Source organism: Patagioenas fasciata, chromosome Z (genome assembly GCF_037038585.1).
Source record: "Patagioenas fasciata isolate bPatFas1 chromosome Z, bPatFas1.hap1, whole genome shotgun sequence".
Lineage (NCBI taxonomy): Eukaryota > Metazoa > Chordata > Aves > Columbiformes > Columbidae > Patagioenas > Patagioenas fasciata.
Genome location: NC_092560.1, coordinates 39,098,069 through 39,242,247, shown reverse-complemented (window position 1 = coordinate 39,242,247; position 144,179 = coordinate 39,098,069). Strand labels below are relative to the sequence as shown.

General features: G+C 40.6%; 1 long non-coding RNA gene across 1 annotated transcript; it reads left to right on the top strand.

The window, feature by feature from the left end:
* The first annotated feature begins 37,086 nt into the window (after positions 1-37,086).
* On the top strand, positions 37,087-114,814 carry LOC139826466 (uncharacterized). The gene is made up of 3 exons (XR_011736545.1): positions 37,087-37,160; positions 108,536-108,619; positions 114,732-114,814. It is a non-coding gene; the product is annotated as an uncharacterized lncRNA (long non-coding RNA).
* The last annotated feature ends 29,365 nt before the right edge of the window (positions 114,815-144,179 follow it).

Here is a 144,179-nt window from a genome sequence, read left to right as displayed (position 1 = left end):
GAGACACTGCTGTCGCATCAGTCCTTTCCCAGTAGACACTGTGGTGCTGTCAGGTGTTCCAAAGCTGCCTCTGCTTCACGCTGAACCAGCCTTGTCCTTGTCCACAGCCTATCCTTGCAGGGCAGTTCTCCAGCCCCACTATCTTAGTGGCATCCCTTGGAGCTCATCAGTTTGTTGATGTCTTTACCACCTGGCTCTGAAACAGGACTCAGTGCCAGAGGAGGCCAGTTGAGTCTTCCCCAGTTTGCTGCTGGCATCGCTTCTGGGGCAGGGCTGCCTGTGGCCCTGCTCCAACTGCATGGGGTCCCTGTTGGCCCCTTTCTCCAGGATGTTTTATATTTATGTGCAAATGTTTGCTGAAACCATGTTTCTAAAAATGTGCTTGTGCTGGTATTTAAACCAGCATGTTTAAGACATAGGTTCAGCTGAATGTATGTAGAAAGATTCAAGAAGATGTGCATTGAAACACAAAACACTTCTGTGTGCATGAGTGCCATTTTACAGGTTTTTTTTTGTTTTTTTTTTTTTTTCGAAAAACATGAGGAGCTGGTTTCTGCAAAGCTCTTACATTCACATGACAAAAAAAAACCAAACCTCTTTGGCTTTGTTCATTCATCACTGTCCACTGCACGCGTACCCATTCCACAGTATTGCTGTGTATTGTCGGGTAAGGTGTGCAGGTACTGGGATAGCTCTGTCTTGGAGTAGTGTGTGCCCAGTTCTGTGTCTTGTCAGATGTCATGGGTAGTGGCTGACCGGGGGTGCTAGGTCTGTCAGCTGAAATAGCAATATGCTTAAGAATTCTACCTAATTTCAAAGACTGGCTAGCATGAGGGTCTGAGATGAAGCTGCATGTGCATTTCTTGCTGTATTTTACATTCGACTCTTAGTTGCTATTCTGCTACAGCCCTGTCTTGACACCTCAGCATGATAGCTGTACTTATTTTACACAACAACCGAATCCGCAATTAGTGCAATTGATGTTATTTTGCCATTTACACCTGTTTTCTGGCTAGGAATTTGCAGGCATCCACTTCCCCCCAGTATGTGCCTGGTGACTTTTGGCCAGAGTACTCTGCGGTGCCTGGAGAGCCCCAGCCCCCAGTATTTGTTTTCTGCCAGTGTCCCACTCTTAACTGCAGGTGAGCAAACACCTGTTTTGTGGCACATGAGGGGACAGTAGGTCCCAGGCTGAGAAGGACTTGCTTCAGACTTAACTGGTGTGATGGGGAGTGGTGTGTTGGCTAGATAATTTTATGTGGCATTGGGTATGACAACCTCAACTTAGTGTTTCTTTGCTTTCTGGATTTTATGTCCAGTCTACATGTTATTTTAACTTGGGTTTTGTGTTTAATTAACCTATGTGGTGGGACTGAGAAATAACTGCTGCCTTTGTATTGACAGAAGATGCGGTATTTGTAAAGCTACTACTGTGAAGATAAAGCTTTATAACAGTGCAGGAAATAAAACCCACAAAATTATTTGAGAAGCCACGCTATCCAGGATAAATGTTACAGGAAGCATTAACCTTCCATAAAAATTCCTTTGCCAGTGAGAAGTTTAACACACAGCCTTTGTGAGAGAAGATATTATACCTCAATCATGTTCTGAAATGCTTTATTTAAGAATTAGACATGAGGAAAACCTTGGATTTCTGCAGTTTAAGCTATTTACATTTAGATTTTTTAAACATTTTTTAAACATCGAAGTTTAGTAGCTCATAGATGTGTAAATACTATTTATATATAAATTATGTGTCCTGTATTTTATACATAGACATTATTTTTTTAGTTTCTTGCTGTCTTTCTGTGTGTATGGCAGTCTCCTGTGTATTTTTATCCCTCTAATAGGTACCTGGAAGAGGATATGTTCACAGCTGAATTGTACAAGCCTGCTTCTAACTACATTAAAAGACACTGAGGTTTTTATCATGGCAATTTGGAACCATAATTCTTTCTACACTGAAGAAACAAAATAAAAGTCCTCCTTTTTTTTTTCTCCTGATGAGAGGTGTTAGCTGGGCGGTGCTAGAGACCTAAACTGTTTGCTGGTTTGTTGAAGGCCATGGTTCAGGCAGGGATGCTGCCATTGCCTCCCCCTCACCTTCCTACGGCTCTTTCTGGCAGTTTGTTCAGCAGGGTTCTGGCCCTGATACCACCAAGACTTAAGCCTCCTCTCCAGGCTGGGAGCTCCTGATAGAGTGAAACAACAGGAATGAGGCAGAGACCTCCAACGTGGTTCACCAAACTGTCAATAAATGGTACAGTTATTTCACCAGCTGTGATTTGGTCTGGGCTGGAACCAATATTAGAGGTGTAAGGCTTTCCTGTCTCATGTGTAACTGCCAGAGTGGGACAGATTTAGACTCCAATTACTTCGGTCTGGTCAAAGCAAACTCGGCATGTTTTTTTTATTTCATTTTGGAGGAGTAGAACTTGATATCCAACTCAGTGGCTTCTCTTGCTACATTTGGCTTGAGTTGTATCTATGTTAGTGTCTTGTGGAGCCTTCCCAGAGCACAAATGTGTTTTGGATTAAAACAGTTCAAAGAAGGAATTTTGTTGCATTTTTTTCCCGTAGTCCTCATATTTCTGAATTCTAGAAGAACTTGTTCTGTTAAGTGTCACTCTTACAGTCTCTTGAATGGTAGAGAGTTATTTAATTTGCATTCCTTCATAGGACTGGTCAGGCAGTGTTGTCCCATGGCTGCAGACTCAGATTTGATTCAGAAATGTCTGAGAGGGTATAGCTCTTGGAAAACCTTCATTTAATGACTCCAAGTTGCGAAGTCGCACTTGTGGAAGATTCTGGTCTGCTTCCATAAACTATTCCTATGGTGCAGCAATTCTACCCTCCTACTTTTGCCCAGAAGATAAAATGCACCTCTCCATGGTTTCCAAGCCATATTTCAGCATAGGCTGTGTCCTCATCTACATCTTCTAAAGGTTTCTGCAGCTTTGTTGGCAAGAAAATTATTTGGTAAATATTAAGAGCTGCCTGTCTTTGGTGTATACTTAGAACAAACTGCAGATAAATGCTTACAAATAATGATCTATCCTGACTATTGCATGAAGCTTTCCAAAAATAGTGTTCTATAAGCAAAAATAATTCTGAGGTTGTGTATTAATAGAATGATGCTTCAGGACTTTACTGCTGGTGCACTAGAAGAATCACAGAATCACAGAATGTTAGGGATTGGAAGGTACCTCAGAAGACCATCTAGTCTAATCCCCCTGCCGGAGCAGGAACACCTGGATGAGGCTACACAGGAATGTGTCCAGGCGGGTTTTGAATGTCTCCAGAGAAGGAGACTCCACAACATCCCTGGGCAGCCTGTTCCAGTGTGTTGTTACCCTAACTGATAAGAAGTTTCTTCTCAAATTTACGTGGAACCTCTTGTGTTCCAGTTTGAACCCATTACCCTTTGTCCTACTGTCGGTTGTCACTGAAAAGAGCCTGGCTCCATCCTCGTGACACTCACCCTTTACATATTTGTAAACATTAATGAGGTCACCTCTCAGTCCCCTCTTCTCCGAGCTAAAGAGACCCAGCTCCCTCAGCCTTTCCTCATAAGGGAGATGCTCCACTCCCTTAATCATCTTTGTTGCCCTGCGCTGGACCCTCTCCAGCAGTTCCCTGTCCTTCTTGAGCTGAGAGGCCCAGAACTGGACACAATATTCCAGATGTGGTCTCACCAGGGCAGAGTATTCTAGAGAAATCTAAGATACTTTCAGAAGTGACTACTGATGTGTGAGGATCTTGGTTTAAAAATACATCAAGTCTTTTGAAGGGACCTACTTTTTGAAAGAATTTTGAGTACCCATCTTCTGAAGATTGAGTGATTCTGTGATGGTTTGTTGATGTAGTCTTTTTCAAAGTCTTGGCCAGTTTCTGTATTAGTGTGTTATCTCATGAGCTGTTCACCATAACATGACCCATCTAGCTGTTTTTTTCAATTAAGTTTGATGTTCTTAAAATAGATAAAGTTTGCAGTAGGTGAGTTATTAACACCAAGGACTGAATGTATATGGTCCTTTCAAAGTATCCCCCCCTCCCTCCATATTTTTATGGAAATAATAACAACAACTTTTATTTCATGTATTTCTCACTTGGTATGAACTACTTGAATGCCTAGAGGCTCTGATTGAACTTTTCTTCTGTTGTTCAGGGTGCTGTACAGATGGAGACTGTTAAATATCCTCAGTACCTAGGAGCTTGCATGCAACAGAGACAAGAGAGATGAAGGACAGGATGAAGAAGAACCAGAGAGGTTTGTCTTACTCTGTGGTTTTGTTTGTTTGTTTGTTTGTTTTTAGTTTTGTTTTTTGGTTTGGTTTTTGGGTTTTGGGTTTTGTTTTGTGCTGCCTTTTATCACTCTGCTATCTTCGAGGGGTACATTAAGTGATGTGACCAGAACTCATTGTGTTCAGTTATCTATCTTTCCTTGCAAAGAGAAAAATTCATAAAGTTCTTGGTCTAGGTTTTAAACACACTTCCCTATGAATCTCTGCACTGTTTGTGTGTGCCAGCGGTGGCAAGGTCAGGGAAGATTTCTTATCACAGGGAGGCTGAGGCAGGGCTTTTGCCCAGCTACACCTTTGATGTGCAGGTGGTTCTGCCTTACAGGTGAGGAATGTCCCTGGGAGTGTGGATGACTCACCCAAGACATGATGTTTTGGAGTATGAGGCTAGGTACCTGGGGCTCTGAAGACCAAGGATGCAGTCTCTGGACTATGCTCGTAATCTTGACTCTGCTCTATTAGAAGTCATGCTGGTGAGAAGAGAGGAGAGGAGGGGAAGATAGGCATTGTGTGGCTGTAGGAGACTACATAGCAGAGGACCATGGCTGCCTATCTCCTCCTGGAGAGATTTTGTGCTGTGTGTGTGCAGGGTTGCTGGGATCCGGAGTTGCTGGGGGTAGTGTGTCCCACTCATGCCAGGCTGCCTCAGCCTGGTGCCCCTCCTGGGACCCTCCTACAACTGCTAGTCACAAAATGACTGTGCTGTCTTTTAATGTAACCAGCTTGGGACACTGTTTTGTGACGTTTTCCTCACTTTCACTAAATTGTAGATACCATCTTTTTATTTCTACTTTCTTCATACAGGCAATCAATCACTTCCGTGCTCAAATATAGGGCCAGGACTTCCAGCTGCCTTTGGAGCAGGACTGACAACTGGAGGCACCTGCACCACTTGAGCATGTTCTCTGCCTTTTCATGTGGTTTTGATGTACTGTTTACCTTTTCAGGCTTGTAAAAGTAGGCATCCCAAAACCTCTTAGACACTCTCTCTGTATCACATATTCTAAGAGGTCATGTACGGATTGAGACTGAACAGTGAAGCATCTGCATCTGCTTAACCTTGCTTCACTTTTGGCATTGCTCTTGAGTGTTCTTTAGGCTTTGATCAGACCTTTTAATCAGTCCGGGATCTTTCCTGTTCCTCAATACCTTTACACATGCCTGCTTCTCCAGAATCTGGAGTCTCCTCATGTCCCTGAAGTCAGATTTTGCTTCTGCCTTTTCACTCTTGATCTAAAATAGCCAGTGAGAATGGACATGTTTTTATAGCTGTAGGTCCTCTTTGTCAAGGGGACTCTTGGTTAGTTAACAAGACAATCCATATAACCCTGAAGAGCTCATCTGTTTGTTAGACTTGAAAAACTGGTTTATCTCAACAATAGCCATTTCTTTGTGCAAAGGACTCTCTGAATGGCATGGGTAATTATCTACGTAAGGGGAGGGCAAATAACCCTGCTTTTTTAATGGACTTTGCAGTATGCAAAAGCAATCCATGGTACATAGATGCCCAGATCATGGCACTAGGTTTTTGCGTTTCCAATGATTGCCCTATTAACTGTTTCTGAGCATCTTTATCTCATGAGGTATGGACTTTTCTGTCCTCTGTGTACTGAAAAAAGCACAAGCTTCAGGCTCTTGAGAAGCTTCTAAATTGAGCATTAGATATTTTTATCAAAGACTGGAGTCAAATCTTTCACTAGTAGACTGAAGCCTCTTAGGAATGAAACTTACAATACCAAGATTTCTCTATATGCATATATCCCTTACTATAGTGTCCTGACTAGAAGCTGCTATAGTTCATTTTATTTGGTAGAGCTTTCTGGTGAACTATTTTCTTTCTCAGTAATTTCTCCATTTAGGAACCCTCCTGAGAAATTTTTACTGTATTAGCTTCAGCTTTGCTGCATCTTTATCTTTAAATAGTTATCTTAAATTTGCTTAGGCACATCTGGGGTTTCGTCTGTCTTCAAAGGTATTAAAATAGTGTCTGAAGGGAGTGTCACCTGGGTAAGGAGACATACCACTAGACGATACTATAAATGAGAGACAGATGGATTGCTGCTCAGAGAGAATGAGATTATGGGTAGAGACCTGTTTACCTGTTGCAATACAGCTGCTGAGTTAAACAAGTCATCAGAACAGAACAGAGCTGAATAATGCATATATCTTCCAGTCTCTAATTCTCTTAGCTGGAGAAGAGCTTCTTACACCAAAACTCTTCTTCAGCATATTTGCAGAATTATCTACCCAGTACTGAATGCTGGAAAGTACAGTCAGTTTGAGTTTTGTGTTGACATTTTTCCAAGTGCAGGTGCGTTGTTGGCTAGTTAACAGAAGGACTGCCCTTTTCTTAAAGCAGCAGGACAAACCTAATTATTTGCTTGCAGTGTTCAGTTTGTCCCTGGGCTGTCAGGATGATTCCACTTTGCAGTCTTTGGTGTGCCATAGGTAGAAGCCAGAAGGACTTGCAGACCACAAAGAGGAAGTTAACTTGCATGAAATTTGATATCAAGACCTGACACAGCTACTAGTTGTACTGGGCCACCACAGGACAAAAAAGAGCAAAAGCAACACCCGTTAGGACTGCAGTAGTGAAAGCTGCACACCTGATATTTCCTTTTCTTTTTTTCTGAGATGACTTTTGAGCTCTAGGGCAGTCTGGAATGAATGTTCATGCACAGTGTTTTCTTTATAGAAGTGAAGAAAATGGAAGATCACAGTCATATAGGCTTTTTTGAGGATTAGATTTTGCCAGTTGTGTACTGAGGAGTAGTCCGTGTGGCTGAGGCCTGTGTTTCTGTCAACTGAACAGAAGAGGGAGAGGGAACAAGTTGTATGTTAACTGGAGCATTTTTTGTATGTTTTGCTTTGAAAGCAGCACTGAGATCAGAGCTTCAAATCTTGGCATAGATAATACTCAGCTTGTGGTAAGGTGGTGAAGAAAAGTCTTCCAATAGCTTGGCAGACTTGCAGATGCCTTTGTGACTACTAAGTGAAGGATCAGGATAGTTTACACCCTCCTTGTGTATACCTGTCTTTCGTGGCAGATTCTGCCACGGTAGTGTTCCCCAGCGGATGTGTCCCCCTGTCCTCATGTGAAGAAGGAGCACTGTGGGATACAAACGACTCCCAAATTTCAATCTGCTCTTATACTAACTGAGGGAGAGACAAGTGGGAAGAGAAGTCTGTGACTTAATGATGAAACAGAATACAAACACCTCTTTAAATATAGGAGATCAGTGCTGGACCTCAGTTACAGGTAGCTGAATTATGTGGATCCTGGACCACAAGAGTGAGAAAATGCACCAGGCTTGGCCTCTCTGCATTGTGTAACCCATTTCAACATAATCGGTGTTAATCAGAGAAAGATCATTAATTGCATAGAATTTTAAAGCCATCTTCCCTCTGTTCTGCCCATGTATGACTCCTCGCACAACAAGTGGCATCTTAAGAGCTTCTTAGCTGTGCACAAACTGAGCCACAACTCAAAAGGAATGTACTAGGGGACACTGAGCAAGTGCTGTTAGTGCTCTTTGAGTGGAGCAAGAGCTCAGAAGCTGGTGATGGTGATTTACATTTTCCCTTCTTGTTCATTGGGCCAAAGAATTCAAACAAGACATTTCCCTTGTTGTAGAAGAGCAAGTTCTTCTTAGTGTTGCAATACATCATCTTGGAACTGAACTCCCCTGCAGAATAAATCCCCAAATGTTGTGATGTATTAAGATGAAATGCCTACATCCTACTAGGGTCTTAGAAGAGCTATAAAGCCAAAGCCTATGTGTCCTTTGTCATATGTACAGGCCCTGACCTCGACATTTGGTATCTGGGAGAATTTTTAGAGAATGGTGGGATCTAAAAACATATGTAAGACATTGTCCTTGTGATGTAATGAGGAAATAAACCAATTCTTCCAGGTAAGGAAGAAAGCAGAAACTTGGAGTAATGGGATGGAGTGATGAAATAATTCTCCCTCTAATGAGGTATTTTCCAAAGTATTAGTCAAAGAACCCAGCTTTCTCCTGGTACAACAAAGTACTTAGGCAGTTTCACAAGCAGACACTTGGCTGGGTCTGATGTGTACTTTTGTCTTGTCAGAGGGCAGTGTGGTGCTGCTAGAGAACATTCTGGGGTTTCTCCCTGCCCTTGCAGTTGGTGATGACTAACTGGGCTAATTCCCTCCAGAAACAGCAATACCACACTGGGCAGCAGTGTACCATCTCAGGGGTGCCTCCAGCATGCCACACTGCTAGGACCACATTATGTCTCTTCCCGGATGCACTGATCTCTCCCCTCACAAGAGAGGATATTGCCATCCCAACTGATTCTGCAATTGAGGAAGATATTCTGCCCTACAGAAATGTATTTGCTCCACACTGTAGTCACAGGAGCTACACAAGGCTGGTGACACAACCTCTCTCAGCCTGGGGAGAAAGGCTGCGTGCATTTCCTGTGGGGCAGTGTGGATCTGAGGTCCCAACCAGGACTGTGATTCCACCATAAGGGCCAGGCTGCATCTGTGCACCCACTGCCAGCTGCAGGATTGTCCAGGGACAGGTTATGTTGGACAGTATAACTTCAACTGACATCAGTGGGGTCTTTCTCTCAAAGTGAACATTAGGCAGCTATCAAAGCCCCGTTTATGAGCAAGATTCATGAACTAATTAGTCACTAGGCACATTAATCGGAAAGACTAGAAATAATTCCACAGAATTCATGCTGTCAGCAAGGATAGGAAAAGCCCTCTCTATGACAGCTTACCTTGCATTTTGATCATTCGGCGATTCGGAGTTTAGCCCATCCGTCTTATTTATCTGCCCTCAGGGGAAAATAATCCCTGCATCCTAGCCATCTCGAGAAGTTTGAAACTCAAACATATTTTCAGTTCTGTCAGTAAAATATCAAATGGGCACATTCAGATGAGTATTGACACACAACAGTACTGGTGCTTTTTTTTTTTTTTTTTGAATATATTGTCAAGAAATCCCTCCTTTCACTGCTGCTGCTCTGTGTGTAGTAGCTCATCTTAGGGATCTTCCACATCTTAGGGAAAGTGAAGGGTGGGGTGCATGCACTGGTCATTAAAAAACAGTTAAATTAAAACATTCTAATTATTCTTAGTAGCCTTCCCAAGGCAAGACAAAGGCATTCCCCAGTGTAGCTCCACCTTCTCGTGCCTTGGGTGAGATTTATTTACATGTGCTTGAGCAAGAGATAAATCTTTAAATAATCAAGCCAGTGTTTAGTTTTGCTTTCTTTGCATCCTTTTCCCTACCTCAGAAATCCATCCAGATCAAGTGCAGTAAAATATTTCATTAACAGATACGTACCACACTGTTGATATGAAGTAGATTGGTCACTCTAGATAGTGTATGCTAACAAGGCAGCAACAGATGGTCTCAAATCTTGGTATTGAGTTGTTGTGGGTACTGTTTCTTCATTAAGCATTAATTGCTGGAGGTGGAAAGTGTGCTTCTTAGTGTGGGTCTCACTGTGTAACTTTGATGCAGAGAGTGGAGCAAATATAGGAGAAGTCTGGTTGGAAACCTTGGATGCCATGAATTTCTGCCCTTGGCTGGAAGGATTGACTGTCATCTCCACTTTAGGGCTCACTGTCTGGTATGCAAAGGAATATTGACATGGATGAGGGAAGGTTCACCAGGAATGAAAACAATTTGGGAGGTAAGATGAGTTGTGTCTCAAAAGAAAGTTGGTCTGAAAGGAACTGTTGACCTGCTTGAGGTGAAACAAACATGAAGCTGAAACTGAAGAGAGTTGATGTAATGAGAATGTGGACGAGGACAAGAGCATTTAGTTATCCTGTATATATTATGTGTTTTGTATTTTGATGTTAGCATGTGAAGCACTAGATCCTAAAGATGTGGGTACCAAGTTCCTATTGTCCTGTGGAATGCTTATGTGCAAATATTCTTTTTAATACCATTTTTTTTCCCCATAGAATGTGTTCTCTTTTCCATATTATTAAAAAAAAAAAAAGTATTTACTCCTCTGGATGTATCATAGAAAGCTACTGTACCAAAATCTTAAAAGAACAGCTGTTGCTTGTGAAAGAAGGAAAGGAAACCATTAACCCTGTACCCCAACTACCATTTATTTGTGTGACTATAGTTTTTCTCCATGTAATTTCTGTTTCTGCTCTTCTTTTTTTTTTTTTTTTTTTTAATGATATTCTTAACACTTGGTATACTTTTTTCATCCATTCTCTTATTCAATCTTTGCTGTATTAGATGTTACTCCTTAGGTTAAGCCTACCTCTGTAATTTAACCTGGTGCTTCATTATGTGAGATGTGGTTTAGAGGTGGGATCTGTGTGCTGCATATACATGTCAAGTGTGGAGTTCCATTACTGTGGTGCTGCTTTAGTTTTATTATTGCCCTGGGTAGTGCTTTGGGGCTCTTCTGCCCTAAAAAGACTTCAAGGTTTAGCTGGGGCACAATCTTCTTTACCCGTAACATTGTTTGATTTTTTGTATAAAAAAGTCTGATTTCATGCAGTACATATAAACATAGTCAGTGTGATATATCTAGTAAAGTCCAGATCACCTGTTAAAGTGATCCACAGCAGAGCTTAGAAAGCCAGGCTTGGTATCCTGGCCATGCTCCTGTTTCTGCTGTTACATTCTGCCTTCATCAGCTGCCTGTGTAGTATCACTTTTGGAAAACATCTTGGAATCACTTGGAAAACATCATTACATTTTTCATCTGTCTTGAAGTCTTGATAGGTTCATCCAGTTTTATTTTGAGATGGTAGAAGAAGAACAAATCAAAAACTTCTGACAAATATCAAAATGTCCTCATGTTGTCAGAATGAAATGTATTGGTGCTTCAAAAGGCAGGATAAAAATGTTATGTTTTGACTTTTTAATTTAATATTATATATTATAATATAAAATAAAAAACTAGGTCAAAATTAATTTAATACTAGCACAATCTAGTGGAGTTTTACCTGCAGGCTGTAATTTTTTGAAAAGTGAAAAGTTTCATATAAGGTTTCATGTAAGAATATACTGTTCTCTTTTTTCGTGATTCCTCTTATCAGTCTCATTATACCAGTGTGTGATCCTTCTTTGTGCTATATCTTGTGTTTTGTTAGCATTTGTTCCTTGTAATGCACAGATTCTGATAATTAGAAGTTTACAAAGCATTTTTCATTTTTAGGATTATTTCTTCCCCCTGTTTTAAAAACCTCCCCAGAAATTACAGATTAGGTAAAACTTAAAATATTTTCATGTTTTGAAGCTTTAAGCAGTGCTGTTCGATTAGTTTTGGGCTGTCAGAGTGCAAACTGTCCAAGCCAACATGGTGACTGAGCTTTCCTGATGATATTGTAAATATGCATCAGTTCCCAGAGGTGCATAGCTCAGACCTCTTCACTGATGAATACGAAAAGCCTGCTGCTGCTTCTGTTACAGTAAATTAGCAGGAGAAGGAAATGTGGTGAGGTAAAAGTAAAAAGACAGAATGACCTGTGAGACTGATGATGGTGGAGAAGAAGGAAGTGTAGAAGAAGAAAACAGGCACAATTGGTTTTAATAAAAAAACCCTTTTTAATGCCACTTAGAGCTGTCTTTTACAGTGGAAGGATGTTTAGCATCAATTAAAACACAGGTGCTTTTTTTTTTTTATTTCACTATTTGTTTAAGGTAACTTATAGTATTGCTTTTGTTCCATTAGCAGCCATTCCTTCCAGCTAGGTGCGATAGTCAGTTGTTAGTGCACATTTCTACCATCCATCTTCAATTATCCATTAGTGCTTTCTCACACAGTGTGCAGAAGACACACACTGTTGGCTAATGCGTGTTCTGTTGTTGGCACTTCTGTGAGCTTTCATCTTGGCCTGTTAAAGCAGTAGTCATCAACCCACCTGAAATGTAAATTTGTACTGAAGTCAGCAGAAGGTGACTGATACATGCAGTGGGTTCCAGCTCTGCCACTGGTGTTCTGGATGCCCTTGAGTGTCTGTGTGTTCCTATCTGTTCAAAAAGGAATTATAGTATTTCCTTTGTCTCCTTACCCTGCAAACTATACTCTTGCAAGGACTGTCTTTAAGAATTGTGACCTTCATGAAGCCTTAAAATATTACAGCATAGTAAGATTAGAAGAAAAGTTTTGGTGGAGTAACACAAGTTCCTGCTTGGAATAGTGGCTATACACTTCCCAAATAAAAGAAAAACATTCATTTATTTGATCATTAACTGAAGACTTTTTTTGTTCAGTTTGAAATGTGAAGATTTTTGCCATGTTATGCAAGTATATTAAGGTGACCAAATGACCAGCATATTCAGGTGGTGCGTATTAGGTGGTCCCAAATCTATTCTGATTTTTCCAGGCTGGAAATTTTTAGAGCAATATCCATACTTCTCTTACTGCAAAATGTACCAAACATTATTTAAAGCTGTTAAGGAGATTATCAGTGTATTGGGACCATATTGCTCTCCCATCATCTGGCATAATGGTTTTCTTTTTGCCATTTAAGATTAAAACACATATGGAACTTGCTTTAGTTTGTCACTTTTATTTTCTGAGTTGCTGAGTTCTAGCTTCAGCTTGGATGTCACATTAATTCTGTTTAAATCTTGGGGAGCAAGCAGGTTGATTGGAGTTAACTGTGTACGGTATAATGATTCTGAGCTTAAGCAGTGTTATCTCCAGCAAATGTCTTTGCTACCATAGTCATCTGTGTGAAGCCCTGAAGCAATTCTTGGCTTTTTTACTCGTATCACTTCACTATCAAAGCTGAAATGATTAATATTCACAGAAAAAAATAGATTTTCGCACAGCAAATCTTCATTTCTATTTCTATTTGGTGAGAACCAAGCCTTCTGCATACATTATATGGATCAGCTAAAACCAGTCTAAGGAGCGAGGAGGTAGATCTGTGAAAGCGCTACAAATGCATCACTCTGGTTATCAGAAAGGAATTGAAAACATGCCCATATTCCTAGCACACTCACCTTTTATTTGCTGAGGCCAAAATCCTGCCTGGCTTTTTGTCCCAATTCTCCTATTAGCTGTGGTAGTATAAAATCAAGAATGGTACACTTGAACAGACTCTTGGTCTTTTGTGTGGAAGTGGGGAAAGTGAATATCAAATTGATTACCTTTGTCCCTGTGAGACCAATGCTGCTCTACATGGGGCTTTCTGACAGACAACAGATACTACGCTGCAGCTCCACCGAGCAGCATCGTGGGGGTTGGCCATGTGTGTGGGGTGACCTTGGCCCAGGCACGTACAAAACCAGTCTAGTCTTGGACCACTTACAAGGACTGTGGTTCTCAAGAGCAGATGTTGACTGAATTGCTCCAAACTGCTCCCTAGCCCTGAAAGTGCTCAGCATTCTTAAAAGAAGACCAATCTAAAACAAGTTCCCAGATAGCCATATCAGAATCTAACATGCTTAGAAACAGAGAAACAAAGCAGCTGAATCTTGGCTCTGGTGCATATAAGCTGGTTTTCTAAAGCTAGTTTTAAAAGAGAGACTTCAGCTGGCTTCAGACCCGGCTGAAGTTGGTAGTAATTTTGAATTGGTGAGGTGGATGTTAGATGACATCCCAGAAGTCAGCGCTTCACAGGAGGAGAACATTAATTTTAATCTTCTGTTGTGAAAATTGTGAATGGTCATACATTTAAGCAGAGCACACTTCACCCTGCCAAAGCAAATAGCCTCTTTGCTTTTGAGAGCCCTTTGTTGTCCAGCCGTGTCAGCCTAATGTCTATATATACATACAAAGTATCATATGTATGGATATATACGTATCAATTTATAGATCTCTATGATATATAGATCTATGTATGTTTCAACTGGATTTTATCTTATTCCAGTTAATTATTAATTCTGTCGGATGGGCGAGCTTGGTTCTAATGCTTCTTTGAAGTATTTTGTAAGGTCTTGGCAGGATCGAGAGTAGAAGTTTCAAATGCTGCAATCCTTCTAAATGTGAGAAGTCTGCCATGAGGGGTGTCCAAAACATAGTGTGTAATGTGAATGGTAGTGCCAGCCTGCAAAAATGCTGCAAAAGAGGGGGGTTGCTCTATGGAAGGAAGACACTTGTAGGATTTAACTCTAAATCTGACCTGGCATTAAAGCAGAAGTGAGACCTGCTTGTTGATGAACCAAATACAGCCTGTATCTGAAGAGAAGGACAGGGTAGGTCAGACTCAGTCACCTACATGAGGCAGGTGACACAAAGATGAAGCTAAGGTACTGCTGCTCGTGCAAGGCTGCTGGAGGAACTGAGGGCACTGTTCATCATACAGAGTGTTCCAAGCCTTTGTGCTGTAGGATCCTTCTGATCTGGTGCCTAGCGTGGTGAATTTGTGAATGCTGTGTTTCTCCTACCTGGAGTAGCCCTTTGTTGAAACTTCTGCACACCCTGCAAGAGTCTGTGCAGGAAGGAGGTACCTACAGAGGGACCAGAGCATCCAGGTTTCTAAGGGTACATGGTCTGTCTGTGTTGAGGAGCTGGGACTATCAGTCCTCATCCCAAATAAATAAAAATCCTCAGCTTTTGCAGGTATGACTGTACAATGGTAACTGAGAAGGTATTGGTTACAATTGCAAACAGGAGGCAAAACCACTTTGTCTCCATGGGGGAACATCAGAGGACGCCTCTTGCTATGACTTCTCATCAAACAAGGGTTTGGTTTTGGGTGAAGACAACCTCCAAGGCCAAAGCATTTGGGATTCAAACACTGCTGTACGGTGTGTCTTTCCACCCACACCTTCAACCTGGTATGTGACCCTAACCTGTTTAATTGAGACCAATAAAAAGAAAGAACTTCTTACACTGATGCTAACAATTTTTTGTAGCAGCAATGTAAGGAGAGCTGAGCATGGTTTTGATCCTGTCGGTGAACCATCAAATAACCTGTGCAGATAATGCAGGCAAATATAAATCAGTAAAGGCTGTGATCAATAAAAAGAGCATTATGTGTGGGGTGGAACACAGTTTGCCAGAGATCTAGAAAGTCAAAGGCCAAGGATGCCATCTGAGTTATCACCATATCTGGTGGAAAAGACAGGCTGAGTGTCAGGATGTATCACTTCAAGGTGAGAAGCACTGCTTGGTACCTCATCAAGAATTTTATGTTGTGTTCAGATCCCTCTCTTTGGGGCTGTGCAGAAGCAATGGGAGTGCCTTTGGAGGAGGCATGGTGTGTGAGAATCGAATTAAGGAGCATTTCTTTCAAGAACAGCCTAACATGGTTGCACAGAAAGCAGTATAAGGCAACCTGGCTTATGTCCCACTGAACCCAGTAAGTCTGTATGTGGAACAAGGAGGCTGCAGTTTGGCCCTTTATTCTGCAAAACATGAAAACACTCTCTGCTGATAGTGATGGGGCTGTAAACGTGAGCCCAAAGGTAGCTGACAGTTTGTAAAGGTCACTAGATCACCCATCATTATGCAGAAAGAGCATTTCCAGGATGTTTGGAGAGGTGAGGATGGGACCTGGAGTTGTGCTGAAATTACTACAAGTGGATGTGTGGCCTTTTCCTGTGTTGTGTGCCTCTGGCATGCCTGTGGAACAGTGAGGAGGTGAGAATGCTAAGGAACTGATTCCCATCTTCACTGAGGAGCTCTCCTTTGGCTTTGGCACCACAAATGCTATTTATTTGCTCCCTGAGGACACTTTTTACTTTTAAGAGGTGAAGAAAACTGAGCTTTTACATCAGAAGTTGTTTGGATCTATAACCTTTTTTTTGGTTGTTGCTCTGTGGAATAAAATCTTAGGAAGTCTAATTGACTTTCCAAGGAAGTAATTACATGGTGTACATCCTTAAAGCTTTTATTGATATTTAAATGTGTAGCTAAAGAAAATACAGTGACTAAGTATTTATCTATTATATTTCTTGCATCAAAACAAAATGGCAGTTAAGGCAACTCTTAGACAAGTTTCATTACTACTATTTCTTAAACACACAATAGTGAAGGGGGAGAAAAGTTGGAGGGGGAAGTTGTCCCGATGTAGCTAGTGCTGTTGTTAAACAATTCGTCTCTCTTGATAATGATGCTTGATCACGAACATTTAATTAGCATTCATTACAATGATATTTTACTCCCCCTCATTTTAACTTAACAATTCAATTTTTTAAGTCCAGGAAGCAGCAGCTGTGCTCCCAGCATAATTCCTGCACAAAAATGAAATCTTATCAGGCTGGTAAGATTACAAACAGTGTGACCTGTAGCAGTGCTTCCCCATTTTGTCATTAGGGCTGGCTGCTGTTCTTTCTTCCTTCTCATATTCCTTTCCTCCTAATTGAGGCCTCCCTTCTTTTCCACCTCTTTGTGGTTGCCTCTTCCCGTAATACAACTCATCCCCCCTTAATGCATTTGCTCTTGTTGAAGTACATCCAGGAATAGCTTCCAGATGCTGTCGTAGATGTCTGTTTCATTGTTTCTGGTGAAGACATTTCACTTAAACATAGGTCCACCAAGAACAGCAGGAATTTATGCCTCGTATACATTTGCTCATCTAGATCCTCCCTACAATCTTCTTGGCCAGCAGCATAGGTAAAAAAATCTGGTTTTTTTTCCCTATATGTGACAAATTTTTGGAAGTGAGTGGATATGTTCCCAGACACCCAAACCTCATGGTTCTTAGCAAGGTTAGTTTCTAAAAGTGGTACAACCATTCCAATAATATATCTCAAAAGAGTTATTAAACCTGTTCTTCATATCTGAGCTCTTTATGTTCCCAAGAGGTAGATGTTTACTCATCCAGGAGGCCTTGATGGGGGTGTGAATGGGGTAGGAGGGAGTCTTCAGGTCATAAAGAGCAAGGATTAGTAGATGTCTAATCCAAGAAGGTACTTAGGCATATGACTTTATTTCTCTGTGCACCTTACCCTTAATGCATTAGCTGTGTCAAATTCTTTCATTCCCTGTTATCGTTGTAGTCTAAAGATCAGGGCACTAGAGGGACTGAGGCCCAAGGGAGGGAGAATGGAGAAATATGTCATCTTGGGCTTGTAGATCAAGAACCAGAGAAAATGGAAGAAGGTCTGTCAGGTGAATGAAAGACAGACAGCTTGAGTCATAGGGAGCTGAAGAAAAAGGGTTGTGTGCTGAGGGTGGAGAGCTGTGTCACTTGTGATGACATGAGCGGGAGATCTTCTTTGTATTGAAATATGGATCTGGTCACAAAACACAAAGAGGAAAATACCCAACTGCAATGAAAGCTGGGACTGGACAAGATATTGCTCTAAGAGCAGACGCAGGGGCAGCCCAGCGTGTGAGGAGAAAGGGCTGGGGAAGAGGTGTGGTGTAAAGGGGCCCTTTGCCATTGGGGTAGAGGGTGGTGGAAAAGGAAGTAACTGGTGAATGGTCCCACCCAAAGAGCTGGTGGAAATGGATTAGTGCCACAGGGCCAAAGAGCTTGAATGTAGTTTGAGCACAGGCTAGGGTTGTCAACCCAGAAAGGACACAGTTTCTGTGTATGGATTATGCTGCCCACAAGAAAGGGTCATCTGTCACAAATAGAGCACGACTTTTGGGCTTGACTTTAATGAGTGGGAGGGAAACATTTCAGCAATGGCTTCTGTAGGTAAAAAGAAGTCCTTCTACCTGGCTTATGCAGTTTGGCTCAGCTCAGAGAAGAGACAATCCCTGACTGCTCTATGTGCACTTGCACATTGGTACTCAGGGCAATCCTTTTAGAGCATGGGGGACCTGACTGCCTCACTGTAAGAGTGCCATCATCCTGTAGCACAGCAGTTATGCTACTCATCCTGAGTGAGTACTTGGCTGTCTCTTTGTCATTGCTCTCTTCCCTGTGCACCTTCAGGGGTGATGGGGAGTTTCTGAGGGAGTTGACTCACCAGCCTCCTGCAGACCTGGCTACACTGCTCCTCTGTGCAGCAGTGTTTATGGTTTTACTCACTAGTGAATAATCACTGGAGAGTCTATCAAGTGTAGGGGAGTGTCCTAAACTGCAGCAATAGACAGAATATCACCCATTTCCTTTTTTTTCTTATCTCTTTGCTGTTCCATGCTATCTTGGTTTGGCATATCTGTCTCCAAAGGCCAATACAGGCTCAATCCCAGAATGATCTGGTCTTTCTTATGGTAAATGCACGTCAGCACCTCTTGGTGTAGATGCCCCAGCATTTACTTGAAGGTTTCTCATTTTACAGATGATTTGTCATTCTCTCTGATGAATGGATGTTTTCCTATCCTCCTGTGCCCTAAGGGTTTTTGCACCTCCCTGGGCCTTGTTTACTTTCAAGAGATAATTGTACCTCTAGAAACTCAAGGATCTCTGATTCTAGTTTTGAAAATGGCAGTACATGTAGTCTCAGGGGGATTGTGTGGTCTGGAGTGCCTTATGGCTGTGTTGTGTTGTAGAGCTTTGTAGTGGTTTTGAATTGCTCTGTTTTAGTTTACACTCATTCTCTTCTTATACTGTAAGAAAAGGTGACTGGAAGTTTCTATTTTATTTCTTCTGCACCATTAATTATTGTATGCACACAGGTACATATGCATATAAATAAACAAAGCTTTATTGTGCCTGCCCTTTGTTGAGCCATTTCTGTGGCTCTCTCATATTCTTTCCAGTGTCCTCTCATAATCAAATTGTTTACTGTGGTTATTGCCAGTCCTTTTTTGGTTCGTGTGTGACTTGAGAAGGGTGTCTGGGATGGGACACAGGTTTGGCATTGGATACATAATTTCCCTCCAGTACTGGCTAGAGCCCCTGTTTGGATCTCGAGGATTTACAGTTTCTGGCAGGGAATGAATGTATCTGTTACATCTTCCCTGCAGTAACATTTACAGATTGGCTGCTGTTTTTGGCAAGTAGGGAAGGACCCAGAGGACACACCAGATCAGTGGTGCCTGCTCCAGAGGAGGGTTTGGCCACGGGGCAAACGGTGTCCTGTGAATAGTCAGGGACTCTGCTCTCCCGTTATTGGGAAGCTGTGCCTGCCCGTGGAAAGCAAAACATGGAAAGATATCAGTGATGTCTTTTGGTGTCACATGTTCCTCACAGGCTGGGGACTGCTGGAGGCAGTTCAGTGTAGCTGGGGTTGAACTCTCCGTTTAAAATCAGCCTTCAGTGTGCCTCGCTCTCCTCGTAGGCTGTGGCATCCTCTGCTGAAAGCCCCTGAGGATCTGCTGAGCTTGATGGACAATTCCTTTTCTTTCTTCCCCTTTGTGCTCTTTCACAAAGAGAAACTGCTTCTCTTCTAGGGAGAGATAGGGAGGTACAAGGGAGGAAAGAAGGGAGGGAGTGACAGAGAGGAGGATTTTTTTTTTTGCTTGGCCTGGGATGTCCACACCTCCACAATTCCAGCTCTGTCCTACCGCCAGGCTGGATTGCTGTTGGTATGGCAACGCATCCCTGCACCAACCAAACCGTGACAGGTGAGGGAAAATAATTATTCATCTCCATTTAACTAATGGAAAACAGAGTCCCAGAGGTTGAGATTTCTTAAAGGAATTTAGATACGGATGTGTCCTGATAGTGTTTTTTAAGGTATCCACAATAACTGGATACCCCAGAATCCAAGGTACAGCCGTCACTGAACTGAATCTTTAGCTGGCTTTGATGAACGTGTCTTGCAAAAAATTAAACCTGGGGCTTTAAGAACCATTGACATTGTTCTTGCTCTGCACTCATTAAAGGGACTGTCCCAGCTGAGCTGATCAAGGTCACAGAGGTTACCAAAGCAGAGGTGGGACTGAGCCACATCTCTGAAATCTGAGTTGAGTATCTTTTGGTGATTTCCTCTCTGATACTTGTTTTACAAATAAAATTAAATAAAATCTGGTTTCTCAGCCTGACCTTCTCTTTGTGCTTGAGTGAACAGTTTGGGTGCTTTGATAGATCAGCAGCAATTGTAAAAAACCTGCAAGTGAATTAAAATTCCCTAAATTTGCAATACCATCTATGGAAATGTAGAAGCCAATGGAGGACACCATGCCTGTCCTGACTGTTGTCAGTCTCCATACCCAATGATTTCACGATGTTTGTGTGCTTTGAAAAAGAATTTCATATGCAGGAGCCTGTTGCCTTGACCTGAACTTAGCAGAGGGGCATCTTGAGGCATTGTCACATCTTGGGAATGTGGCCTAGCTTTGCATCATTTATAGAGTATGCATTATTCTGGGCTAATGTGAAAGTAAGCCTTTGATCTCATTCCGTTGCACCAAGTGAAATAGATGTAACCGTTGAATTCCTTCCTCTTTTATCATTCCTCAGTCAATAATACTACAGCTTAGCATTCCTCCATCCCCCGCCTCCTTTGTGCAGCTTCTGGGGCAGTGTTGGTTTCCTTCTGTTTTTCAATCCTGCTTCATTCCCCATGCTTTCAAGACAGGTTTTGTACAGGAAAAAGAAAAATATGTTTCGTAATGCAAACATGCCCTGCTCAGCACTTTCAGTTATCTTATTTATATGCTGCAGTACAATTTTCTATGACCCAGTGATTATCATCTCCCAGAGCTATCATAATTTTAAAGCTACCTCTGAATTGTGCTCCAGCAGATGGTACAACCCTATGAATACTGTGTGAGAACCTGAAAGGGAGGGGATGGGGCAAAGCTGCATGTACATGCAAACCAGGCTGTTGCCCCAACACCCAAGAAGCCTCTAACTGGCATTGTTTCTGACAGTGTTTAATTTCAGAATGTGTTGGTGAGTATGGTCAGGCTGTTAACCACCAGGGAAATCAAGGTGGTTGTTTTTCTTGGTTTTGGGCCTATCTACCCAACTGTGGTATTTTTTTATTATTATTATTATTTTTTTTTATTCTTTTTTTAAACTGCATAACAACTGAGCTGATTAATTCCAAGATAGAATACCAAATAAGTAAGAGTCATTCATTATATGCAGTATTCTAACAGATTTCAGTGTGATCTAAACTTGGATTGAATACTAACCCATTGATTGCTATTCAGTTGTTTAAGCAGCTGTGCTACTAAGCTGAGCAATTGCACTGTATCATCCTTCCCTTCCTTCCTTCGATTTCTACCTCCTTTTCTCTACACTTGAAATGGCTAACCCCTTTCCTATACATTTTCCTTCAGTGGACTGTGTGCTTTGTGACTGACTACCAAGTATATAATGGAAATGGTAGACAGCCAGCTAAAGTCATGAAAGATACGTTATCCTCATGTAATTGGCTGAAATTCCCATGTGTATTTCACCAAGCAGAGGATGTTGTTATCATTTTTGTTTTGATGATAATAAAAAGGTGTGATTTACTGCTTCAGTTGTTTCAAAGGTGTCATTTGAACCTAGGGGAGTGTGGTGCTGTTAAGCAGATCTGGACAAAGACTAACAAAATAATCAGAGCACATCTGTATCCGTAATCAGGAGCATTAAAAAATGTCTTGATTATTTTCAAAGTCTTACACTTTTCTTTGACTCAAAATGAAGATGTGGGTGCTTAACCACTGTGCAAATTAGGCTTTTTCGAGTCTTGATTCAGCAGTGTATGTAAGCATGTATACACCTATGTGTATGTATGTATACTTACTAATTGATTGTGTATGTGCATTTTTATACGTATTAATATACACATTTAAGCACTTCTACAGATTTTTAAGTGCTTTTTCTTCACTAGTGCATGAGATACATTTACTTTCAAAGTTAAATGTATATTCAAAGTATCTTCTGGAAAATGTGGTTGCTTTAGATATCTAAGCCTGAGTTAGATACCTATCTTTAGGCTACTAGCTTTACACCTTCTGGCTTTTGCCACTAGCGATAATCTATCCCAAACCTGATTTTGTGCAAAATGTTGGGTAAAACCCTGCGTCATTCCCTTGTTGCTGCTTATGCCTGTAACCATTTAATAATCCTGCAGATCCACCTCCTTCCATATATTGTGTATGGAAAGTTATTACAGGTGAAGTTGGGAAATAGATCTGAGGTAATAATATGAGATGAATCCTCATTAAAAAAAAAAAAAAAGGCTTAGTAGCAGGTCTTTTATTACACTTTGTGACTCAGATTGTATTGAGTTTGTTATGAATTCTGCTGACACTTCTGCAGAGTCAAATTGGAGTTGCATTGTGGTGGTGGAAAAAGTATTTCAGATCTCTTTCATATCCACTACTTGGATGCCAAAAATGGTTAGTGCCAATGGCCATTCTTGCTTTAACATGTTACAGAGAGGAAATAGCTACAGGGAGAATTAGAGGGGAGGGGAAAAATAGGCAGCTGGTTTATGGGTTATCTGTGAGATTCCTGCTAGCAGAGAATTTCTTTCTTCTTTCTGTATTGAAGCCCATGGATGATAAAGCTGAAGTTCTACATCATAAATTCCCATTTAGACATTCAGTTTTGAGAACCTACATCCAGCATCCTTATCATTTTGAAGTTAAAGTCACAATCAGTAATGAAATCTGCTTGCTTTTCACACACTGAAATTAGCTTTGATTCTTTGCTTGAAACATATGTTTAAAAGGCAACATGCACATACTGTGCACTGACCCTATCAAAGCAATAAATACCATTGAAGTCATTTTGCGAAGCTGCCTACAGCATTAGTTTATTTTTAATATGGTCCCTCTGAAGGAGTGGTGTAGGAAATACTTTTGCGAGCTATTTCAGATGTCTGTATGGGGCAAAGTCCCTACCTTGCCCTGCTGAAGAAGAAACTAAGAGGGGATACTAATTTCCTTTTGTTGTTGGGGAAGATAATGTATAATTCATTTGATTTAATTCCTTTCTAGGGAAAATGGTATTCTGTTTGGGTGAGAAAAATGCTTCTTTGATACTTAGCATGTTTCAAAGCAAGAGATGAGGGAGAGCGATCTTTCTGTAACTGAGGATGAGGTTTAGTTGATGACAGTTTTCCTGATTCTTTACGATAACTGTTTTCAACCTTTTATTTTGTGTTATTTGTCCTGCAGTGTTATCTGGAGAAACCTCCTGGCTCCAGAGGTTCCCTTCACAGAACAAGCAGGATACAGGCATGCATCAAATGACCATTTCCAAAGAGAACCCAGTTGCTCAGGTGAAGACTGTGCTCCCTAGTGCAGGCAAGGACCCACAGTATTTAGAGATCTGGGGATTATACGTCAGGGTCACAGAGGAATTTGGTGGCAGAGCCAGTGAGTTTGTAAGACCACGGGTTGGATTCACGCGTACCATCCTTCTTCTCATTTTAGTGCCTTAAAATTACTAGCCCTTCTCTGTGTTTTGCTGTGCCAGAGCCACAGCAGGCTCAAACAAAGCACACACCTAAGTGCATGAATTTTCTCTCCCTTGAATTTCAAATGACATGAGCACAGTTTAAATTTTGTAAATCTGAAAGATTGGTCTGCTGGCAAAGGAAATACATTTTTTGTCACACCTTGTCACAATTATAATGACAACAAGGCCGGACTCCTCCATCACTGCTCTTTAACACTGTCAGCACCAGCTTTACCAGAATTATCCTGTCTGAAGCATGAATGGACCTATTCATTTCTCACTTTGGTTGACCTAGGATGCTAGGAACTGTTTAATAGCATATAGGCTGCTTTCTCCTGTAAAGAAATGATTCAGTTAAAGACTAGGCTAAAAAAATGTGCTCTCTTAGCTGTGAAAGGTTAATTTTATGTTTGTTTGGACACATTTGTAGAGTAGCTGTGTCATGCACTGTGCTTCTAAACATCGTTTCATGCTATATAATGAGTTTGAAATCTGTCATCTTCCAGGGTTTGTATTTGTGTAGAAAAGAGAGAGAAGCATGCAGAAGAAGTATATACTTTCAGGAATACACTTTGATTCAATTTCTTTCATTTTATTATGGCCAAGACAGAAAATACTCAGATCTCATGCTGAAGACACTTTTTCAGAACACAGTGGTTTTATTTTAAATGGGTCCCCAGAGAAGATGATCTCAGGCAGGGAAATGCATGCCGTCTTTCCAAAGAGATAAGAATAATCATTGCACTTCTACTGTGCATTTCTGTGATGCTGTAAATATTATATAAATCGCAAGACAGAGATCATTTTCAGTTGCTGGCAGTGGAAGTCTGGCCACCAGTGTGGTGAAACAACAGTCTGACAAAGGAAATTGGTTGCAAGTTAACCAAAAGCCATCTCATTTTCTTACCTATAAATGAAGCAGATGCTCATGGATATCAGGAGTCTTGTAAGCTGAAGTGAATCTTACCTTGTAAGTGGTTTTCAGGAAACTGTAAAAGGCAGATAAAATCCATCTAACGTATAAATCTGGCACTAGGCTATGAACTCCCTGTTCACCTAGCAGAGCCTTCCCCAGCTGAAAATGATGTGACCATTGTGAGATCAGTGAAATTGTGGGGATTGCTGGTGAAGCCATTCAGATGCTTCACGGTAGCATGGACCAGCTAGTCAGTTTGATTCAGTACATAATTACAGTTAGATCTTGAGCCCCCTGCTTATAAGCAGCTTTCCCAGTAAAGCTGATGGCATCGCCCATGCAGAATGACTCTGATAGCCTGTGGAGGAAAGTCATCATTAGCTTGTCCTCAGTGTAAAAATGGCTACAACGACTCCTTTCTTTCATTAATTCCTCTGTAGAGCAGCTATGTTATTCCACTTCAAGGCAAGCATATCTAGCAAAGGTAGGTTTTGATCTCTTATTGTCTTCTTGCCTAAGCTGTCCTGGTCATGAGGTTCACATGAATATTTGTGGAAGTTTTAGAAATTGCCAGAAATACCTTGATCATTAATCATTCATGTACAGCTGGAAGAAGTTTTGGGCATCACTCAGTAACCATCAATCACAACATAACAGAGCTGAGCGTAGTTTCACATTTCTTTGAGAGTCTGTTGAGTCACCGTGAGGGAATTGCACAATGACAAACCAGATCCTCACACACAGCTGCTGGTCCTGTGGTGATGCAGTACTTGTGTTTGATACACCGACAAACTCAGAAACAACCTGAAAACAGACTGTCCAGCACTGAAAGTATTTCCTCTTACTGGCAACAGGAGGACTATTTGTGTGCAACCTTTAAAGAAAACAGATACTTGAAAATGGCTTATTTTGTGGAACTGCTGTATATTTCCTCTAAAAAGTAAATTTTTGTCAATAGATTACCATTTAAAAATGTGTTTTGAAAACTACTGATATTAGAAGTGTCCATTCTTCAGGCAATTATCTGTATTTTTTCAAGGAAAACTAATGGCAAACTAGGTTTATTTCCTGTCTTGAAAACCAAGCCTGTGATAAAGTAAGAGATTTTTAAAAATCAGATTAGAAAATTCAATGCTTACAATAAATTCAACATAAAATATATTAAAGAATAATTTTAATGGAAAATTTAGAAGAAAAGGTGGTTAGTTGCAAAGCTATCAAAATATAAATATATACTTTTTTGTTAAAGGCAAATGGCTTCTGCTAACTAATTCTCAAGTCCCACATAGATTGGGTAGACACTATGAGCCTTTGTTTTGTTTGTTTTGTTGTAGCTGGATTTATAGGCAGCTTTTTCAGAGGTAGACTTTTTTTTGATGGGGTAGAGGGCTTAATACTCTGTTGGAAATTATCTTGACTGTACAATTTGTGATGCTGTTTTATTTATTGTTAACTAGAGTAGTAGTTACCAGGTTAATGTTGGTGTTTTCTTTCTTCCTGCAGAGTTTACTCTTTGTAGCATCCTTAATCAGAAAGCTGCTGGTTACTCCAGGACAGGTCCCCTACTGAATGAGCATAGTGTATCAAAGCCAACTCCCACAGAAACTGCAAAATCCCAGGAAGTTGTCTGGTCATTTCCAAACTTGACCAATTGCTTATTCCCTTCCTGTTCCTCCTTCCACCATCTCACTGCAGTACACAAAATATTTTTGAGATCTCTGTGCTGTTGTTTAGATATATATGATGTGTAAAAATTCTGTAGGCAGCCACCATGTGGCTTCCTGCTGAAGCCCATGACAAAGACCAATGGGTTCTCTCCCGGCTTCTAAAAAAGAGCTACAGTTCTAAATCTTCCTTACCCGATTGCTTTTGGAGTCCAATCACTTGTTAGAGGGAAACGTATGCACTAAGCAGAAGAAGAGAGGAACCATATCCCAATTGAATGAAAAAAATTGAAATATATCACAGAAAAAGGAAAGGGAAAAATCCAAAGAAATTATGCCTAGACTGTCTGGTTTCTCCTTTGTCAGGATTAGAAGAATGCTATCTTTAGGAAGATACTTGTTGGGATAATGAAGATAGGGCATTTAGCAACCTAAATAAAATCAGGTTCCTGTTCGCTCAGATGCATTTTTGACTAGTGTATGAGGCTTAGAAAATGAGTGTTGCAGATTTTCTTCACCCATTCGTAGCAACCATCTCAATGCTGATCTTTTTGAGAAAAAATGAAAAGATGAAACAGAAAAATGAATCTCTTGTCAATTTGACCCACCATGTTTTTTTTTTTTTTCATTATTGATATGTCTGTAATTTTCTTCTGCCCTTACTTCAGCATGTATATTTATATATGTGTATTTTTTTTCCACAAACCTGCAGTGCAGTGCAAAGCTAGATTTAAATATTTTCAGACTGACTGTACCCATCATTTGCATTCCACTGACTCATTCAGAGCAAAGACATCTGAGCAGAAATACAGCAGATAAAAGAGAAACCATTAATCCAGGGAAGATTACTGGCACAGAATCTTTATCCTCTATCCTCCCTGAAATGAGACAAAGATCTTACTATGTACATCCCTCTGGCTTAGCTTCAGAAAGTAAGCAATACAGTAGTGTAGACATGATACTTTTTAAAGGCACATTACGTTGGACTGAAACTTCAGCCTTCTAACAGAGCTTATTTCTGCTGAGGTGTTTTTTGGTGGTTTCTTTCTCAGAAGACTCTTCAGCACCTCAAAACTGCTTTTTGGCTCACGTAATGGGTAAGACAACACAACCCTTATCTACTAAAAAGACAGTGTGTGTATCCTGGAGAATGGAGTCTGTTCTGAAGCATATTGGTTATACACATATTTTACAAGGTTCTTGCTCCTGCTGACACCTCATCTTGACATGAGCTGTAAATGCCAGTTAGCTTTTAATGGGTCTAATAAGGCTTAAGCTTTCCAGATACTGGTGTTTCAGTTCTGGGATGGGGGTGGGCTGAAGATGTTGATCGGGCTTGCCCTTTCCAGGAGAACTCATTCCAGGTGACTTGGCATATTACATTTCAGAGTGCAGCAGGCTTTTATCTCCTTTCACGGTGAATGTGGTAGGCTGTAGATGATTTTCTGTTTGCTGGTTGGTTGTCTCTCTCCCTCTACCTCTGTCTCTGTGATGCTGATCCTCAGTTAAAAGAGCTGAGATACACAGAGCTTGGGAAGCATCCCTTTCTTCTCTGGCAATAGGTGGAAAACCTAGAAAGTGTTCCACTTGAAGCAGCACAGAGGGTTAGATGGTTTTCTAGAGATAGTTCCTTGTGCTTATGACCTTATCTTGCTGTAGTTTGCATTCAGCTATGAAAATAAATTGCAGGAAATGATTCAGTTTCAAATCATTCTATTCAGACTGGCAGAAGCCAAAAATCCTCCTGTGAGCTACAACAATGTGAACAGTTATTCAGATGGGAAATGTAAATACTTCAGCATGCCTGATGCACTGGACCAGAAGTGCAAACTGTTCTGAAGCTTCGATTCTTAGCTTTTTCTCCAGACAGATTTGTTCCTCCAAAGCTTCTTGTTCAGATGAAAAATGTTTTGCTTTCATTATGTCCATGTAGGTTGAATGTGTATTAAGACCTCTGGAAAATGGCTAAGCACAACAGGAACCAAAACCTGAAGGAAGCTTGTTTCTAAACAATCCAACATCCTCTTCCAGTTAAGAGCAGAAGAACATTTAAAAGCACCTAAAAAAGCTTGCTGTTTTGGAAAGTTAAGCTTACCAGGGGTAAACCATGGTATCTTTGTCATTTTAAACTGACAAAAGGTGAGATCAGAAGCAAATCTCGTTGCTTCCATAATCCATAGCCCAAGATATACAGTGGCTTCCTGGCCCCTCCCTCCCCCTGCTAATACTGTCACATTATTCATTAAGGATGATTTAATTTCAGGTGTCAGCCTAGAGGTCTGGGTAATAATCTTTCTCAGTCTGAATCTCTTATCTGTGGAGTAGTCTTTAACTGTTTTTAACTGCATTTTCTTCTTCTGCACATATAAATTCTCTCTCCTGCTCCTTTTAAGCTCTGTCACCTTGACAAATATTGAAAGAGCAAGGTTTATTTATTGCAAATGATATGCAAAGAAAAAAAAATCTTTCAGTGTGCTCTCTTGCTATTAATTGTTCCTTAAATTTGAAAGGCAAAAGTGCAGTTCTTGCAATTGTGGAAGTTCTCCACAGTTCCTGCTAGAAGTGGCCCTTTTCTGCCTCTCCTCTGGGCATCAATGTGAAGGCCTGTGCCTGGCATGCTCCCTTTGAACCACAGATGGTTTTTTTTGTGTTGTGGCGTGTTTGTTTAGAATTTCACCAAATGACATTATAGATGAGCGATGGGAGGAACAGGTTGCAAGGGAACTTCAAGTAATCTTAGATCAGCTACTCGTCAGCTGCACTGTGTTACTATACAGCATGCTGGTGCATTTTTTTATGTCTTTGCAGATGTTTTAAGCTTCACATTAAAAAAGTATTTATACAGATACAGTATCTCACCTGAGATGGAGTCATTTGCCATACACTTTACATACAATAAAAAGTGCTTCTCTGTTTCTTCTATGAACTTAGCATCTAAATGATCAAGACAGATAAAGCTTTGGAAGTGAAAGAGAGGTCCAAGGTCACCTCTGTGGGAAAGCAACAGAACATATCTCCCATTCTGCAATCAGGTGACAGTTCTGTCTCTTTTATAACAGCTTTGATAAGATGACTTTTCACAAATCTGAGAAAAAGGCTCTGCCTATTTCCATATTTGCAGGAAGGGTGTCTTCAAATGAGGAAGCTTGATTACAAAGTCTGCTGAGTATGTGAGGACGAGAATGAAACACTGCACTTGCCACAGTCCTGATTTTTGTTCTTCTCTTCTGTTATCTAAAGGAAATAGGGTATGATCTTTGCTCCAGTTATTGCAAACGGTTTTCAGACTGGTGCAAGAGAAGATGTGTGGAATGGGATCAGGGATTTTTCTTTTGTGTGTGTGAGAGTGTGTGTGAGTGTGTGTGTATGTGCACCTGTGAAATGTCTGATTTCTAAAAATCTTCACATGCTTTAAGTGAAACCTATGAACAAGTCTTTGCACGTTGCAGGATTTGGGATGTTCGTCACTTACTACAGAAAAAAAAGTTTTCAAGGCCCTGCAGAAACCATCCTCTGGAGCTTCTACTATCTTATAAGGCATCCCAGAACAGTTTTTCAAAGGCATGTAACCCTCTCAGCCCCATTCAAGAGGACAGATAAGGCGGAGGAAAGAGCTGCAACTTGGCAGCTTGTGGAGAAAGAGGAGCAAAGATCCCTCCTGACTCATGGTATAGAGATCACATCAATGCCAGGAGCTGCACTTGAGAATAAATGGAAGAATAACAGATCCCTGCATGTTGCCATGGAGCTCTTCTATCTGGGCTTCAGGCATGTTGTAAAAAACAGTCCTTCTCTTTGTCCCTGTTTTAGGCAGTCCTAGTTAATCTTGACAGCATTACTGTGCTCAGCAATCACTATTATCCCTGTAAAACAACTAGGTTAGTGGAAGCAGAGCCATCTCTAGGGTTTGCATCCCCTGACTCCTTGCTTGCACACAGTTTTCCAGACCACCATGCCCTGCTGCTTTCTTTCTCTGATCCTCCCAAGCATTCCTCCACCACCACAAAGCTTAACACACAGAGGAAAGCTGTTCTTCAAAAAAAGAAAAAAAATTGTAGATTTTTGTCTTGGAGATAGCTGAGATTTTGTTGATTCATTTTTTTATTATATAAGTAAATAAATAAATATAATTTTTTTTAATTGTTGGTTTGCCGGTTATACTTTACCAGGCCTCCCTCTGATGGTGTCTATAACTTGACATTATGAATCTTCTTATTAAATCAAGTGCTTCCTGACCATTTGGTGATGGAGTAGAAGAAGAACCAAATGTTTTTTCAAGGAAAACTAATACCGATAAGATGTTGACCCCTGGCTGTCCTGTTATTGTTAGAATGCATATTCTTTCCCTTCTGATGGAGTGCTTCTTATATTGAAAAATGATAAACATTAAGAACCCCATTCCACTTCATTGGTAAAATATTTACTAGAGCATGCTTGCTTCTTCCTTCTGAAAGTGCAGTGTATTATAGGAGCATCTTGTAATGGAGCATCATGATCTGAGCAGTATTTTTGAAGAATATGGCAATACTATGTGTGAAGGGCTGTGGCAGTACTGTTGTCCCCTCCTGCTAGCAGGTGTTGGAAGCCTGCAGAGAGCTGCAGGAGTTGACTGACTGGAGCAGATTCACTGTGGTATGTGAAGTGTGTTAAGTCCCTGCAGGGGATGGAAAAGGCTCACAGGGCTGAGGAATGTGGGATCCGAGGTCTCTGCAGGAAATTGCCAGGGACGACCAACTTTGGGTGAAAGGTTAAAATGCCAGATCCTGGGAATCCATTGACATGTAAATGCTATAGGTCAGATTGTCAACTGATTGCGGTGGCACATTTGTAGTATGCTCTCTGTGGCACCTGGGATCCAAGGCTGTTGGCTATGGGAAGATTCCTTCCCTACTTTGTGGCTATGAATGTTAGAAATAAGGTCCCTTAGATCCTGTCCAGAAAGAAAGAGCAATGGAAGAGGTAGGCCACAGAAACGACAAGAGTAACTCTTGTAATCCAGTGTTATCAGCACAAATGCAACAATTGACTGAAAAGTGTCTGCTAACCAGGCAGCAAAGACCACAATTATAACTGGAATAGCAAGAGGGTCTATTTCAGAGTGTTATGATATCAGCTTGCACCATCTCACTAATTTTAAGTCCTGGTGATTTTTCTGTCTGTGCTGGAGTCAACTGGGAACCAAGAGCAGTCTTGGACTGAAAGGAGCTGTGTACCCAACACGGGACTTCTCAGATCTTCAACTGTTAAGAGGTGCTATCTAAAACACACCCTAAAATTGAAAGATAATCCTCTGATCCACTTTGAGGGTGAAGAAGGGCATCACTGAGTATACCTGAGGACTGTTTAAGCTTTATTTGAGACCATATGGTCTGTTGGAGTCATTACGTCTCCTGCATCAGAGACACCTGATGGAGTTGGCCGAACTGAAATGGTGTATCAGGGCTCAAGTTAGATAAAGTTTTAGGAAGACATGATTAAGACTGGATACAGTAGAACCTGTTAAGGCCTACCAGATGCATGAGAACTTTGGGACACCTTGCTAATGCTGAAGGTCAGGTGCTTGGGCTCTGACTGGGGAAATGAAAGTCTTTTAGACAGTTAAAGATGTTTTCTTGCTGTCTGGATCTCTGAGGAATGTCCAATGTGAGCAGCACAACAGAAAAGAGTAGTCTTGGTGGTCTGGTAGTGTAATAGCACCTAGGGACTTGGACTGCAAAACAGGGTTAGCAGGCACAGAGTGCCTGCTATGGGAGCAAAATAAATGCACCATCTGGGAAGAGCGGGCAGGAGATATTGGCAAACAGGTGCAAAAGTGACTTATCAACACACCGGTTCTGAATAGCAGATAATGGTGTCTAGAGAAGAGAACCCTTTGCAGAAACAATTGAGTTCTGTGTGTGTGCTCAGATGGAGCGGCTCACAGACCTCCATGGTTTGGCGCACCATTAATCACACTGCACAGCAGTTGTTTCATCTTTCATGTGGATCTAGTCTGAGCCAATATTTTCAACAAACTGTTCAGTAAGGGGCACCCTGATCTCATAATAAATATTAACAGTGCATTAAGAGCAATGCAATGCAATGTTGAACAGTCAGTTACCTGAAATGTTGCTTCATCAAATAAGAGTGTATAGAAGAGGTTCTTGATTTCTTGTATCATGGCTGAGGCTGGGATGATTGCTGCAGGAATCACAGTATTAAAATCCTGGATCTGTTCCAAGTTGAGTAAATGATAATTTTTGACCCGTCATGTTTGGGCTTGTATTTACAGAATGTTTGTCTACATAGTGCTGAGTACAACCTAAAAAAATGTTATGTGTGCCCATGGCATTGACAGTATCAGTTGATTTTATGGGGAAAAACAGACACATAGTGCCCCAGATAATGGGATGATGAACAGAACTACCTTTTCATGTTCTTCTGTTATCCCTCACTCCCACCCAGAACTGCTTTTTCTCTGTTCAAAGGTAAAACTATGCACCATTTTTCCTGTTGTGAATGGCTGCTGAATTTTATGAAAGGATCTGAAATCTTCTACTGATTCAGTTGAATGTGACATTTTCTTGAAAATCAGTCCAAGTTCAATCCAGAGGTGACTGCCTCTCATAGTCAGGTGAGGGAGTAAGTATGCTATTTAATTTGCACAAGGATGGCAGAAAGTAGGGATTGATTCGAGCACTGCTAACTCATGCTAAATAGCCCTGGACCTTGCAACATGAGAAGCCCTATTGAACTTCAAGGAACTGCTTGTAAATCAAGTCATTGCTTACTGCAAGCAGAGGTGACTGGCTGTATCCCTCATACTGTTGAGTATTTTGGTGCTGAAGGCTCAATATAAATGCAAACAACTATCACTATTATGCTGTTGTTATTGAAGATATCTTTGCTTGGCAACAGCAGTTATTTCCAACTAGTTAACAGCCCTGAATGTGTGATGCAGTACTATTGTAATTGAACTCTATATATCTGTTTGAAACTAACAAACCCAACTTAAGAACTAAATTTCTCATCCAGAAGTCATTACTAGAGTGGAACAGAGTTGTGGTAATGGCAGTTCAGGCTTCAAAAAGGTCACATAAAATGTTCTTCAATGCTGTATGATAGGTAGACAATACCATCTTACAATACCCAGTTCTTGAGTGAGTACTTTAGGAGTTTGCATTGCTTGGCTTATTCTACATAATGAAAAAAGGAGATCCAGTCATTTTATTCTGGAAAGCATTTTTCCAATCTGTTTGGCTGTCATATATATTTAACTGTAGTGCCCTCAAGGATAATGTGGTGGATCAGCATGCTAAGGACTACAGTCTACAGCCTGTGGTTTTTCATTTCACATTGCTTAGGAATGGTCCTCTTTGTTTCCATTTTGAGTCACGGCTGAATTCTAACATGTTGTCTGATCTTCAGCCTCAAATACCTAAGAGAATAGGCAGCTGGGAATCAACCTTCTGTGTGCTTTCTAGCAGGTAGTCTAGCAAATAAAACAATATGCTGCTTCTTATTTCTTTAAATTGATAGAGATTTGAAGCAAAAGACTTTAATAAAAGTCTCATGAATGATTATTTTCCTCCTGCTGATGATTCTGAATTGCGTGCATATAAGAACCTTTTAAGAGAGACCTATGGGTTTAAATTCAGTCCTTCAGATTCATAATTAAAGCTCATTGTCTTTATGCTATCCTACACCTTATGAGAAGGATCATCTTTCTAATGACACAATACCAGGAGGTCTGTCACATGCTTTCACTTAATATTAAAGTACACAGTTGCTCTATTTTTTCTTCTTCTTCCATAGATTCTTTATTATGTTTTAGAAATTTGACATCACGTTGTGTTTTTTTTTCAGGCCAGATGTTTCACCCTGCTATGTTAAGTCATCTTGACATGCTGCCATGAAATGGAAACAACTGCTAGTTTTAACATTGCTCCATATTTGTATTAGAAGGTATGTCTTATGCATCTTAATTCCCCATATACATGCTATCTTCCTCTCTCCTCCCTCTCTCCCATTACACTTCTTTCTTTTCCTGCCTGAAGAAGGAGGTATATTAAAATTTCCTTGCTGTTCTGCTTGAGTGGTTAATGAGGTTCTAGATAGTATAACAAATATGCAGTGCTATTGATTCCCTGTGTCTGTGTGTGTGCATGTCTGTGTGCGTTTGTGTGTGCATGTCTTTAATCACAGCTGGAATGCAAAATCAGGCTCCACCTTTCAACTCTATCTCCATCATGCTGTGAGAGTGAGAGAGAGCGAGACTGAGACTGCTAGACAGCTCGAAAGAGATTGCAGCTCAGATGTCCTGGAAAACAGCAAATCCCTCAGACCTGGCAGATTCCGTTACCATGAGAACTGCAGATATTTCCATTGTGATGGCTTGCTCTAGCAGCCATCTGTTACACCCATTTGATTAGGAAGTACAGTTCAGCTTCTATGGGATTTTTGCTGCACCTTATCCGATGGCAATGTACAGAAACGCTCTCTCTTTTTATATGCTAAAATCGATGTTTTTTAAGTGCTGTAATTTACTGAGGCTGAAGGCATTTAACAAAATGCTAGGAGGACATCACTGAGGGACAGTATCTCTGAGAAGAAAGAAGCACATGAGTTGTATGAAGGGGATTACTGTCTACTGTATAAATAAGATCAACCCAGAAATTAACTGTGTTTAGCAATTCCTCATGCTTGCCAGAGAGAGGAGCTTGATATACATACCTCGCCAGGAAGGGGAGCTTGACCTCATGAAGACATAATAAAATTAGTAATTGCCTCCCGTTAGTTAATCCCACTCCATATATATTTATTGTGTGTATGCAATAAATGCATGCAGCAAATGTGTTTCAGATCCCCTGGCAAAAGGGGGAAGGTGATGGCTCCTCCCAAATGCCTGAAGTGGTGCAGTGACTGCACCGTATAACGATAAGATTAGCTCCAAAAGTGTAACAGTGCTATTTGACTTTTCCTAGACACAGAACAACCTTAAACTTTTTTGAAGTTTTTCTGTAATTTACTGATTAAAACAATGGTTTGGGCTGGTTGAGTCCCTCAGTGCAAATTTGTGGTGAAGGAGATGATAATGGCACTCCAAATGGATATAAAAACAAAGGAGCCCCCTTCAATTAAAACTCTCCAGACATTCTTCCTAAGTGGCTGGCATTCCAGATTCAGGGTAATCTTATGCGTAGGGTAGTTGCCTGGAGTACCTTAAAATGACTGAAGGTCTTGTAAACTCAGTGAAGCTAATTAAATCCTTACACACTGAAATGAATTTCTGATTGCTGCTAAGGAGGCATTGAGGTCAGCTCCTCTTTTCATTGCCCACACTTTATGGCCAATGCCAGATACTAAATAAATCAGATCCTCAGAATCAAGGCTCTGTGGTTTTGTTCCTCTTATACATTCTCCCACCCGGCTGAACATAATTCCTTATCCGTCTACATCTCGGCATGAAAAGTTTTCTCTTCTATTGTTTTTCCTCACATAGCACCCGATTACCATGGAGAAGACTATGATATCATAAGAAATGAATGAGCATGTTTCTCACCATGGGTGAAATATACATTCCAGACCTAATAAAGTCAGAAATTGTGTAATGGGTCTGGTAAAATGAGCTGCTTAGTTAGTGTAAATATAAAGAGTTCTTCTTTAGGGCTTTACTTCAGCTGAGTTTGTTCTTAGGCATTTTGCTGAGTATGGAGAGGCATAAGAACACCTTTAAGATCTTTTCTGAACAGGAATAGTTCTTAAAGTGCATGGTTGAATCAGGACCCTCTACAGTAAAAAAGAAAGTGAAATTTCTCTTCCATCTTATAATAAAAGATTTTTGTCTTGATCATCATTACATCAAATTAGAACTTTCACTTCCCGCAGCTTCCCATCTCACATAACCCTGGAGGATGAGCCACAGAGAAGAGAGTAGTTTGTTTTTTTTTTTTTTTTCCAGACAGGGCACTTGTTTTATGAATGTGGTATCTGCCTTTGACAGGCAGCAGATGTATGGAAGCTCTGAAATCTGAAACAATAAATACCATTCAGAGTCTCACCACTGAACCTTCTTATAGTACTGCCTTTGTTAAATGAAACATTTACGGGAATACCATCCCCCCTCTTCCCACCCACTTTCAAGGCTAGGATCTGAACCATGTTTTTAAAGTAAAGGTTAAGTACCTGAGGCATGAACAGTTGACATACAAAAGAAACTAAAGTAAATTTATCATTCGTTTGCCAGCTATGAGGTGTGTCGAGGGCTTTTTCTTTCTCTTTGTAATGCATGAGAAAATGAACCTGGGAAGTGTATGCAAAGAATATTTCTTTTCTACACTGGAATGTTAACATTTGCACCTTCTGACTTAATACTGTATATTTCTTCAGAGTCATCAATCTCATGAGAGTCATCTTGCCATCTGTACCAGCATTGCTCCAGGCTTCCATATGAAAGTCCAATCTGGCGGTATAAATACTAGATAATGAAGAGTAGGTGTTAAAGTCTCTGACTGGTTGGAAGATGAGTCTGTGTCTATGTCATGTGTTAAACAAACAAGCAGAATCTATATTAACATGGACGTTCAAACAGAAAAAACATGCATCTTTGTCCTCATGCCCGCTCTCACTCCATGTTATTCCTCATTTTTTTTCCGTGCCTTTCTGTATTTAATAGGGTTTACCCAAAATCCTGGAGAAAAATGTTCTCTGACCATCATGTTACACTTTGGAGATTACAAATAGGGGCAAGATGTTGACTTGCTGTAATGTAGGGTTCTTTTTTCCGCCCTCTCCTTTTGCTCCAGGAAAGCTATAACTACATAGATTAGCAAAACTTCTGCAAGAATGGATGTAAAACAGATTTATCTCAGTGTCAGCTTTATCTGATCCATTTGGTCTTGCAGACTTTGGATGGTTTCCTTTGTTACAATAACCAGCTTTCGAACATCTATATCCTTAGGGTATTAAATGTCAGCCTCTAGTGTACCATTCAAGGATAAAAGATTGACAATACTGAAGTACTTTTTTTCTTTCTTTTTTTTTTTTTTCTTCTCTGGCACTGGCAGAGTCTTTACTCTGCACATCACTGCTGACCCCAGAAGTGACCCACAGGAACTACTGGCGAAAGGAGTGAAAAGGTATTTCAGCTTACAGGCATTAGAAACTCTCTTCATTAATAGCCTTTTCACAGACTTTTCAGATAGATTTCCTGTCATTGTGATGAGGATATATTTGTAATGAGGTCCCTTAAGTAAATGGCCAGTGGATAATTAATTGAGCTAACCAGGACTTCCCATACTGTATTTCCTTTTTATTTTTTTTTTTTTCCCCGTGACTGGAAGAAGTCTTCGTGATGGTCTTGTGTCTTTTGTGCTGGATGTATAGCCCTTTGCTACCTGTTGTCCAGGCCTTTCAGCCATCCTTCAAATTAAAGTCTTGGGTACTGTGTTGAGAGAGGTACAGTTTTTGCTTTGGTTGGCATCAGAACTGAAAAAAAATGCACCCACGAGATCACGGACCAGCTGACAGCCTCTTTAAATGCAGCCAGGAGAAGTGGTGTTCTCCAAATACAGCTAAAAATACAGGAGACTTGAAGTGTGCTGCTTGCTTTTCCTTCTTTGCTGGCTGAGCAGCTGGGATTGCATTGCTCTCCTTCTCTGTTCAAGTGTGTAGCTCAGAAGACAACATTTGGGCTACATCAGGGTTGCATGTTGGCAGGGAGTAAGGTAGTTAGAGAAAAATTTCTGTATTTACCTGTTGTGTATGGTACTGTGTCCAATACTGATATGCACGCTACTGATAATATGACCATAATTCTGGTTATAATACAGTTCAACTTTTGTGAAGCACCCGTTGAGCATACTTTAGTCTCCCAAATAAATCACACCAGTGGAAATCCACAGTGAGGCTGAATTAGGCTTATCATTATATTTCGCACTTAGATTACCGTCTTAGCACACTGGCCTCCAGCCCCTTTAATTAAAAGCTTGCAAACATGCATTCCATAAATAATTTCTGGCCTTCACATCTGGTTTTGAAGCAGCTATAGTTGATGTTTTGTAGCAAAGTCTTTCTCCCTCTCTCAGTGGTCTTCACTTTTTCACTTTTGGAAATACAATCATGGCTTACTAACGTCGCCGTCATTGGGACATTTCTCAAAAGATAAAGAATGTTTCTTGATGAACATGCACAAGTTTTCTTTGCACAGCAAAGCAGTCAATTTTTTACTCCAGTTGTAAAGAATATTGGTAACTTTTATTAATCAACTAATAAATAACAAAAGTATGTAGAAAAAAAGGTCCCCTTTGAACGTTATGAATTCATACATGAAAAGAAAAAGCTTTTTAGAGTAACTATAACTGTTGGGTAAGGAACCATGATTTTCTCTGCAAAGCAGCATCCAGTAAGGAGGTAAGGAAAAGTTATTGCGGTGCTGGCCGAATGCTTCTGCAGTTTTGTTCTGACAATTTTTCACATATATTTAAATTTACTTGTGTCTGTATGGAGTTGAGTGTGTCCACACATCAGCTGCTTTGAGGAATAAATGTGCTTTACTGCATCTTTAATTATTTTCTGACAGGAAGGGTATGCCAAAACAAAGGTCTCATTTCAGGCAGCTTGGTCAGATAAATGTTTGGTTTTGTCCTCACAGTGATGGACATAAATCACGATCAACATGATCCTTGCCTCGCTTATGCCGTTGTAAATCAGGATGGGCTTCACTGAAATTGGTGGAGTTGGCCCACCAACTTAGGAGGAACAGGTATTTGAGTACTGTGTCAGCATTTCCTTGTGTTTGGCACTCACAGTCTTCTCTGGACCAAGCCAATGAGAGAAAAAAATCCACACCAAAAAAAAAGAAGGAAAAAAAAGAAAAAGAAAAGAATTTAAAAAAAGAAATAATATAAGTGCTAAATAGTTGCCTCTGAGTTTCAGCTGTGGGAAGTTGTGATCCTCTGTGATTACTGCTCTACTCAAGATCAGTACACCAAGTGTACTGAATTGCACAGCAGTAGAACAACGTACGACACGTCTCCTCTCCTCCCATCCATCCCTGCTGGAGACGTGGTTGCCCTGGTATTCTGCACTGTTAGACCTGTAGGTGCAGCTGGTGCAGCCCAGGAGTCCTGAGCACTGTACCTATATGCAAATTCTCTATCTGCCAGTGACTTATTTTGAGCATTTCTTCCAAGGCAAATGCAAAAGGGACTTTAGTGTGTAATGTGTGTTTAAGCCTGTGTCTCCCTTTAAGCCTGGAGATCAGTTATTTATGGGAAGCAGACATCTGAGCAATCTTACCCTTTTCTTCTGTGCACTGAAGACAGTGAAGGTTGCAATATTAATTGCTGCATCAGCCACTTTAAGATTTAATGTTTTTCCCCATTCTATAGACAATGTATCTCTTGCATGATTTCCCACGTAGTCTTCACTTTCACAGTTGTCTGAATGATAAGCAACAATAATGTCTCTGGAAGTGATCCATAAATCATATTCAAATCCATGCATCCAAATGATCTTATTTTTAATCTCTAAACTACTGTAGTGTGTGCTTGCTAGTGTGGTTCAATTGGAAGCATTATGTTCTCCACCTACATATTTCCTTCTAATCTGTGCTAATGCACCCCAAAATAAAGAAATAAACTCAACCTGGAGCTTGAATAATAATACACACAAAAACTGTGGGCAATGAAGACGTCCACAAATAAAATAAAGTACTTATATGCACTAATGTAACACAATAAATAACACAATGTTTTATCAGGATCTGCAGAGGGAAGATGAATAGTCTTGAGTTTAGGTCACTCCATTGGAGTGGAGAGTACCTGAATTGTCTTTCTTGCTTCCCCACAGAATCTCTGAATGACCTCGAACATGTTGCCCACAGCTAAAATATCCCTATGATCATATGCTTGGGATATAAATATGTATTAATTATTGCTGTTAACAGGCCACCTCCACCTCTCCATTTAACTCTCTATTCAAAGGTGAAAAGGATAGACAAATCCAAAAATTCTAAACAAAGTTAGCTGTAGACAATGTTTAGCTGCAACCCGGCATTTAGCAGCATGTAGGAACAAATAAGGGCTAGGCTAGAGAGAGCCAGTCTATCTAGTCTGACATATTACCACAATTTCTTGTGCTGCAAGAAGTTCCAAGTTTTAGGAAGTTCTGAAATAGGGAGGTAAGGGATGACCTGTTTCTAAGGAAAGTTTTTTTTTTTCAGAAACCTCAGACTAGTTTTCAGGTGGGGAGCAAGCTGATTTTTTGTTGAATAATTTTTTCAGGCTACTGTGATCCTCCTCTTGCCATTGCAGTCAATGACAGCAGCCGGTGACTTCAGCAAAAGGAGTGGTGAGCTTTTCTCATCAAGGTATTGGAATCTCAGTGATGAAGAAATTTGCATTGTAATTTCACAGGAAAGCCTGATTGGACTGATGGTCAAGTAATATTGTTCCTCTGCAGGGTTACATTTGCAGGTCTCCTTCCTCAATACACAGATCTGCTTTGCTGCTTTTGTAAAAAGAAGCCCCCTTCAACAAAGACGGCAAGTTCAAGTGTGACGTCTGGTGTCTGACGGATGTCTGGAAATTCTTGCAGACAAGAAGTTGCAACTTTGGCTGTCATTCAGAGTCTGAAGTAGTTTCCATCTTACTACCTTGGAAAAGAGTTTGTGTGATCTGGGTTCATTCAGAGAATGATTGACTAATCAGTTTTTGGGGAAGTGAATAGACTCCAGCCCTTTTAAGCAGGAGGAAAGAATATGGTGCATTTGTGTAAACTGTACAAAATTACTCCCTTTCAGACTGTGGACATGAAAGAAGGGGGTGTTGAATGCATGTAGCCATAAAAAAAGGAAAGGCTTTTAACCGGGGATAGCTGGGAGATCTGCAAAAGCTGTGTCCTCTTTGGGCAGCCCTGCCAGTGCAGGGTTTCAAGGGGAAAGAGCAGTAGTGTTAGCATCATGCTTCCCCTGAGCGCAGCTCCTTCAGTAGCACAGCTAGTGATTCCTGCTGAGTCTCTGCTTTTTTCTATTTCACTGCATGAATTTCTGTCTCTTACCCATGGGTCCGGTGGTAAGGGAGAAAGGACCGTGTTCCTAATCCACATTCATTTGCTGGCTGCTCATACAGGATATGGTAGTAGATAGATATGACCTGATCTCGTTTTGTGTTAGAAGGCTGTATATAGTTCCAGGACACTATGTGCTTTTTTTTTCCTGGTACATCATTTGTTGTTGTGGTCTTTATGGAGGTATTCATGGGACAAAAGCTTTTGTTTCATTGTGGCTACAGCTGAAACTTTCTTTCCTTCCATAGCTCCCCTCAGCCGGTCCTTTGGGATCTTCTGAAGATGAAATCCAAACTGATGCCAGGTTTCACCTGGCTGATAGCTGGCATCCCTGTACAGGAATGTTTATGTCCCTTACGGAGGTTTATAGGGATCCCTTTCCCTCCTTGCCTGTTCCTCCTCCCATGCATCTCTAAATCCACAAGCTCAGACTTGCGATTGGCCGTTTCCTCACAGCTGGATACCAAAGGAGAAGGGAGAAAATGTCTTTCATCATGCTTGCTGATCTATGTGTTAAAGCAGACTGTCCATCCCTTGTCTACATTTTGGGTGTTGCCTGCATCTCCAGGGGAAAATGGGAAATAGGTAGCTCTGATTCTTCTGCTTCTACATATGCCCATCACGTGGCCTGAAGTAGCAGGTGCACGTCCCCTCCACTACCAGCGCACCTTATTATGCAGATATCCCTTGAGACACATAGCCTCCATAGTGCTACCCAGGCTGGAGAGCTGCCTAATAACCCTGATCCTGACCTGAATGCTAATGGGTCTCTGACTTCAAAATGTTCTGTGCCCACTGCATGTGCTTCTCTTGAGCTGATTACTGTGGTTACTGGAGAGAGGTTACTTTTTCCCAGTGGCTAGAAGGAGCCGTGAGAGTATTTTTAGGTATAAATGAGTTTCTCAGAACACCTGACATGAGGTCTTTTCAACTATGTCATAGCTCTGGATGACAAGGAAGTGTATAAAATCTGAAAGAATGTTTGTATTAGGCTATACATCAGACTTATGCACACGTTAGTGCTGGACTTCCAGGCAAGCCTGTGATGACAGTTCTGAGCCTTCATGTTTGAAATGTACCTGAACTAAATATGCAAACCAATCTGAGAAATTTAGTAAAATTTCAGTGTTTAGGAGTCAGGAATTTAAACTTTGTTTCCACAATAGTGAGGGAATTGGAGCTATTGTCTTCAAAAAAGTTCTGACTTCTGCAATGTCAGACTCAGTGTTGACAGTATTGCAGAGTTTAATTGTTTAATTGTTTGTTTTGTTGAAAGCAAATCAATATGAATGTTTTTTAAGGTGAGAAGCTCTTTTAGTAATATAAATAGTTGATTACCATTAGAGGTCAAAAAGGGGAAATGCTCCTTGATCAGGTAGTGCATACGGTGCTTAACAATATCTAAGTTATTTATTGTAAATTTGATATGGGTTTCATACACCATCAGCTGAGGTGGAGATTCTCAATTGAATTCCCATCATCCTTGCACCCTTCTCTATAATTTTTAACCCAATTCAACTTTGATGAATTACAGTGGATGAGTGATCAAATTTTAATGCAAATAAGGCTTCATTTAGCAGCAAGTGTAAACACATGTGGACCCAAACCACATGTAATTTGGTGAGTGTCTATATGTCAGAACAGGTGTCTGAGTGAGAATAAAAAGCCTTGGTTGAGCATACTGTAGAAGAAATGACAATTTGGTTCAAAGTCCAGATGGAGACTCAGATCTCTTTAGGATACAGCTTTTTACAGGCCAAAAACATCTCAGTATTGGTAAGAGCACTGATATGAATTTTCTGTGCGTGTTCAAAGAGAAATGTTTCAGTGTTTCTTATCCAGTGTGGATGCATACAAAATCTCTCTTTTGGCTGTTTGCTTTTGACTCAGCATTGGCAGCTCCCTTTTTCGTCAGACGACACTGTAAAGACATGTGAGAATTCTCATGGAACAGAGTTTCTGTCCTGAAACTGAATCTGCCGTAGTTCTCTTCCACAATGCTTATGGATAGCAACATTTTCTTTCATTCTCACTCCTTTAGGGTAAGTAAAAACAACACTAACTATAGCAGAAAAACACAATCACTTCTAAATTACATATTTTTTAAGGATAAAAGTATGTAATTTCACAAGGAACACTCTGGGACTCATCCTGCTGTGAAGCCATTGCTCAATTTCTATCAGCAGTGGTAAGGTGCCTACAATTCTTAAACTACCAAATAGCCCCTGTGAGAGTCAGGGCGCTGGCATTGCAGATGACAGATGCTACAATATTGGCACATGGCTCAGAATGCTATAACAACATGATATTTTGCTCCAGGGTTCCCAGTGCTTGCGTAGTTCATATATGTCAGAACCCTGGTTAATCATAACTCACCGTACAGTGAATGCATCCTTTTGACTTGACCAGTACCGAGCAGTTAATTTAGAAGAGATGACAGTGTCTGTCTTTTGCTGTCTTTGTCACCCTAAAATAATAAATCAAGTGCCAATAATTTGAACACAACTTTTTCTGTAAGTGTTAGGCAAGAAAGCAAAAAGAAAGTGAATGAGATGACTTTTTGTTTTTGAAATGAAACTTGTTTAACAACAATGAAAAATAAGCTTTCATGAGCAAAGAAGAGTGAAGAAGAACTAGAAAGATGGCCAGAATATACGGTGAACATAAATGCAGTCTAATAAATTCAAAGGCTGGCTTGTGTTTGGAGTTGAGGGTTTAAAAAACAAATACTGATTTTTGTGGAAGATTTGTAAGCAAGACGTGCTGTCAGTCAAAAGGAGAATAGTTGGAAGGAGAAAGAAATCGTTGAGTCAAAGTGAGGGGCTCCAGTTTTGTTAGTTGTCCTGGAAAAAGTAGGGGAAGAAGAGAGAAAGGAAGGAATTGATTAAACAGTTCATTTGGTTCTAGTGTATTTTTTTTTCCAGGGAAGTTATTAGAAAGTCACAGAGTGCCAAGAAACAGAGAGGATAGTGGAAGGATTTTGCAAACAACATCATAAAACAGACTGTCTCCAGAAGACAGTTTCATGTATTAATTACAGGTGTGCAGCTGAGCTAATGCAAAGCTGTGAGTGAGAATGAACAATGCAAAATAGCATTTTTGTTGCTCTCCCCCTCAGCCCCATTCCCCAGCTCCAACCCAGCTTTGTGTGAACTATACAGTGCTGACTTTGACAGTCTTCCTTTACTCTGGCTGCAGTTGCTACCTCCACCCTCAGCCTGGCTCAGCGTTTTTGTTATTAATCATGTTTGCCTGAGTGCTTGGAGATACCCAAGCAAGTCTAGGCTTCAGCAGTTTGCAATCTAAGAGCTCTTCTTATTTCAGAGCAATGCCAGCTGTTTTTCTCTGATGACCAGTCCAGATGGAGATCATCCAACTCATCCAGAAGGAAGTTTTTTGCAAGTACAGTGCTGTGCTTTCATGGTTATGGACATCTTTCCACTGAGGCAAGGCAATTATATGAACAATTGGGCCAGAATATGATGAAGTTATTCAGGAAAATCTAAGTTTTTAAGAATACACTGAAGTTTGAACATCAGCCTTTTTGATTAGAGCAGACCAGTAATGCTCCATTAATGTTTTTTTCCTGAAGAGAAAGCAAGCATGTGTGCGAGAGCATTTATGAGTGTGTGTGTGTATACATGTGTATTCTGTCATTTTTTTTCCCCTTCAGAGAAATCCTATATTCTTTCTTTTTTTTTTTTTTTTCATAATGAATTACTTTCCTCCTTCCCACAACCAAAATACATCTATAAGATGAAGAGAAGCAAGGGAATTCTTAACACTTAATTTGAAATTTACCATGGAAAATGCCATTTTTTGTTCACTGTCTCTGAAATATATCTAAAGACAAAGTCAAGTTTCCCACCCACTTAGGAATACAGTAGCACTGTCATGTCCTTCCTCCACTTGCCCTTTTCTTCCCTCTGTCTTTCAGCTACCTTTAGTAAATTGGGTTCCCTTACCTTTTACTCATACATCATACCTTCCAACTTGCTTATCTTTATCACTGTTCATTCTATTCACTCTATTTTATTGTCATCCTCTTCATATTGAATTTCCCAAAACTGATCACAGTTTTCAAGAGGGGCCTCACCAGGGCTGTGTACAGAGGAATTATTACCTCTGTAGTCTTGCAAGTAATTCTGCTCCACATCCAAGTATGGTATTTGCCTCTTTGTGCTACAGTGTCTCACTGTGAGCTCATATTTAATCTGTCGTCCACTATCACTCCCTAAATAAGTCCTGCAGCACTTCCCCTTTAGTAATAAAAACACAGAAAAATGTTTGAAGAAAAAGTAAGTTATCCCTTTGGATGGTTCTTTGAGAAAACCAGGGCTTTTGTACAGCTGCAAAGACACTGAAACTGCCTCATGCTCTGATTCAACATATCTGGATTTTGCAGCTCTGATGTCCAGAGTAAAAACAGATACGGCATTTCCTGTTTGTACATGTTCTCTTAGCGGTTGCTGGTTGCAACCCTGGACTACCCAAGAGCATTGATACAGTGCAGGAATCCCATAACTACTTTTAGAGTTTGCATGTATTAGATTTAGAGCTCAGAAATCCTGTTGTGCTTTAAGTAGTTTGGAGGTACATGCTGTGAGTGTTCCTTCAGCTACTTGATATTTTATGGAAATTGAATGATTGTTACTGTATATGGGCAAAACTAGGACATGACTTGAGTCACAATTTGCCACCTCTAATTTTGGAGAGTTCTCTACTCTCCAGACTGGATTATTTTCAAGCATTTTTTAGAGTGAGCATTTTCTCAGAACTCCCTGTCTTTCTTTTCTACTGCTGAATTTATTTAGAACTTTGTTGATATTCAGAGTTGAAAAGCCTGCCCAGTGTTTAATCTTCTTCTTTTTGTCCAATGAGTTGTCCTTCCAGAATAAAAATCCTTTCCTTTTTAGTCCATTTGATTATTCAATCTAATTAATCACTGTGAAAAATACCAGTGAGGATTTGTGAAGATTATGTGGGGAAGTATGATGAGCACATATTTACCTTCTGAGGCCTACAGGAATTATGGTATGTCAAGTCATAGTGTGTTACATATGTGGGTAGTCTGTTATTTTAGTACCCTGCCATTAACTTTTTATTTATTTATTGTGAATCAACCTAAGACTGTTTAACCTCAGAAATACAGATTTCCCTTTCGTGCCATGTTTCTGAGATCTCCCTGCCAGTTTCTCTTTTGCTCTCCCTGGAAGAAACCAAGCACCACAAACTGCAGATGAGCAGTTCTTGGAATTGCCTGAACAGCCAAGTGCAAGAACTGAATGATGCAGGAAGAAAGACACTATAAATATTGTAGAGCACCAGCATTTTTAAAGTGCTCCCTCATTCCTGATTGCAGCATAAGAGCGTACATTCATAAGGCATGCCACCCTGAAACTGATGGGAATGTCTCTGTGGATTGCACAGTTTGTGTACCAAACCTCCAGGTTCTTGAAGTAAACCCTTGCTGCTACAAAGAGCTCTTAAAATTACATGTAAATTGGAAATAGAAATCTCCTCAGTCCTGACATTGGAGCAGAGTTATTATTTCCCATGCCTGTCTTCTCTCACTCAGGAAGCCACTGCAACATGAAACCTTGTTCTGATTATTCCTCCTCCAAATGCCTCTCTCATCTGCCTGAGCTCCACTATTTCCTTGTGAAAGGAGGAATTTAGGCAAGCAGAATAGTCCTTACGCTCAGACTGAAAAAGCAAGGTCAAGAGGTGTCTGGTTTTCCCAACCACTGAAATGTGTTCACCTTCTTCCTTCATCTTGGCACAGGAACCTGTAAAGTGCAAATTCCCAGTTCAGTAAACTGCTGCAGCACAACCAAGGACTGAAGAGAGCCCTCAAGTGTGCTTTACGGCTCATGAGAAGATACATTTCCAGCAGTTTAGTGTTGCAGAATCAGGTAGTTGGGATATCACATCTCTACACACCTGTGTGCAGCTCTGGACATACAGTTCGTTTTAAGACCAGAAACTTCAGAAGCTAAATCTGCTCAGCTTAACAAGGTGATAAACGAGAGAGAATGTGCCTGTTGGCTTATAAGTATACTAGGGTGAATGGGGAAAAGATGAGGGAGAAAATTTTAGTAAAGAACAGGTCTGTGACAGAGGGAAATTGTTACATGCTCTTTGTAGAGATTTTTTTTTTCCTGCAAATTAGGTGAAGATCCTTAACCACATGAAGGAGGTTCTGGAGCAGCCTCTGAACAGGCAAAGTGTGCAGGGGAAAGCTAAGACTCGTTTGTGTCCATTCTCAAGAGATGTCAGGTGATGTGATTGCATGCAGCCACTTAAAAGGGCTCCAGATGTGTCCCTTTGGGGATGCTCAGTGGTTTAGCTGCTCGTCTTAGGAACTGAGCACTGAGAAGTGGACAGAAGAAATGTGAATCAGAACATATGGGTCAGTTGCAAACATTGTCCACCTACATTAGTTCACAGGCTGTGAATGTAAGGCTGTTTAAAAGAATGGGCAATTTATCTCCTAAGTATTTAATAAGGTGTCCACAGAAAGACAGTGTGACCACAGTTGCAGACTGACTCGTGGTCATATTACTTAAACAAGAACCTTGTTTGGGTTCTATTTGGATGGGGAAGGAACGCTGGCATTTTTGTCTGACTTGAAATGGGAAATAGAGAGTCTTGAGAGGTCTACTTCAAAGGCAACAAGTCTGGACAAGGTGGTTCCTTGGCTTCACTTCATGCTCTCAAGTTCAAGTTACTATATTTTTCTTATGCAAATCAAAACACCAGCATGGTCCGTAACTTTAAGCCTTAAAAGGAGGGTGATTATGGGGAGAACTTCACTGTTGTCAAGCACGTACCAGGAGTAAGTTCTGTGCATTCTTTCTGGATTGAGTTGCTCGTCATCTACGAACAAAATCCAACACCTGAAGCTTTAGTGACAAAAAACCATAAGCATGGAAGATATGACTAACTGTGTTGAATATTTCACAGTAAACGTGATACAGGGTTCTGTCTTCTTCTGAATTGCAGGTCTTTCCAGTCTGCCTGAATTTCATTGTGTAGATTTTCTTACTGAAAACTACCTTCCTCTAGGAAACTTGTCACAAGTATCTGGAAGAACCTTTTCTTGGTCACATACAGAGCAGTGCAAGTGATTTGAAGCAATATGGATTTTCTTTGATTTTTCCTTTATCAGGCAGTATACCAGCACTCAAGAGTAGAGCAGTTCTATTGTCTGGTGCTATACTGCAGGCATCTAGCAACGTCTGTCAAAGGCTGCATTCCCTTATGGAGGTCTGTGGCTCACCAGGGCTGTCCAGGGAATGAGGTCATATCTGCCTGTGCAGTGTTCTTCCTTGCACTTCAAACACACCTACTGTCAGGAACTGGACAATGTGAAAAGCTTGGTTCAGTCCCTGGTCACTTCTCTCACCACCATTCCTTTCCTAGTTTGGAGAACGATTGGAGCATTTCCTTCTTTTGTTTATTTCACATATGAACAAATGGTTCATTTCCCTCTGTCCCAGCTGCTCTGAAAGGTTTTCTAGTTTCTCCAGAATATGTTATCCAATGCTGCAGAGCGAGTCCTTTTTTCTTTTCAACTCCATGCCTTTACCATGTATTGTAATCTGTCTGCTCTGATTAGGTTCATCCTATAGAATCACTGCCAAATTCTATTTTACGCAGCAATGTTTAGTCTTCAGCCCGGGAGCTATGCACAGTCCTTTTAAGATGTTCATACATCAATATCAGTCCGGACTAATCCCAAGAAGTTTTGGATGGCAGGAAGAAGGAAAGCTTGAGGTTAGCTTTGCAAGTTACAGAACAAACATCACACTCTTTACTCTGGCCAAACTTCCACTGTCATCAACATAAGTTAGGTTTGAGACTAAGGCTGTTAAATTTGATTTCTGACACAGTTGTACAGGCCACTGTCTCACCAAGGACTGGGTTATGCTTCTGTTAAAATGATTCACTGCTGATTTCAGAAGGGACCCAGTGGGATCTCACATTTGCACTGAATATGTTATTTAGGGAAAAGTAGATTGAACCCATCCAATGCTTCTTTGTAAGAAAACCAAAACATTCCAATGTTTTCTCACATTTTCCTTAAATATAAGTGGTTTCCAGATCAACATGATTGCTGACCTCAGTGACAATAATAACTCATTATTCTGTAATCAATGTTTATTCTGCAGGAGTGTATGGAATCTAGGCAGGCTGGGGCTGTCATGTACGCACACACAGGTACACAGATCCCTGAGAAGCCCTGGAAAAATTAAGAACACTAGGACCTTTACGAAACTGTGTTTTATATCCATATCTAGGCTTGATTAAAATTTCAGGGTGCTAAAGAAATGTCAAACATTTTAATGTGAGAAGTGCTGATCATTTTGTGGCTGGATACAAGCATGGGGGCTTGGCTGGTGGTGATACCTTGACATAAGAAAGGATGGGTAACACTGCTTGCCAAGGGCAGAGGGAATTAAGAAGCCACCAATTAACATGGGAGCTGTGTTGGCTGAGGAGGCCACTTAGCAAATTCCTTACTTGAGCATTCAAGGGCACTCTCTCGCAACTTGATCCTCGCTTTTCCAAGCACAGGGAAGAGAAGAATGTTTCACTGTCCAGAAAGCACCCGGGCCTTGAGATAAATGAGGATTGAAACAAACGTTTCCATTCATATCAGGGGCCCCTCCTCACTAGCGTCCTCACTGATCTGTAAAAACCTTCTTTGTAAGTGGTTTCTAAAGCATAATCTGTGCTTTTAATACTGTTTGATTGAATAATTCCAATGCAAGGTTTGTTTTTTAAAGGTTTTGAGAAGTGTTGCAAGTACCAAAAGTTTTTAATAGAAACTTAAAGCCACTGACTGAGGAAAATTTCCTCATGACTGTTCCTGTTGTGGAGAAAACTGGAGAAAAATCAAGTCCAAAGCACCGAGGGTCATGTGAATAGCTAGAGAATGGAATTCAGGGGCTTCGTTTCAGTAATTGCAGTGAAATTGCTCCCAGCAGAGGGAAGGAGCAGAAGAGAAATCTTAAAGGTCCAAGCAGGCAATAACAGATCTCTACCGGCATTCCTAAAGCACTGAAGGAGTCCTGAGCACAAAATTAGCTCACAGAGTGGGGCTTTTCTTTTCAGAGTAGATTTCTCTTTTTCTTTCACCACCCACAAGTCCACACCAGACACCGAGTGAGCTTTACAGGCAACTGGAGTTCTTTTGTCTGAAACCCAAGAAAAAACCAACAACCCTTAAATGGTAAAAGTGAAATAAAACTAAAGTGTGCATATGTGTGTGTGTAAGTAAGGAATTTTTGTTCTTTTTCTTCCCTGTTTTCTTTTAAAGACAATTGAAATCGGTTTAGTGAAAAGTCACATTCTCTTTGGTGAAGCTGCAGACCAAGGTTATGTTGCAGCTACAAAGAATTTGGAAAACAACACCTAGGCTTGAAAAACAAACTGTTCCTTCATGTATATAACTTAGTATATCACCCTTGATCATAATTATAGACAGATTTGGATTGAAGCGATTATTGAACGTGTTGTCCTTAAAGATAATCAGGGACGTGACCACTAGTGACACTGTGATGGAAAAGGACTAAATGGTGCAGTTCATCATCTCAGCCCTTGGAATGGCTGAGACATACAAAAGTGCATGTTTTATCCAAGAGGTATAAATAGTACAAAGGGAGGAAGAAAAAAAAAAACAAACACAAGAAGAGGAATCAGGTGGCTTGCAGACTGCTGTGTTTGAGAAACAATTTGACAGAGATAGAGCAAGATGATGATAACTTGAAAAAAGTATAATTTGTTATGATTACCTCTTTTTATTTCCTTCCTCCCAAAGCAGTGCAGTTTGTAGTTTGCACCCATTGCAATTTATACCTGGGTAAAAAGATGGCTTGGGTAAAAGATAGTTTACTTGGGAACATACTTGGGCAAAAGATAGCTTAGGAAAGTGAAGTATAATTTAATCCCTTCACTTACCTGGGCCTGCACTAAGTATTTTATGTGTCTTGAAACCTCAGTTAATTAAGCCCCTTGAAAAATTCCATTAAATGTCTTGTGGGTGGGATTAATTCCTTGAAGGACATCAAATAGTAAGGAGTGATGATTTCTGGGTGCAGTATGAATCAAATAATACTATTCTTCCTCATCCTGAAGTAAATGCCTTGTATACATGTTTCTTCTACACTTCTGGGAGCTGACACTGTCCACATCTGTATTTTTTCTGCAGAAAAACCCCATATATTCTATAAATAATGTGAACAGCTGATTATGTTGCTTTTTGCTACTGTTGCTTTCACTTTGCAGGCTGTTCCATCCAAGGGTAATGGCACTGATGTGATTGTCACTGTATATAAGGATGTGTTTGTGGAAGAGCTCAGAGAAAATAGGGAGTTTATGACCCTGGGACCCTGTGTAGACTAACTGTTGGCTGGGGGATATGGCAATTGCCTGTTACTATGCATTGCTATACAAAGGGGACAGAAAAACTCAAAGGATATGAGTGATTAAAATGACTGTTTTCTTTCCTCTTTGAATTTAATTGTCTTCCTCTTAATTTGGGAGAGCAGTATGCAATGTCTGGCTCCAGCAGAGTAATACATTGGAGGTGCCATGCCATACTCTTAAACATTTGAGCCCATGTTATGTTGTTTAAAAGGTTTCACGAGCCATAATATGCTGTTTAAAAGGCTGCAGCACTTGCAATGTACTGAAAACCCTTTGATCTGAAGAGATACCTTTTCTGCTTGTCATTCCAGACTCCTTCACTTTTATTTGCTCTCTGTGTTTTGCCTGTTCTGCTTCCATGCTTCTTCTACTAGCATGATCAGCTTTGGCACTAGCAGCCATCCAAATGAATGATAGACTTTTAAAATAAATACCTGAAATGTCCTGTTTCTTCCTTCCACCATGCCTATACAAAGCAGTGAGTCTCCTATGCCTAGAAGGCCTCTTTGTGATGGCTCTATGAACAACCCAGGCAGAAAAAATATGGGAAAATTTCAGAATCTGTGTCCTGACACTCTGCAGCAACATGCCTTTTGATTGAACACTGGGTCTTCCCTTAAAAATTCTTGGTGGATGTCCTCAGTGAGACTCCGTAGCACAGATGTGGGCTGCTGAAGCATCTCCAAAGGACTGGCTCAGAACTGGACTAGTGTCTTTATCTAATTTAGAGCTGGCTGGAGGCTGTGAAGCAGGTCTCTCTGTGCCTTTTTTCCTTCCAACATATTTGTCTTGCACTTCAAGGCTTAGCTCCACAGAGGTATTTGAGCTCCTCACTCCTTGATACCAGTGGGAGCTGTATGCCTATAGAGGAAATAGACAGCAAACATCTGTTACAGATCCAGGCCTGAGATTTTGAATCTGTCATTTAGCATATGTTGATGATGACAAGATTGAAAAGGGACTACTGTGAAGAAATGTTTTGGTGGCCTGAAACTGCTGAGATTTTGCTCTGTTCTGGAGCTTGAAAATGGTACAGAGGAGGATCCTGTTATACTGAGTGAATTACCATGGTCCCAATTCTCCCTGCTGAACTCTGGCTGCTGGCTGGCTAGACTGCAATGGAGAGAGTGACTTTCCAAGCCTTGCATTTGCACGCTGAGCAACCCCAGTGCTGGAATCCTAAATCCTTCTCCCTCGCACACCAAGAGTCTCCACTATTAGCAGCACATGCTTACCCTCCTTATGGCTGTCGTGGTTTGACCTGAGTTAGGAATACAACCACAATAGCCACTCACTCACCCCTGCTCCCCACCCCCTAAATAGGGGAGTGAATCGAAAGGGAAGGGAGAAACTTGGATTGAGATGAACACTACTAGTAAATGTATCTATACAATAGAAATAGAATATCAAATAAAAAATATTAAATGCAATTCCTTGCAAACTCCGTCCACACTGAGCAGCCAGTCCCAGGAAGCAGCATCTGGTCCCAAACAATTGATTTCAAAGAGAGAAAAGAGGAAAAAAGCAGAATGGCACAGAGGCCTCTGCAAAACAACAAAAGACCTAATTAAACATCCCAAACAGAACTCCCCTGGCTCTGACAAAAAGAGCGAAGAAGACGAAGAAGCAAGAGAGAGACTAGAAGATCCCGACTCTCCTTAAATATGAAGCATGACATTAATGGGATGGAATACTCTTATTGATCAGTCTGGATGTCAGTCAAGCTCTGTCCCATCCGTGCCCTGCTTCCTCAATGCCTCACACCTCTGGGCAGAGCGCTCAGAGTGTCCTTGGCTCTCAGACCAGAGCAATTAAAAACATGAACTCTGTGCTGGGGTGTTATGTCTTGTTCTCAAACTAAGTCCAAATAATGACTGTGCTAGCTATGAGAAAGAAAGGTTTCTAACTGCGTGAAGAAAATTAACTCATTTTCAGTCAAACCAGCACAATGGTGAGCCACTGATTTTGGGTCAAGTGCTTTCTATTGTGTGCATGTTCACATATTTTGTTTCTCTTTTCCTTATTATCTATCTGTTTCTTTCCTTCTCCTTTAGTATCTTTTTAGTCTTCTTCTTTTCCTTTGTTCCTTCCCTGTTGAGAAAAATAGAAAGCAATGGGCCTTTTCCCTCACTGGCTTATGAATTCATTTTTGTATCATCTGGTTGAACATCCCATTAAACAAGGCAGTCTGAGGAGGGGGTTACTGACAGTAGCCTCTCCATGTTAGGCCTCTGATTAGTGTTTGAAGTTAGTTCCAGAACAACAGAGGGAAGATTTTGTCCTTGAACTGTGATGCCCTTTGTGCTGAGAGTTTTTATTTGCACAGTACTTTTAACCTTCTGCAAGCTCAGAGTCTGATTCTACAGTTCTCCATGGCTGATTCATTCACTCATGCTTAGACAGTGCTAGAAAGATGCTGGAGCAATGTCCCACCAGGCCATATCTCTTATACTGGTGAAAAGGCAAGAGGCTAAGCCAGATTTTTTGCTGGTGATTCTCCCTATAGCCCCAGTTGTGCTTGTGAGCCCCACTTCTGTAATAGACTTTGCCTTGAGTTCATGGCTTTCCTTCAAATAAAATGAGCTCCTTGTCTTTGTGACCCCTAGTTCAGGAACTGCAGTAAGCAACAGAAAAGTGGTCCTTCTGCTTCTGTCAGTGTGCCTTGTTTACATCCCCTGCGGGCTTCAACTGAGAGCACAAGCTTCAGGAACTCTCCAAGCAGGTGGATATTTTAGAGGTACCTTGAGAAGCACAAATGGGACTCCTGCCTAATGAAAGTTTGGTGCTTTACTGCCTTCTCTGCTTTTGTCAGTCCTCATTGATTTAAGAAGTTCAGAGTTTAGTATTTCTGAGAATATAGCTCCCTTTAACTTAATTGCAGTAATTCACCACTTTTAAGGAGTTGCCCTTTTGAGTTTTTTCCATGGTTCAATCTTGTGAGTAACAGCCGTAACCTGAACCTGATCATTACTCTTTCTCCGGAGGGAGATGTCACTAGTTGTTAAGACTGATGAGGTTTATACAGGACCACTGGAGTAAAATCCCAATAGTTTTTTGGCTGAGGGGAGGTGAAATAGTTGAACACGACATCAGTAGCCAAACAAGAAGAGCTATTGTTTAAATTTTGAGTAGTCTCACCACTAGATAGGGCAACTGTTGCTCAGCTGGAATGGAGCAAGGTGTGTCATGTAAACCCATACTGCTGCCTGAAGTCCTAGCTTAGGATTCAGGTTTGTCCAAGCTTAGGAGACTATATCCCACAGTTTGAGGGAAATGCAAAACAGTATGGCCTCTCCGGCCAGGACTGCCCCAAGTACCATTTGGAGGAGGCTGAACCTGGGGCACCTTTGTCAGCCACCCAAATCTGCAGTTCACCTGAACTATTTATCTACTAAATAGTCTAAATGCTAATTAAGTTTGGTGTCCCATTCTACTAATCCCATTGTAACAGGTGCTGTACAAATACAGTAATAAAGGCTTTGTCTTGAAGAACTTATGATCTGAAGGCACAAGGATGATAATGGGTGGGAAAATAAAAACAAGTAAGATGGCTTGGAAGCTGTCAATGGAAAGTGCTGCGGAGGTGTTGTCATAAAAGTTTATTTCAGTGGAATGGAAACTCTACTGTGTCTGCTTCTGCATGATTTACCCAGACAAGGGAAGTTCCTTCCACCCATCTTCTTTAGCCTGGGCTTGGACAGGATCTCTTCACCCTCTCAGCAGGTACTGGAGGAAGGCAACTCATGCTAAATGTGCAAATAAAGGGAGGGAGGAGGAGTTATCATCTGCTGTGGAATGCTGTCTGGCATGCTGGATCTGTGCATGCATGTCGCACACACACACACACACACACATTTATGTACACACAAAGAGACCCAGAAGGAGGCGAGGAGGGAACATTTTTCAGCCTCACACTAAACCTCACAAAGGGAGTGAGTGAATTCTCTGAGCAAGCAGTAAGGATTTGGAGGAGACTCTTAACTGTAGCTTGTGTTTCATATTTGCATTGGATGCTCAGGTTTCTGATTTAAATCTGTAAGGAGTCCATGTTGTCTGCTGATCATCTGTTTAGGGGGAGAAGGAGAACAGAAGTGACAGAAAAAAATACTTAGAAACAACAGTAGTAATTAAAATAAAGGATTTAAGCATTACCACCCCTCCCCCCCACCAGATTTGTCTGGGGAGAAGATAAATAACTTCAACTGCAGGCTCCATACTTGCTCAAGATCTGAAATATTTAAACCAGGTCCCAAAAGCCCATACACATTTTTAATCAAAACCCATTCTTTTTGGTTCCTTTTTCTACATAAACGTCCTGACTTGATAGAACACCAAAACCTCATTAAACTGCGATCAGTACAGTATAAAAGAAGGAAAATGAGCAATGCTTTTTGAACTGTTGCAACTGTACACATACTGTGTTAGACAATTCATTATCAGGTTCAAGGTTACACATGGCATCATAAGGAGTTCACTTCCTCCCCCCTTCCAGCGCTAAACAGGGTTGGATTCTTGCCAGCACAAAAGAATCTGCAGTCAGCTCCTTCAAGATTGAAAAATAAAGGTGTTTTTTTTCTCCCTTGCAGGAAAAAAAAAATAATCTGAAGAAAAGCAGACAGCTGCTAACTAGTTGTCTAGCTGTCTATTTGTGGACATTTTCTTTCATCTTGTCATACCTTTTGTGCTGTTTGAAATGTTTGGTGCTTAGACTTGAAGAACACTCAGTGGATTCCAGACTTGTATTAAAAGAAAGAAAAAGAAAGGCAGAAAAGTTCTGACAACAGATGCGTGTACTTGTGTGTTGGGGCCACATCATTCCAAGCATCAGCTAGAGCATTGATTTTATTTTCATTTGAGTGAAGGAAATTTTTCAGACAAGAAAATATACAGTAATAATGCGATTTGTAAAAAAAGTACATATATCTAGAATGCAAGTAGCAAGGATATGTTGTGAGACCTCTGCAGAACAAGCAGAGGCCATTTGGTCAATCGCATCTGCTGCTTTTGCTGTTCTGTTGTTTGCACAGAATGGATAAAGTCAACCTCTTTCTACATGGTTTTCCTTTGCTTTGCCATATAAGCTGTTGGAAGAAAGCAAGGCAAAGGTCTAATTAATGTCAGTGATCTTCAGGGAGTTTGTGGTGTGCAGAATGTGCTGCCTTTACCTCTGCTGATTTTGTTGCCTTCTGCTGTTCACACAGTGAGCAAAGGAGGGGACTGGCTTTCACTCTGGCTTCGAGATATATCTCTGGAACTTCTAATTTCCCCAGGCTGACCTCCTCCCACAGCATAAAGGAGGAAGCAAAAGCATCTGACAAGTGAGCTAAAGACAGGAAGAAACCACTGAAATGGTTCCCCTGTGGTGAGGAACCCTTCTTGTAACGTCCTGTTTCAAGTGCCCTTCTTGACACCCTGAAGGCAAGGAGTTATCTTCAGACCTCCTCTTTCCTAAGGAGGAGCAAGGCTTTGTGGCCATCAGGAAGTCTGAGGCAGCACTCTCCCAGAAGGGGAGGTTACTTGAAGGGACCAGAGAGTCCCTAACTCATTCCCAGCAGCATCTGTGAGATTATTGTTGGATGGGGAACATCTTCTCTGCCCCTCCTCTCCATGCCAAGAGGCTACCCTAGCAGAAAAGCTCCAGGTGCTGTGTGGCTGCCTGTGTATCCTGTGACCCACCTGGCCATATTTCTTAATCAGTGGGGCAGGCTGGAGAGGTGGAACTATCACCATTAGCCATGACCTTGCTGCTTCTCTGGTGATGATCCTGGCTTTTGGAGTTGGGGTGACCCTCATGGTCCATCACTTCTTGGATCAACATTGTCCAAGAGGCAGTTCTCATCAGCTTAGTGTTTTGCCCTCCTCTGTCAGCAGCCTTTTCTTCTACTTCTTGTATTCTGTGAAATTCCAAAATTGTGAGGACAGTAAACTGAATTATGCTGTTTTCCAGCCCCTGAAAAACCTGTTGTCTTTGGTCTCTCAGATTCTATAACTGAGATGATGAGCTGCCAAAAGAAGGGTATGAGACCTTCATTTAAAATATCTTCTGCCACACTGACTTCTCTCTCTTTAGGCAGAAGAAAGTGCTCAAAAATAACTAACTTCCTGAAGCAATCCCGTGAGCTCTCTTGTGCTCTTCAGCTTTGCCTCTCTAGCCACTGTGCGTGCCACAGCCCGGAGAGTCATTGGCAGAGACTCTCTTGTCTGCACTGAGACCCTGTCTCCTATGCCAGAGGATGTCCGTGTAAGCAGCATGAGCTATGGAGACTAAAGTAGCATGAGGGAAGTCACAGCTTCAAACCTTGGGTGAGAGAGAAGAGCTTTAAACAAGGGGATGGATTTTTTTCTACTGACAGCAGATGTCTTTTTGGAAACTCCTTGATTAGACCCTGAATGATCAAGAGATTGGAGAGAGACAGGATATTTACATATAAAAAGGGACTCTACTTTTGGGATCAATTAGACTATTCAGGGTTCACACTATACCCCCTTTTTTTCCCAGACTTTATAGAGCCCTTGCTAGGATTAAGCCCCCATCGAGTAGATTATCTTTACATAGTCACTAGATCTAGTGTTACAGGCTCTTTATTATCTCTTCTTTGAGACTGTGCAGGCTATCCCCTTGAAGTTCTTAACCCTTAAAGCACTTTATCTAGTATTTATTGTTTCTTCTCCACAGGCATCTGAGATGACAGCACTGGTATACAGACCCCACCTGTCCTTTTTCTCCATAAGAGCACCATCTCTCTCCCCCCCTTCTTCTGTACACAAGAGGCCCACTGAGTCACATCAGCACCAGGCCCTCTGTTTCCTAATCCTTTTCATCTCCAAGAAGTGTGCACCATTCTTTCTTGATTCGGGTGGGCTGCAAAGTTCCTGTCAAAAGCAAATATATTCCAGCTGCTGGGAGTTTGATGCATTCGTTTTTAGAGACATAAGAAAGGCCATCAGTGGACTGGGTAATGAAAAGGTCAGGACTGATCATCTGAGAAAAGAGGAGATAAGAGGTTTACAAAATAGGGAGTGGTTTAAAGAAGACTTCTGCAGCAATGCTGTGTCTATTGAGTGTAACAGGGTGTTTGAAAGGAAAGGTTGGAGGTTCCTGGGTGTAATCTTGCACTTTCCCCTAAAATGACAAGTTCTGGAGAAGGCGAGAGTCCACATGGACCCATGGGTCTGTTTTTTTGTGCCTGTGCTCCAACGATAGCTGAACACAAGTGCTCTGCAGGAGACTCCTTGCTGATGTGCACCATTGAGACATCCCTTTTTAGCCAGTGAGTGACTGATTCCAGCCATGCATTCCTCCTGTGCTGTCTTCTCTGTCCTGATGTGACCATTGCTGCAGATCACCTATTAGGACACACAAGAGAGAAGAGGAAGAGATTTACTGAACAGGAGTATCTAGAGTGTGGTGAACTTTCCTTCTCACTACTTCCATATTAGAACAGAGAGATGCATTTTCCCCTGTCAACCTCATGTTCATCAAAATTACAAGCTTTTCTAATTGCTTTTCTTACCATTTTTAATAGCTTCTGGCTGTGGACATTGAAGTCTGCTGCAGTGCTGTCACACTGAGTTCTGTTCTGCCTCTTTCAGTGGAAGAAAGTGCTCAAAAATAACATCTTTAAGTGATCCTCAAATTGTCTTGTGTCCTCAGCTTGTAAGGCTGTGAGATTTTAAATGACCCAGGCAGCCTTATCCTGGTCTTAACATCAGACAAGATGCTCAAGTGGTGTTAGCTAATGCGTGTTCACTATTCCAGTCCACCTGTGCCAGTTGCTTGCCATCCCTTTGCTCCCTGGGTGGGCATGACAGAACTGAAACAAATTGAATTGCATTGATTTTCATGGCTTGCCCTCATCTGAGAAGGATGAGACGGGCTTTTTATCTAACAGCTACTTGCATGTCTTCTGGCAGGCGAATGAAGCTTATAGTTTTTTTCCCTCATACACCAGATATTCTGTTTCTGTAGTTGTGCTACCACAGTCTGAACAGGAGTAGTCACAGCCCTTCCTTCATTGACAACAGTCACTTATGTGAAAAATGCAGAGCTGAACAGACTAGGACTAAATGTGCTGGAAATATGAAGAGAAGAATGATCTTTGGCTGTGCATCAAAGAGCATTAAAGCATTCTGAAGCAGATTCCTCTTGTGCTCTGGGTTTAATTCAGAGGGGATTTTCTAGCCACAGAATCAAGCTGTGTGATTTCCCTCCTGCAGGAGCAGGGAATTGTTGGGTTCTGTGCATGACACAAAAAGCCATAAACAGGTCCAGGGTGTGTATGAGTTTCTGTGGAGATGACAGCAGACCTTACTGCTGTTCCAAATGTGCAATGCTGTTGGACCTGAAAGGCATCATTCCTAGGGAATTCCAGCAAGGCAAAGTTTATCTCCTTTTCTAGATATTCACATTGCCTGTTCTTAATCAGCTCATGCTTTTCTAAATATTTTTTCTCTTGATCTCTTAAAATAGTTTCCCAGGCTGTCTCTACTGCTGACATTAACCTGCTCCAATCTGTGTTCCTTTCTTATTAAGTCTCTTAGTCAATTTTTTTTTCCTTTTTCCACCACAAAAAGCACATAACAGCCTTATGTAATTTACTTTGGAGTCCATAAGCCCCTTATGAACACTGTCTTCATGTGGAAACATCCAACAATGCTTCTTTGACTTTCACTTAAAAAAAAAAAAAAATTCTAGAAGTATTATATCACCTAATCCCATGGTCCTAATTCACAGCTAACAATTCAGTGTTCCCTCTGAATGCTTCTTGACACCTTGCCTCATTTTTTCCAAAATGATCAGTTTAGCTGAAATACAACGCGACTTCCTTGGTACAAACCATACTTACTCTCAAAATGATCGGCATTTATGAATAATTACTTGATCGATTTTGTATTGTTCTGTTTTAAAGCACTCATTCTGTAGTAATGATAAAAGCATGTAATGTTGTTTTTCCTCTCTTATGCATGCTTATTTGTTGTTCATATTTCATTTGCCTGCTAAGACCTGCAATTGTTAGCGTTGGTGTTACAAGTTGTTGGATGTTTCTTGCATTCAAGTCTCATGGTGTTTGCCCCGTATAACTGAGTGCTTCTCTTCCTTTTCTAGATCTGTTTACCCCTATAAATATGCCTAGTTTATAATTTGATATTGTCCCCTATTCCTTTGCAGAAGCATGGCTGGCTTTTATCTTATGTTTTAAACTAGTAAATACGAGTGTTTGTGAAAAATGAGGTACATAACAAACTTGTCTCCAGTTGTGCGATCAAGTGATACTGTGATAAGTGTGGCTGCCTTAAAACAGAATGTGTCAATTCTGTGATCTCTGTGATTTCCTTTAATAGGGTTGTTGTAACTTGTTACCTGTTACACTGAAATACACATTGTGTGTATTCTTAGTAATAAGACCACTGTTCATGAATATACACTCGTAGTTCTGTAGCACAGGTGGGAAATGACACCCCTGGTGCTCTGTAGGCAGGATTAAATTGATAGGCTTTTCCTGGACAAGCTGGTTTAACTGCAGTGGAAAGCATTAACTGGTCCCAAATAAGCCATGTTCTGCTTATAATGCAATGGTTGGTGTCAGCCCATACTACTGACCTTGTGGGATGCCTGACTAAACTATTCATTGGGATAAAGCAGCTTGTGCACTTGAGAAAATGCCTTTTCTTGCCTTCTGACTCCTCCACCATTTGTCCTCCAGTGTTCCTCGGTGTTTCTTGCATCCTGACACCCCTCTTTGTTTCAACTGGTATTGGGCATGCACATGCAGACATATGTGATCGCTCCTGGCACATCTCCAAACGGGGGCCTCTGTTTAATTCAGCCTTGGCTCAACTGTCCCTGCTGGAACACCCTTCATGGGGACCAGTGTTTGTGAAGTGTCAGTGCTGGCTACATTCCCCTGTGTGACACTTGTGAGGGGTGGTGGTAGTGCTCAGTGTGCCGACAGCCTCAGATACATTGCACTATGTCTTTTTGTGGATGCAGAAGCAGTGCTTTCACTCAATCCATGGAAATTCATGCCCACTGTGTCCTACTTTCAGAGCTGAACTGAAAATGTGACATTGCTGCTATTTTCACCTGTTTGACTTTTCCTTTTGAGTATGCAAGTAAACACATCAGGTGACAGGATTAGGGGTAATATGGATTACTCACACACATGGGGCCTAAATTGTGTTTGTGGAAATGAATGGACAGGATTCTGCTGGCTTAGACAGGGGCTTAGGTCAGACTGGAGGGTACATTTAACACCAATACTAGAAAGCATCTTCGAAGTGTTTACTAAAGTACTGAAATGTTACCATCTCATGAAAAGTTTTAATCTCTGTTTCATTTTGCCTCATAATAATATCTTCTGGGCTAGTTAGCAGAAAAAATAGCAGTATGCAGACACAGCGGGTATTTTCTGATACACATACATATCGGAGGGTATTTGTGAATATGGCTGTTTGTATTTTGTTGAGAGAGCCTGCTCACTCTATGCCTCATATTAGTCATGTTCTGTCACATGTCTGAGCTGAGGTTCCTCACTCAATAAAATACGCTTAGATAGTATGATCTTGAAGTGCCAGGTTACTCCAATGGGGCCATGCAAGGAGGTGAAGAATATATCCCTGCTCTGTATTTGCATAGCAGCATTGCAGCATGCCAAGAAGATAATTGGTAAATGGGTGTGGAGTGTGCAGAGAGGGGGATCCAGCAGGCCAGACCTGCATAGAATGAGAAGAAAACTATTCTACATCAAGAGGCTGGCTCGGGGTCTCTTTCTCTTGCTGTCCCCTCGGGACAAAGGTCATAAAGCTCATATTAAGCAGCCCATGGTAGCCACAACGATCAGATGAAGTGATTTCTTTCTCTTCTTTCCTGCTAGAAGGAGGCAGAATGACCCTTGCGTGAGGTTTGTCTCCACTCAGGCTTTCCAGCAGAGGTGACCATTAGTGATGGCAGGTCATACAGGGAACTGCTAGACAAGCTTCCTTCCTTCTTGCTAACTTCAGTTCTGCAAGCATGAGCATTAGAGTCTGGAGAAATGCTCTTATAATAAGTAACAGCAAGGCATGGTAATATTTAAGTTATTTCAGGACACATATTCAATCCCTCCACCCTCAAGAAAACTGTTTGAAAGCTGTTTTTCTTCTCTTCCTTTGTGATGAAATGAAAAAGGTATCTGTTAAGTACATATCTGGTGAGAGGAAATCCCACCCTAAAATTTACCGGATTAGTGGCAGATTCAAAGCCCACTGGAAACAATGGGAAGGCTTCTGGTGAGTTTAGTGGGCTTTCAGCTCAAGGTCTAAATGTCTGATGCTCTGAATAATGTCTGTGGTTATTTGTGTACCTCTCTTCTCTGATCATAATCTCTGCCTCTTGCTGTTGAGTCAGATGGAGCAATGCAGCAATTTGAAGGACTTACCTACCAAGGTAGTAGCCTTGCTGTAAAGCTATGTGTCTTGCTGTCTGCAGTGCTCAAATTAGCCTCAAATAACCAGGTGGAGTAAATGCACTGAAAAGTCCCATCAGATTTTTTTTTTTTTTTTATTCAATGTTTAGTACAGACCTTTAAAGAATTTTTGTTCTTCTCTGTAACCCTGTGTTTCTGCTGCAATATGGAGAAACTAGAACTGGTGGACTTTCTTTCTTTTGTCTGCAACTTTTTTTTGCTAATAATCTTGCATCTTAGTTCACAGCAATGGAAAGCAGACAAAAAGACAGCCCTGCTCCAACTAATGGCAACTTTTACTTGTTTTTCTTGGGTGTAAATGGCTGAAGCAAACTCCAAGCAAAGGAGAATCAGACTCCGTTGCAAGTTGTTGCTAAATTCACTGATGCTTTTTTTGAAAGATCCATTTTACAGTTTGTGTCTGATTTTGAATGCTTGCATCATACCATATTTAATTTGAGAATTATTTTCTGTGGTCATGAATTTCTCCCTGGAGTGGCTTCCCAGGTAATCAAATGTTAGTGTCTTTTTGCACCTCAGAGATGGTAGTCTTGCTTTTATTAGGTGCTTTGCATTCCTAACATGATGCTCATCCTCACTGATTGGGTGCTTGCCTCCTGCTGAGAGGCCAGTGACTGAGAAATGGGAAGTGTTTGGTTAAAACGGTAAGTGAAAGGTGTTGTAATTTTTCTCCTTACCTTGAGCCAGATATATTCGTGTCTCTCCTGCTCGGAGCAGTATATTGACTGTGATAATGGCAAGGTTTATAAAATCATTGCAATCTAAGGAGCAATTACTGCATGCTGTTTAAAATTTTTCACCTGAGTCTCATGGGTCTGAATCCAACATCCAGTGAATCCAGCAGGAGTTTTTGACTGTAAAGACAGTTTGATCAAGTTCACCACAAAGTCAGTGTTTCAGAGATGAATGGTAACATTTCCCAATATATCCAGAGTGGAGTATGATTGTGTATGTTCATATTAATCCCAATGTTTTAAAGTTTCATGCATTGCACCTTGTTCTCTAAGGACACTAATGAATCAGACAGCATTAATTGCAAAAATGCAGAGTAAAGGCATCGGTGCCTCAATCAGAATCCCTCCCATCCAGAAGTCATTGGTTTTCCCCTAGTGGAAAAAGAACCAGGAGTGAGCATGTTGGAGTACAAACTCATTTCCTGTGGGCCCTCTTTAAAGAAGGTCTAATAATTTCAGGGTGAACAGAAACTCACTTTTAAGAACATTTAACTGTGGTACTTGGATACCTGTAAACCTAAAAGTGCCAGGCCCTGCCTTGTTGCTTAAACAACTCCTGACCATAGAGCTTCCCCTCCTCCCCCAACACTCTGTCATGAGACTAAGGAAGGAACAACGACAAAAAAGGATGATGGCAATTTGTCTCTTATCAGAGGAAGTCTACTTCATGACTGACTCACAGGAATAATTATCTGTCGAATTGTCTCTGTGTGTAGGAACAGTCTGCATTTCCTTTCTTCAGCCTGAATTCATCATGTTTCTTACCAAGATGGTCAGTACTTCAAGAGGCTTTCTTTGTTATTTGGTGGATTCTCAGTGCTCAGGGATGGAACTGATTCTTGGAGTAAGTCTTAAAATCCCAGTACTCAGCAAGGCCCAGTATCTTATAAAAACTTAGAAGAACAGTGCAGTCATATTAGATGGAAAAGGGCAGCCATACTAGATCAGATCACTAGTTATTTTCATGCTGATTTTGATGGAGTCCAACAGCAAATGAAAAGCAGAGGACAAAAGATCCAAAATGCAGACAGGCACTTGGATTGAACTGTTACACAAACCATTTTCTTCCTAACCCATATCCATACACAGAGTAAATACTGAGGTCTGCCTACCAGTTTTCTAAAGCTGTTTTGCGAAGTGGTTGGAAAAAAAGAGGAGGAAAAAAATGCTATTTTTTTTCCTTGTCTCCTGTCCTTGGAAAGAGTATTTGACAATTTTTTCCTTAAAATGTGAAATTTTGAATAGAATTCACGCTACACTTTGATGTTAATATAGCCAAGAGAATTGCTTATAGCTATCAAGGCATTATCACTACAGAAAACCTACAAATGATGTGCAGGTGGCCTCCACAAATGGTGTCCGTGGATGTCATTGAAAACATTACATTTCTTTCTCTAACATCTTGGCTTGAAGATTTGTCTCCATCCTACATCAAACAACAGGGTACAAAAGAGGGCCTTAACATTATCCAGCTCACCTCCATCTTTTTATCTGATTCTTCTTTAAAGAACTCTTGGATGGGTGATCTGTCGTTTGTCATTCACCACTTGTAGCTTGCTTTTTTATTTTCTTCCAAGATAAGTCATCAAAGAGGGAGAGGGGTTAAAATGTAATGTGGAATAACATCACAGATTGCAAGGCCAATGTTACCAGGCTTCCCTCATGATACAAGCAAGTGAGTAGCCTCCAGGAACCTGTGCTCCAAACCTGCATTTATCTTCACTCTGTGGTAGTGAATTACAGTAGCTAGTGACAGCAAACAAAGGTAAAGAGAATAATGTTTATTTTTTTTTTCCCCATTGCTCTGCAAGGTGGAATCCTACCTTTACCACAGAATAGCTTTCTACCAGGCACTGTGTGCACTTAAGCAAATAGAAAGATGTTTACCTTCTGAAGGTCATGTGAAAATATTCAAACTTGAGATCATTCCGAAGTATGATATGAAAGGAGGTTACATACACTGTGCCTTAAGCCATGGAAGGGAATGTGGCTTATCAATCAGCCATAAGCTGATCTTAGCATATTCAGGAAACCCAGAGCCATGGAAATGACTATGAGTAGCCAAACACTTGCCTCTTTATTTAGCACCCCTGAAGTGCAAGTTGTGCAAATTCTGTTTAACAGGCTTTCTGATACCAGACCTGGTTAGACCTGCCAGTGTCAGTGGTAGTGGAAGAGAGTAGCACATGAGACCATCTTCAAGAGAAAACAATACTTTGAGTTAAAATATATCGTATTTTTATGGTGCCTGAAGACAATCATCAGGTGCTAATCTCATTTCTACAGTGTAGTTCTGAGGTGAATAAGTATTGTCTACTTATGTGGTGGAGAAATCACATAAGAAGTCTTCCCTCTTTTCCTCCCAGGATTAATTTTGCTAGGTGCAATTATGGAGGACTTTATACTTGAACCAAATGTGAATTTGGAGGTCTATCTTTACAAATATGTGGCTACACCCAAAAATTCCCTCAAAGTTGTATGGCACTGGGAAGTTTTTAAAAAGCAGAGGACATACAAGCTAAGCCTTGTGTTGGCAGTACTCAAATGATGTGTTGTATCTACTAGCTTTGCATCAAATGAAGAGAAACTGCTTGGGACAGAAAGGTATGAAAGAAAACCTGCACCCAAGAGAAACTCTAGGGAGGTCATTAGCAAGGCAGGATTTAACTACCCAAGCTGGAGTCTGAGTAGGGATTGTTGGTACACATGTGCAAAACACAATGGGATCCAAAGGCCCATATATATATATATATATATTTATCTCTGTGCTTCAGTGTGCAGTTATCATATTAGCATGAACAATGTACCTGGCTGAGAAACAGAAGGGTGACTGAGAGGAAGGGAAATACATAAAAAATAGGTCTATTTTTTTAAAAATTGTGTTTCCCTTTGCTAGCTGTAGTTCATAAAAGGAATGTTTACATGCCAGCAGTACGTATAAAGTATATGCAAACATGGCACGTTATTTGCACGACGTCAGCTGAATGCACAAGTGCAGGCTTACATTTTGCAAACATATATTGGTGCTTTCAGCTCTCCTTTCTTTCAAATCCTGTCCCATGGTAGTTCAGACATTCTTAGAAGTCCCCTTAGTGTCTTGTTTATGATGGTAGTCCAGGAAAGCAGCACTATGCTGACTCCACTGGAGGGGGAAAAGGCAGTTATTATTCAACATGCACAAAGGTATAGGTGGGTCAGACCTTCTGCTGATGTTCCTCCAGCAGACAAGTTACAGCAGTGAAGGCCTGACCAGAAGTAGCCCTGTTGTGTTAAATCCAGTAAAGCAGTGCTGATTTACATCAGCTGAGGATCTGACCACCTGCTTCCAATACCATGACTGTAACCCAGACAAATAACACAGAGTCTGTTTGAGCCCCAGTGTGCTTTTTCAGACAGTTCATAAATTTATTTTACTGGCTCCCTGACACAGACACCTGCTATATTGGAAGAACAGAGAAACAAGCTTGAGAACTGCTAAAAAACATGAAGGAAGAGTAGGAGAAAAGCCTAGCATTGGACTGACATCCTTGGTAAGGTGCAACTTTGCCTCATAAACAGAGGAAGCAGCCATTCTTGCTAATTTCTCATTTTGATAAATGTCATGTCAGCACCTGGCCTGCAAGCCTGCATTATCCCTAACAAAAGAAAGACATGCTCATTGCCAGCATCAGAGGAACTGGAGGGAGAAGTAAGTTTGGGTCTCCAGCCAACCACTACATTGCTTAGGACAGATTTTATGATTTGACCATCTGAAATAAACTCAGAGCTTTCATATGACTCATACTACATTTCCATGTGAAAGGCACATTCCTGATCTTCAGTTCTCTCTTACTGAGATAGTAATTCCCTCAGAGGTGGTTAGCAACCAAGACCTTCCCTTCAGTCCTTACTGCCTCTCCCTGTTCATAGGCAGTTTTCCAGACCATGACTAAAAACCACATTGAAAGATATATATATACCTAAAAATATATATTGGAGAACATACCTACACAGAAATAATTTCAGTACATTTTGTTTGTTCTCCCTGAATAAGTTGCTAATCAACAAAATCTGCCAGCTCAGAGGTCTCAGCACAGCAGCTGAATTGAAGTTAATAAAAATTCTGGTGAATTAGTAGATGAGATGCAATCTGCATAGTCAGGAGTAAGACCTGTCCAGGTCTCATCTCAGGCCAGGTTAAAGAGAAGAGTCTTCTTACAGATAACCAAGGACATGTGGTCACATAAAATGCCTCTTGGCTTTCAGCTTGACAGAGGAACTGCACCAACATACCAACATACCAGCATATCACAGAATCACTGAATAGTTAGGGTTGAAAGGGACCTCTGGAGATCATGTAGTCCAACCCACCTGCTAGTAGATTGCACAGGGATGTGTCCAGGTGGGTTTTGAATACCTCCAGAGAAGGAGACTCCACAAGCTCTCTGGGCAGCCTATTCCATTGCTCTGGCACCCTAAAGGAAAGAAGTTTCTCCTCATATTCAGATGGAACCTACTGTGCTTCATTCTGTGCCCATTGCCCCTCATCCTATCATTGGGCACCCCTGAAAAGAGTCTCATCCCATCCTCTTGATAGCTACCCTTCAGATTTTTATGAACTTTGATAAGATTCTCCCTCAGCCTTCTCTTCTCCAGGCTGAACAGACCCAGTTCTCTCAGTCTCTCCTCATAAGAAAGATGCTCTAGGCCCCTAATCACCTTTGTAGCTCTCCGCTGGACTCCCTCCAGTAATTCTTTGTCCTTCTTAAGCTGGGGAGCCCAGAACTGGACACAGTACTCCAGATGCAGCCTCACCAGGGCAGAGTAAAGAGAGAGGATAACCTCCCTTGACCTGCTGGTCACACTTTTCCTAACACACCCCAGGATACCATTGACCTTCTTGGCCACAAGGACACGTTGTTGACTCATGGTCAACCTGTTGTCAACCAGAACTCCCAAGTCCTTCTCCGCAATGCTACTTTCCACCAGGTCCATCCCTGACATGTACTGGTGCATGGGTTATTCCTCCCCAGGTGTAGGACCCTACACTGGCCCTTGTTGAACTTCGTCAGGTTCTTCTCTGCCCAGTCCTCCAGCCTGTCCAGGTCTCCCTGAATGGCAGCATATTCTGGTGTGTCAGCCCTTCCTCCTAGTTTGGTATCATCAGCAAACCTGCAGTCTCTTCATCCAGGTCATTGATGAACAGGTTCAACAGAACTGGTCCTAATACTGACCCCTATGAACCCCTATATCTACAGGCCTCCAACCAGCCTCTGCACCATTGATCACAACCCTTTGATCTCTGCCATCCAGCCAGTTTCTTATCCATCTCATCATGCTTTTATCCAGCCCACACTTCCTGAGCTTGCTTATGAAGAAGTTATAAGAGACAGTGTCAAAAGCCTTGCTGAAGTCAAGATAGACAACATCCACTGCTCTTCTCTTGTCTGCTCAGCCAACCATACCATCACAAAAGGCTATCACATTGGTCAAACATGATTTCCCTTTGGTGAACCCATGCTGACTACTCCTGATAACCTTCTTTTCCTCCACGTGCTTGGAGATGATGTCCAGAATAAGTTGTTTCATCACCTTTCCAGGTATGGAGGTGAGGCTGACTGACCTGCAGTTTCCTGGGTCATCCTTCTTGCACTTTTTTAAGAGTGGAGTGATGTTGACTTTCTTCCAGTCCTCAGGCATGCCTCCTGTCCTCCAAGACCTTTCAAAGGTGATGGAGAACAGCTTAGCAATAACATCTGCCAACTCTCTCAGCACTTGTGGGTGCATCCCATCTGGGCTCATGGATTTGTGGAAACTCCAGTTTGCCTAAACAATCTCTTACCTGATCCTCCTCAACCAAGGGAAAGTCTTCCTTTTGGCGGACTTCGTCTCCTATTTCTAGGGTCTGGGATTCCTGAGGGCCAGTCTTAGCAGTAAAAACAGAAGAGAAGAAGGCATTCAGTAACTCTGTATCCTCTTTCACCAGGGCACCCTCTTCATTCAACAGTGGTCCTACATTTTTACTAATCTTCCTTTTGCTTCTGATGTACTTGAAGAAGCCCTTTTTCTTGTCTTTGACATCCCTGGCCAGATTTCCTTCCAAGTGGAGCTTGGCCTTCCTCACTACATCCCTGCATACTCTAACAGCCTTCTTATATGCTTCCTAGGCGGTCTGTTCCTTTTTCCACATTACATAAACATCCTTCTTCCATCTGAGTTTTGACAGGAGCTCCATACTCATCCATTCTGACCTCTGGTTAGTATGTTCAACATACTAAGAAATGAGATCCTGGCTATCACATCCCATTTGAAGTTTGTCACTGCAGCTAGTGAAGAGAGCCCTTCACCTCTCCAGTGTGCGCATGCATGTTCAACACACCTTTTGGAGGAGCCCTTTTGGAGGGAACAGGAAAACACCAGAGTAACTCTCAAGAGCAGTGCTTGGTTTTAAAGTGTACCTAGGGCAAACGTACATGAGACTGACACTTCCTTCTCTTTGCCACCTTATTCTGCATTGCTGAAGAAGAAGACGTTGATCAGCATGTGATGTAAATGTCCATTTTTGGTAGTTCTTGATCAAGTCAAGGAAAGTACAACTTCACCTCTGGAACCAAATCAAAACTTGGCAACACACTGATGCTGGTGGAGCTGGCTCTGCCAATAGCATAGGGCACATCTGCTGCTGGTGTGTATTTTTAGGTTTTCTGTGATCTTTATCTTCACAGAATGCATTAGGTGTCACACAGAAAAAGGTGAGGTGGAGGTGCTTGTAAACAAAGGCCAGAGGTGCGTTGTTGTGACCTACAGTCCCATTGCTTCAAAAAACATTGAGCCTGCTTTAGTCACAGAAAGCAGATAGGATGATTTCAAGGGCTGTGAATTGCTTGTGCTTTTATTTCAGAAGCACTAATGGAAGCCTCTTTTTGCAACTAATGCTGGAAAACAGGTTGTCTGCTTTTATGGCAGAACATATTTTTGTTGAATTGTGCTTTTTTGTGTGTTGCAATAAGCTTGATCTCTCTGCTTCTAGAGTGCATGAATCATTATATTTATCACTAATCTGTGCTGAAGTTGAACGTATTTTCCCCCATTCTCAGTCCTGCTGGAGCTATGTTTGGTCTGAACTACAGCTCAGCTTCCAAGCCTCACTCCTCATAAATGGAAAAGAACCTTACATATGGGTCCAGATATGAATGTGCTCCTCTGCTCTTGCCCATCCCATTTTCCCTCATGAAAAAGCATCTTTGGAACTTACTGTTGGTTTATGTCTGTGATATTTGTCTGCAATTAACATTTTTGGAGTTTATTCCTTTCTGGAATAGAAGTGTTGTACAGCTAAGAAAAATGAGGCCTTTCTCTGTAGCATCATTACATCTTAGAGGGTGCTCCTCCAGGCTTTCTTATTTGTAAAATCCAGTCCTAAACTGGATGGATCATTGTGGGAATGAGAGAAGAGTTTAACACAATTAAAGTTGTTTTCTCCCTGCCAAAATTCCTCACAAAAGCTCTTATTACTGTCAGTGGCTCAGGTGGTATCATGTCAGGGACTGGCAAGACTGAAGTTCTGGAAGTTCTATGTCACTCATTTTGTACTAGCTCTTGAAGAGTCTGTGGATCATCCATTGGCATTTAACCTACTATCCTGCCCATTTTCTGCCCTGTTGTCTTTCTATGGGATACTGACCCCAGGTCTCTTGTCTTGCATTTATGTCTCTCTGCAAGATTGCTGCTGGCTGATCCCAGTGCAGAAATAGTAACTGACCAATAGTCAGTGACAGCTGAAGGAATGGGCTGCTGGTAGTCTCATGAAGTTCAGCAAAGGTGAATACAAAACCCTGTGTCAGGAATGGGACAAACCCATGCACTGGGCCAGGCTGGATGTAGAGAAAGCTGTGTGGACAAGAAGAACTGGCAGCTGGGCTCTCCTAGGAGGCCCACAATGGCAGGTTGCAGGGACACAACTTGCAAAAGGGCTTGCTGCATTGAGGCAAAGAGGGCATATTTGGTCCCTGGGATGGTGGCCTGACCCAGGAACAGTTGCCTACAGAGACCATGGGATCTCCATCCTGAGTAAGAGTCTGCTCCTTCTTGTGTGGAGTGGACTGGAGAATGCCTGAGGTCCAGTCTGACCCACACCATGACTACTGGCTGAAGTCCAGACAGAGCTTATGGGTGGCACCACTGGTTATTTCTGCAAATTTTGACCTCAGATACTTCCTCCTCCCTTCTCTCTATCCTCCCCCTCTACCCCTACCACTCCTTCTCCCTTTATTTCTTGAAATACACAATAATTTAGAATCATACAACAAAATAGTTTGGGTCATAAGGGACCTTAAAAGGTCATCTATTCCACCTTCATTGTAAGTATCTTGTAATACTGTTCCTTCAGAAGCCTTTAACTTGTTAATACTTTCCTTGAGTATAAAAGCAGTGGAAGAATTGTATTTTTCAAGGAATCCCCACTTGAGTTATAGATGATATGCTTGCATGCTTATGAAATGTGGTTGCTCAAAATTCCTTTATTTGCTGCTGCCAGCTGCCAATCTTGTGTTGATCTTGTGCTCACGTGTTTTTGTGGTGGCTTCCCTGAGGCTCCCCCTGGTACACACAGCATTGATGGCCATGAAGCTCACCGTGGGATTGGAGTTGGGATAATTTTGTTGCCCATGGATAGTTTGAAAGTTGGATTCCTTGTGAGAAAGGCTGTTCTAGTGTCCAAGGGGCACCCTTTGTGTTAATTGACAGGTAAGAAAATGGGAATGGTTTCTTCACACCCTCCTTGCTGAGGATTTCTTTCAACTAAGCCATTTTATTTCTGTTTCTCAGAGACAGAGAGAAGATGCTGTATCTTTTGTTTCAAGGCCTTAGGGTTAGAACCTAATCTTTGGCTGTCTTTAGGTTGCTACATCAAAGTAGGCAGTAAGAAATTAAAACTACCAGGATAACATAATAAAAAAGAACATGCCATTCAGGAAAAAAAAAAAAAAAAAAAAAAAAAAAAAATCAATATTTGGTCTTTTAGGTCCCCAGTGAGAAATAGTTGTGTAGAAAAGACAGCGGGGAAAACATGAACAATGGGCTTCTCCTGCCCTAATTGCAAGTACAGCAAGTATGTCAAGTGTGCGTTTGAGAGACAGAGGTAAGGACTGCTTTGTAAACAGGAACAGAGCTGATGAAACAGAAGGACAATAGTGAAGGGTCATTCTGTAGATATACGTACCTACCTTGAAGAAACCCTGAGGAAGAGAACCAGTATAATTCTACATCAATATATTTTTGTTTTAGCTTCTTCTGGATGTGCTTGCTGCATTTCATATGAAGCTTGTTTTTATAAGTGGGCAGCATGTTTTGGAAACACTTCCAGGTTTGGGAAAAAGGCGGAGAAATAGCTGATGTCTGGATTTTACTTAGATGAAATAAACAGTGGCTGCCGGAGTTCTGAGCTTCCACAATTAGACCTGCCCTGTATCTGCCCTAAAGCAGGCTTTGGGGGCATAAGAGGGTGCTGATCTGTAACTGGGCTTCGTCTGGGCCACTGTCCACAGAATGCTTAGTCTCCAGAAGCAGAACAGCAAGCACATTTTGAAGCACCAAATGTTTGGATTTAGGGATGTCTTTTCTATCAATTTAGTGGATATAGCCACTCTTCTTTATTGACATTATGGAGTATAGAGTAACAGCTTTACTAGTCAAAATAAATTAAAATCACAGTATTAGGAATACTGCCTCTGAGTGTTAAAACTATGTAGCACATGCTGGGCAGCAAGTTGTTCAATATACAGGAAAAAGGTGCACAGGTTAAAGAATATTCAGATAAGTCAGGAGGGCCTGATGAAATTCACCTTGGAGTACTTCAGGAACTAGCTGAAATGATCTCTGAACTATTAGAAATTATCTCTGAGAGCTCATGGAGGATGGGTGAGGTCTCAGAGGGTGGGAGAAAAGCAAACACAGTACCTATCTTTAAAAAGGGGAAATAGGAAGACCCAGGGAATTATAGGCCAGTCAGCTTGACTTTGATACTGAGAAAAATGCAGGAGCAAATTATCGAACAATCAATTTGTAAACACCTAGAGGAAAATAAGGTGATAAGAAACAGCCAGCATGCATTTGTCGAGAACAAATCACATCAAAGCAATCTCATTTCCTTCTTTCACAGAGTAACTGGCCCAGTGGATAAAGGGGAAGCAGCAGATGTGATAGATCTTGACTTTAGCAAGGCTTTTGACACACATCCATACGACATTTTCATAAGTAAACAGGAGAAATATGGTTTTGATGATGTTATTATGTGATGGGTGCAGAAGTGTTTGAAAAATTTGGCTTATCGGTAAAGCAGTTATCAATGGTTTGTTGTCAAACTGGGAAAACATATCAAATAAGATACCACAGAGGTCTATCTTAGGTCTGGTATTATTCAATATTTTCAGCTTTGAAGATGGAATATGTAGAAAGCTTTTAAAAATTACATATGATACTGAACTAGGAGGGGTCTGCAAACCATTTCGAGAACATGATTTGAGTACAAAATGAACTTGATGAACTGAAGAGAGGGTCTGAAATCAATAGAATGAAATTCAATAAAGACAAATGCAAAGTATTGCTTTTGAGGAAGGCAAAATCAAATGCACAAATATCAAATGGGAAACAACTAGTTTGGGAGCAGTTTTCAGAAAATACCCTTAGCACAGAGCACAAACAAAATGAAATCCAGAAATGTGAAGATGTATGAAGAGTAAATTCCATGATGTTATGAATTAATACTAATATTGTGAAAAACTGGGAAGTAACTATTTAATTCCACCCTAGGTAATGGGGCCTGACCTAAGACTACTATATCTGTGTCCAGTGGTGATGGCACATTTTAAGGTACATACAATCTGGAAATCATTCTCCTTTCGAAAGAAGAAAGAACACTTATTTGCCCTCCCTGTCTAGAAATGGTGTAAAAAGAAATGGATGGAGCAAGCCTAAGCAAGAGATACTTGGGCTTTCTCCCAAATCTGGGGACCTAGGAAGAGCAATTTACATATATGGAGAAGGAACATTGCCCAGGTGAAATGGCTGGTAGGTAGTTATGTTTGAACAGGGTTAGCTCTTAATTCCTTGGGAGCTGGTTAGTCCAAGTTGTGTGATTAAGTATTCCTACGCACCCAAGGCACTCAAGTTAGCTTGAGCCAGGTTCATGCATGGTGCTGAGGCTGCATTAAGGTGGTGCTGTGCTTCACAGATGTTAATAATGTTACTGACCTTCCTTTTCTGTTTTGTTCTGGCCCTGTTCTTATTCACATATGTTTTTAGTGTACGTGCTTTAGCTTTACTCGAGTTTCAAAATTTTCATATTACCTTTTACAATTGAGTTTGTCAAATCTGAGCACCCCAGGCTCTGTTAAGGAGCCAGCAGATTTTATGCACCAGTTAAGTCTGACTTAGAGACTATTTTGAGACTTTACTGATGCTATGTAGAAAAACAAACTTGCACTTAGTGACCACTCCATGTAGTATACTTGGGTGGGCAGGAAGGTATACCACTACTCACATTTATTATGAAGTCTAAAATACATAACTTTTAAGAAAGATTTTTGGGGTAGAAGGTTTTGGGAGGTCACTGGTAATACTGTCAATAACTTGCAAGTGAGGAGGTAGGACCATATTTAGAACCACTTTTACCCCCACTTTGTGTAATCTAATAGGTTTTAAACTTTCATTAGCAACCACAAATGAAAGATTTGTGGTAGTATGGAAACAAGAGCGTTCTCCTTATCACTTGCAAAAGGTATTATTAAAGATAAAGTAAAATCAACCTTCCTGTATCTAAATATAGGCCAGACTAAATGAGCAGATTTCAGTAAGCGTACCTACTTAGTAATGGAGACACTGCTGAGTGAGCTTTATAGAAGAGGAAAGAACCTAACGAAATAAAAAATCTTGTATGAAATGCTGCCAAAAATTAATGCATTTTTCCCCTCTATGAGACAAAGTTGTCCTTGCTTTCCATCTCAACCAACTAGAGACATCTCCTTGGAAGAAATTTTCTCCTATCTGAAACACATCTACAGCCTGTTTCATGCTAAAAATATCAACCATAGAAGTTGTGCCATGGCAGAAAAGAAAAAAAACCACCAAAACCCAACCAACAATTCAAGACTAGCTCAGTTCCTGACCAGATTTCTCTGTTTTATAGAATTAAACCTGGATTCACAGAATAACTTAGGTAGGAAAAAGTAACCTCTAGGAAAACATTGGGTCAGATGCTCCTCACAGAGCAGATCCAGCATAGAGATCCTCCCTCATAGGTACTGTACATGTTAAATTGTAGGGGTGATGTTAGCTAATATCAAAGATCTCTTCTTATCTCCAGTATTAGCCAGAAGATGTTAGGTCAGTTTATGATGTCTCTGATGCTGTCTTCACTTGAATTTACCATACATCTCCCCTGACCCCAAATCTTCAGGCTCAAGTATATCCACTGAATTGACTATATCATTAAGAGGAGATTTTGTTGAGAGGTACAGTCCACTTGTGATATACATATATATATATATGTATATATATACACACACACACTGTAATGGTGATGTAATTTAATGAGAACTTCATCATGACCAACTGTTTTTGTTTGAAATAAATTACAGTAATAATGGGGCTAAATTTTCAGTATAAGAACAAATAATGAGAGTTGTAAAGCTGCAACATAATGTGGAGTCAACAGTTTAGTGGGCTGACACTCCCACTTAGGCAAGTCTCTGAATTTGCCTGGTGCATCATGCTCCTTCTGTAAAATGAGGTTTAACACACTCTCCTCCACACTCCACTGGGATGTTGCAAGGGTGTAATCCCTAGGCACTGAGAGAAACACCAACATATCTGACAGCAAGGTCTGTATTAACACTTCAGGTAGCACTTCTATTTTGGGGCCAGCAAGCTGACAGCTCCTTGCTATGTGATACTTCTGTGCTCTGTCTCCCTGTTTTGGTATGTTCTGGATCCTACTTGTTCTGCATCGCAGTGCATGGGAGAGGTGGTGGAAATCACAGCACTCCTTTTCCTGTGGGCCCACAGTGGTGCAGGGGGAGAGGCAGGCTATGGTTTCATTGTGCTGTTGGGCACAGGGTCCAAGAGCTCCAGTAAGGTACTCAGACAGATTCACATCATGCCAGCAGTGCTGACAAACTCCATGGTGAAAAGGCTCTGTTTCTGGTAATGCGAAGCACAGGGTAGTTACCTGGAGGACTACAAGAAGGCAAACTTGCTGTGTCTGTTTAACACCTCTGTGCTGCACACTTCTCACCCAATGCCAAAACAAACCTCCACCAGGATGGAAAAATGTCACCACTTTTCTTGTTAAATATTCTCAGCACATCTACTTAAGGTGTGCTAGACCTTCTCCCTTGCTTCTCTAAGACTTCTGCCTGTCAACTCTAAGAAAGAAGGTCAGCATGGACTCGTCAGTGCTCCTTTTTTCTTTCTGGTCCTAAATGCGGGCAGCTATTCCTGCCAGCCTCCTTTTCTGCCCAGTTACCCATTTTCCTCTGCAGGAATATGGGATTAGTGGCATACATGTGTCTGAGTGTGTGCACAGACACACAGATGCCCATGCAGGGGACTCTTGGTAGGTAACTCTTTCTAAGAGTAGAGTTTCTCTGTATATATTGTATTATCCATGACTTAGCTCTTGCCCTCAGTATTAGATCACACTTGTCTGTCTTTCTGTCTTGACACTTAACTGTATGAATGTTTTCTATATTTTCTAAATCATAATTAAGGATTTCTCATTTTCACCACAATACTTGTTTTTTTCTTTTTTTTTTTTCCCTGAGGCTAATCTTCAATTAATAAGGAATGTAGGCATATAAATATAAAACGTCTGTTGTGTGTTTTTCTTGCAGTAGATCTCATCATTCTTTATACTGCTGCTCAGTATATCTCCCCTAAGTTATGCTGAATTTTATCAAGTCACTACTTCACTGGAATCTCGAGCGTTACTCATTTGTGTGCTAATTATTCTTAATCTTAGTCCTTTTTAAAAGGTCATCGATTAAACTTCATTGAATTGTCAGTGTTCGTAGCAGTGAAGGGAATCTGGTAGCTGGTGTAACCATGTCACAGATGGCTAAATACCCTGTAGTCTGAAGGGAAAAATGAATTAAATATAGGTTCAGGTTACAAAACATGGTGTGAAAATGTGGGAGCCAGGCTTTTTTGCAGAGGAAAATGCTGTTCACAGTTGATTGAAGCTGGGTCTAAAGACCTCTTTTATGACATCCTTTGTGAAGACCTATGAATAAGTGACCCTTTCTCATCTGATTTCCAAGGTTCACCTTGGAATAGGTCTCTAGATGGTTCAGGTCTTCTGCCTTCTTAAGAACATCTCAAGGCCACCTTACTGCTGTTCATTTTCCTTTGCTGTCAACTCAGGACCACTGCTTTCTGGAGTGAATTAATTGCTGAAAGGCTGGCATGTATCATGCCTTGTGGTGTCCACCCTTTTTACACTTTTTGGATGTTACCAAGCACTGATAATGATGGGTGTCTTCTACTACAGTACTTTGGGCTGAATATCATACAGTAACGAAGAAGGTGAAAGCTTGCAGCACGAATCATGGAATACCCAGCATTTTTAAACATTGCCCTTATCTCAGCCAGGAATTTTACAGGTATGTTGAGGACCTGGAGTAAATGAATAGGCACCTTATAAGTCAGTCTTTCCATAAATTTGCTGTGCAAAATGGCTAGCAGTGTGTCACAAGGAAGAATATGTAAGTAATTTTGTGTTTTCTGATTTTTTTTTTTTGTAAATTGGTCTAAGAAAAATTTTGAATGAAGAAGATTGCATACAGAAGATATTTGGCAATCAATACTTTGTTTCAACATAATACATACCTGAAATTGTACTTAGCTATGCATGAGCACAATAATGGTCAAAATGGTCTGATGTAAATAGAGATTTTTTATGTTTCTGGTAGTGAGCTTCCTGTGTTATTTGACCTTGTTTATTCTTTGTTGTATAATTGCCACTGAATATTTAGCTCACATGCTTTTGATTCTCATCCAGTTAAGTAAGAGAAATTCAGGTTGCTATTATTTGTAACATTACACATTTAGAAAACATTGAGAAGAGTCATAGAAAGAAGATGTAGTCATTATTCTGATCAGAAAACAGGGCAAAGTCACCAGCCTATGATGTGTATACCTTACAGAGCTCATTAATGGGTGCCATTTAGTTAGTCCTGAGTAAGGATTCTTTATGTGATTTTTGCTGCATGGCAAGAGAAGGGAAAGCTAATTTTAAAAGGTTACCACCTTTTCTAAAGTATATTCAAAGCTCTGAGAAATGAGAAATTTGAATAAAGGGGAGGGATCATTGTTACTGCGCTTCTTTATTACTTTTCTCCTTCTCATTCAAATAAATTCTGTCCAGTATTGGAGAGAAAGGACCAGAAGCTATCTTCAGAAAAGACAGAAAGTTTCCAAATGAGGAAACTAAGCTAGCAGAAAACAGCACATAGTACTTCTAATAACTTTCTTTGGCTGTGTTAGCAGGAAAAAGGAGCAGAGATGTTAGTAACCTGTTCAGATTAAACTTCTAATGTCTCTTTAGCAGTGTAATTAAATAGTTGTCTGATTAGTCTTTTGGTAAAACAAGTTGGCACAGATGCCATTATTTCAGCTTAGCATTTAATATAAAAGAAGTTTCTTAAAAGTGGAGTGAAGAAACAGCTCATGGTATAGGAAGAGACTGAGTTATGAAGTCAATGATGGTGAATGCCAGCATGTGGTCACAGAGCAGGGAGTAAAAACACTTGAATACTTAGACTAAGCAGCTACAGCAGGCTGTGTTTGAGAAACCAGGGAATAATGTTCCCCAGTCCTTGGTATGAGATGAAAATAACTGGAGAAAGGGGGACCAGGCATAGTTGTGAGCACCCCTGTGAGGCTTGCGATGTGGAATCTCTGAGAGACTATGCTGTATGTGATCCCGGGACCAAACAGAGTGTTCACAATCCATTTGCTCTAGCACTTCTGAACCCCAGTGCCAGGAGCTGAATCTTATAGTTCCCATTCTGGTCAGAAGAAAAAAGAGGATTCCCACTCTACCACTCTCACTGGAAAAGCCTGGTGTACCTGAAGTCAAGCCCTCTAATAATGCTGAAAATCTGGAATGTCACATTGGTCTTTCCTTAGGAAGGATCTAAAACTTGAGAAGTATTGCCAGGAAGAGGATGCCCTTGCCCTGTTGTCTCCAGTCTGGCACTGTGCACGGTACATTGTGCCATCACTGTCTTACACACACAAGTCTGCAAAGAGCAGGAAAGGGCTGAGCTGCATATGACCATGTTGTATAGCCACTTGTTCTGTATACACATTTGCCTGGCTATGCTACTGGATCACAACCTCCTTGGAGCAGTCACTAATATTACATACATAGCACAGTAGACCCTGTTCTCTGTTATTTGTCCGATCAACACTTATCTGCAAATATGTAGTGGAGATGATTTGCTAACAGTCATATAAGATACTGCAGTTGTTTTCTGGTATGTGCAGATGGCTGCAGTATCTTAGCATGTGAGCCACTGGAGAATGCTGACTCTTTTTTCATGTTGACTACTGTGAGATATGCTGCTGGAATTTCCTGTTTACTTTAAACTTTGGGCTGGATTCTGATTCCTTTCACTTTACTCCTGAGCTGAATAGTACCTTGTTCCACGAATGGTCCCATTGGTTCAATGGGGTCATTCATGGATGGGAAGGTACTGTTCAACATGAATATAAGTCTTGTAATTTGGTCCCTAAATCATATTTGCTAGTTGAACTGTATGTGTGTGTTTGTGCATGTGTCTGTTTTTAAGCTATTTTTTACAAGAGATTCTAGCTTATCCTGTTAGACTTCACTGAAACTTTTCATTATTAGTACTACTGTTAGGTCACAAAGCTTCCTAATGTTCTTCATTGTTGTTTGTTTCATGCACTGAATTAGAAATTAATTTGCTTTCATATTCACTGGCATATGCTTCTAAGCTTATATTCTCCATTTACTGTATCCCATGGTATATGTGTCTCATAAAATGTGACAGATTGGGGTGATTCTGTCAATAATTCATATTTCATATAGACCAGAACAAAGTTAAGAGAGAATTACAAAGTAATATAATCCCTGTCCCTTTTAAAACTGACAAAGTTAGACTAAAATTGATGCCTTCGACCAGGACACTTAACATTCAAAAGCTAAACCTACCAGCACAGGGAGTGATAGATTCTTGTTTGGAAATAATATGGGAAGTCAGGGCAGAGTATAGCAATTGACATCTTCAAAAGAAGTCCTCTGGGCCTCACTTTTCAGAGATGAGGAAGCAGACACAGCTCTCATTAAATTCCACTGTAATCCCAGGTGCTCAATACCTCTGAATTTCAGGCAATTAAATAGGGCATGCAAACAGGGATGCTGTAAGCTGACAACAGTTGAGGCTCATCCACTTGAAGGTACTGCCAAAGCAGGTGCTGAGAAACTAGAGAAAACTAGTGAAATCAGTTCTGTGTGTGCCAAAGACCCTGCAAGCCTCTTTGACTTCTTTGACAGAGACTCAGATGCTTTGATTAGTGTAGAGAAATAGTAGTCAAGGAGGTTTTTTTAAAGCAGCTCTAAATGGTTGGAAGACATGAGGACTAGAGGCTGTTCCTGCTGTATCTGGGAGGTGAAGTTTCCCTGCTATGTGCCAAGAGTTTGTTCCATGATGTGTGATGGAAAGCAAGGACTCCTGCTATGCAGGCTTTTAGTGAAGTAACTGCTCTTCAGAGAGGGGACAACTGCAATTTCACATGAGTGTCATACATGCAGATTGACCTCCAGTGCTCCAGCACATCTTTTCCTACTACAAATGGTCTTTCTTGCAAGGGCATTTGCTAGAGCTATTTTCTCAGTGTTTTGGTCCATGACTGAGATATGAAAGGGAATTTTTGGATGTTCCAGAGAATTAGAAATATTTTGTGACCCCCTGGAGACCTAGGAAGATATGATTTTGCTGAAATAGGAAACAGCAGCAAAAGTCCTTTCAAATCCCATGAGATCAGTGTCCACCTATGAGGAACTGTCTGATACTGCAAGTTTCTTCTTTCTGCAGTCTCCTGGGATTCTTCTGCTGCATCTGCAATGTTCTGCAATGTGTGATGCCCATCTTTTGCAGTTAGATAGTAGACCCTGAAAATGTTCTGTAATTTCCTGTGGAATTGTATGTTGAGGAAGCTATGTGATCAAAAAAAGCACCTTGAAAATTTGAAACGATGAAGTTCTGAGCTCCTGGGCTTTTCCTACCTCCCTGTTTTTCTCAGCTAGATTTAGAACTGTTGGCCCCTCCCATCTGACTGAGGCACTGCCCCACGGAACAACACTGCTTCACTGAGGCCTCTCTAGGGCTGATTTATGTGCTGACAAAAGCAACCAGGTGTAAGGAAGCAGTCTGTCTTCCCAAGCCTTTCTGGAGGCTAAAGATTTCTGCTGCACAGATGCTGCTCAAGAAAACATTGTGTAATTCATCTGCAAGAGTCTCAAATGGTTGAGAAAACAAAAATCTGGCTAGGACAATCAAGTGTAGTACTGTGTGACCAGATTGAGGAAACTCCAAGCTTTCAAGTCATTGTGTCCTGTTAATAAGATATGGCAGCACAGAGAAAAGCACAATGTCAAGAACACGGTAACTGTCTCCTCCTCCAATTAAAATCAGTCTCATTCAAACCTAAGCACTCATCACCTGTTAAAGATAAATTTATCCTGCTGTTTATGCAATATTCTTTTGCTAACTGTGTCACAAAGGTTGTGATGAAATCACAGCTTCAGCAACACTAGTGTTGATTGAAGTTTTTCTCCTTAAAGGTGCTGAATGTGCAAATAGAGTATGTTTACAAGCAATGATGCTAACTGATTCTCAGGTTGGGGGTGGACACCAGCAGAGCAGAAGGTGCTGCACACACATAGTGTCTAAGACTGTTGGAATCTCTTGCTTGTATTGGAGAATCAGCAGTCCCCCCAAATATAGTATCTTGTATCCCAAAGACCCCAGTCTTTCAGAAGACACACACTGGACTCAGAACAAAAACCTGGTGCTCAGTCTGTATTATCCTCATGGTGGATTTATTTAACATCTGACAGTTCAATGGGTATGGTTCTTCTTTCTTTTGCACAGTTTTAGGGTGGCAGCTACTTAAACAAACTTTATGGATTATCCTTGTATAGAACTCTTTCTGCAGTAAAACAAGTATTAGGTTTTTGGTTTCCGTTTTGAAGCTAGGTCTGGTGAAAGTAACTCCTTGCTGTTATTCACACTGATTGCTCTCAGGTCAAAAACTAGAGTGACATTATGGTGAGAAAAGGGTTATGTCTTGTCTGTATTAAGTGAAAATAAATGCTTCACTTTGAGTGATCTGGAATGGGGAAAAAAAAAAAAAAAGGAAAATCCTGGGTGAGGGCTCTAGTCACCAGGTAACAGAAATGCCTGAGAGCAGGCATTTACAGGCTCTCATGAAAACATTCTCCTGTGCCCGTGTAGAAGAAGAGTAATACGAAACACAGGAAGTTACCATGGAACAGGATTATCACCCACTGATGAACTTTGTTGCCTTATAATGTGTCTGCCTACAAAAAGTCACAGCAAATGGTCGAGATACTTTCTGTGGTGACAGACCATGGCACTGCCTTGTACCTTACTCAAAGTGTGCAGTAAAAGCAACTCTCCTGGCTATTGTTTTCTGTTTCGCTGTATTTTCCGAAGAAAGGAGGTTAACTTTTCAGAAAAGAGTGAAAAGTTGCAAACAAGAAGAACAAAAAATATTTTCCTGGGGTAGAATATTCTGTTACACAACAAACAAGAAGTATTACCATGTGCTGGAAGGGAGAAAAACATACTTGAAGAGAAATATGAAAACAAAACTCAAGGAAGTTAGTTTTGAGTGTACCCTTAATGCAAACTGAGAAAACTGAAGTTAGAGATTGTGGATGATACACCAGTCATGGCACTCTGCTTACAGGCTGCAATTCTAACTAAGATATGTAGTAGGCCATTGTTGCCCCAGTCCACCTGAGATACTCGTTCCTCTTCACCCCTTGACCATGAATACCAGTTTGAAGCTGTTGAAAAACAAATTGTTCTGGTTTCCATTTTAACAGTTTTACTTATTCTGTGGTTTCAGAACAACTAAACAGACTATTTTTCTTTGCAATCTGGAAATCCAGAAATCTTAGCCTAATCTTTCTGGTTCTGATGCCTTCCAAGTTTTGATGAGGTTGTTTTATCTCTCACTGTTATTAGAGAACAGGTCAATGCTGCTCCATTTATTCTGTAGATTTCTATCCCTCTATGGAAGTCAGGAATATTCTTTTTATCTTCTCTTTTGAATCTCCTGTTAATCATATAATGATGCACCTTTAAAAAAAAATCTATAGTTTTATTGAATGGGGTTTTAAATCTTTGCAGAACTCCTAACCAGTCCTGTCCATAAAGAAAAAAAACCCCTGGTATTCACATCAGCTGATGTGGTTGTTTTTTTGGGTTCTGCAAAGATTAAAAACACCGTAAGACTTGGAAGCATCCTAGAGGGAATATAGAGGTTGCTATTAATATGTTCTTTTGAACAAAACTGATCTAAGGGTTTGGAAATAGAGGAAAAGTGACTGTTTAAAGCAATAGTCAAGGTTATGATTTTAGGTATATGCTGTGAACTATTATGGTAAAAAGAAACTGGGAAAATGATGAAGGCCAATGCTGAAGCTACTCCTGGGTTCATCCTCTTTTCCATATGCTCAAATAGGCAACTCCCTGTTGCAGGATTACAGTAAAATGATTGAATTGGTGTCAGTGGTAGAATTACTTCTCTTGTGGTCAAAGAGAGTGCTCCATGGCAGATAGGTAGGTGGCCAAGGAGGTTTTGAATGCTTTTTTACAGCAGACATAGTTCCCTGTATCCCTCGTCTGGAGTGACCGCTCTAAGCTGCTGTTACTGATGCTGCTGCTGGGTCAGTGCTGCTCTCGGGGGGTGGCTGCTGGTGGGGAAGGACTGCAGGCCTCAGGCATGCACCAGCCCAGTCTTGCAGAAGACATTGGTGCAGTGTTCAATAGGCTCCATAGAAAAGGGACAGAGCGGGGAGGAGGGGTAGAGAAGAGACCAGGTAGGAAAAGGACCTGGTTGCAAACACAGAGAAAAGCAGAAAGGAAGCTTTAAAGAAGGAAAGGGACGGATGGATGGAAGCACAGCAGGGACAAAGCGCATTCCTGTTGGAAATCCTGGGATCTCTTTTCAGGCCTGGGCACAGATTTGTCATGCAGCCTTTGGAAAGTCATGTCACGTTCCTGCCTGCAATGTGTCCTCAGGAGCCTGGAATGTGAGCTTAGCTGCTTATTGTTGAACTTCTTATTTACAGAGCTATGAGGGCCTGTTTTGATCTTTTATTCCGATTCCTTTTGCCATGTGTGCAGTTGTACTTCCTAAAATAATTCCTACTTAGACTGCAACCTATCTTCCAGGGAAAAAAATCCAATATTTGTGAGGGCAATTCAGTGCAAATCTGTAAATCAAAATTTAGCGTGTTAGTACAGCAGTTAAATGCCATACCTATATTCTACACTAAATTGTTTTACCTCAACTTCAATAGATATTAAACTTTGTTGCTTCTTTCTCACCAGACCAAAAACTCTTTGAGTATCAATTTTTTTTTTGTCATAGGTGGCTGTAATCTCTAATTAATTCATCCCCTTAATGTGTTTTTCACAGAAAAAGACTTGATTTATTTAAGCAATCAGGCACATTTCCTGATGCTTTAATTGTTGTCATAGTTCTTCTCTGATTCACCTCCAGTTTGCTACCAGCTCCCTGGATTGAGGGTCCTGGGGTGCACAAGCACTACTGAAGGAGCACTACTTCCTGTGGGAGACATCTGGGAAGAGGACAGGCATGGCGAGGCCAAAAGCAGAGCACCTCACAAAGAGCACAGAGCCGTGTCTGTGGGCAGACAGCAGGAAGTCCTTTGTGACTGGCTCCCATCCTTTGTCAGGCAGGCATGATGGTGGCAGCAGCCTGCAGGCAGCAGGGCGGTTTTCCTTCACAGCCCTTGGTGGAGGTGCCTGATATCTCCACGTCTCTCCTTTCCAGTGCTTGGGCAGGTCAGAGAGCAGCTCTGACACCATCCCACAGAATACACCTTTGTCCCAGATGGTTTCAGGAAGCACTTTGCCATCTGAGAGTGGAAGCTCACGGTGTCTAACTGCTTTTATTTGGCCCTGTGTATTATAACATTACTCTGCAGCTATTTCCCACTGTCTTTTCTTAATCTGTCGTCTCCCTGCAAATGTCTGCTGATGTTGGAATAAATACAAAAAGATCTGTTTGACTCTCTCGGTTTGTTTTTTTTTTTTTCAAATATGTTTCTGAAGTCCAAAATGAGAGGCAAAGAAATAAAAATGAAAGATTAGCAGATATTAAATAACACAAATTACAAGGCGTCTGGAGTCAAGCCCCTGGATCAGAAGAATCCCATGTTCTAGGGGAGTTGAGGCTGGACCTGCATCCAAATCCATATGTTGTGGTTTACTCTCAATTATACCATGGGCCAAGCCAGAAGGCTCGCTCAGGGCAGAATGGAACATGAGTTGAATTTGGGTCTGGATCTATATTTGGTGGTGTAGGCCTATTAACAACTGGCCATGACAAAATGCATTTGTAAAAGAACAAATTAAATGGGTGAAACTTATTACCAATGAAAAACCAATACAAGCCTGCAGAAGAAAAATGCAATTCCAACCTAAAGCACAGGACCATTCCACAATTGATGAGTGACAGGAGTGATTTTACTTGTGTGCCTCAGCTATTTTGACCAACTTGGACCCTATTCTCCTCTTACTGTGTTTACATCACCACGAATCTACTGACTTAAGTGAGGCTATTCCTAATTTACGTGATGTTAAGTGGCCAGAGAATAGGTCCATTGACATTATCAGTGTCTGATCCATGTCTAATAAAAAAGACTTACTAAAATAAAAAAAGTTTAACATACTTATTTTGATAGAGGCATACATAGAATATACCTCACGGTCCAAGTAAATATGAAAGCCTGCCAGATCTGCCTATATAGCTATCAATGATCTCATCTATTTTCAACATTTAATTAAAAAAAGAGACGTGTTCACAATTCCATAAAGCTGTAGCAACCATAGTTCTATACAATCAGAAAGGCTGAGAAAGAAGAGAGGAGTGTGATCTTGTTCCATGAAGACTTTGAGAAGAAGGAAAATTATCTCAAAGTTTGAAAAACAGAGCTACTGTGGGCATTATCTGATGCATCTAAAAGCAAGGTATTACTACCAGAGCTAGCTTCTCTAGAACAACGAATGATGCTGAAGTATCTGTTCAAAAACCAAAATATTAACATCTGTGATGCATTTAGAAAAAGTATAATTGATATTTTAGGTTAATTACCTTTCCTGAACAGAACAATAAGTTATTTTTTCCCCTCTGCTATATATTATCACTTTGGTCTCACTGGCTGTTTTGTTTGAAAAAAAAACATTAAAATACAATGTCTATTAGTCAATTAAAGGACAAATAGTTTGTGACAAAGTAGACACTGAACTACATCAAAGATAGAAAAAAAATATTCATTCCAAAAAAAGAGGACTTTTTTTTTTTTTATTCACAGTTGACTTGTGAGCTGATCAACGTTTCTGATAACGTGTTTTATAATCAAGTTTGCTAGCAAGCTAAGAGAACTTTCTCTTTGTGTATCTGCTGTGTGTGGTTACATGCTTGGTCTATTAATTCAGAAGGTTCTGTTTTTTCATTCCATTATTTGAATCTGAATCTTTTGTGCCATTAGAAAAACCAGTTGTGTCATAAAGATTGTTCAGTCATTGTTTCCAGAGATGAGATGCGATTTCCAAAACCTCTATGCTGTGAAGATCTGACACTTTTACCAGTTAAAACCCTTTCTATGTGCTTTTTCACAGCATTTCATAACACACTTGCAATAGCAGATACTCTGATTTAATTATTAACTCATACTACACATACTTTGATTGCTTGATAATGTTAGAGTTAAAGGCTCATTGTCTGAGGAATCTCGGTGCTTTTTATAAATTGATTCCATTTAATATCTAGTATTTTTCTAGTAATTTGCTTTTGAAGGCCTTTAGACATCTGCCTATACCTCTGATAGATTTCCAGATTTCACATCCATATGCTAAGGTAGAAATAACATTTGAAATAAAAAACCTGTTTTCTGATCTTCAAGTTATAGGTTGTTTATGATCAAATTTTGAATAAACATCAAACTGCAGCTATCCCCTTGCTAATACACAATACTACTTCCTTTGTGAACACACTTACTATCTTCCTCATTGCTGTCAAATAAAGGGAACAAATTAATTGACTTTTAAAATAGATGCTTACCTGGGAGTAGCCAAAGTTCTGATTAGGTAAGTCTTATTCCTGCCTGATTATTTAACACATAATTTTTAGTGATGCTGAACAGACTTTCTATCCCTTGTTTTTATGTTCACTAAGTTGTCACTTGGGACATTTTCTTCGCAAACTCAGTAGCATGAGGTTCAGCAAAGTGATGTTGATGTTTCAACCATTTATGTTTTTTCTTTTGGTGAAACCCCTGACTTAAGTATTTCACTCAGCAACTGGGAAGATTACAAAAAATTACTGCTTAATAGGCTTCATCTTAGTGCCTCCTTCACATACTGGTAGAAAGTAAGAGACACCAAGTTGTGTTAATTTTTGCATGAGGTAGGTTTTTGTGTTAAGAGAAACTTTCCTGAGTTTATGTATTTGAATAGATAGTAAGGAGCATAGTAAAACTAAGGAAAAGATGTAAAGTATTCAGATGGTCATGGCAGGGGACTGCTATGTATCTGGCTTCTGTCCATCCCTCTGGACAGTGTATGAACTCGAGCAGCAATCATAATTTCTCGGTGCTTTTGATGTACAAAGTGTTGGAAAAACTGGCTTTGCTCAAAGGTGGTCCCAGACGTGCTGGTGATACAAGACACACTGTACTCATCAGTCAATTTATACTTTGTGCATCCCCTATTGTTCATTAGACAATAGTGCAAAGAAAATATCCCCTCCAATAAACCTTTTTTAAAAAGCATATTATGATTACAGAAGTGAGTGAATATTTGCAAATGCAGCTACTGAAGTATTTGACCAGCTGAAAGTATCTGTAGCTGTCAGGACTGCACAAGAGTTTCTATGGAAGATCAGTCTGTTAGACCATTGCAGCTGTGTTCACTCATGATGCAAAGCAAGGTGGATGTTCTGACAATTATCAGAATCTCCTAGTTTTGTGGAAATTGGCAGATTCATTGTGGGGTAATCTAGCAGACTTGTGCTGGAGTCAATGGAGGTGCACCCAATTACAACAGCCGGAGGTCAGAAATTACAGTAGTTGCACAAGGTCATTTTTCTTACTCTAGGTACTTTAATGGTGCAAAGTCAAAAAGACTAAAATTTTAACTTTGGTAGGACCTATGTAGTAAGTTCTGATGATGCTTTTAGCATTACTTATGCTTGCAGACTTCGTATCTTTGCATGCATGAAAGCTGTGTTAACTGTTCTTCATGTCAACCTTCTGTCTAAGGAAATGATCTTTTTGCATGACGACACTGTAATTGTTTACTAGTCAGAAAGTGATTCTTAGCACAAGCATAACATTTTTATTCCTGTTTAAATAACTAAGAAAATAACTGTATCTTATGATGAAAACATCTCAACTCACTTAATTCTAGGTATCTAATGATATAGGTTGCTTTTATATGCAACGGAAAGGAATAAATCCAGGGCACAGTCCAGTGACTTACTTGAGATGTCTGGCTTAGATGTGATCTTCCGAGGGTTAGAAATGCGTGTTAAGGGATACCATGTTAGTGCCTCTGGCAGTAATACCTTGTTTTTAGATGCATCAGATAATGCCCACAGTAGCTCTGTTTTTCAAACTTTGAGATAATTTTCCTTCTTCTCAAAGTCTTCATGGAACAAGATCACACTCCTCTCTTCTTTCTCAGCCTTTCTGATTGTATAGAACTATGGCTGCTACAGCTTTATGGAATTGTGAATCTGTAGTAGATGTATAAATCCACAGTGGTGTGATAGGCACAGACGTAGCATCATTTCATAAGCCTGGAGACAGTTTTGGGCACTGCTGATGTAACCATTCCAAATTGTCTTTGGCATTATTTGTCCACCCACAACTTCTGACACAGCAGGTCAGGTTTACATCTGAAAATACCTCTATGAGGCTGCACTTGCTTAAGACTGGAATGTCTTTACATGGGAAAAATAAAAAAAAGGAGTTCAGAATCTGGATTTTGCTTTCTTGGTGCAGACGGCTGATAACAGCAGCCACTGGTAGCTGTTGTCAATGTCAGCTATCAGGGACATCCAGATGGCATGTTAACTTCCACAGCTTCTGAAGAATCTGAGAAAAAGCTTCTGCATTTGTCCAAATTCAAAAGTAAAAAAAGGTGTCATTTTTTAAGTTCTTTGCTCTCCCGCCACAGTACTGATGGGATGCCACTTCAAAAAGATGCGCAGGGTAGTTGTTATACTACATGCATCAAGCCCAAGGAAGTATGTTGTTCCATATAATTCAAGTCAGTGAATCTTATGAGTCTGATTCAAAAGTTTCATCTTTCTGACAAAATCAGCAATATGTTGGATTACTGAAGCCTGCTGGGTATTCATCAGAGATTAGGAAATGATCAGTATCCTTCATTTCAAACATGGAATGGAGGAGATGATTTTAAATGTTTGATTTCTTTATTGAGGTCTTTAATGAGCTTGAAGGTGAGCAGCTCACACATGTTGTACAGAAAACACTATAATGCTGTTTAGCTTTGCAATCTGCTGTTTGTTCTGTTCTTCAAAGAAGAAATGTGATTTCTTCCCGTGAGTATGCAAAATTGTTGTGTTTTATTGGGCTGTCCTGGAAATTAATGCTTGTGTCTTTTTTGTTGCCCATCTGAGCACCTTTTACCTTTAAGAAATTTGACACTGTTTCAGTTCTGTGGATTTCTGCACCTTACTTTCAAGCTAATGATCATCAAATTTTGCAAGGTCTGCAAATGCCTTTCAAACAACCTTCCTGCTGTGGACCAAACTTGTTCCATCAATGAAACAGACAAGCGGGCAGGAGATGTCTTCAGCAGGGTATATATGCAGTGATATTTCTCTAGTTGTAGTTGTCTTTCTTCTTTTTCGTGGTGATCATGGCAGAAAATAGAGTTTAGCATCTACTTCTCTGGTCTGAGTCACAAATAATGTATTTCCAAGTTGCTTCCCACTTCCTTTGGATCTGACATCCTCCTCACCCCCTTTTTTACTCGCTGGTGTCTGAAAACGCTTTAGAAGTTGCTGTTCAGACATCAATGAATGAAATGTCTGTGCAGAAAGATAACTCCTGACATCATCATTCCTGCAATCTTCTTATACTGGCTCCAATGCTTTGTTTGCCACAGGTCATCAGCAGCATCTGTCAGACTGCTTGGTGAGTCAATGGACTGGCAATATTTGCCTTATCAGTAAGCACTGGATTTTTCTAGTTGCTCTCAGTCTTTTTGAGCAAGACTTCAGTATCTGTGTGTATCTTTAAATCTTAGATCTTGTAGATCTGCAAGTATATGAACTGGAATCACTCAGCTATTATTGGATCTCATAAAGGAACTCTGGAGCTCATCAGTATAAGAGTAGCAAGTGGCAGTCCAAGGTTTGAGGCTAAATCCCTTTTACCGTTCTGAGTGCCTTTATTTGCTGATCTACCAGGGATTTCCCAAAGGTTTAGAGATTCAAGAACTGAGAACATTTTCTTTCTGAGGCCAATGTTGGCATTTTGTTCTACAAGATTCACCAGCATTATGTGAAGAAGAGCAGTAATAGCACACGTGCAAACAGAACTGGCAGGTGTCATTTGATTTTCATTTCAGCAACCATTGTGGATGAATGACTTATCTGGTAAGGTTATCACATGTAAAACTGCTTCTATGAAAATATATATATAAGAAAAAAATCCAGTTCAAATTTTTCAGTTCACCTAAATGCTTTAGCCACTGTCTTCCTACAGCTATAGTTTTGATTCAATGGAAAATACCAGGGCGGTGTAGGACATTCAGTGGTGACAATGCTGCACTTCTGCTACAGCAGGTGAAGGTTGAGTCTATTACCTGAATTGTCCTCTGACTACAGAAGTTCTTGCATCTTGTTGCCTATAGTCCAGCCCAGGGCTACCTCTACATCTTGGGCTGTCCTCAGGGACACTAGTTCTACCTCCTGCTAGGCTCCTCTCCCAGCTATACCATCACAATTTGTATCCACATGGCAGAACACGCGGATGGCAAATCATACCAAAGACAAACATAATCCTGTATTTTGCCTCTGACAGCTACAGGATTCCTGGGAAAAGAGACAGGACATGGGGTTCATACAGGATGTTTATTTTACCAAATGTGTTCATTTGGCTTCTGACAAATTCTGAACTTCCTAAATGTGTTTGTTGAACAAAGGTTTGGGCTATATGCTCTACCAAAAAAAACCTCCAAACCCAAGCCAAACAAAAAAACCCACAAACACCCAACAAAACAAAACAACACCAAAACAAAACAAAACAAAAAAAAAAAAACCAAGCAAAAAAGTCTCTTTGTCTCAAAAAGAATTCATGGCTCCTGGAATATCTTTCTCAAAGTTCTCATTCTATGCAGGGATATTAAACCACAAGTTTCAAAATGTATATACAGTCTTTAGAGAATCAGCTATGCATTTGATATCTAATGTGCAGTTTGCAAGTAATTTATGGCAGGTTATTCCTGGAAACAAATAAAAATAGGAAGCTAAAAAAAAAAAACCAACAACAAAAAACCAAAAAAACAAAACCAAAAAAACACCCAAACAAACCTATATTTTGGAAAAATAAAAGCAAAAATTTTAGTTATTAGCTTTGTCAATGCAGTGCTTGCCAGTTAGGTCATGACTACCTGTTTGCATTCAAGCCTCTGGAAATGTTGTTTTGGTTTTGTGCGTATAACTGAATTGGCCTCACTAGATGTAGTTTCATGTTACTGGATCTATTCACGGAAGGTTAGATGACAAATTTTATTCCGTCGGTCTAAATTAAATCTGATACAGTCATTATTGTGAATTCATCTCTTGATTGACTGTAATGGAGACAACCAGAGTCCTGTTCCCTCAGAAGATATGTAGGACAAACCCAGAAAGATCTAATTGGTTTTAATTGTATTTCACGGCTAGAAAACAACCTGACTGATCAAACTCATGTATCTTTTGCATTGCTATCTCCTTATGCATATTTTTGAAACATTAACTCCTGTTTTTAATGAACCTGGAGAAAGATATTGATTAAACTGTTAAAACATCTAAATAACTCAATATCCTTAGCTCAGTGAAATATAACGATTTGTTGAGTTTAAGGTAAAAATTCAGGTCTCCCCCCCATTTTTTTTTTCTTTCCATTTTCCTTTTATTTTCTTGTAGATTGGTGATTGACTAAATACATAGGGACCTCAGGTTTTTTATCTTGTTCAGTTTTCTTGTTCAGAAAGCACCAAATAACTACCTCTTCCATACCAGTTCTATTTAAAACATTCCAGATTTGATATTACAATCTCTGAACCACTGATGCTCAAACCTGAATCTCTTGTCTGCCAATCAATGCCTTCCCTGCCTTTACCTCTTTCCTTGCCAAACTTTTGCACATCTTCTGAAGAAATTGTCCATGGAGGTAAGTAAGAAGGTCAGCCTCTCTTCTCCCTTTCTAATGGTATTATGCAATACCTGTGTGTAGTTACTAAAAGGGGTCCTACTCTCTTTGGCAAGTGCTGGTCTAAATCCCTGGGCCTCTCATTTGTCTCTCTTTACAAGGGACATCTTTTGTAAACATGACTCTTCTGAGGTGGGCACAGAGCATCCACCAACTCTGTTCACATGTACTGTGACTAGAAACTTCTCTCAGTCTGCAAATCAAGACAAAAGTTAAACCATGGGCCAAAAAATAGAAAGCTTTCTGTCCTATTTTCCTCTCCTTCTACTGCTCTGGGCCTATGGTGATGACCTGCAATGACTTTCAACTCCACCTACAGATGTGTTCTCACCTCCTGAAATGAGAAAGGCAAGAAGCTACAGCTTTGCTAAGTTTTTTTTTTTTTTCCCCCAGGTAAAATACAGTTTACGTGCTTTATGAGATTAATGTCCCTTGTTTCTGATTACAAGAATCTGATCAAAATACTCAGAAGTTAAAAATAAAAACCCCTCAAACTATACAACAGCTGCTATTTTGCTACTGAATCCATTCAGAATATGTAGTTTTTTAATGAGATATTTATTGTAATAGAGAGAGGGATTTATCTGAGAGTGTGTGTGCATGTGTGCATGTAACTCTGAGCTAGCATTAATACACTCAGTTATGTCTCTTCTACATAATGCATGAGGGCAGACAGAGGAGGATATCCATTGTGTTGCCTGGTGGAAAACATGTAATTGTAGTTTTTCTGGTGGGACAGTGTGTGGGTGGAAGCAGCTTTTCAGGGACTGGATGTGTGGCAGTGAGGAAGAGTGGTAGACTAAGGTCGTGTTCTGGAAGATGTGCTGTCAGGCTTATCAGCTTTGTGAGGAGCCCACAACTTTTGTTAGTCTATGTGTCAGACTCGGGGCAAATATTACAAAGATCTGAGGAAACTGTTTCAGTTGGAGTTGTGTGATTAGCTCAGCAAATCTCAGAAATACTGTGCTAATGTGGTGACCACTTTATTTAAAACATGTTTATGCAGTCTGCACATTTACAACAGATACTTGATATGCCAGGAAATAATTTTAATTCCCGTATTCCTGAAAAGGTACAAAAAGGCCCAGAGTTTTAATGTGACCTGCAGGCTGAACTATTTTTTTAGCTGCTCTTTAGAGATACTGATCCTGGAGTGGAGGAAGGCTGTTGAAGATACTGTAGTTCCCTTTGAAGCCAACAGGACTCTGAAGTACTCAGCATCTCTCTGACTCATTGTGCAGCAGCTGATTCACCTTTAGAAGATAACAGCTGCGTTGCAAATACACTCAAGTGGTCACTCCATACATGTACACTTTAGCAGCTACGTTGTCAAGTTGAATGAATGGTCATGACTCCATCCTCTTTTTTTTTTTTTTTCTTTTTTTTTTCCCTGAAAAAAGTCAAGGAGAGTGAAGAAGCTGGACAGTGGAAGATATGAATTGAATTCCTATATATAGTAAAAATAGAAGACTATTTCATCAGCATTGAAAGTTAATTCACTGCATTGCTGTAGAAACCCTGGCAAATGCATTAACCTCAATGCCCAACCAACGCATTCTTTTAATAGCTTTATTTTTAATAGCTGTTTACTTAAGAATGTGTCTCAGTTGTGTTACCGTATACTTTCTGTACTTCTACTCAAAGAAAGGTATAATTTAATCTCAGGTAGGCTGTACGAATAGCTTAACTTACTGCTGTCAGCAACATCTTTTCTTCTTAACGGAATATTCCCTGGATGTATATGCTGCCTCTACTGTGTGATATAAATACTCATTCCTGCATGACCAGGCCAAACATTATTTCTTGCAATATTCTTAACAAATCAGGGCAGAGATCTACAAGAATCTGAGTTTTCAAAGAATCCTTCTTGGTGAGGTTCCCACATTTGCAGAAGACCAACAAATGTGGAGACCGGGGAGAAGCCAGAAAGTTCTGTTGTTTTGCTTTGGTGGGATATTCATACCTCCACTTGTCTTTCTCTTCTTACCAACCACCCCCACCGGGGAGTGTTGATGCTGGTTTGATGCCCAGAATACATGATCCCTCTGCAGAATATTAAGAGACAATCTGGAATAAGGTTTTATGTCAGCTGTTGCTTAAAGGAATGTAAAACAGTCTTGAATCATGAATACTGTGTTGTTCCTCACACAAATGGATTGTAACCTGAGTATACTTAAGGGGGTATAAATTAGAGCAGGGTTAATCACTGATGATAAACAAAACTAAATATAGTCTCGAGAGACTGCACTCTTCCTCTTCAGATTGTTCACAACCCTTGCACACTTTCCCCCATTGTTTTATATTGCCTGAGGAAGTGATTGCATGTGACTTGCATCCAACTCTTAAATTCCTGTAAGGACCCAGTGGAAATGAGCAACCCCTGGAAGTGCACAGTGGTCTCACCTGTGTTGACACCATGCGAATGCTCAGCACCTTGCTGGTTCTCTTTGATAGGCAGAGAAGATGTGATTGAACCATTTAACCTTAGATTCTCTGGATGTCAGCAGATGATGGAATTAGGAGGTAGGCAGGCAAGATTAGAGAATTATTGGGATATTTTAACTCTTTCTGGTGTCTGTCTGAAGAATTAACACTAGAATCAGAGGTTTATAGTGCTGACTAGACTTCAATTTCCTTAATATATCTTTTTCCATTGCCACATGTGTGCCATGGAATTATGACCGTTGTCTGTAGCCCCAAATGTGAAGGGCATATTATTTTTCTGTCTGATTTATTTTATAACTTCTGTGTCAGGGCTCCAGCAAGGGACTTTACAGGATCCAAACTCTGAACAGTGCAGTCATGATTCCCTGTCAGTCATGATTCAACTCCATTGTCAGAGGTCTAATATAGGGTTAAGAAACCTAATCCCAATGGTAATTTCTTAATTGTTGTGCCTTGTTCCATATGCTTGCCAATTGTGTTTACTGGTTCTCTGTCAGTTCTCTGTTTTTCTGTCACCTTTCACCCTAGTCATGGCAAAAAAACAAGCCAGTAATTTTGATAACCCAAGTTCTAATCGTAAAGCTTGTGATTGGATTTCCACAATAACCTCCATGTCAGGGCTGCTGGAAAAGTACCAGAAGGTCTTTTTCTCTGCTAGGTTGGTCAAGAATTGTTTTGTTTTTTTTTTTTTTCCTACATTTTCTGGTCACCAACTCAATACAGAAGGGGAAAAGGCGGATTTAGGAGAAGGAAGGTCTGTGTGAAGGCACAAACTTCCACACGTGTCCTGGGATTTGAACAGCAGCAGGTTATGTATCAGACACGTATACCACAGTTAGGAAAAGGCCATGTTGACCTGTAGCAATGCAGCATTAAGTGCTTTCTTGGTAAGCTGAAGAGTAGGGAAACACTTCTTAAAAAAAATTCATTTTACAACGAAATAAATTTCAGATGCAGGTGTGAATATTTTTTGTTCTGATCCCCTAGCTAAAATTTTCTTTTTGCTGTTTTTCAGTTCTAATGAGTACCTCTGAATGAAAACTGAAGTGCAGTTCGTGTATTATGGATGTTGAAACCAATGAGCTGAGAGACTGGAGAAAAAATTGGAAGTGGCAGAAAAATAAATAGTTTTATAATGTATTATGCTTCTGTCTTCCACAGGAAAGTCTCAATAGTTACATGATACTGTATAATCAAGAAATAATGCTGTCCTCTGCAGTCTTTATGGTACATTTCTAAATATGTAACACAGACAGAAAGGAAATTCTATATGTTTTCACAATGTTATCTTTGCTGATCATCTACTCCCTGGAGACCTTATCAAATGACCATAGAAATTACTGGGGATTTCTTATTTCAGATAGTTTTAGTTCATATCTGTAGCTTCTCTCCTTTTGCCACCCTCTTACGTCCTCAGCAATATGAGATGGGCGCTGGGAAGACCTTTTCTGCTTACACTTTGCTTTTCTTGGACTCTGTAGAATATCCTTAGAATGAGACACTGCTCTGTATCCAGCTGTATTTTCCTCACTGTTGGCTTGGACAGAGTACCTTGTTTCCACCCAAATACACACTTAGAAATCTCTATCAATAGAATCACTCTGCTGTTAGGAACAGCTTACAACAGGTTCCTACTTTCTGCAAATTTTTTACAGGCAAGGAACTCACCTATGTCCCATCTGCCAAGGTCTTGCCTAAGAACACACACACAGATGCTTAGTAAGAGGTACTCACTCTTCAGTAATGTAGACACCTTCTTTTTGAAAACAAAAGCTCAATGGCCAAGTTTTACAAGTAAATGGTCATGATTCCTTTTGGGGATGCAAGGGCAGAAAGAAAGATTATTATGACCAGTAAGATGACAAGAGCAACAACTTCAGTTCATAGTCAGTGTATATATGTTATACAGACACAAATGCAACTGAGAGATGACACACTGGGAGGACAATTGCCTAGAAAAATGCATAGATGTGGTCTACAGCTGATGAGTAACAGAGAATCTGTTTTTACAAGGAAAACATATGCATTCTTTTTGATTATGATCAAAGTCATTGCTGCTCGTGCTTAATTAGCAAAATGTAAAACTTCTCAAAGAAAAGATATGGGAGAAACAATAGAGTTACCATTTAAGTACAGTATGCACTTTGGTATCTGTCAGTGGTGATTATTTAATTTCTTTGTGCCTCAGTTGCCCACTTGTAAAATGAGAATATATGTTTCTTCTGTTTATTTTGTTTGAAAGCGTCCAAAGAAGGAATTAATGTGATTTCTAACCCCTAGGTGTATTCGGTTCATAGGACCATAGGGACCTGGCTTCAGCTGGGACATTGAGGTGTCCTTCATACAAATGCTAATGCCATCTTAGCATGGATATATTAAAGAAATTAATCTTTTCAAGAGAAAATTATTTCCTTCCATGTACTAGATCTGAAATGTCTTCTAAATATTATATTCCAGTTAGTACATGATACCAGTTTTTATTTCTACAACACCATAAAATTCATGGAAAAAAAGTATCTTCTTCACACAAAATAGTTGTAAGAAAGGGTACTTCTGTTAGGTGCTTACATGCCACAGTGATACAGGCTTTCACCGTATGGAAATTCATCCCAAAGGTTTCTGAATGTCCCCTCTCCCCATCAGATGGCAAAGTGCTCACAGAACCATCACTTTACAGAAGGAGGGATCAAGGTGCAGAGGTGCCAGAAAGTTTGCCCTGTCCCTCAGGAAAAAAATGGGCCAGGAACATACTCCTGTCATACTCCAACTCAGGACCACTCTAGCAGTAGACAGGCTCTGACCTCTTGACTCACAGGCAAGAGCTGTGACTTCTGCAGGTAGGTTATGAGAAAGCAGTGACAACGGCTCTACTGCAGGGTGAGTCTGGGTTGGATGTGCAGTGGGCTCTGACTGCAAGATGATAGCATTGACCTCAGTGGCTTGCTTCTTCCTAAAGTGGGGAATTCAGGTTGCTTGGGAGCTGCAACTCTTGCACAGACTTTACGTGTGGCAAGGCCTTGGCAAAAGACCCTACTTGAGATTGTCTGCCAGTCTAATGGGTGTCATGAGCTGCAGGTTGACACTGTGTTTGGTCATCTTCCCTGCATGGGAAGATCTGCAGTTATATCATCTATTCCTTTTACCTGAACCTCTGCGAGACAGTCTAATACCTCTCTATGCTTCACATCAGTAGGTCCGTTGGAGAGCAGAAGCTTGCATCCCATACCTTTGCACGGTTTGGTATGGGACTGAAGTTTCTTGTGCTAATTTGATATAGTGGAGTTTTCCTCTGTGCCTGCATGACTGGGACTGCATCTGTGATTGTCCCAAGTCATCGTAAGCATATGGAAATGACAGAATTTCTCATCAGAGTTGCTTTTGCTACAGATGTCTCATCTATGGGACCACATTTGCTGTTCTGAGCTGAAGGTGTGAATGCAGTTCACTTACAGCAACGGGCAGAGTACTTCCTCTTGCTTTCTGGATGAGCTGGAGCTGAGTGAAAATTCCAGTTGAATTCTGCACAGACAGTGCCACAGGTCAATCTTATCCCTTATAAAGAAGAAACAGCAGCTGTATGAATTTCAAGCTGTCAGGCAAAGCAATTGCAAGTAAACCGTACACTTTTCTTTTTGATCGTTTCACAAACCTGTAAATCTTACTGTGCCCTGTCATCCTACGTCCTTATGTCACCACTGGGTCTGAGGTCTCCCCTTTCTCCTCCGTTTCTCCTGAATTTTCTTTATCTTTTGGCACATACTTTCCCTAATGTGGTCAAGCCTAGAGATATTGAATGACCAAGGTCACATATAGCTAGGAAACTGAAGCGAAATAATCCAGGTCCTTGGTCAATTCATGAAACTCTGCTCAGTGTTTCTCTTTCTGATTCAGTCTGTCCTCTCTTATGCTATTGTGTTTAGCTGTAGAGAAGGATTTGTATGATTCAGTCATGTCCAATTGTGCATGCTTACTCAAACATCGGTCTCTACTGAATAACAAGATGAAACAATAATAACTTGAAATAAAGATAATAACTTGGACACTTTGGGACAATCTGCCCACGAACTGCTTATGAAATTCACTGTAGCTTTATGATCTGTTTTTATGTCTAATCACTATCTGTGTTCTGCTTACACTTCTCACACTAAGTACAGGAGTGGCACCTTTGGCTCTGCCATTCAAAGAGGCAGGCATTAAAGACTATTAGGCAGTGAACAGGCAAGGTTCAGGCAGAAAAATGGGGTGGCTGAAGCCTAGGGAAAAGCCAGTTTTCTCCAGGTGCCCCACAGGAGACCAGGAAGGAGGAATTTTCCCAGCAGCAGAACAAAGAAGCCAGGTGTTGGTGTTAGGGCTTGCATGCTCAGAGGGCCTTTGGAGGAGAGATACAGCAGCAGGGACCATGGCGAGGTAGGAAGCAACAATGGGAGATGCTCAGCTGGTGCAGGAGTGGGGTTGAACTTGACTGTGAGAACAGAATCACAGAATCGCAGAATGGTTAGGATCAGAAAGGACACCTGGAGACACAAAGCCACAAGAGCACATTGTTGACTCATGATCAACTTGTTGTTGACCAGAACTCCCAAGTCCTTCTCTGCCATGCTGCCAAGTTCAAAAGAAAGTGGGGGGCGGAAGGGAGGAGTGGCAGAGGGAAGTTGCAGAATGCAGACATGCACACAGCTGTGAACATGCGCAGCATGATCTGTGAGAGCTGCAAGTTGCAGGAAAAAACTCCTGGCTATCCCATAGGATGTGGACCCCACTTCCTCAAGGACTGGGATACGAGAGACAGGAATTCATGTGGCTCTGTGCCTACTATTTCAAATAGATCATGTGCTGCTGACATGGAGTGGAACTGACTTTAGGCAGGTCCTTGCTTCATCCACACCCTGGCTTCCAGCTAGTGTGTCCTCCCCAGACTGGAAGTGCTCATCCTGAGCTCCTTGAGTCTACATCTCCAGGAAAGGGAGCTGTGTTTGACTGGTCATGTGCCAGGGAACTACTGGAAGAAAAGCAGGTGCAGCATGCATTTTGCTCTTCATAAAACCCATGAGAGTGTCAGGCAAAGTAAGGAATGTTTGGCTAGGGCTATGGAACCCATCACTGTAACAAGCCAAATTCTCTAGTATGTTGTAGCATCTTAATTCAAGGAGTACGTCTGGTCCTAAGAGGCTGGAGGCAGCACAGCTTCTGCTCATCAGTAGGGTGCAGTGAAACTTCCTCCTGGCATGACCTGGCAATTGCTGGAGTGCTCTCTCTCCCACCAAGCAGATTAGGATCATCTGAAGGCATGGACTTAACAATGAATTCAGACAAGGGAATTCTTGCCCAAATTGGAATGAGGCTAACTCGGACAACAGCAAATACAAGTACACCCCATGAAAAATTCAGTAAATAGTGGTGGACCTTTGCTTTCTGCCTTATATGAAAGACTTTGTCTCAAGCAACCCCGTAACACTTGATGGAACTAGTGACTCAGGCATGACTCTGCCCCAGCAGTGTGCCTAATGGATAATATCTGGCAAAATTAGACCGGTGTGTACCATGGCTGCAGAAGCTACAGATTTTAAGAAAGGCCACAAAAGAGTAGAAAAGAAAGATCAGATATTGGGCTTCTTATCAGTTGCAAGAAATGTCTCAGTGCCTGTGCATGACAAAGGAACATGTTTTTGGATTTCAGTAAAGCCTTTGATACTGTCTCTCACAGTATCCTCCTGGACAAGATGTCCAGCATACAGCTGGATCAGCATAAAATGCAGTGTGTGAGCAATTGGCTGATGGGCTGGGCTCAAAGGGTTCTAGTAAATGTGGTTATGTCAGGCTGGCGACCAGTCACTAGCGGGGTTCTGCAGGGATCTGTCTCAGGGCCAGCACGCTTCAATATCTTTATAAATGACTTTGACTCAGGAATTGAGGGAATACCAGGTATGTTTGCCAATGACACAAAACTGGGAGGAGCTGTTGACACTCGTGAGGGCAGAGAGGCCCTGCAGAGAAATCTGGACAAACTGGAGAACTGGGCAGTCACCAACTGCATGAAGTTCAACAAGAGCAAATGCCAGATTTTGCATCTGGGACACAACAACCCTGGCTGTACATACAGACTGGGGGATGAGATGCTGGAAAGCAGCTGTGTGGAGAGGGACCTGGGGGTTCTGGTCAACAGCAAGTTGAACATAATTCAACAGTGCCCTGGCAGCCAAGAGGGCCACCCGAGTCCTGGGGTGCATCAAGCACAGCATTGCCAGCTGGGTGAGGGAGGTGATTGTCCTGCTCTGCTCTTCGCTGGTGCGGCCTCACCTGGAGCGCTGTGTGCAGTTCTGGGCACTACAGGATAAAAAAAGATATAAAGCTGCTAGAGAGTGTCCAGAAGAGGACTACAAAGTTGGTGAACTGTTTGGAGTGGAAGCCATATGAGGGCCGGCTAAAGTCACTTGGTTTGTTCAGCCTGGAGAAGTGAATACCGAGGGGAGACCTCATGGCAGCTACAGCTTCCTCACAAGGGGAGGAGCAGTGGCAGGCACTGATCTCTTCTCTTTGGTGACCAGTGACAGAATCCAAGGGAATGTCAGGAAGGTGTGCTAGGGGAGGTTTAGGTTGGACATTAGGAAAAGGTTCTTCACCCAGAGGGTGGTGGAGCAATGGAACAGGCTCCTCAGGGAGGTGTCACAGCCCCAAGCCTGACAGTGTCCAGGAAGAGACTGGACAACACCCTCAGACACTTGGTCTGAATTTTTGGGTTGTGCTATGCAGGCACAGGAGTTGAACTCAATGATCCTTGTGGATCCCTTTGAACTCAGGACATTCTGTGATTCTATGAACATCATTCCTACCCTATCTGAAACTCACAGAAATCCTGTGCTCTGGATGTGGTGACAAGTCCCTCCTCAATCTCTGTACCTGCTCTGTTTACTGCCTCTGTCTCTCTTAGAGAATGCTGAATCATAATAATCAGCTTTTTTTTTTTTTTTTTTTTTGCGTTGCATATAAAATAAAAGCAATAACTCAGTAACAGAAAATCTTGAGCTAAGGGTGTTGTTTCTGGGACTGTATTCATTTTCCTTCAATGCATGAGTTGTGCGTTGGAAACTATTCCCTCTGGCAACCCATAAAATAGAAAACTCTCCATTTTATCCACCCCAGAAAACATTTTGTCAGCAATTCACTTGCAGCATTCATCTATGAATATTGAGACATCTTTTTTTTGTGTCTTTTTCCTAATATATTAACACAAGGTGCAGTACCTACAGCATACTACATACTGTGTGAATAATTACAGCCTGAACAATGGTAAGCCATATCCGGAAAACACAGAAGACCGGAAAGGAATTTTTGATGTACGATGAGGCCTGTGACATTCTGAATTTATTCTACTTTTGTTCTACTGCTGTCAGAAAGCCCATTATGTTCAAGGCCATGGCCTTGTATGCCTCAATATTTCTTCATATTCTTCAAGCAGGTTGTGCTCCAGGTTTCAGTGAGGATACTTATGGGCAGAGAGATCCGGGCACGCATCAGTTGTTACTGTAGTATTACAGATGTTCAAGGACATGGTTGTCAGGAGCGGAAATAAGTTTTACACATGTGACACAAAGGTCAGCAGCACCCTAAAGTTTGCTGCTGAAGGTTATGGGTGGCAACTGCAAGAAGTCATGATACAGTCTTGCCTGTCAGCTAAGACAAATTAAGCAATGTTCTCTTGCGGGTTCTGTACGGGAAGAGTATGTGGCACCATTGGTGTCTCATTTAACAAATGCTGATTCCTTAAGATGCTATAACTTGTCTGTGACTTTTTTATTCATACCCCAAGTGTAAGGTATGAGAGGATGAGTCAGGAGACAGGACAATACACGGAGACCTGGCAGAGCATCAGTAGCTTGGACAGCATTTATGCTCTCCAGTCTTTTAACGAGACATGTGAGAAGGAAAGATGTATTGGCTTTGCAGACTTCCATGCTAAGTAACTTTAATGCATGAGGATGGAGCTTAGATAGTGGAGAAGTTACTTGTGGTGACATGTGATAGACAAACAGTGACAGATAACATTTTTGATGGAGTCAAAGCAGTGACCAATCACTGGAGAAGGTATAAGAGCTGGAATCTAAATGTTGTTAGGACTAGATGCGTGTTCTCCCAACAATTAATGGAACATTGCCTAGAGAGGATGTTGAAGTCATAAATCAGATCTCAAAAATCACAATGTTACTTCAAAAATTAAGTTACCTACTTTTTCTTCTTTTTCAATAATGGAACAGCATTCTTTTTATTTGGCTTCTCATTTCTTGAGTCTGTAACAGTACATTCAGTTTCTATTTTCATTATTTTTTTGTTGTGACCACAGAACTAGAAAGATTTTTTAATGAAAAATGAGAACTATTTTATTCCTTCTTAAGCTAGTGCTTCAAGGAAATGTCAAGTGTCATGAAATTAATGATAAAAAAGATAACTTTGGCCAAACATATAAACGTGTGTGTGTATCTGTGCATTGAGCCAAATAGGTTTGCTTTATTTCTAGGTTTTATTGACTTCCATGGTAATGTTGTTTGATAACTATTTTGTATTAACACTGTGGTCCTTCTGATGAAAGGATGAGCTACTTTCAGGAGCCCTCTGTTGAAGCACAGTGCCTGTAGCACACAGATATATACTGAAAATGGTTGGTCTCACAATCTCTCCCAATGTGAGTAGACACAGTGGAACTGAGGTGGTTTTGTCTTTCCTGCCTTGCATGCCCCTGAATTTTGATGTGCACTCACTGCTCAACACCGTCATGGTCCCCTCCGGGTCAGGACTACCTTCCTGCCACTGATCTCATGTCTTGCAGATGTGTCTAATCCTTCTTCTCACAACACATAGCACTCTGTCTGGGAGAAGCCACAGGAGCAGTTTCAAAAGACCTGGGCTTTAGGGCTTCCAAATATTAATTCCATTTAGGTAATTCCGCTCTTTTGTTCTGGATTCAGCCCTGTAGGAGCAAGGTCACTCCAGCTAACTCAGGCTAAGGTTGCAACATCGTAAAAGAAAGTGAAAAGAACTTTGCATCCCTGTGCTAGTCATCAGTATATGGCAGGTTTGCAGTGCAGGTTATCGTGGATAAAATGGCAAAGAATCTCACTCAGGATTAATCAACGGGGATTTCCATGCATGCTCCTGTGCATTCCCCACCACATTCCTTTTCTTGATAAGAAATTGTGGTTTAGTGCTTTACACTTGGAAAGGCTCACAGAAACTGAAAAGTACTCAGTAGAAGGATGTTTATCCAGGGCTAAAGGGAGAGAACAAACGAATTTTGTGCTGTGGTCTAACACCATGGTCAGTTTTCCACTGTGGTAGTTTTACCTCTTAATTTTTAAACAAATGAAACATGTAACCAAACAGAATATTCTCCTGCCTACAGACATTGTCTAAATCTAAGCAAATGTTTGGGTATGTCTTTGTTTTCTACCTCATCCACCTTTTTACTTTCCAGCTGCCTCTACTGTCTATCATAGTGCAGCTTTGTCTGCAGCTTGTGTCAATATCTTCTCTAATAATACCTTGAGTAAGTATTTGCCATTACAAGAGTGCCCTAAATTATTTTTGAACTCCACCATATGAAACGACATCTAACTGTGCTGCAGTTCACTGGTACAAAAATATGTGCCCAGTTAATCACCGGTATTAAATTGCATTTTGCAATTTAGTTAGGCCTGCACTTAATACATTCTTTGAAATAGATATACATGTGTGTACACCCCATGTGTTTGTCTTGAACATGAATGGCTAGGATCACTACTGTGTATGATGTGTTAAGCATTAAAAAAAGACATAGGCCTGGCCAGAGCCTGTGACTCAAAGCAACCTTGTGATGCAGAGCAAATGGGCTAAACTCAGCGAGGTGTGCTGCAGGTGCTGAGTTTGGGTGGAAGCTGAAGGTAGGCCACAGCAGGAGAAAACCTGCTGCCAGATGTAGGATCTGAGAGAGAAAAGTTCCTTGCCTATCTCCTTTGTTGTAAGGGCTTCAGAGTAGTGTAACTGTAAATTTGCATGTTAAGATGATTTTGTTCTGCACACAGTAAAAGAAAACTAAAGAATCCCAGAACAAATATAAAAGCTTTTTTTTTTTTTTTTTTTGTAAGAGTATTTGCTTCAAATCTTTCTTAAACTGTAAGGAGATAGTTCAGCATTCCTGTTCTGTCTGTTCAGTTTGGGGGCTCTTGGCTGAGCCAGCAGATATGATGGCTCACATGACACTGATATATGTCCAATATGAATGGAGGACAGATCACCCTAACTGTTTGTACTGACCACAAAGCAGGCAGTGATTTAATGTTGCCGTTACCTACTGATGTGCCTGATTTGCCAGGTTCTGAATGAACTTAATCTTTCTAAGAAAAGACCATATTTGTCTTTGCGATTATCACTATGAAGTAATTTGCATTTTTAAAAGATAAACTAAAGGGCATTCTTACTGTTTTACATGGTTATGTTTTGTACTAATACCATTTTTGTCTTATTTGGGTAACTCCAGCTTCTCATTACTCTAAACAACCAAGACTTTCATGTAATGTGTTTTGCCAAGGTCTTCCACCATGATGCTTTAGGATATTCCTTGTCAGTGATGAAATATTCACTGCAATTGCTCCTTTTCTACCTACTGAGGGTGATGCTCTACTTTCACGTGCCTTTAGAAAAGGAGGGTAATTAATCCATCCCAACAGTTTGCATCTCAATTTCAGGATTTCCTGTGTGATTATTCTGATATTATTACAGGAGGACTTGGCAAACCTGTTCAGGGCTCATTGCATTTGTGCTCTCAACATGCCAAAAAGACAGTCCTTTCCCTGAAGAGCTCAGAGAGTTGGTGTCCTTCAGGTAGTGTTTCCATACTACTACTTTAGCCATTTAGGGTCCAGCTGCAGGGCTGTGATCTTCAGGAGCCAATCCTGTGTTTTGGCACTGTACAGAGACCCTCTTCTGCTGTGGGAGCCAATGAGATGCTGTACAGGTGCAAGGGCAACCTTCTGTGTTTCGCTGGATGGCCATGGTAGGGTTCTGCCTGAACCTCCTCTCTCATCAGTATTTTTCTTCCCTCACTGGCAGCCAGTTGGTTTGGTTTGCTTTTAAACTTGGTTTGCTTTTACATTTGCCTTTCAATAGCAGACAAGTAGCTGAATGATCCGTCTTGACATTCTACACTGCACTGAATACAATGGAGTGAAATGGTTTGGAGAACCCCCAACTCTACTTCCCTGTGTTGAAATTTCTGACTGCCTGATAGCAGTGGTATGAAGTCGACTCCCTGAGCAGCAAAGATTGATTTCTCCTTTGAGTAGCCACACTTTCCACAGAAGTATTCTTTCCAGTTATGTTTTGAAAGTCATCACACATGCTGTTATAAATGATCACTGAAGATTACTGGAGATGTTGCAAAACAATAGTGAACCAAGTAGCATCTGTAATTTCCACTGCTGGTTTGCAATCATCGCTCAAAATGAACCCTGTCTCAGTTATAGGGCTAAGCCTTTTTCTCCCCTTCTCTTTACTCCTATATAAGACAGTTGAAATAGATACTGTCTCATGAATTTTTATGCAAAAAAGCTGAGTTGCAATCCACTGTACCAACAGCTTGCATTCTTTGTGAACATCAAAACTAGTTTAGAAAATACTGGAGGGAAGTCTACATTTCCAGTTGTTGTGAGGTTGTGTTACAGCTCAAGTGACTCTAAGATGTAAATCTCTAATGTTCTTTTTTTCTTAATTCTCCCAATAAAATCGAATGTCACTTATGCACAATATTTGTTACCATTCCTATGTGTTAGCAGAGGTTTTACTGTTTTATGAGCACAATCACCTCCATAGCCCTTGCTTTCTTGACTCACTGGTGTCATAAATGCTCTCATTGCAAAAGAACAGACATTAATCAATTGTAATGGAAAATGAACTGTGATATCTGTGGTATTTGACATCTTCAGCACGTGGAATTGTCTTGCAATAATGCCTTGGGCCTTGCTCTGGTAACATGCACAAGCAGGTGCATATCTTAAAGCATGAGTCTGAACCTGGTGGCTATTGAGGTATGCAAGCTAAAATGCTCCATTACAGGACGTGGTAAACCTTCCATCTGACTTGGAGATACGCAGTGCTTCTGGGACAAATAATTCTGTGTGCTTTTTCTTTCCATGTTGTGAACTGGGCTTGTTACAGAGTTTTTGGAAAGAAACCTGATCACATCTGGCTGTCAAGAAAGGGAAGGTGGGTGGCAAAAGTCCAAAGTCTGTTCCTAAATTCCCACATTGAAAACTCAGGTGTTGCCAATCAAAGGCAAAACCAGGGGGGATGTCAGTGCTAGGAGGCTGTCTTTTGATTTTGTATTTTATTGATAGCAAAGGAGTTCTTTGCACCTTCTTAATTTTTCCTAATAGACATCTCTCTGGTTTCCATCCTCTCTCTTAAGAGTTCATGCATTTCATGTAAGATTTAAGGACATTGTGAAGAGAAAAAGGCTGCACCAAACCGTATTCATGGCATGGAGCTTTCTGAAGCCCTCATTGTGCTAATTGTTTGTTTTTTGTTTTTTGTTTTTTTTTTTTTAGAAAGTCTGAAGAAACACATTACTACCTAAACTAGCCACCTCACCTCCTGAAGTGGGACACCAACTTCACCTTCTTTTGAAACAGGTAAGACAGGTGTTCAGGTGAGGAAGTTCAGATGAATTTTACTCCTGACTTTGGTGAAGATGGAAAGGACAAAGCATAGCAATGGGAGCAATCTTCTGAGTTTATCAGACAATCTTTTGTACCTGATTCTCCAATTACTTTTCAAAATTATTTCACAAGAACAGGTTGTCAAAATCTCCTTTTTGTAAAAAGCTCTGCTCTGCTGTTTATTCTGCTGCATTAGTCCAGAGTGCTGATTAGAATGCCTTGACTGCTGCCCTTTATTGCTGTATTCTTCTGCTTATCCTGCATTAGGTCAAACTGCCTGGGAACCTCAGATACTTCTGTGTGGGTTTTTGGTGGGATGCATAGCCAAGAAGCATGAGTGCCATGACAAGCCTGGGCAGTTGCACTGCTGGACTTTTGGCTGGGCATCCCTTGCATCCTCATACCCAAAACTGTGATGACTGCCTGGGGAAAGCCAGCAGCTGCTGTAGTGGCTAATCCAAGTGGTGATTACTTTCTCTAAATCCTCCTTCTGGTTGAATTAGCAGCATGTGCTCCAGAAAGATGAGGTTGTTCAGAGCCTTGCCCAGCCTGGCCTTGAAAGTTTCCAGGGATGGGGCACTTACCACTTCTCTGGGCAAACTTTTCCAGTGTTTTACCATCCTCATTGTAAAAAATTTCTTCCTCATGTCCAGCCTGAATTCTCCCTTTGTTAGTTTAAAACCATTACCCCTTGTTCTGTCGTAACTGGCCCTGCTAAAAAGTCTGTCCCCATCTTTCTTTTAGGTCACAATAAGGTCTCCCTGAAGCCTTCTCTTTTCCAGGCTGAACAACCCCAATTCTCTCAGCCTGTTCTCACAGCAGGGGTGTTCCAGCCCTCTCGTCATCTTGGTGGCCTCCTCCGGCCCCTCTCCAAGAAGTGTCTGGATGTTGAGTTTTCACTCTTAGGCTTCTAGACTCTTTTCAAGAGCTCTGATTTTTAATGTTAGTGATTTGATATTCTCACTTAGCACAGAGATTTGATGTGAAAACCCTTGCCACTTTTGCAAGCATATAGAAAATGCTAAATTTTTAAATAAAAATGTTGTGCTCTTTAATTGTGAAGTTTGTTTTTAGTCACTGTCAAAACTTTCACATAGATCCAATTTAGTGATACCTCATTCACAACTTTGCTCCAGCAGCATCAGTAGACTCTGTTCCGACTAGTCATGTCTTCTCAAGAGTTTCTGTAAGTGTATTGGCTTTGTCAAACTACCAAGCTTGCAACATTTCCTTCAAAAATTAAAACAAGAATTTCTGACTGTATCTGACAAATCACACATGATTCTAAAGCAAAATTTGTACTGTTTATTCTCAAAATTTATATATATATATTTTTAATGTTCCATGGAAACTTTTTTTTTGGTGAATTTTGAACCATGATTTCTTTAAATGGGCTTGTAATGAGATGGCTCTTTTATATGAATCTGTGAACTTTGCTGTCAATTCAGATCAATAAATTCTGAACCAACTGAGTTTTTTAATATAACTTACTGAAGAAGAAAGTACTATGGATTTGATTGCTTCCTCCAGCTTTTGGAATGTAAAGAACAAACACAGTGTCAGAATAAAGATTTTTTTCTCTCCAGGTTAGACTTAAGCAGTATCTATTTAGTCATTCTGGCTGATCCATAGCCGGCAGTTTGCATCTTCAAGAGCTAGTACAGGTTGTTCCTTCTGAGATACAATGATCAGTTCTGCAAACACTTCTTAAATGGTATCTCACCATATTATGACAGCTCCTGCCAGCACCTCTGTAAGTTAGGGGTTGTATCAGCATTTCCATTATAAATATAACATTTACACTACTACCACCTTCCTTGATTTATATCATGCTTCTGCATTATAACACAGAATCACATTTTCTTTGTTCACTGCAGCTATACAGTGCTGTATATAGGGCTGAGGACTCCAGGGATTTTTCTCCAAGTGCTCCCAAATCTCTCTCCTGCACTATAAAGTGTAGCATTGCCTTTTCAGCAAATATTGATGTTTTTCATTCTTTGCTTCGAGACATTACTCTGTTTATATGCTGTGTACGTGGACTAAGGCGCATTTACATTTTACTGATGCATGTACTACAGTTACTTTAAATCCTTCTGTTTGTTACCTGCATGGTCAACCAGAAGGAACAGATGTCTTTCTGCACCAAAGACCTCATTCTGCATTCTCCATGTCCCTGGTTTTGCTACTGAGTCAGGATGCAAGTCTCAAAGCACAGGATGTTGAGAAGCAAGAGGAGAAAGGAGAACCAAGTATAGAAATGCAACTTTATTAAATTCATGCATAATAAGCATCCATAGTATTCATAGTCCATTTATATATCATTATAGATGGTTAATAAATCATTAATATATGATGTTACAGACCCAAATAACAAGGTATTAGAAATAGTATCATTATTCTATCAGCAAGTGGTGTCGGAAATTACATTTATAAGCACATGGCTGGGCCCAGTAGCTTTCTGTGACAACTGACTTTCCATTAATCTTCTATTTAAAGTCATTAAAATGTCTAATTCATCACTTACAAGCTGTTTAGAAATGGACACTCTAATATGCAATGCATTCCCCTATGGATTTACTGAAATTTTTTGCTGGTCTTTTTTTTTTTTGTTTTGGTTTGGTTTGTTTTGGTTTTGGTTTGTATTTTTTGCTTTGTTTGTTTGTTTTTCATATGATTTTGTACCTTCAACATTTCTTCTGAAGAAGAGCATCTGTGAATTCTTTGTTTGCTCATGCTGAGAGTAGTGAAAACGTTGTTTACTGTATTTTTATTTGAGGTACAAAGTGCTTGCGAACAACTCTTTAAATATAGAATTTTCAAAGAGTTCATTATTTTTGAAAATTTTAAGCAAAGAAACATATAATCACAGAGCCAGTCTGCCTAAATGGCCTTTTATTCTCTCTTTGTGACACAGCTTGAAAGATCTTGAACTTTGGATCACGTGTACTGCACTGCAAGTATCACTTTCATTTTTGGGGGACATGACTGAGCAGTGCAGCCGTACTGGTCCTTCCAGTGTCTGTGCAAACCTGGCTTTGGTAACCAGCACCTCAGGCAGCAAACAGAGCAGAGAGAGCAAGGGCAGAGTGGGCACTGGGGAATCAGACAACCTGCTCAGCCCTCTTCCTACCCACTCCAGGTCAGAGCATGAGAAGAATCTTGTTTTACAGGTGTATAAGTACCAGCTGTCTGGTGGATTAAAAGAACAGTTCTGTGGACTTTAGGCTATGAATCCAGTACCTCTTAAATAATAACTTAGACTAAGAGAACGAAGAAGAAAAAAAATTTGAAGTCTTTTATTACAAAAATTACCCAGCAAGGCCCCTACATTTTTTCACCTGCTAATGCACGAAGAAGTTTCTTCCCACCTCACAAATTGTATTTACAGCTTCCTTGTGGTTTTTGCTCTGAAGTCAATTTTCACTCCAGCAACTTCTGTTCTGTGCCTTGGCTCCTTAGGTCATTAACCTCAAGCAAGGAAGTTTGTCAAATACTTTGAAATCCAAGTCCACTCTATTTCCCTTGTCTGTCCTGGTGGCAATACTGCACATTCAAAGAATTCCAGCAATTTTCTGAGGCATGACCTGCCCCTCCTGAAACATGCTGGTATCTTTGCAATCTTTCAGCAAGCTGTGCTGTACCAAATGTTCCTCCATTTGATCTTCTTAAATATTTACTCAACTGTTTCCAGTGTCTCTCATTCAGCTAACTGGTCTCCAGTTACTTGACAAACTCAGCCAGCTTGATGGCTTGCTTGTTTGCTTTTAATAAAAATCTCAAAGTAAACAGAAAAATATTTTATTCTCACAGCTTGCAATCTCTCCTACAGTAAAAAATTGCTAATCATTCTCCAGCTTTGGAGAAATATGTTTGGTTGTGTGGCAGAACCAGTCTGATCTCTTAATATCCTATCCAAGAGAGCTAACTTCTTAAATAACTACTGCTCATGTTTACTGATATAAAAGTAGTCTTACTAACAAATGTGGTAGAAGTGGTATTACCTGTGGAAATATGGTGATTATTACAAAATTATAGCATAACTGGCTTTCTTAGCAATAAAATCCTTCAAGAAGTGGAAGCATAGGAGGAAGAGGAATGGCTTCTGTCAAATTTAGCATAGCAAATGCATCTATAATGTGATTAAGTCTGAATGTACATAGCAGGTGGGGGGAGGCTGGGAATACTTGTGGATTTTCTTTGTGGGTGACCAAAACATGAAATAACTTACATCTATGCTGTGGTGCCCAGGAGTTGTCCCCAAAATGAAGAAACGGATTTAAAATATATTTGTGGGCCAGATCCTCTGCTGTTATCTTCTGGTATCACATCATTGCCTTCAACACAGACCTCCTTTCCTCTCTCCTGCAGGGTCTGGCCACTGCCTTACTGGCACAGATAATCATTTTAAGTTATGAGTGGAGGAAATTTTTAGACAGCTCTGTTCCTCTCTGTGTTTCCATCTCTTCAAAGCTGACAGGCAGTGAAGGCTGTCCTTTTACTTTAGTAGAGAAAAGTTGAAGTGTTTAGATCAAAAAATCCAAGCTTGCTCTCTTCTGTCACTGAGAAGCTTTGAATGGCTGTATTGTGGCACATTAACCATAATGTCCTAGCTGATTATTTATTTTTTCAGCCACATTTTTCTAACTGGGGCATCCTTGTGGCTTGATGAACAGAATAATTATTTAGGAGGAAAACATGCTAAATCAATCAAAAGCATCACCTTTGGTCTTCAAGCTGGTTAGAGCAGGTCACCTCTGCCCTGTGAAACTTCCTGAGAGGAGCAGGTGAGAGGGATGCGGCAGCAAAGTGGTATGGAAGAGAGGACCTGAAAGCTCCTTCTGCAGCGTGGGTGAACAGTACATGTTTTATATTTCTGTTACATTTTCTTGGACTGCAGAGAGTGACTGGTGAGGAAAGTGAATTTTCTCCTAGTGTTCAGCTTTTCAGCATTTATCTTCCAAAGATGAAAAGATTGAGGTCCATCTCTCTTGCATCCACCCCAGAGGCAAACCTACTCTGCTGCAATGGGTATAATTTCACACCTCAAAGCACTACTCTGCTCTTTGGTGATAGCTAAATGTTTTCTCTGAAGCTTACTCTAATTCTATCTTGAATAAGTAACAGTCATTCTTGTTTGTTTGGCTAATCTAGTTCTCCAAGAGTCACCCCAATAAAGCAGACAGTGCAATCAAGAATGTACAGGCTAGACAGAACAAAATTTGTGTCGATCAAAAAGTTTTTATTGAAACTTTTTTTTTTTTTTTTTGACAGGGAATGGCATTTCAATCAGTCTGATTTTTTTACTTCAGCCACTGGAGAGTTAAATTTTAAGTTTCATAGATTTTTTAACTAAAACTTTAAAAGGAAATGTTGATATGAATGAAAATAAAGTTACTTTTTGAATTAATTTTAGAGAAACAAACTTTTCTTAAGTAGCTTTTTAATACGCGACAGCTGTAAGAGAATTTTATATCTGATTTGTCGGTTTGTAAACAGTATAGAAATTCTCTGTATACAAACCAGTTATGCTTAGGTTGCCTGTTTTAATATTGATTTTGTTATTTGTTGAATCTAGCAGTGTCAATTCTTTTTAGATAATAAGTGTGTAGACACTGTAGGATTGCTCATCAGTTTTCTGGCTCTGCTAATGACTATGGAAGAGATCTCAGCAAGATTGTTCCTGGGCTTCTGGGGTAGGGAAGAAATGGAAGTAGATGTTGTTTTGTGGGCATTATAAATGCACATTTTTTGATCTGCATTGGAAGTTAGTACTATTTTATCCAGAATTGGGATACATTTTGGTCCCGCTCCTGTATTTCAGTTACAAATGCTTAATAAATTTACATATCTAAGCCCTTGAATTCCAGTGCTCAACACATCTGTTGATGCCCAGCCTGCATTTTTAATAACCAAAATTACCTCACAATGTGGCCGTCATCCCTCCAGTCAAAGGCTTCAAATGACAGAGGATCTGAGACTGCCCACTGGTACTGGCCAAGGGTGGCCGTATTTGTTAGGTGCTAAATCTGATACAAACCTATCCTTTCTTCTTTGTATTGATGTGACATACTTTTGGTTTCAGCTGTTTACTGATGATCCCCAAACCTCCTCTCCCTGATGCCTGTTGTCTCTGTCACTGCCAATTACTAAGGATACTCTGCACTGGTATGTTTCTTTAAGCTTTCTATGTACCTTGTTTGTCCTACACTGACTGGAACTTGCCCATTTTCTTCCTCTGTTAGGTTATGATTACAACTCCTGTAAAGTCACAGCTGTGCTCAGTGGGTTTTGCAACAAACATAAAGAAAGGATTCAGAGGTGATATTGCTGTTCTGTATTTCACTCTGTCAAAAGTTATAGATGCATAACTTGCAGTAGAAATGGAACAGTAAGAAAACTGCTTGCATCTGACATGCATTGCTGTTTATTATCTGCTGCCATCTTCGCTTTCCCATTTCTGGTTTGTGCATACCATTTCTTAAAATGTTCCTCTTCATAATTTCTTCAAGGTTTAATTTTGTTTGAGGCAAGTAGTTACTAAGATCTTTCCCACTCCTGTAGACCTACTTTTGTTCCTGATCCATGAAACTTGTATTTGCTCTTCTCTAAGAATTCAGGAACTCCTTTGTTACAATGCCTTTTATTTTTGTCTGATGCTGTTCCATATCTTTCCCTACATAAGTTGTCATTTTCACCTCCTGACATTGGAAAAGTTTCTTGGAAATACAGATAGATATAATTACAAGAGGATGCAAAGTAAGTGAAGATATCAGTTTGACAGCCCTCTCCCTGCCCAGTGTGTGTGGACATGATGCACTTTGTTCTTCACAGTGTTTTAGGGTGTCCATTATCAGCAATGGAAGCTTGTTAACATAGAAACAGGGAGACCATCCATTATTCCACTTGCTCCTTTATAAAGAGACCATTAAAATAGAGCCAAGCTCCTTTGCCTACAGGTTGAAATTGGAGCAAATTTAATTTCTATTTGTTAAGGAAACTCATGTTGCTGGGGGAAAAAAGCCAGACTGACTGTTTGGAATATGAAGTCATTTATTCATCAGCAGTGCAGGTAGAGGAAGTGGCTGTTTCTCTTGCCTTTCCAATTTTTACTTATCTCTGACCCAGAGGTATCACCTCAAGCTTGGAGTTCATTCTCCATGTCTTTCTAATCATTAGACTCTCTGCTGAGGTAGGTGCCAATTAGCACAGGTTATTTTTGTGATGTGGACAGCTAACCATTAAAACAGAACAGAAACCACTAATTTTACTTTGTGCAATGACAGTTCAGGATCATTTCTGTGTTGGACAGAGTCGTATTGCTGCCCTGGAACAGTTTGGTTGGGTTTGAGGTACATTACCAAGTCATTTCAGGCATCTCAGCCCTACCAGTTGTGCTAGTTTTCACATGGAAAAAGTCGGTGTGTAGTCCACTGTCAGTGAACCAGCCACCTCAACAAACCTGAGCTTTGCCTCTGGCTACCTTCTGCCCGATGGTCTGTGTTGTTCCAGTGTAGCTGGGCAGTGACATTACTGACTGTCTGCTCTTCCCAGTGCCTGATGTCTTCTAGAAAGGTAAAAAGTCCCCAAACACCCAGGAATAGAGGAAACTCACTGAAAATCTTATTTTAGGTTCATGATAGAGCTGTCCTTAAAAGATCATCCTGGTGTTTCTTGCTGGGTGAGTGTACTGGTGTTGTTTATTTGCAGTCAGGCTGAGAGCTGTTGCCTGCAAGACCAGGTGTTTCTGGTCCCTAGAAATCCCACTGGAAGGGAAGACTCTCAGGGGTCTTGTGCAGCAGCTGGAGTTCAGCAGAAGCTGGATTGCTGTCCAGGAAGGAGTGAATGAGCCTGAGGTGATAACTGCCTTGGACATGCTCACTGTTTTTAAGTCTAGGCTGAAGTTAATGAATGCAGAAGAATCTACTATGATTACAGATGGGTCCTGCATCTCTTGTTTGCACAGCAAGAGGCCAAACAATCCAAGCAGGCTTTGAAATGTGCTTCTAAACCAGCGAAGGAGGGGGTGGAGGATGCTGGCACTCTTGGGCAGTGTTACTGACATGCACACATAGTTGCTTGGCCAAAGGAATTTACAACCAAAGGCTTCTCATTGAGCGTGGCAGGCACTGGAAGCCCCACCTTGTTTGAAAACTTGAAAACACCCGAGGCTATAAATCTCATTCATTTGCATTCCTTTTCAGAGGATGAGGTGGAGCGTGGAGGATAGCAGTATTGATGAGGACTGAACTAGCAAATGGGATGAGTTTGTGGAATATCTAGTGCTCTGCCAAAGTGCTCTGATACATGTACCAAAAGAGAAAAGGAGGCTGTGTGAGGCAAGACTAAGTTCATACTGGGTTGTGTAATTGTTTTCATAAAGGTGAAGCTAGATCACCCAAATTATGAAGATTTTTTTTTTTTTTTAATTTTAATTGGGGTGTTTGTTTGTTGTCGATTTAGGGCTTTTGCTAAGGGAAGAAAAAACCCTTTCCCAGCCTCTTACCTATTCTCATCAGTCGCATCCCATTACATGACAATGGTGATGTAAAGTGGACTGATGGAACTGGGTGGGACGTGTCGAAATGTGGAGCACCATGTGTCAGTCTGACAAGGGTAAGAGACATTGTTTCCTATAACCTGACTTATTTAGGTTTTTAAAACTGCTTTTCAAAAAAACAAAAATGTCAGGCCAACCTAGCATTAAAGGAGAGAACAGATGATTGCCTGCATGGAAACCAAGCAGAAAAATGTTCTTGAGAACAAGGTGCAGCATTCTCGTGCAACATGAAGGAAAGTGATACTTGGTTTGAACCACTGAGGAGAGAAACAGTGTAGTGGGGCAAACAGGGTTGCGAATGCTGTACATCTAGATATACAGAGCTGGGAAGAAGATCTGCCTCAGCCACACAATATGTAATCTCTTCTGCAGATTAGCCATTACTACATGTATGTTGCAGAGGTATCTGTGTTGGCTCTTTTATGCTGCAATGCTTGATTTGCAGTATGAAACACCAATCAAGTGTGTAGCTAAGAAATGGGAGCTGGTATTTGCAGTGATGGGTGGAGGTCTTATCTCCCTTTGGCTGTAAGGTCTCTCTGTGCAGATGTGCCGTTCCATACCATTACTAACACAGCATGCACAGTTCCATAGCCCAACCAATGGATACTCCTCCTCCTCCTCCATCCCTTTTCCAGAGCTCAGCAAAGATGCATCCCACTTTGCTGTTGTCTCTGATGTAAAAATGACTTGTATGATGGTAAAATCCAAATCAGACAGTGTCTCTTTGAGTTGGGGGAGAGACTCCCACCCAGGTTGCCAACAAAATATGCTCTGGTCTTTGAATGAACCTTCAAACTGTAGCTACAGCAACATGGAAAACTGGTAGGACTCCTATATATATATATGTATATATATATGCTACATAGGAAGACCCTGGCAGAGCCACCTTTATGCATGTTGCAAGGTACCAGGAAGGGAAGGTTATCAGAATATGAAGAGCAAGTCATGTAGACATCTGCCTCCCTGTCTTCTACACTTCACTCAAGCTTGATGTGCAACTTCTCCAATGGCAGCCTTAACATAGTACATTGAATTTCAGGAAACTGTGCAGATTGCGTCCAAAGCAAGGATTTTTGAAACTGCCTGTTTATCAGCTGAATCCTGATTTCTATTCATGTTCTGGTTTTCTGCTGAAATATCTTGCCATGGCAAGTCTTTTCATTTTGGCAGCCGCTAAATCACTTGGTTATGAACTACCCAGATTTTATCAGATAATTAGCAAATCAGCTCAGTATTTGTGTGTGTGCACGTGTGTGTCTGTTTGCATGTGTGTGTGCGGTAACTGATGTTCACGATATATGGCTGGCTGGTTGGAATATCTCACTACCCACACAAAATGATTGCTGATAAGAAAGCCTTTTCCAGCTCAGTATTAGTATGGTTCATCTGAAATTCACTTTGCTGACAAGTCTTTGCTTCTGATTGTGTGATTCTGATGCAAAATGTATCGTTGTGCTAAGTTTCAAGCATAATATTTCTGTAATAATCTCCTGAGGAGATATTAAGTTATATTTTTTGTGCTGTCTTGGGTGATCATGCAAGTTCCTAGCATGACAGCGGTAGCAAGATTTGGATACAGAACAAACCAAGAAATGGCTTGCCAAAGCTGCAAACGCGAGGTCCAATTGTGGTGGTAATGTATGTGGTATATAAAATGTCTTTTTAGGAATGCTGGGTTCCCAACTTCTGCAGATTAAATATTCTGCTCCTCCCCACTTGAGCTTCTGCCACCCAGGAGCCCCAGGAAAATAATAACTGTCAGTCATCAGCAATCTGCACTGCATTTATATTAGCAAATAGGATGCCAGTTTGGAGAGAAGATGATATTCATCTAAATATGTGATAAGTGACCACATGTTATTACAACAGTTGTCCTCCTTTTGTACATGTATGTATGTCCACATGCATGAAATGAGTGTGTCTTAAAGATGCACCATTCAGAACTGCATCTGGACTTCAACAAAGGTTTTGTAGCAAAGTAATTTCTTCACCTGCCTTGATGAAGAATGTGATGTGGATGTGGAATCCCTGCAAAGAAGTACATTATGAGATTTCTTTCTTGCTGGTTCAGCCCTATTAATCTGTTCAGCATGAGCTTGAGCATTTTAATAACAGACATGGAATATTATGCTTGCTCTAAAATGGCTTGTTTTTAAGCACTACTTGGACTGTGTTTGTGCTAACCTAGTTGGGGGAAAAAGCAGATTTTAAGCTTATCCTCCTTTTCTTTTCCTAATCACAGCTACAGGGCAAAACACACCAAGTATCTAATAAGAGAAATAACATTATCATATGCCAATTTACAGTAACATTAAGAATAGCACTAGGAACAAATTTCTGGCTGTATGTACATGTTGAAATCCGTTCTTGTGAACAGAGCTGGTTGCCCTTTTGGGGACAGAACTTGTCTTCCTGAGGTGACCCCAACTCACAAATCAGTGCTGTCATTCAGGAGCAGATTTTATTCTGATTTTACCTGTATTTGTTTCCTGATTTATATTACTGCAGGAAAAGGTAATCAGCTTGCAACTAAAGACTAGTGGCTCCCTTTACTCAAGAGCAACCTTTCCATCTCTTACAGGAATAGACACCGACAGCTTCCAAAAGAGCATCTGTCTATTCCTCTCCCTCTGAAAAGCTAAAAGCTGCACTAGGCAAGTCCAAGGGTGAGAGAAACTGCAAACGGAGACGAGAGAGGACATCTGAGAGTCTTCACTAAATAATCAGAGGACTGATTGATTTCATACAAAGACAGGAGTTATATAATACATTCCTACTCTGTGAATAATCATATAAAAAGATTGACATGTTTGTGAGTGTTCCCAAAACTGATCCTGGGTTTATTGTGGCCACTCCTGCATGCAAAAAACCTGTTAGTTAAAAGCCAAAAAAACCCCACAAAAACCCACACTGAACCAACCAGCCAACAAAACACCCCTCCAAACAAACAAAGAAAATCACCCCACCCCCAAAATAACAACAACAACAACAAAAAACAAACAAAAACGAGAATTAAAAAACAAAAAAAAAAAAGGAGGAAAAAAGTGTGATTGTACTCCTAGGACAACATCCTGAATTTTTCACTGGTGGACCCTTGCCATTACTATGGCAAAATGCCTGGAAACTGACTTTTTTTCCACAAAAAATGTTTTGAAGGAAGAACAAAAGAAGTTTGAGCTTTTGGCAGATTGTTGGAGATCACTGTGCTCAGATCCTCAGCTGGTGTAAATCAAGATAACTGCAGTATTGCTACAAGTAGTTAAAACCTGACTGACTCTCCCATCCGTCATGGCTGTCTGCTGTGGGGAATATTTCCTTACAGCTTAGATTGAGATGCTGAAGGAACTGCTTCTCCTGCATGATACTTATTCTTAATTACTTAAACTCCCGTGTATATAACCTGGTGGTGCTTCAGGTCATATAGACGTTCGTTGTATGTGATACTTTGCTTTATTTTTTTGGTTCAGTAGTGGAATGACATCTTAATCTGCTATGAAGATCCATAACAGGATCAACGGAGATCAGGATGTATGTTTTAAATTTAAAAGGTCCCTTCTTTGTCTAATCTATATTTCTGTATTATATCACAGCATATGTGGAAAAAGAATACCCCCACTAGGCCAAAGTAGCTAACCAGTAAACAATAATCTTTAAAATTAAAATGCTTTATGTTTAATAGTGAAAGGATGTTTTTGTAGTTAATGGTGGTTAATAGGTAAACACCCTGACACCTCCATAAATCTGAAGACTTTATGTTCATTTGAATACCAAGGGTTTGAAAATCCAGTTTTACAATTGCATTGGGATGAAATATATAAATGCGTATGAACTCAGGTACAGTGTATCTGAGTAGTCCCCATGAGATTGTTTTTCTTTCTCTTTTCTATAGAGAGAAATGTCCTGGCAAAATCCAACTCATCTGAGCTACACCAGGAATTGTGTGTGCTCATAACATGACTTAGATAAGCCCAGAAAATTCCATTATCCATTCGTACCTCTCATTATTTAGTGGCCAAATCTAATTTATAGTGTTGTTGAGGTTTGAGCACAAAGTCACTGAAGATAGACAGACAAGTATGTGTCTCCACATGCCTGTGTGGTGGGTGGTAACTGGATGAATCACCAGTAGTGTTCCATATTCAGGTGATCACAGGGGAGGCACAGGAAAGGAGAGTCAGAGGTTCCACGTTCACTTACATGCCAAATTTACTCAGCTCTGGTCACACTTTGCAATGCAAGCTGCTCTACCAAGGCTTTCCACAGCATTGGATAATACAGCAAAATATATCTTTAAAAACATTCTGGAAGTCAGATTTGCATTTATATTGAAACATATAAACCCTAATCTATAGCCCAAATGTTGCATCATGTTTGTGTGTGCATTCACTTGTTTGTCTTCTCTTGGTAAAAGCTATTATTTCAGGATCACCTAACAGCTGATTTGATTTGCTGTATTATCTTCTAGAGCACTCCTGCTTTGCCCATAGACCAAGAAAATACATGATTACCAGGGTAAGAAACAAAGGTAGCAAATAACTTACCATAACGACTGGGAAAATAAAACCGGGGTAAGGAATAACAGCCTTTTGAACTTCCACATTTCCCCAGGTGTGTCCCAGATGGCAGCATACTGACAAAGGAGACAAGGTGGTTCCCTCAGTTAAGCCAGGAATGCAATCTTCTCCCTGGTGAAGTCACAGATCAGACTTAACTAATGCTCTCTCCTTTTGGCTCTGAGGTTGTCCTTTATACATCCATAGCCTGGCTCTGACTCAGTCCTCCTACCTTACTGAATCCACTCATGACCAAGGTCATTGCTTCTAAGGTTCCGCCCGCTTGGCTCTTACACTTTTTTTCTTCCATGCTTTCTACAACTTTCTTTTCTTGGTGTTTTTAGTCAGGCGCAGGGAAAAAGGAGATTCAACATGATTGAAATCTGTTGTCTTTATATTGTAACTGACTTGAAACCCTCTTTTCCTTAGGCCTTGCCTACAGCTGACATTGGCCACAAACCTTCCTGTATGTGCATGTTAATTTTGATCTGCCTGTTACATTCAGTGCATGATGGCTTTGGTGCACCATACATCTGTGAATGCTGCATTTGATCATGCTGCTTCTGAGCTATGTGTTTTGTTCTTCACCAAGGCTTCTTGTGATCTGACCCTGTCTAGATCCAGCTTACTCTCAGAACAGACAGTGTTTTGGGATGGATGTCACTGATACAGGAGTGTGTCTGGTGTAAGTTCGCTTTTGAGGACCCTGGAGAAGAAATTAAGCTCAGGAACATAGTGTAGGTGGGCTGAATCATCTTTGTAAGGTTTCTGCACTATAGGCAGGTGGGCTTCTGTGGTGTCTCCAAATGCTAGGCATTTCTGTGAGCCAGCCTGTTCTGTGACAGTCCTCATTAACAATGAGTGCCTGCCAACTTCAGCATGGACTGGCTGCTTACAGTGGCAGTCCAGCTGCTGTCAAAGTCAGGAATTATTTCTTCAAGACAGTTTCAGGCCAGCCTCTCAGGCTATATCCTCATCCTGGGGATTTTCCCATGGCTTGAACGCCGTACCTGTTATAAGTGGTCTCTTGATCTTCCAGGCAGGGAGCTGCAATGAGCTGTGGGAGCTCAGGAGATGAGCTGTGGAGTGGAACAAGTGTGCTAGAGGGCTTGCTAGTGTTTCCTGCAGGTTAACGCAAGCACTGAGGATAAAACCATCCCAACAGAAAGAAAAAGCAGCTTTCGTTTCTTTACCTACACATTAAGAGCACTTCTTACACATGCATAATAGGTACTAGAGAAATATTGGAGTTGAGTCAGCTCAAACTTGCATTAATGGCTGCAGGGAATAATAATGGGCTACCATTTCAATCAAGAAGTCTTGAAAACATAACAGGGCAACTAACATTTAAAGAACAGTTATGTTTGTCTCTGTCCTTACAATATTTTCCTTCTACCTTTCTGTACATAGGGCCTATATGAAACTTCTGAACACATTGTATTGAGAAGAGGATTTACATTGTGGTGAAAGAGTTACAGTGGGGCTTGAAAGATCTGGCATTATTTTCAGATGTACTATATTCATAATTCCCAACGTTTGAGTCTGTCACTCAGCTATGTCTTCCTGCCAAAGGCAGTGGTGAGTGGTGATAGGTACACTACCTTTCCTTCCAGAAGAGTGTAATCATTTTAGGATGGATACCACTTGGCTGATTTGCTGAAAATGAGAAACTATTAGTATATTTTATTTGAGTGAGCACACATTAACATGGCCACATTTCTCTGCCTTTCTGGGATGGTTTGTTCAAAGCTATCTGTGTGTGTGATGTATGCCATGAGCTCCCATGCTTCCTGTCTGAAAGCATCTCCTCCCCACCCAGATATAATAGCGGTGACATGACTATTTTCCCAACCTTTCTGTCTTCTATTCATTTTCATTAGAAGACTTTTTGGCAGACACTGTCTCATCCTCTGTCTTTTTTCAGTCCATCTCTCAAAAATATCTTGCATGAGGGGTGGAGAATGAACAAAGGATAACTGTGACTTAAAAAAACCCAACATATCTATATTTATCTGCCAGTTGATGAAGCTATTATTTTGAAAGCTGGTTGTGGGGAGAAAAAAGGTCTGTAATACAAAGCCAACTTGCAATGGATACCAGAGAGATTATGTCCATTTTTGAAATGAATGACTTTGCATGATGAGCACTTGAATTAGTAAACAACCAGTATCGCTGCCTAATGTGTACTGGGATCCCATGTGTAGTACAATTAGACCACGGCAGTGTTCTGTTAGAACGGGAACTCTTTTTACAGCCATGTGTAGATGTTGCACACAAACCTTTTTAGCTCCTCACAAATGGATCAGGAAAGCCAGAATACTCCTTACTCTTGACAAATCTGTAGCAGGGAGGTATGTTTTCCTTCCAACACTGAATTGATGCAGCTTTGCTATAAATGAATTTGAGACAAAATGAGAAATTGTCCTCTCCCAATATCTTTTCTGTGACTCTTAGACAGTGGGAAACACTGCCATAATTAACATATGCAACCACTCTCTATCTCATTGTTACCCCATAAAACATACCCTTAGAAAGGATGAACACTTGTCAGTTCATTGTCTGCACTGTCACTTTGCAAACTCTAAATAGGAGTGAGATTATGGCATGCTATAAAAGTATCTTGACATAACTAAGTCTGAGTGCAGGACTGATATTTGGTTTTGGATTAGATTTCAGTATGATCTCTCTTCTTCTTTTTCTTCTCCTTCTTCTTGTTCTTGTTCTTGTTCTTCTTCTTCTTCTTCTTCTTCTTCTCCTTCTTCTTCTTCTTCTCCTTCTTCTTCTTCTTCTCCTTCTTCTTCTTCTTTCAAGATAGCTCTTTTTATTCTCTTAGAAACCCATGGAATGGCTTTGAGAGCGAACCTGCAGAACATGTTGTTAAGCCAAGAAAAGAAGACTGAACTAAGTTTATTTTCAGCTGATTTGTTTGTACTGCTGGCTGAGTTACTCAGCCTTTCATGTAGTTCTCCCATGCTAGTACTAATCTGGCTCGCCGTCTTTATAGATCTTAACGGGTTCTAGCACAAGTCTGAACAAAGTACAAGTGGTGTCTAGACAGAGAGCTTAATTCACACTCAGACTGCAAAAAGCAGTATAATATTTCATTTAAAAGGCTGAGCTTGCTTAAAACTTGAGTTCTAGAGCTAGAGCTCTGACCTTCTAACATGTTGTGCTTACTAACAAAGAGAAGAATGGTGCTTAGGGTGCGACTTGGACAAGAAATACCCTAATCCTGATAAGCTGATTGAAAGTCAGACTCTGGAAGGTAAACATAAATAAACAAACTGTGCATCAATGCTCTTTCAATTTTTTTCTACCTTGTCCAGTTTCACTTTCAGAGCTGTTCCAGAAGTAACTGGTGTTTCTTGTGCCTGGTTTTACATCTGTTGATGACTGGCTTCTTTTTCATGTATTTTTTTCAAAGTGGAACCTAAAAAAGTAAAGACTCCTTTCTAGACATATCATCCTCCTTCAGGACAGACACAAAGGCTCCTCTGGCCCCAGAGACATGTCTGTTGTTTGCTCTCCTTAGTCAGGTGAGTTAATGTCCAACAGATGGCAAGGAAGGGTAAGCTTGGTGAGCCTTTCTCATTAATAAAATCGATATGAAAAGGAATTTCTTGCAATGTCTTCCAGAGGTATGGCCAGCTTTCTCATGGCTATGACCTTGGACTGTATCACAAGCTCATTTGGGGGACCTTGTGTTTAGTGCAATGGTGAAATACCTACAGTTCTTTTTCTCAGGTGCCACTGACAGAGTCCTGTGTATTTGTTAAGTTCTGTAAGAATTATCAATGAAGCTGGGATACTTTCGTAGATAAAAAGTAAAAGAAACCATGTTTTTGTTGAGCTTAGATTGGGAGCCCAGTGTTGGAATTAGCATTGGAAGCTGGAATGATCTTTCACCTTTCTTGCTCAAAGCTTTTCATTACCTTCACAAAATTATTGTCAGAACCACTATCCATGAACAAGAACAACTGGAGATACCTTGGCAGTTGAGACATGGGTTGCCCTGGTACTGCAATCAGTGATTACATCAACTATCTTGATTTGTTTTGCTAAACCCATCCACAAGAGGCTAATGTACAAAAACCCCAAGCCATCTCATGTCATCTGACAAGCGGCCATGCAGGAGTTGTGGGTTTCATTACTTATTAACCTGCAATGACTGTGAAGTGACCACATAGAAGTATAAGGCTTTGTATCATGCTGTCAATCCCTTGGGCTGCTGAACACACCTACATGTATTTTAGTGTTCAGAACAAAACATTTCACTGAAATCCATTGCTAATCCTTTACCACCACGTCCATCACATCATTAGCTGAAAAGTCAGGCTCTTATCAAATTGAGAGAAAAACAAATAAGAAACATGAGAGCATAGAATGTGGGTAAACCTGAAGGATTGCTCGATAATTATTGTCTCAGCTGAAGAACAGGAACAGTTATTTGGAAATGAAACCACATCTCACTTGACTATTTGACTACCTTGTCCTAGGGGCTTTGGTTGGAGGTCTGACTTCATTGTCAGCACTTTTCTTATTTCAGGCTCACTGAGTTTCCTGCTGTGAAAGAGAAACTGGCTAAAAAAAGAAAACTGCTAGAGCTTAAAAGCATTCTGTTAGCAGAAGCCAGCAGTGGAGGCCTTGGTTGATGAGTCATTTCACACAAATAAGTGCCACACTAATCAATGAGAAATACTATAAGGGGTATTCACAGGCAGTAAAAGGCAAAATCAAAACCACAGGGATGCTAAGAGTGGGCAAAATGGGGAGGGCTCTGTGCATGTGTATGCTTGTGTGCTGGCATGTAGGTACTTGTGAATGTGACCAGAAAACAGGTGGAAGGTGGAAAGAGTAGCAGTCCATCAAAGCATGCTGTTCTCGGTGTAAAACAGGTCTCCAACAGTTCTGTGGCTTGCAGCCTTGTTTGTGATAAAACCTTATCTAAGGGTTTCGTAATGAGGAAGTGTGTGACATTTTCATCACATATTTATGACCTGCTGTAGAGATCAACGTTTCATAGGCATCTGGAAATCCAGTCACTAACACAACTGGCTTTGTAAGAATTCAGTCATTATATATCTGTTAAGTGTGTATTGGCAATTTATTGACATCTCTATTCCAATTAAATTCTTCAGTAATTAGTCACTAGTGGCTTTGCTTTTCCAAGTTGCAATAATATGTCTCAAAACCTTTTCAAGCTTCTTCGAAGCTTCTTTCATTGGCATTTTTCCAAGATGTTTCTTAAGAACAAGCACTGAAGCTGATATTTAGAACATATGGTGATGATGTGTTTGTATGTTCATTAAATCAAGATACCAATGAAAGAAAAGTGTAAGGCTTTCTATCGTTTTAAATGAAATTGTCAACCTAGATATCTATTGCCGTTGCTGAAATTCAGCCTGAAATGACTTGTAAGCAGTGCTCTGTTATGATGACAAATTAATTCACATCAGACTTTGATCACTGCTTGAAAAGTTTTCAGACATCAATTTCCAGCAGTTGCATTTAGAAAATGAGAATTCAGTTTAGAGCCTCAGATTGAAAACAACAAAAGCAGAAGTGCCTTCACCTATCTGGTATGCAAACCACTAGAAAAATGCAGGGAATTTAGTAGAAGCTTCATCCATATGTAAGATAAAGAATTTCAGCAACACTGGCTGATATGTACAATTAATGTTCTACATATGGCTTACTTTACACAAAGGCTCTTGCGTTATTATTGCTTGTGTGTGTGTACAAATGCATGCAGTCACACAGAATATATCTGTTTGTCTGTCTTTTCCCATTGGTCTTTCTTCTTGCCATGTAATATGTCAAAAGGAAATGAAAAAGGGAGGGGGAGCAAATATGGCTTAAAATAGAATAGAGTTATATTAGCCAGTCTAATAGTGAAGGTGCATTTTGGAAATATATTTCTGTATATCTAATGTTTACCACTTCACTACTCATGCCTCAGGCTCAAAATGCATAATAATGCAAATTAAAACACAGCTAGAATCTCAAAGATAACCATACCTAATGCAAAGTATGACAGAACATCTGCTCTTTAATTAATCTTACGTAAAGATTGAAGCTGCGCTTTAAGATGCAGAGTGTTTATGACAACTGTTTTTTGTAGTTAACATGCTCCTGGCCTCCCTCATGTAATTGTTTCTGCTCCGTAAGACACATAAAGCTCTGATACAAAACAACAGCCACCTAAAAATAAAAATGTTGGAAAGGGAATGGTTCAGAAACACAAAGTCAGAACATTTCCAGGGAAGCATAGGTGTAGCATTTAAGTATGTGGAAGTAGATTTTGATGACAATGAGAAGAATATAACATCTGGTTTTGGGAGTACAGTGATGACAGCTGAAATCCTGTGAGTAAGATTAAGAATAAAGAAAAGCAAGAAAGTCCCTTTGCTTCAACACATCCTCCATTTTTAGGTGACCAATTTGAGATAGACTTTAAGGGTCAGAATTTCAGAAAGTATTCATTCCTCTTTTCCGTGGCCTTTCAGAAAAGGAGGGCTGCCTGGTAGTATTTTGATTCGGCTACCCCAAATCACTACTGATTTCTGAAACTCTTTACCATTTACTCAGTTTCACCTCCAACATGAATGCATCCAGGTGTTCGTGTGGATTCATCTTGATAAAATAGTTTCCTTGTTCCAGGATGATTTTTTTTTTTTTTTTTTAAAGTAATTCACCAGTTATCAACACGGATATGGGTGCACTGTGATGGACACATTGGGTAGAGATTAATTTGAGACAGCTTGACAAACTAATTTGCTTTAATCAGGATAACTGTAAGAAACTGTTGAAACCCCTATTTGTCTTCTCTTTAGAGTGAGCGCAGTATGAAACTCCTCTTGGCCTCAATACAAAGGTAAACAAGAGAGCAGTCACAGTGAAATGTGAAAAGAGTTATCAGTAGATCCTCATTCTTGTTGGCTGCAGTGCAAAGCATGATCACCATCAGGGGCTTCAGCAAGAACTTATGAAAGTTAACAGGTTGGCTATTAGTGTGGCTTAGACCTCTGGGGAGAAGAAAAGCTTCCTTAATCTTTGTTCCCTTCCACAGAGTGGTGCAGGTTTGGACACAATCTGACACTGAAGTGACAGATACTTCCTGTGCATCCATCTGGAGGAAAGATGTTCTCATCCAGATTTCTGAATCCAAATCTCATCCTATATAAGTATAATCCAAATATGAATGAGAAGCTCAACTTGTTGTTGTTATGGAATGTCTAGTTGCCAGACATTTACCAGTTGTATAACCTATGAAGAAAAAGAGAGGAAAGGATGTGAAAGAGCTGTAGAAATATCAAGAAATAAATCGGAAACTTTCTCCCTTTGTATAAATGTCTGGAATACTGAATAAAATGATAGGATGCACTTTAAGCTGAATGAAAATAGATTACCTGCAGAAATATGAAGCTGGCATGTGTGCTACATCTGTAAAGAACCATTTTTGTTTGCCTAAATATATATAAGGGAATAAGACAAATAAATTGAAAAAAAATGCTGTTACAGTAACATTCAGTCTGGAAAAAAGTTTGCAAATAATGCATAATAGCTGCCTTTCTGAAATAATGGCTTTAATCAAAGTATGTCCATCATATATGTGTGTGTATATATACATATATATGTCGAAGGTAGCCTTGTTGCTACGGGAATTGACAGCAATTATATACCCCTTACACACTGTATTATAATTAGTGATTTCTGTTTCATCATGGGATGATGCAATGTAAATGCAGGCTTTCTGCTCATCCACTTCTTCCCATGTGTAGCTTTATTCCTCCAGCTGAGCCTGTGCAGCAGATGCCAGTGTTCACTGTAATGAGGGAATGGAGAAGGACCTAAGCTTTACCAGAATTTGAATTGCTTTGGACTGCTCATCACTCCTTTAATTTATACCCTTGGAGAGATGGCAAAAGGGTGTGTGTCTCCTATGGAAGTGATTTGAAAGCTTGCCAAGAAAGGGCCTCAGTCCCTTCCTCCTTATAGTCCTGGCACGTAAAACCACAGAAGAAAACAAAAAGCATTTGTGAGGAGTCATCCAGGAAGAAAGATTAATGATGTAAACCAAAGGGAGAGAGAGAAAAGACCCTTTCCTCATTGAAAGTGGGTCTGTGCTTATTTTAACACAACTTTTACAGACCTTGAATGTCCTCTAATCTGAACGTAATGCTCGTTGCTGTTTCTGCTGCTTCTTTGTTCGACATCCTGCTTGTTCTGCTTGTGGTTGGGTGAGGGGAGGGGGAAGTGCAGTCTCTGTCCAGCTTTGTCTTTGTGCATGGAACAAATGTTGTTGTCATCCTCAAGGTCGTGGAGCATGTCTGCTCTGCAAAACAAGGGGATAGGCAGGGCCTTATTTGCCCATCTTGTTCTCAGAGCACTCTGGACATGTTGTGAAATACCAGGAAGGTTTCTAATTTTTTCTTTTCCTGAAACTTATCGCAGACCATGAGTAGAGGAGGGAGATGTTTCCCCCTCTTCCTATATGCCTCACTCTCCCATCCCTCTCCTGGCCTTCTTTTTTGGTTCAGAAAATTGTATGGCTCTAACCTTGCTTGTCTAATAAAGTGTGACCTTGACTTTAGATGGATTGGAAGGATTTCAGAGTTGGTTTTATCAAGATTAGCTTTTTACCTGCACAGAAGTATCTAAGGAAGTAAGTCATCTCATCTCCTTTTACCTTGGACTTGTAGCTTTCTCCTTTAGTTCTTTGAACAGTGAAGAAAAAATAGATAGAATTATTGCAATGGGTATGGTGATACTGCATTCACTGAAAGGCAAAAAAGATGGAGCCATTACTTGGTGCTGAGCTCAGGCTCAGTGCAGTATGTTGCATTTAACTGCATTGTGCAGGATTTCAGAGCTCTCTTCTTCTAAGAGTGTGTACTTCTTTTCATGTGCCCTCTGCACAGACCTTACTGCAGCCTGCACTGGAGAAGAATGGAGGAGGAAGGCTGTGGAAACCAAGTATAGAGGATTTATACCTCTTCATGTCATCTCTGCTTCTTGCAACAGAAACTGAGTTTGAAAGATTGGCTCAGAAAATGAATACCCAGGACATTGCTCTCTGTTACTTTGCTGTAAAATTACTTTCCTGAATGAAAATATTGAATTCCTTTGAAAGCAAGTGCATAACAACTCTGGAAATGAAAATCCCAGGGAAATCACAAAGGAAAGAAGACTGAGGGATATAAAAGCTTTATGTTTCTAAACGTTGGTCAGGTTGAGCTTCTTTTTTATTTTTTTACTTTCTTTTTTGTCTGTGTTTTTGTGACAACAATCATAAATGCTCTTTCTAACTCTGATACAGTGAGTGCTGGAATCTTCTTGATGCTTATGTTTGATTTATGTTGCATCTACAATAAAGAGGGAATAACATGATCTTTAATTCATTGGAGAGCTTATGAACACTCTGAGCTATTACAGTCCAGTTGTTTAGCAACCGCAAACTTCTGTTATCACACTTTGTGGAAATTATTGACTTCCATACAGGATTGCCCCCTCTTTGTGAGATGGTATAATATAAAAAAGTTACTTTCAGTGAGGCAACAACTCCTCAGGCCCTTAGCCTTGGTCAGTAACACCTGATTCCTCACATGTTCTCGTGGTTTCCGTGCAAATTCCATCAGCATAAAGCGTTATTCCATATGAGAGATCTGGCAGGCTGTATAAATCTCAGTGAAGACTGTTGAAATGTATTGGACAGATTTTTGGATGTACCTGGCATCTTCCTCCTTGTATGTTCCTACTAAATAGTCAGGCATTAAGGGATAAGGTTGTTCCCCAAGATAAAAATGTATAGTGAGCACTAGAAATCAATAGCCATTCGAGCATCTAAGAGACCGCAGGGCTGTGCACCTGATCATGAGTTGTCTCCTCAGTGTTCAACTCACCAGACTGGAAACAAGTTGGAAGCAGCTACAGCACTATGTTGTTTAATACAGCTCCCGCCCTTAAGTCTAGTACATGTAATATACAAAGAGCTCTGAAGTCCTTTAAATCAAAATGTCCAAACAAATTCTGGGTATCCCTGAATGGAGTCTCAAAGATTTTGTTGTGTGGGAAAGGGAAGTAAAGGGACACTGGAGCAGGGTGAGGGGTCATGCAAATATAGATCTGGTTTTCTCTAATAAAATAATGTAGTCCTCAGGGAAGTAACCGAAATCCATGGGGAAAAATGGTTTTTAAGTGTGACTCCTCTACATGAATTTTCAGAGGAAGGTAAGCTGATTCCACAGTGCAGGGTATGGATTAATTACTTCTCTATTGCATTCTTCTCTTACACATCTATATAAATCTTCTGGCCTTGCTCATGTTCCTGATTTACATTAATGCAGCTGAAAAGAGCAAGCCATTGATATGTCTTGTTACCATTTTACCTTCCTCTCTTTCGACATTGAGTCAGATTCTTAAAATGTAGAACCTTCTGTAACTCTGCCCTTGCTGAAATCAGCAGAAGATTCACTATGCAGAATTAAATCAATACAAAGTATCTTGGAAGTTCTCCATTTTGGACTTGTAATTCAATGTTCTTTTTAACTCTAGACAAGGAACTCAATTTATGTCCAATTATATATGTTTCTGGCCATTGTCAGAAACAGGATACTGAGAGTCTGGCTCGTATAGCCACCTAATGTTCTTATATATGCACATATACACAAATACATATGCAATAAAGAGCTGGCACTTTCATTTTACTTGTTGCCTTGCTCTTTTCTGCAGATCAGACTTGCTTACTGTCTCTACGCTGAAGATAAAGAGATGAACATTGTTACCCAGACCTGTCTTCTTCCCTCTGATCTAGAATCTAAGCTTGTTTCTGAAATCCTGTGAGGCATGTCTAGTCCTTGGACCAAGGTCTATGTATCCCAGGCAGAGTTCTTAAACGTGCCATCCACTGAGCTTTTGTGATGATCAGTGTTCAGTTGATCACAATGAAAAGTCACCTGTCACACTGAGCAGTGTCCACAGCTTTCTTCACAAACTTAAATATAGGTTATGACTTAATCTGGCTCATTCTTTTCACATTGTATATTACATGACTGGGTCTTCTCCACCTACATCATCTACGACTGGTCATGCTTCTCACACCTTGTGGCGTAACACAAATATTCTGGTCTTTGGCAGAGACTACAGCACCTTGTCTCACTCATAAATATTTCCAACCTGTCATTCTGACTGCAGCTCCCTTCAGTTAGTGTGTGTCTACTTATTATTCCTTCATTAGCATTTGGGATATATCGTACTTACCTTCACTTACGAGATCGTTCAGACCTGTTCTACCTATCACTTCTCATTTACTCAAAGGTGCTTCATTAAGATAATATCTCCCACTTTTGATCAGACCAATCTGCTAGCTTCTGCCTTTGGTGTTTTAAATCTTCAAAAGGGTATCTTTGTGCTTTCCCTGTGCTGCAGCATAAATTTGAAATGAGTCCTCCATTAGCATCAACCTGATTTCCGCCAAAAATCCCTGCTCAAAACTCTTTTTTATCACAGTACCTACTGTCCCTGCTATGAGGGCTGAGCGGCTGGTATGTGGGGGATAGCTTCCTCTCACAGAGGCTGATATAGCTCTGCTGTTTCCTTCTTCTCCTCCATCAAACCTTTCCATCCTTACTTTGTTCTCACCTGCTGTGGCTTTCTGCATCTGTTGACTTTCTAAGGCTTTCAGATATTTTTATGCTGAGTTTGGACAGAACCTACCACAATGAATTCTTAGTCTATACTTTGGGAACTGCTACAAGCTACTGGAATAAAAATGAAGATTATGCATTTAGAGGAAAACAATATGTTACCTGTGAGTCTTGCAGTTAAAAAATATAATACTGTCATATAGACTTTGAGCAGGAGCTCAGGCAGCCTGTACTCAGTTTTAGTTACCAGAACTCTCTTGTATGACCATTAGAGAGTCACTTAATTCAACTTTTTTTCAACATCCCTTTCAAGACTGATAAACATTCATTAATATTTTGTTATGGTTTGCAGTTATAAAGTATTGCACTAACAAAAACTATAACAATATTTAGATGAAAACACAGGGAAAATTACTGAATATCTGGATATGTGGTGGAGAAAAAAATGTTGCTACAAGTAAGAGTATCTGTGGTAGTTAATGTCCATCCAGAATGGTGATGATGGTAAGAAACGGCTTTCCAGTGTCTCAGCAATATTTCCTATGCAATCAAGAAATTAAAGTTGAACATTTTTTTGCGTTGTGGATGGATACTTCCTCTACGTATCCCCTGAAATATGAGACATGCCATGGCTCCAACATTTCTTTTCCCATACAGAATTATTTTGGTAAGCAAGAAATCAAATTAAACCCAAGCATAACAGTATTTTAAAAGGGGAATGCAGTAGCCTTGAATTATCTATGTCAAATTGACAAAGCCAGTGATGCTGCAGATATAATACACAGCACTGTTGTCACATCATCAAGTGAGATTTTTTTAATCCAGAGTGAAAATGAAATGTCAATGTGAAGGAATTCTGCAAGTCTTCTCGTGCTGTTTGCAAGACATGTAAAACCCACTTTTGTGCAGTAGGGTAGGTGTTTATCAGAACTCTGCTTTATATTAGAGGTCATTCAGGTAGCAATGTCTAGTTAATGTAGGCATCATAATGGGTACTCAATGGCTAGTATTCTAAGGTGGTGTTTGTCAGAACCATCCTTAGATTGTCTTAATTTTTGAGGGTTTGGCCTTGCAACCTTAAACACTTCTTTTAACACAGCTCTTGAAATAGCCATAGAAATCAGCATATGCACTGTGCAAATGCGTTCAGTTTGCTCTGTGGAGCTTCTATAAACTTTAAAGCTATCTGCACAAAAAGAGGCGACCTGTAAAATTTCCTTAACCCATAGAACTTCATCAGTATGGAAGGAAAACACGTATGTATGTGTGTACAAACACACATGTATAAATATAAGTATAAAAACGACTAAATTGGAATGAATTTATTTTACCCGTTTATTTCTCACCAGCTTTTCAAAGGTTAGCTGTAACAAATCATAGCCAGAACATAGTCAGAAAGAAAGACCAGCTAAGAGATTGACAATGTTTGTTTGACACCACTGAGTACTTTGCTTTCCCCACTTGTTCTCTTGAAATTCTGAACCTGTTTATTTGTTTCTGACTCTTGCAGGAGGAAGGCAGAGACTGTAAGAGGTTTTAGCTGTTTTACTACAGCTTGTATCAACCAGTTCCTACATGTACAACACAATCATTTTCCTTGCATTGCTCTTGGGATCTGTCCTGGGATTGCTGTTGCTTTTACTATAGATCTGCCTGAGGTCCAAATGTGCTGCAGGTCATTTAAGAAAAGAATAATGTCAAATGCAATTTACAGGTAACTAACTGAGTCACTAGGAGGTGAAAGTGACTTGTGTCAACCTAGATAGAAATCCATTAGAAAAGCCATGATGCAAACCAAGTCCCAGTCCAGTACCCTAATTATGTGACCTGCCTTCTGCAGTGTCAGAGTTGGCATTCAGCTGAAGTCATTGGAAGAGTTTTGTGGGCATGAATGTATAAAAGAGATGCCGATATGGTGTGTGTGAGATGAAGCTGTGCTTCTTTAACACAGGTAGGAAGTCAGCGTGGTCAGGTTATTCCGCAGTCCAGGGGAGAGCAGGAAGCAATCAGGCAGCAGGCAGTTTCCAGGCTAGGGGCTTCAGTAGTTTGCCCTGGCTTAACATCTTAACTGTTAGCTGAACAACTGAAAGCTCTAGTTTACTACTGCAAACTGTTCCCAAGCAAGACGATCTTCTCTAAGAACAGAATGTTGAATATTAAGTCCAAGATCCCAACTACATATTCTTTTTTTTTTTTCAAAGTATGGTGATCCAAGGTTATTTTATTCAAAAATAAATGTTCTCTTAGCCAAGCTCATCTTCTTTGTGAAGTCCAATTTGCCGTAGCTCTGTTTATGCAAGGTACAGATGAATCTTATTTGAAATATTGGATTACAATCGACATGACAGATTAAAACAGTTGCAGGACAAAAATGGACCTATTTACACACTGGAATATACAAGACTATATCGTGATGAAACCTACACTACTTCAGATCAGTAACATTGTGGTTGCTGTTAGGAAAAAAATCAACATTTAACATATGGTGATATTTGACACATTTTTTATTTTTCTGGAAATTTTAGAGAAATGTTGAGTATTAAACTAAGAATTGCTGTATTGAAAACGAGATTTTACTGAAGTGCAAAGCCTTTATTAGCACCGTATAAAACAGATTTGGAAATTAACTTCTTTAACTCTTCAGAGACAGAAAAACGACTGCTTGAAACAGACACAGTACAGCTGTATTAAATCATTTGGTCATCAGATGATCCCATTCTACATCTTACTGAAAATGGTGAAATCTGTATCTCTCCCACTGAGTATCAATTCTAAATAAATGTGTTATAGTCTTCATGATGACCACAGGAAGTTAAGACAAGACGAATAGTTTGCATATGTACACAATTTATTATTTTTTCTGAATCTGAAGTAGACACTAATAAGCCTTCATTTTACTTAACTTCTAACGACATGTCTTAACAAATACAACAAAATGTCATACATGCTCTAGCCACTTTTTAAAATACAGTTGCTTCAAACAAGGAGGTTTAAAAACCAAAAAAGTTTTTCTGTTCTGAGAAATCCTTCCTTCTCCTGCTTGAACAAAAATAAGAAAATATACTGAATTCTTACTAACTCAAAGACTCTTTAAGTCACTTCAGTGAGCATTTTTGATACACACTTTTGAAGGATCTGTGTCAAAGTTACTGTTTTAGTTACTCTTAGTGAAGTAAACTTCAGATTGGTTTAGGTAATGTTCAAGAATCATTAAAAGGAAAGTAACTGATTGCTCATATACCTCTTCTAAACTATATATGTGTGCTTGCTTTTTACTGGTGTCACCTCACATAGCTTGTTGGTTTTGGATGGCAAAATAAAGAAAACAAAGCAGTGGTACACAAAATCTGAAAAACACATTAAAGTTCTAATTGGCATAGTCACCAGCATCTCATATGTCTAAAAGCTGCAAAAAGGCAATGTATTGGCCAGAATCACACACAGAATCACAGAATCACAGACTGTTATGGACTGGAAGGGATCTTGAAAGATCATCTAGTCCAATCCCCCTGCTGGAGAAGGAACATCTAGATGAGATATTACAGGATTTGTACTTTTTTTTTTTTTTCTCCCTCTTCTTGAGTACCTTTTTGCAAAAATATAGTATCAGGGATAAATGGTGTATTGATGTAGGCGTGTCTGTCTTATGCATATGCAGGACCTTATTCCACCAACAACTTAACTAACTTTGGTGAATCCTCCGTTTGTATCTGAATTGATCTTGGTGAAACCATTTGTGAAATGATTTGCTAACAGATATGGGAAAGGATATCAGAAACTTGTCTGTATAGAGCGTATGATGGAGGAATTTCAACAGTGGTGACTCAGACTGATTCAGCCTTTCTCTGTGAATGGAAAGCTCTCTCTCCTTGAACACATCTCTAGGAGAAGACCAAGTGAGATGCCATATGATTGGTGTGATTTCATGGGCTCCCTTGGTCAGCATCCACAGGAGAAGCCATTCAGCAACTGGTCTTAAATGCTGAATCTGAACACCTCCACCCCTTGGTAGGCACGGGCTTAGCCCTGGCAGTCAGATTCAAGTCTGCAAATTTGTCTGCTCTGTTACTGAGGTTTCAAAATTTTGAGCTTGATTATTAACCTATCCTTTACAATTTTGTGGGATGGACATAGTTACACAAAAAAATCGAGATGTCTTCAAAGCATTTAGGTTGCCCATTAGGAATACTGCAACTCTTGCAGTTCACCCAGCTTAGCATCCTCAGAGGAAAGCCTGTGTTCATTCTGTGGTTTCAATTACCTGGCATATAGCTGAGTCAGAGAGAGTTCTCACATCCTATCACAGAATCACAGAATGTTAGGGATTGGAAGGGACCTCAAAAGACCATCTAGTCCAGTCCCCCTGCTGGAGCAGGAACACCTAGATGAGGCTACACAGGGATGTGTCCAGGTGGGTTTTGAATGTCTCCAGAGAAGGAGACTCCACAACATCCCTGGGCAACCTGTTCCAGTGTTCTGTTACCCTCACTGCCAAGAAGTTTCTTCTCAAATTTAAGTGGAACCTCTTGTGTTCCAGTTTGAACCCATTATCCCTTTTCTTACCATTGATTGTCACTGAGGAGAGCCTGACTCCATCCTCATGACTCTCACCCTTTACATATTTGTAAACATTAATAAGGTCACTCCTCAGTCTCCTCCAAACTAGAGGCACAGCTCCCTCAGCTTTTCCTCACAAGGGAGATGTTCCTCTCCCTTAATCATCTTCGTTGCCCTGCGTTGGACTCTCTCCAGCAGTTCCCTGTCCTTCTTGAACTGAGAGGCCCAGAACTGGACACAATATTCCAGATATGGTCTCACCAGGGCAGAGTAGAAGGGAAGGAGAACCTCTCTGGACCTACTAACCACGCCCCTTCTAATACAGCCCAGGATGCCACTGGCCTTCTTGGCCACAAGGGCACAGTGCTGGTTTATGGTCATCCTGCTGTCCACCAGGACCCCCAGGTCCCTCTCCCCTACACTGCTCTCTAACAGGTCATTCCCCAACTTATACTGGAACCTGGGGTTGCTCCTGCCCAGATGCAAGATTCTACACTTACCCATGTTATATTTCATTACATTTTTCCCCACCCAACTCTCCAGCCTGTCGAGGTCTCGCTCGATGGCAGCACAGCCTTCTGGCGTGTCAGCCACTCCTCCCAGCTTGGTGTCATCAGCAAACTTGCTGATAGTACACTTTATTCCCTCATCAAAATCATTGATGAATATATTGAATAAAACTGACCCCAGTACTGACTCTTGAGGCACTCCACTAGATACAGACCTCCAACTAGACTCTGCCCCATTGACCGTGACTCTCTGGCTTCTTCCCTTCAGCCAGTTCACAGTCCACCTCACTACGTGATCGTCCAGACCACACTTCCTCAGTTTAGCTGTGGGGATGCTATGGGAGACTGTCAAATGCTTTACTGAAGTGAAGGTAGACCACATCCACCTCTCTGCCATCATCTATCTACCGTGTTATGTCTTCATAAAAGTCAATGAGGTTGGTCAAGCATGACTTATCTTGGTGAAGCCATGTTGACTGCCCCTAATGACCCTCTTATCCTTGATATGCCTGGAGATGGCACCAAGGATAAGTTGTTCCGTCACTTTCCCAGGGATGGAGGTGAGGCTGACCGGTCTATAGTTAGCTGGGTCCTCCTTCTTGCCCTTTTTGAAGACCAGAGTGACATTTGCTTTCCTCCAGCCTTCAGACACCTCTTCCATTTTCCAAGACTTGGCAAAGATGATGGAGAGCGGTCTAGCAATGACCTCAGCCAGTTCCCTCAGGACCCATGGGTGCATTCCATCTGGACCCATGGATTTATGGATATCCAGGTTGCTTAATTGCTCCCTAACCCAGTCCTCATCAACCAAGGCAAACTCCTCCATTGTCCTGACTTCCTCTGGGGTGTCAGGGGTACAGGGATCCTCAGGACAGCCTCCGTCAGAGTAGTCAGAGACAAAGAAGGCATTGAATAACTCTGCCTTCTCTATATCTTCTGTCATCAGGGCACACACCTCGTTCATCAGTAGGCCTACATTGTCACTGGTGTTAGTTTTATCTGCCATGTGTTTGAAAAAGCTCATTCTGTTGTCCTTGAGCCCTCTTGTCAGGTTTAATTCTAAGGAGGCCTTAGCTTTCCTAGTTGCTTCTCTACATCCTCTGACAACAGGCTTATTTTCTTCCCAAGTGGCTAGACCCTCCTTCCATGATCTGTAAACTCTCGTCTTCCACTTAAGCTTACCCAGCAGCTCCATGTTTAACCACGCAGGTCTTCTGGCTCCCTTCCTTGACTTCACATGTGTTGGGATGCTCTGATCTTGAGCTTGGTAGAACCCGTCCCTGAATGCTAACCAGCTATCTTGGGCCCCTTTACCTTCAAGCAGCCTTGCCCATGGGATTTCCCCTAGCAATTGCTTGAAAAGGCCAAAGTTTGCTCTGCTTAAGTCCAGGGTTGCAATTCTGCTTGCTATTCTGTTCCTGCCACACGAGATCCTGAACTCCACCATTTCATGGTTGCTGCAACCAAAGCAGCCCTCGACCTTTCCTGCTTCGACCAGCCCCTCCTTGTTAGTGAGGATGAGATCCAGCAGTGCACCTCTCCTAGTCAGCGCCTCCACCATTTGCATCAGAAAGTTATCATCAAGGCACTGGAGGAACCTCCTGGACTGTGGCTGGCTGGCTGAGTAGTCCTTCCAGTGAACATCAGGGAAGTTAATATCCCCCACAACAACCAGGGCCTGTGACTGTGAGGCCACTCTCAGCTGCCTGTAGAAGGCCTCATCAACTTCCTCACCCTGATCTGGTGGCCTGTAATAGACACCCACAACAGTGTCACCCCTGCCAGCCTGCCTATTAATTCTCACCCACAAACTCTCAACTCGCTCCTTGTCTGTGCCTGAACAGTACTCAATACATTCTGGCTTATAAAGTTGCTTTCCCTTGGTGAAGGTGAATGGGAAACAAAACTCACTAGAATCAGTAAAAAGATGACAAGATGCTCACCAAACATTTGAAATACATGCGAACTCCTGCTGAGACTGTGGAAGTGTTGCCACTCAAAACAGCCATCACCCAAAACATTCACAAAAGTTAATGTATCATGGCATCAGCATCAGGCAGTCTCTCCCATATTCAGAAAGTGAGAAACTTCGGGATATCTCATTTAGTCTTGGTTAGTGCTGAGCACCAGGAGGTCTCTCAGGTTATGTGTGCTGTTTATAGGACTGTAGCTTTCAACCAATTCCCTTCCCAAACCTGGATTAGGGAGAACTCATCTTCATTTTCACTGAGACGAGATAATGGGGAAAGGCAATGCTCCTCCCCTGCTATCTCCCCACAGACTTTGAACAGGTAACTACCCTGAAGACTCTTTTGAATCTCTTAGAGGGAATTCATGGGTCTCCTTTGTCAAGCTGAAAGAAGTGCATCTGCTGTCACCAATACTGAGCAGTGTGACAGCATGCTACTAAATCTGCTTTTAGCTGCTTCAGAGACATGTGAAGCAAGAAGAAAGCAGAGTACCAGTGGGTGAGCTTTTAATGGGGTGGGAGACAGACTGCTGCTCTTTTCTCCATCGTTCTGGAGATCATCATGAAAAATGTTGCTATTTCCTCTTTCTCCTGAGGTTTTGCACTGTTATTGTAACTTGACTCAAAATTGTCATTCTCCAGGTGTGCCACATTGAGTGATCCCCTAGGTGTGTGTATGTCTCTGCAAATAGTTGCAATATGCAACACTTTCATCTACAGTTTGGTGGAAAAAAGAGCAAATGCAGGTCTCCAGCATTCTAAATTAAGTCTGCTGTGTTTTTCCACTCTTAGTAATATTAGCGCAAAGTTAGAGATGCAGTGATAGGGAGAAAATGAGAGCCAGTAGACATAAACTTGTTGGCTGGGGTTTGGAGATTTTTCTACCTGAAACAGAGCCATAATCCAATCCCATGTTACCATTCAGTGTCCCATCACTCCTTTAACACGCAGTATCTGAATTCATTTGTCTGAGGTCTCTAAAATCCTTCTCGGGCAAAAAGTTGCATTTTTTTAGGGAAACTAGTGTAATGTTTACCTATCTTCTGTACGTTCTGTACTTTCAAAGGTATATGTTCAAAAATATTTCTTACTACATTTCTCATATTGATTATACCTGCTTCAGTTCCTGTTACTTTGGACAGTTAGATGGAAAAGGTTTCGTTTCCCACTGTACTCCAAATTTTGAATTTTTCTTCTTAAAAATGGTCTAGAAGATTGTGCTCTCATTTCAGGACATAATTTATTTTGTGAGTCATTAAGACTGCTGAAGTTAGAGCATGATCATTGCAACATGTAACAGTATTGGCCCGTTAGCTGAGTCTTTACTTCCCACCTAGTACAGACAGTGCTGGGCTAGATTTACAGTAACTGGAAAGTGAAAGCTGTTCCCCTGCTCTGCTGCATTTAACCTGGATATAAATTGACATCAGAGAAGAGGCTTCCTCACTTCAGTGAATGAGGTGGTGGTAGATGAGGAAGTGTGGTGGCTGTGCTACACAACCATTTCTTAGCTCTAAGTGTCACGTGAGAGCTCAGGAATACATCGCTCCATCACTCTGCATTTTTTTCAGTCCCCACCTGGACTTGATTTGTTTCCTTCAATGGCATCTTTGCTTTCCATCAGAACTATTAATGAAAGCAAGCCTGTAACATAAGTTTTCTGCTAGATATAGTATTTTTGCCTGATTGTACATCTCCTTGAAAATGTGGAGTCATTTTAGAAATGTTAGTTTGCTTCTCTTTTTAGGCCTTCTATGTTCACTGAGCATTCAGTGGATAGAGCTCTGTGGAGTGTGGTAGTCATGGAGACTCCTAGCTTTCCAGGTTGTTGCTGATTGTGGCTACCATCTAAACAAAATGTGGGCTTGATACCTCATAGCCACACAAAGTTGAACTGTAGTTTATAATGACGACAATCAATTTGATTTCAGTGACGTTTCTGTCACAATAAGGAGCTGCTTGGCATGGTCATATCTGCTCTTCTGCTTTGTTAAGTTTCCATAGTCTCTAGAGGTAGCAATCCTTGCATGGGGATGAGGAAACAAATTGCTGAACAAAATAGTTGTTTTCATGATTGCAGAGAGTAACTTTCAGTAGAGCTTTTACCAGACAATTCAATCCTAAGAACCTTTTACAGTCCTTGAGCCAAATTCCATCAAGCCTTTTGTACTGGTGTTCCTCCTTTTCCATGATGTCATGTGGAAGCAACATCACAGTGTGTGTGTGAGGCAGAATGTGACCCATGCTTCATAATCTCTTAAAGTTTAGTTGTTATGGGCAATCATGTATGGATGCCCACAGTGAGGTCTTCTTTAGAATTTACACTGTTCTGTTTCACGAGATGAAAACATACTTAAGTTTACTGATCACAGTAATGGATTTTTTTTTTTTAAGAAGAAAAAGGAATATAAATGAATACAAACATCCATATCCTTTTACTAATCCTACACTTAATCTGAACTAAGCGCTGCTGGTTTTGCATGTGGGAGATGTGTCTACAATAAGGAGTTTGAGAAAGTGACAATTTAACTGGCAATTCTCCTGTTGCTACAGAGATCAAAGGCAGGCCAAAGCTGCTAACCTGGAATAAGAAGTGTGCTAAGAGAATGTGTAAAGAAGCAACAGATAATTCAGGAAAACAGCTACTTTACAGTATCGCTGCAAGAACTGGATTTGTTTACTTCTTTTTGGCACAGCTACCTGCATCTGACTCAGTGATATTTTCCTAGCTGCCCTTATGGTATTTTTCGTATGTGCTTGTAAGAACTAGTTTTGATAATAATGGCCCAGTAATGGATGTCATGCATACCCAGTATTTGTCATATGATCTCTAGTTCTCCCATACAGTATGGCTCAGTCATTTTGCTTTGCCAGTCTAAATAGGCTCTGAACAAGAGTGCTGGTGCAATTTCATTCCTCCATCAGCTCACCAATGTAAAGTTGGACCAAGTCTTTTTGACCGTACTGGTAATGGGCCACATGTCCTACTAATGTAAATGGTACCAATGCATGGACTTGCATGGAACCAATAATCTTGCCTTTAATTGAGCACTCCGAAAGTGTCTGTTGTAGAAGAAATATTTGCTCTTGGCTGGCAAGGCACAACTGTAGAAAGAGGAAGTGTGTCTTTTCTCTTTATTTACATGTTTCTCCTAAATCATTAGCTGGTTAGATTTTCACTTCATTATTCATCAGGCCTTGGTGAGCTGCCTACATGCAAAGCAGAAAGCTAGTCAGGGTTTTCAGAATTGTGGCTTTGCCTTGGCAATTCATACCCATGGAAGCATTTTCACTGACCTAACCAAGGGCAGGCTCAAACCTTTCAGTGCTTTGAAGTGTGCTTTGTTCTAGCAGTCAAATGCAGGGCAACCTTTTCTGCACATGCGACCGCTGCTCTTTGCCTAGAACTCCCCCCGCCATCGCAGAATTTGGAATTGCCTATGGAAAGGATTCAGGCTTTCACTGAAAAACAAATGGTAGTGGAGAAAGCAAATCTGATGGGAAGTACAGGATGCTTTTTTCCTGTGTGAATGACTTACATTTTTATTGTGCTTTTTCAAAGAGAAACCAGCCCTGCTTTACAATGAATCAATAAAGATTTGGTAATACAACAAATTAACTTTGAATTGTGCCATTGAGTCTATCAAACTACAGTACCAGGAAACGTATTGTCTACATCTCTTTAAACATGCAATTTGTTCCGCAGCCACAAATGCTGTAAAACTTTAGCCATTTTG